This window comes from Xyrauchen texanus, chromosome 23 (assembly GCF_025860055.1).
Source record: "Xyrauchen texanus isolate HMW12.3.18 chromosome 23, RBS_HiC_50CHRs, whole genome shotgun sequence".
Taxonomy (NCBI): Eukaryota; Metazoa; Chordata; class Actinopteri; order Cypriniformes; family Catostomidae; genus Xyrauchen; species Xyrauchen texanus.
Window position 1 is genome coordinate 24,846,302 of NC_068298.1, and position 144,179 is coordinate 24,990,480.

A 144,179-nucleotide genomic window follows, 5' to 3' on the forward strand; every position below is an offset into this window, starting at 1 on the left:
AGGCAGCTCCACACCAACCCGGCCCCAGACCCGGAAGGCACCCATGCGCTCCTGAGATGGGAAACCCAGGGAGAGAGACATCTGCCACGGAGCTGGTGTCCAGACCACTCCATCACCCGGTGGAGGACCAGGTGAAGAATATTATATTTCCTTTTCTTGGTTTGCCGCAAAGGCTGCTGTACCCATATTGTAACAAATAAAGCAGTTTCCTCACTCCCTGGGTCACTTAGCCGGAGCCCACAACCGCCGTTCTCACGGCGATTAGACACCCATGAACACTCGCACCTCAGGCCTGCAGGTGGTGATGAGTCTAGAGGTCTTCTCTACAGAACCTCATCCTCAGTTGGAGGGTAAATCTCCTGGATAGGGCCGCGGCTGGGTTGGCACATCAACTAAGTTGCTGGCTGTATTACTTGCCATGTGCAGATTCCTGCTGCTTATCAACAGCAAGCACGTATTTATCCACTCAGACAACACAGCGACAGTAGCTTATATAAATCGTCAAGGCGGCCGAGATCGCTGCTTGCCACTCATGTCCTGGGCAACTGCAACGCCACAGCGGATGCGCTGTCACGGCAGGTAACGCTCAGCGGAGAGTGGAGACTCCACCCTCAGGTGGTCCAGCTGATTTTGGATCGATTCGGCAGAGCACAGGTAGATCTGTTTGCCTCCCAATAATCCACCCACTGCCCGTTCTGGTACTCTCTGACAGAAGCCTCCCTCAGCACAAATGCGTTGGCACACCGCTGTGCAAGTACGAATTTCCCCCATTGAGCCTACTTGCACAAGTGCTGTGCTAGGTCTGGGAGGACGAGGAACAAGTCACTCTTGTGGCCCCTTACTGGCCCACTCTGACTTGGTTCTCGGATCTCATTCTCCTCACGACAGCACCTTCCTGGTGGATTCCCCTGGGGAAGGACCTTCTTTCTGTTAATGCAGGATCTTCTGTAAAGCTGCTTTGAAATGATGTGTGTTGTGAAAAGCGCTATACGAATAAAAATGACTTGACTTGCGCACCAGCTATCGCGAAATAGGGAATCTCTCTCTCTCTCTCTCTCTCTCACACACACACACACACACACACGCGCGCACACACACATCCTTGTTTTTCCAATAACATTTTACAAACAACCCAAACTGTGATACTAGTATTTCTAAAGTGATGTTTTTGAGAGGCTTGGACACATCATTTGTTTTGAACCAGCAATGGCAGATTCTGACCCCTGCCATAAGAATGTAGTTCCCTGCACAAATTCATTTGTTATGACCGTACTCAATTTTTCCTAATTTAAAAAAATATATACTTGTTAATTGAACTGTTGTATATAAGCAATATCACACTAGCAATCGTGCTATATGGCCCTAATTCGTATGGCCATATTGCACTCTTGCTTGTGTGATATTGCTTAAATATTAATCTTTTGACACTTAGGATAAATGAGGGAGTCATACACAACTATTACACAAGGTGCATTCATTGATGCTCAAGAAGGCAACACACTACTATATGCATACTATGCTTTATGTAAATATCTGCTTATGTAGATTCTAAAGGGCAGAACTAAATAAAATAATTATATTTTATCTCTTATATTTGTATAAATTATGAAAGGGGTGTGAACATTAATGAGATAAAAAGGGGAATGCTTGATTATGTATTTTCTCAACCGTATATACTGTTTAATCTACCGATTAATGGTTTATCAGCTGTTTTCCTTTTCTTCAGCTTTCTTTCTTTTTTCTGAACACAATATAAATCGAGCAGTTATATGATTTGGTGACTTAAAAACAGCCATATGGCTCCTTAATGTTTCAGTAAAGGAGCCAATGGCTCCCAAGTAAGGGCACACAGGTCCGTTCTCACAATGATAGAGCAGAGATGTGAATATACAAAAATAATAATATTTCTTTATTTAAAGGTTTAACAATATCTACAACATTCCAACCACACACAGATCATTGACATAAGAAATTGGTCTGGTTATAAATTAAAGACAAAAAATAACACACATTACAACTATAATTCACAACTCTCACAATTTCCACTTCCCTATAAACTTCACACATGCACTATTGCACTCACTTCACCATGCACATGCATTAATGTAACAGAAAAATCGAATAATCACGACAATCAATGAACAAGGGTACCCTTTATCCCAGAGGGGTTTTTGCTCCCTCCTAGCCGGGTCTCCTGCTCCTAACAGAATTAAAGAAACCATACCTCAATTCACAAGGGAGGCTTCTAACAAAACACACAGACAAAAAAAAAAAAAAGACAATTTCACAATTACAACCAAATTATAAAAAAAAAAAACACCAATCAAATAACCCAAATCAATGAAAGAAACAAACAGAAGGAAAAGAGGGATAAAGTGATATTGACTTACATCACGTAATCTACATAAACAAAAAAAAGCTAAAAATACAAACACTTTTAAGCAAATCACCTTACACACCCACTCATTTACACACACAAAAACAAATATATACTCAGTTTTATAATTCCAGATGTGTGCACACACACACACACACACACACACACACACAATAAACATTCACCATTAATAGATCACTAGCAGAAACACACTCACACAATAATCGTTTACCGTTAACTGATCACTTGCAGACACACTCACACACAATAAATGTTCACCATTAATGGATCACTTTCACACACACATACACACTTAGACAACAATTCCTCAGCCAAACACAAAATACAAAAACAAAATAACAAAACAAGTACCTTAATGGATCAAAGCAACAAAATAGTAACATCACGAAAAAAGAACACAAACTCACAAACAGTCACAACCCCGTTGAAACAAGATGATATGATTGCACAGATGCATTGATAATCCGGTACCATCTCCTAATGCCGATCTCCCTTGGTGCTTGATCAGTCTGTCGGACGAAAGCAACAGGTAAAACGGAAGCCCCGTGGCAACAAACAAAAAAAATAAAGAAAGATGGGAAGGGGGTAGGGGAAGCTGTTCCACGGTCCAATCATCTATCCACAAGCACACACGGACATCATATAATTGGTGCCGCTACAGCTGATTGTTAGCATATTGGCCATTTCCACTTTAACTACTCCGTTGATATGCACAGCGCTGGATGCACTAAAATAAAAAACAACAACAGCGTACAGCCAACTGCTCACTTCCAACATTGTGTGATTACTCCTCCATGGTAACATACCCAGATGCAGCAACAGCCAAACACTAGCCCCAGATGGCTCAGTTCTGTACCACAGGGGAAATCCGCCAGCATCCGAATTTGCATCAAACAGCCGCCAGTCAACACGCTTCCAAAAGACGCCGGAAACATTCCCTACATACACAACCTCACCTGGTTCTAATTAGGTTATTGCTATTAAGAAGGTCCTGCAGGGCATAGCCAAATCAACTGGACACAACTATTCTATACTAATATATCATGCTGCTCCTTAAATCTCTCTGACACAACCATTCTCGAGCTCACTCGAAAGCCACCTGCGAGCATGAGTTTGGTGCTCCAACACCCACTCGTGTACCCCACCTTCTACAGGCTCTATGGGACTCTTCCCAGCAAGAAATCCACAGGTAACCTTGCTTCGTGGCCAAAAAAATAAATAAATTGTGACTCTCCTGTAGTCTGGTGAGGGGTACTGTTATACCAAGACCGCACCTGAGGAAGACACGATACCCAATCTCACTTTCTCGAACCCGGAAGGGACCGCAACAGATTGTGTAGCAGACGGTTAAAACGCTCGCATTTAATGTTACCTGCTTGATGATATAGAGTAGTGCGCAACTTTACAATCCCATAGAGAATGCATAACCGCCGAATCAACCTGGACTCAAAGTTTTGACCCTGGTCCAAATGAAGTCGGGACGGGATGCTAAACTTACAGAACCATTCTGCCACTAATACTCGTACCACCATCGCTACCTGCTGATCCTGAGTTGGGACAGCGACCGTGTAATTGCTCAAGACGTCTGTCCTTAGCTGCACATTCTCAACTCCTGAGCTAGATGGTTCTAAGATTAAGTCAATAGCTATGATCTCGTTAGGACGGGAATCCAACAAATGGCCCATCAGTCGCTGCACTGGTGGCCGCATATACATTTTCCACCTCTGCCACTAACCCAGGTGAGTAACATCATTGCTGAACGAGTTCAATGGTGATTGCTATGGTTTTGATGGAACTCTGTCAAAACTTCCACTTTTAAAATGGCTGGCAAAACCAACTGCAGTGCAGCGAGTTCAACCTAGACAGGGCATCAACATTCGTATAACTCTTACCTGACTTATACCTCATATCAAAATCGAAGGCAGCCAACTGGGCAGCCCATCACTGTTCCGTAGCCCCCAGCTTGACAATGGACAAGTGGTTGGGGAAAACCTGTACCCAACAGATATTTTCTAAACCTCTCTGTCATAGCCCACTCGATCGCTAAAAACTCCAGCTTCACGAAGCTACAATTGGGCACAGTACGCTAGTTGGTTATAAGACTATGATTGGCATACGTATCTGGTCGCACCTTACATCCTGTTCCTGCGAGAGGACTGCCCCGAGCTCTCCATGGCTTGCATCCACCTCAAGGACAACAGTCTTGGTAAAATCAACATATTCCAGTGCAGGGACAGTGGTAAGCCTACTCTTTAACCCCTCAAAACTCTCCAGACACTCTCTTCCCCAGGCACTAGAGAATGTCTCTCCCCCATCTTCCCCGACCTAAGCTTGCTTCCAGTCAATTCTCCCACCTGTCAATGCAGAGGGGCAGCAAACTTTGCAAACCCCTCTATGAAGCACCGATAGTAACTGGCAAAGTCAATTAAAGAACGCAGCTCCATGACTGTGGATGGGTGAGGCCACTCTATCACCACCTCAATTTTGCTAGGGTCAGTAGCGACACCCTCACTGGAAATAACATGGCCCAAGTATCTTACCTCAGGCTGGAAGAAGGCACACTTCTTCAGCTTCATCTTCTTCAAATTCTCTCTCTCCAAAAAAATACAAATAACTTCTAACCATTCCAGGTGCTGGCTAATCAAGGATGAGAACACTACAATGTTGTCTAAGTACAGCCAGAGAAATTGATACCATTGGTCTCCAAAGATCCATTCCATTAGTCACTGGTACGTAGAGGGTGCGTTTCATAGCCCAAACAGTATCCGATTCCACTCAAACATTTTGAACCCCCAAAGGGGGTTCAAAAAGCAGTCTATGGCTTGCCTCCCTTGTTGAAGGGAACCTGATTATACCCACTAGCCAGATATAAAGTGGAGAACCAGTAGGCCCCCGACAACATATCCAGCGACTCCTCTATTGGAGGCAAGGGAAAAGCTTCTCTCCTTGTCCCGGTATTCAACTGGTGGTAGTCTACGCATAAGCACAGACCACAATCCTTCTTTTTCACCAGAAAATAGGGGAGGAGTATGGACCGCAACTCTCCCTAATGATCTGGGACTCCAGCAACTTGTTTATATGAGCCAGAACGGTCTCTTACTCAAAGGGGGGGATACGTCAGTGTTGCTGCCTCACAGGGTTATCGTCTACTAATACTAATGGGAAATTCGTACACCCCAAATCACTCTCACTTTTGGCAAAAATGTTCGATACCTCTCAAGCAAAACCCTAATCTTGCTCTGTTCCACTTCAGGTAATGAAAACACATCAATCGCATCTATCTGCACTCGCACTGCGGGGCGAGCAGCCAGAGCAACCAGAATGTCTGCTGTAATGGTGTTAGACCACATGCTAACACGTTTGTGCCACTCAAAGTGACCAAAACCCGACGTGGAAAAAGGTGTCTAGCGTACCCATGTTAACTACTGGTACAAAAACTGTGCCCCCTAATGGCACGAACCATTGCAGGCGAGACTAACAAATTCTCTGGTAGCCCAGGTACTTGAGGAGTACCAATCCATGTGCGAACTGTTCAGAACAGGTTTCCGCAACCAACATAATAGTACTGCCTGCCACTCCGTGCGCCCGAGGACTACACACCCTGGTAGGAAAAACTCCTGGTAGCACTGACCCAGATCATTCATCCCTACAAAACCGGGGGCTTGGACAACCGTACCTCCAGGGGAATCCTTAACCACCAATATCCCACAATTCGGGACCACGTGCCCACATGATTCAACATCTAATTCCAAATAACCGATATATAGAATAGAAAGCCCATTTGTGGCCTGCAATAACAACCACTGGCATGAATTCAAGTGGTCTAGCCCCAAATTTTTAAATGCCTATGAAAACAGGTTAACGTAATCCTAGACAAAATCAAACCAGTGTCTATTAAACAAGACACAACCACCCCAACATTACCGAGGTCTAAGTGTGGATACAAAGAATCTAATTGTGATAAAGAACTTAAACTATAACCTACATCTGAGCTGCATTTCTCCAAAAGCAGGATTGTGACTCAACAAACTGGCGGGGACTAGTTTTCCAACTGTCGACGCAACCAAGGTGGTCTACCCTCAGCTGACAAATTATCAACATGAGGGGGCATGTCCCTAGAATAAAGGGTCACTCGCTCCCCAACACATATAACCGGGCCACTACAAGCAGGTGGAGCACAAGACATAGGGTCTCACAATCATGTGATGCTTTGGGTGAGCTTTTCCAGCTGTTCCTGCTGTGCTGAAACGCACTTTTAACTCACTCAACTCAGAGCGTGGAAATAAACTGCCAACTCCAGTGTGCACGCCTCCCTCTACACCATATTGTAATCCCTGAACTGACGGGACAGAATAGCTATGTCTCCTAGCAAAATAGGAAGCCAACAGAATACCAAACATTCATTACACAGGCAAGACAAAAATCCTGCCGACTACGCCAGAGAGAAGAGAGGGATAATATTATTAAATAATTAAGAAGAGGGTTAAAGCTACAAAGATGGAGATGGCCAAAATCTCCATCTCATCAAAAGCTGGTCCAACACAAATTTCCCAGAAATGAATGGACACCTGAAACCCATAATACGCCACCTTGGGAATTACACCCAACGAAATAACAGCCCAATAAGGGCACACAGGTCCGTTCCCACAATGATAGAGCAGAGACGTGAATATACAAAAATAATAATACTTCTTTATTTAAAGGGTTAACAATATCTAAAACATTCCAACCACACAGATCATCGACATAAGAAACGGATCTGGTTACCATTAAAAAAACAAACACACGCATTACAAATATAATTCAAATAGGAACACAAAGTCAGTGGTAGCAAGAAATATGTTTGGAATTAGTAGGTTTTGATTTTTTGACCACTACGTTATTTTGTTTATATTTTCATTTCGTTTGAAGTGTCATTTTAATTTAGAAATATTTTAGTTTTATTATTACCATGTTTCAATAAATCACTTTAATTTATCAAAATTGACCAGTAAAAGTGAAGTGTGTGCTGATGCAATCACTGTTAATACTAGACATGATTTGTGTGTCAGTAGATGAAAATGATTTATAATATTTATATTCTCTGTAATTTAATGGAGCCTACATCCCAAGTCCGATGAGAATCACATTTTCCATGTGCATGAAATGGAGCATGTCACTGTCATAGAAATAGGCCCAACAGTCAGCAATTAATGTGTAATGTAATTTACTCTTGTAATTCATTGCATACAGTCTATTTATTCTGCCAACTTCAAAAAATTGCTGTCTTTTTTTTTTTATCACTGGTGCTAGGGAATGAACTATAGGCTATAATATGATGCAGACAGTGGAATAATGACCGGATAAAACCTCAGAATATTACTGTACTTAATCTAGCCCGTTTGCATGTTGAGCATGTGATTTTGCCAAACCTACAAACTAAAACTTCCAAAATTCAGGCCAAGCCCACTGATTTATGGCATACTGATGTGCTTAAAATAGGGCCCCTAAGCTGTTAACATAACCACACAATTATAAAATGCAAACAACACTAACCTCATTATTGATTAATGCTGCAGTGCATGCTGGGAGCTGACACATCTTTGTTTGTTCAGAAAACCTTTTTTAGGTGAGTTGAGATGACAAATAAAGATGTTAATTCATTTTAAGTTGACAGAATCACAACTTAACATGTTGGCTGGAATATTTAGCTGTGTCAATTCAAAAATGCACCTTGATACATCTAAACAAAAATAATTTGTTTCTCTTTTATATATTAATATTAAATATTAATGTCCAATATAAGTATGATTGTGTACCATTGTACCTTTAGACAATAAAGATGCATATGGGGTGTCTAAAATACTTTTATATATACATTTCTCAGGCTTTAGAAGTCTGTTATAGAACCAAACCAAAGAGTCATGTCCTGACATGTAACAGGTTGTTGAACACACAGTTCAACAACCTGTTACATGTCAGGACATGACTCTTTGGTTTGTTGCTTTTTGTAGTTCAAAATCCCCTGTATATTAGGCATCACTTTATAATAATATTTCATCAATATAAACAAATATAATAACATTATATAATGCTTAAAGGATAATTTGAGTCATAGCACTGCCCATAGCCATTTCTAAAATATGCTAGTTGTTGCTTGTTGTGTTACAACAATTTCATACATATTAATTTAATTTATAGCTCAAGGATACCCACCAACTATAGGAACCTGCAACCTTTTTAAAACATCCCTGCATCAGATGAACTTCCCAAGTCAGACTCAAGAGACACAAAATCCAATTTAGTCCTCCTGCTGTACTGAAGGTTTGTACACCTGTCCTCTGAGCGCTTGGCTCGTTTTCAGCTTTTTGTTGCATCTTTAATTAACATCGCTGAAAACAAAGGTAACATGCACCACTAAATGGTGTAATGTCACACAGTTCAGCTGAGAGTTCCACTGGCCACAGTATTACTCTCAAATGGAATTAATCCTATCCTGGCACACTCGATTAAAAAGAACACCGATGTTCTGTGTTATGGGTTACCATGGAAATATATCCCTATTTTAATTGTCAGTGATTTGTGTTCACAGCTGCTTCAAATCCATTGTGATTTAAACAGCATATATAAATATTCTGTACCAACAAAAGGCATAACATATTTACATTATTAATGTAATTTTAAACTATGCACACAAACAAATGTATAAACTTCTTTACTTGAATTATCCTCCTGTTGCCCTTGCTGATATTACTCCAACAACTAAACAATCTTTAAAAATTTAAAGAAAGAAGAAGGACAACAGGAAGAAACTGAGTTGGTTACAAAACGTCTAAAAAAATGCAATGAGAGTCAATAAATAGGTGCATGTTACTGTCTTTTGCACTCTGGCATGATTCTTGCTTTTTAATTGCATACTTGGTTTTCTCACTTGAGGAACGTGCATTTCTAATGTCTGAATGGGAGTTGATTAGTGATTGGGTTCTCCATTACCCCATGAATGGTGTATAGATGCCACAGAGGGTGGAAAGTTGCAATTTGTGATGAAAGGCATCTGATTCGCTGATTATTTCATTAAAGTGTTCTGTGCAAATCAGCGCTCTGACATTGTAAAGGAGGGGGGAAAACATGTAGTTTGAGATAAAATGCTAAATGTATTTTCTTTCTAGTTTTTATTTTCAATCGTTTTGTTTAGTAACATGAATAAATTTGGCTAGATGCTTTTTAGGTAGAGATTAAACGTCATACTGCTTTTTCCCGAATAGTTAAATGTTTCTTGTCTTTACAAATTAGCCAAAAGTTTTCTAGTGTTAGCTTAACTTAGCCCTTGCTATGTCAGTTCACTTTTTTGGCAATGCATTTTTTTTTTTTTGGTTTGTTTTTTAGTTCATCCAAAACTAACATGCCAACCAACTACAGCTGAGCATCAGAGCAAAGCATTTCCTATTGATACTGAACATTTTCTTTGGATGTTAAACAAAGCTAAAACCCAAGTTAAAAGCAGAAATTCCACTATTGAAGATGGAATAAGGAAATTAATTAAAAACAAACTGGACAGAACATAAGAAGCTAAGTGGCCATGCCAGTGTTTCATCTGTTTTCTGTTTAAATGAGAGAAGCTGTTTGTCTGGCAATGTTGAAATATGCTGCAGGCCTGTAGCTTGCTTCAGCTCTCCTGCAGATGGATTTCTTTCTTTGAGCTTCCCGTTTTATCGGCAACATTATAACATCACAATGGAAACTTTGGCTGCACAGAACAAAAAGCTTTTTCCATTGGTGAGAAGACTCACTCCAGCAAAATTTTGATGAGGAACACAGAGTTTACTCTTTACCAGGGCAACATGGTCACCGCAGGGAGAAATTACCTTCATGTGGAAGTTTATTACAAAATATTGAAAAATTTTGCTTGGTACGATTCGTGTTTCTCTTTGGATTCAACAAAATGATTGTACTGAGAGGAAATCATTATTTCATTTCATCTTGCATAACCATTGCAATCTTCAACAAAATGACCAGATGTTTCAGTCAGAAGCCAATGTACTGTTTACATCACTTTCACAGCATTGTCTATTTTAGTAAATGAAAAATTAATCTCTATTCCAAAGCCTATTAAGCTGCATTGACAGCATTCAAATCTATCACAGGCACGTTCTGAGCAACATCATGCTGTTGCAACATCTTGTTTTAGTAAAATTCTAAGACATCTATCCTTTGCAAATTTGGCCATTCCAGAATGGATCGTGACAAGCTGAAAATGAAAGAAATCCTTGCAGGATTGCAGACTGGTTTAGACAAATGTTGATTATAAATATATTTCATCCAATACTATTCGATGTTGATATTGATTAAGTTGAAATAGTTCAATCTTATTGAAAAAATAATATTTTATCCAATATTTGTTCATGCTGTGCATTTGATTATGATGATTATTAGAATTTCATTGCATGATCTTAGCAACTATCTTGGAAACAATTGTTAGTTGAGTTTCCTGCAAAGTTGATGTCTATGTTGACAATTTCAAATCAGTCAGTTGTGAGGTTCCAGAAGGCAGCTGCCGATATAGAAAGCAGACAGCAAGGAAGAACACTAGGTTTTAAAGAGAACTTATCACATCAATATTTTTCTTAATCTTAAAGGGAACAATACTCTAAGGTTTTATATGATATCAAAATCAAAGGGAAAAAATTACTTAAGTTTTGTTAGTATGACTAGCTTGTGTGTTATGCATATTGTTATAGAGCACAATAGTCTGGTTTCAGAAATATTTTATGATAACTTCTAAACCTTTAAAGACAGACCTACCATTGAGATCCAAGGCTGTTAATCAGTGGTACAGTGTGCTTCTTATGAATCCATCATTTTGCATTATTTAATCTTTTTAATTTACAACCCAAATTCCAAAAATGTTGGGACATAATGAAAATGCTAATGAAAACAAAAAGGAGAGACTTGTAAATTCTATTCACGCTGTGCTTATATATAAAGCAAAGTTTTTTAGCTTTTCTGTTCACATATACATTTACATTTATGCATCTGGCAGATGCTTTTATCCAAAGCAACTTACAGTGCACTTATTACAGGGACAATCCCCTGGGAGCAAACTGGAGTTAACCTTGCTCAACGATACAATGGTGGTGGCCAGGGGGAACGAACCAGCGACCTTCTGATTAACAGTTATGTGCTTTAGCCCACTATGCCACCACCACTCCCAAAGGCCATGTTCACTCAAAGGCCATCTTTGGGCACCTATTTTATGTAATCAAGTGCGGTCACATTGCGGTCGCGGCTCGCTTTCGTAAGCGAGAAGTATGAGGTGTATTTCGTCTACCTACGGGTATGAGACCAGCACGGCTAGCACTGGGGGCGATTTGGGGACCCCAATGGGACCACCTCCGGCAGGTAAATCCCCACTGACCTCCCATTCCCCTGTATGCTCGTTTGCCCCAGTTAGCCATCCGGATGAGTGCACCGGATCGTCTCAAGACGAATTCAAACTCTTGTTCGGGGCCCGCGAAAGTGTTGAGCTTTCCACAGCATCGGAGATTGGGCTCCTTTTAGTCAGACGCGGAAGCCTCAACTGGGCTGCCCCCCTTGTGTATGGTCGCCCAGTCTCAGAATGACGCTGAAAATATGGACTTGCTCTCCCGGGCGGCCGCAAGCATCGGGCTAGATTCTCCCCTGAACCCTCGTGGCTCGATGATTGGTTCCTGGACCCGCGGCGCCTCTTACAGCCATACCCCGCCCCAGTTCCTTTCTTCCCGGAGGTGCACGAGGAGCTGACAAGGTCGTGGGAGGCACCATTTACTGCCCGGTCCCGAACTTTAAGCTCCCCCGCCCTCACTACCCTCGGCGATGCCCCCAGGGGATAAGGCGCTCTGCTTAATTAACGCCCTGATTAATTCCTCCCTGATGGCCAAGACTTACAGTGCCGCTGGACAAGCCACCTCCGCCCTGCATGCCATGGCTCTCCTGCAAGTCCACCAAGCCAAGGCGCTCAAAGAACTGCATGAGGGTAGTTCCGCCTTGGGATTTATGCAGGACATGAGCGACGAAGGTCACGGCGTGGTCTCGATATCCACTCTGTTGGTCCAGGAGTACCACCTTTGGCTCAACCTGGTTGAGATGAAAGAGGCCGACAAGGCACGATTCCTTAACACACCAATTTCCCAGACTGGCCTATTCGGCAACACTGTCGAGGACTTTGCCTAGCAGCGAAGCAGCAGACGGAGGCCATTCAACACATCCGGTGCGGCTCATGACCGCACCCCGTCTGCTCGTCGCCAAGGGTGTCCTCCTGCAACAGCTGCATCCACCATTTAATTCTGGTAGGTTTGGTGTTCCAACAGCAGTCCCCCCACCCCTGCGTGCCCAGCTGTGACACAAACCCACACCTGGACGGTTTCAACGGACCACGGGGACAATGTATCTCCTTCCCCCCCTCCCTGACTGATCCACTGGTGGGTATCAGGAGCTAGGTAAATGCTTCGATGTCCCCCGGCCCAAGCCCCATCTATGTGGCACCTCTAGCTCCACCCCGCTGCGAGGCCCCACTCTTGATTTTCCTCTTGGTCCCCCTCACCCGGAGCTTGGACACATGGCTTACTCTTTCCAACCTGTTGCGGTGGCTAGCCCTGACTGTCCTACTCAGCTACACAATTCAATTTGTATTGTATTTGGCATCGGGCCAAATGGGAAAAGATCAAGCTCCTCCCGGTTCAGAGCATCTCTTTTCTCGGTCTGGAGTTGGACTTAGTCTCTATGACAGCGGCTCACGACGACCGTGCCCTGTCGGTGCTGACCTGTTTGAAGGCTTTCAGACTGAAGACAGCAGTTCCACTGATACTATTTCAGCAGCTCCTGGGGCATATGGCATCCTCGGCGGTGGCCACACTGCTCGGGTTGATGCATTTGAGACCGCCTCAGCACTGGCTCCAGACTCGAGTCCTGAGATGGGCATGGGCATGGCCCCCTGCAGGGTTACCAGCCCATTCTACCAGGAGTGTGGCAGCCTACTGGGCCCTGACCAGTGGTGTCTCTAACAAACATTTGCAATGCAGCGGGCTGGGCAACAACCAGCACCTTTGTAAAGTTCTACAATCTCCGGGTTGAGCCGGTTTCTTCCTGTGTCTTAGCAGGAACGAACAGGTAAGTTGGCCGGGTGTATCGCTTGTGCATATCGCCTTTCACCTCCACTGAGCTGAAGACATGTTCACAAAACTTCACAGTGACTTCCTCCTAGACCTGTGGCAGACGAGTTTGAGGAGAAACTCACTGCCAGCCCAGTACACCTGCTAACTAAGCCCTGAACTGGGGTAGGTTCTCTGCATGTACTGGTCCCTGTAGGTAACCCCTTGCAAATTATATCTTCCGTTAAATCATTTCCGTGTTGTTAAACTGTGTCTTCCATGGGCAGAGGGCCCTCTGTCCCATTCACCATGTTTTTAGAAACTCTTCCCCCGTTGGGTAGGACCTACCATGGGACTTCTCCACATGACTCACTCCTGAGGAAAGAGTCGGCAAGACCGTGTGACATATTTCCACTCAAAATACCCACCCCTGACGCGGACACTGGTGGTCTCAGTCTGTTGGAAAATGTTCACTCTTTTCAGGGAGAAAAACGAGACAAGAGGGAAAAGGCATGACTTGGCTAGCCTGCCCCATTCTTTCTTTGGGCAGTCGACTTGTTCTGAAGGGATGTTCGACGCTCATAACAGCGTTGGGGGAGGTTACGTGTCAGCCTGGTGTGCTGGCTACGAAGCACACAGTAGTCTGCCCATCTGTCTGAGTGACAGATAGGGAACGTCCTGGTTACTTCCATAACCTCCGTTCCCTGATGGATTCGCCAATTCCCATTGGCCTTTTATCAAAGATCAGAGGTGTCTCGGACTCCCAAGTGTGACCCCTAGTGTCACATCATCGACACAACTTCTCGTTCCCTCCATCAGGGAGCGGAGGTTATGGAAGTAACCAGGTCGTTCTGGAACCATGACAGCTGTAAATGTGGGTAGGCACTGTTATAGTCTATTTTAAACATAGAGAATATGTAATGTTGCAATGCAAAATATATGTAGTTTGGGATCTTGTACATGTATGATGATGATGACCATTTGATCTAGTCTCAGAATGAGTGAATATTTATCACTTTCTTACATAAGCTATCCTTGGTGTTCAGCCATTAACATATGCTCCAACATCCTGCCAAAAACCCTGTTCATCTTTGTATTATATCACACCCTGAGCTCGTCCTAACCTTGAGCCAACTCAAGACACCAATCCTCTGGTTATGTTTCTCATTAATTATGGTCTCATTACAAAACAGTGCAAATTATGTTGGCTTTGTTACCAGTATTATAGTACACAGATTTGTATTAAACCTTACGTAAAATTAGACCTTTTGCTCGAACACAGAGAAAAGAGTTATTATACAAGTAATCACGGCTGTAGTGACTCATTTGCACAAAAGAGGAAATAATGGATATCTGGGCACATTTACACAGGAATAGAAGCTGACAATGAACTCACTATTATTCAGTGTGCACTTATTACATTACTTTGTGCTGGATTTTAGAGTGATCTTTACAATGTCATCATATTTTTGGCTATTCATTTCAAATCATGTCTATGGCTGTCACGATTATAAAATTTTGGGCTTTCATTATGACAGTGTAATTGTCGAACATAATTTAACAAAGTTTGTCAGTGAAGCTTAGCCTTTTAATACGTACCTTGGGTCTTTAGTGACCCAGGACCTCATTAATCCCCTGTACCTCATCCATTCTTTGGAGTTATGCTCACACCTCTTTAGTATTTCTCAAACTTTCTCCTCTGAATATTTTAACAAAAAATACAGCTAATTTGATTGAAAATGTGTATTTCATATGCATGTAAACATACAGCTGAAGTCAGATGTTTACGTACACCGTAGCCAAATATTTGTAAACTCATTGTTCTTTAACAATTCCTGACATTTATTTGTAGAAAACTGTCCCTGTCTTAGGTCAGTTAGGACCACTACTTTATTTTAAGAATGCGAAATGTCAGAATAATTATAGAGAGAATGATTTATTTCAGCTTTTATGTCTTTCATCACATTCCCAGTGGGTCAGAAGTTTACATACACATTGTTAGTGTTTCATAACATTGCCTTTAAATTGTTTAACTTTGGTCAATTGTTTTGGGTAGCCTTCCACAGGCTTCTCACAATACGTTGCTGGAAATTTGGCCCATTCCTACAGACAGAACTGGTATAACTGAAGGTGCGTACACACTGCCAACGACTTTGTCGCTGCAGGTGCCAGTGGCTGGCGGTGAAGTCGCTAGTGGGTGTTCCCACTACTGTTTGCCTAGTAACGTTTATTAATGACATTCACGGATGTCGTTCCATTGCTGTTGACAGCGAATCTCTTTTCTTTCCACTAAAAACAAACATTTTGGAGGGAAAAGACTAAATATAAATGGAATCAGTACATAAAATGCTTTATATCAAAGATGAATGAGAAACAAGGCGTGCTTGTTTGCCATAGCGGCTGTTTATCTGCGGCGAAAATGCAAATGCCGGTCTGTCAGATACACCTTTCCACGCAGTATTTTTCTTAAAAATGTCCTTGTACGTGGGAAGAGACATATCATAGTGCACTGGAAAATTTCTAACAGCCAGAATTAGCCTTTCATCCAACTTTCCGTTACTGCAGGAGCTGAGAGAGAGAGAGAGAAGGATCACGTGAGCTCTCCCGTCTTCTCTCCTATTGGCTGTCGCTTCCGTTAGTCGCTCTTCATTTGTATAAAGTTGAACTTGTCTCAACTTTGTCAGGTCGCTGGACACGCCCACATCAGCTCGTGTCGCCGGAAGTCGCTGTGCTCTCATTGAAAATGAATGGTATGGAGTCGTTGTCACGCGCGATGTCGCTGGCAGTGTGTACGCACCTTGAGTCAGGTTTGTAGGCCTCCTTGCTCTCACATGCTATTTCAGTTCTGACCACAAATCGGATTTAGGTCAGGGTTTTGCGATGGCCACTCCAATACCTTGACTTTGATGTCCTAAAGCCATTTTGCCACAACTTTGGAGGTATGCTTGGGGTCATTGTCCATTTGGAAGACCCCTTTGTGACTGTGTTATAACTTCCTGGCTGATGTATTGAGTTGCTGCTTCAATATACTTACATCATTTTCCTTCCTCATTATACCTCATGACATTTTTCCAAAAATAAGATCTTTCTCACCATGTGCACTTGCAAGCTGCAGTCTGGCTTTTTTAATGGCAGTTTGGAGCAGTGGCATCTTCGTTGATGAGCAGCCTTTCAGGTTATGTCGATAGAGGACTCGTCTTACTGTGGATATAGATACTTGTCTACCTGTTTCCTCCAGCATCTTCACAAGGTCCTTTGCTGTTGTTCTGGGATTGATTTGCACTTTTCGAACCAAACTACGTTCATATCTAGGAGACAGAATGCATCTCCTTTCTGAGTGGTATGATGGCTGTGTGGTCCCATGGTGTTTATACTTGCGTACTATTGTTTGTGCAGATGAACGTGGTACCTTCAGGTGTTTGGAAATTGCTCACAAGGATGAACCAGACTTGTGGAGGTCCACAATTTGTTTTCTGAGATTTTTGCTGATTTCTTTTGATTTTCCCATGATGTCAAGCAAAGAGGCACTGAGTTTGAAGGAAGGCTTTAAAATACACCTCCAGTTGACTCCAATTAGCCTATCAGAAGCTAATTGTCTAAAAGCTTGACATCATTTTCTGGAAATTCCCAAGCTGCTTAAAGCTGCTTGCATGTAAACAATTGTTAGAAAAATGACTCATGTCATGCACAAAGTAGATGTCCTAAATGACTTGCCAAAATTATAGTTCACTAATATTAAATCTGTGGAGTGGCTAAAAATAGATTTAATGACTGACTGATGATGCTTTCAGTGCTGTTGATGTTTCAATGATTGAACTGATTTAAATTTGACATTGCTATTTGATGAAGAAGCAACGTGGAAGTAAACTATAGCAAGTGTAACACATGAACAGTATGATTTGGCTATTGCCATTTGGGTGAACATCTGAATTTATGTAAGCTGTGCATCTATTTAGACTCAAAAAGTGCTTGAGAAAAAATGTGTGGCTTTTTGTGGTGTATGTGTTATTTGTAGTTCAATATGTGCTTGACAACATCTCATGAAATTTCACTGTGGAAGTTATGAATCCTGTTCTATATATATATATATATATATATATATATATATATATATATATATATATATACATGTATAGACATGTATATATGTTTAAGGGCCCGTCAATTTACACCTACGTTAGACGTCTCGGGTGTGTTGCATCATAAACATAAAATGTTTAGGTCACTGTGTCAAGTTAAATATAGTTTAATACTCAATCTTTAAACACATCTTGAGATCCCTTAGATCACATTTGCACTCCTGCGAGTGTTTTGAACGCAAGAACATGTTGTTCTGTCTACTGAAGTGTTTTCATCACTATATAAACTGTGTGTTGCTCATACAGCTGAAATTTCACTTACTGCCCTCTGGAGTAAACAGGTGGTTCTCCAAGCTTCCATTTATCAGGAATATTCCTTATTATAGTCCGTGGGCATGCGATTAATTGCGATCATTTTTTTAATGCGTTATTTTTTATAAAATTAATCGCAACTGAATTAACGCGTTAAATCGACAGCCCTAATATATATATATATATTTCATTATCTCTTTGATATATGATGTTTTTTACAGAGTCTACCTGAACATTATAGTAGAATAATAGAATATTGATGATTGATGAATGTGATCAAGTGATAATGTAACTGGGCAGGCTTACTTCATTCTTCTGACTAAATTAAATCAAGAGAGGGGTACAATATGGAACATATGGGATGTTTTAGAAAGATGTATACTGAGAGAGAATGTAAAGTAAAAGTATGAGATATTTTCAGAGATTCTAGTCTCTCTGTAAGCATACAGCAGTCCTATACATAGTGACATGTTAGCTGACAATCCTCTTTGATTTTAGCTAGCCCTTGCACTTTTCTGATCTTGCATGAGAGTGCAATCCATCTTGTTGAATTACTGTAATGTTGGAAGAATAGACCCAATAATTTTTCAGCCCTCTCTATTGTCACTTTTGGGTTTGTATAAAAGGCTGTTGGCTGGAAAAGAAATGAACATAATAGCTTTGATTCAAATGGGAAAGACAGAAAGAGATCTCACAGAATCATTCAATCTCTGTCAATACAAAAGCCTCAGGTGCTCTTGTTCTTTTAGTGTGTGATTCTTCTTCCAATCTAGAAGGTAGTCTGTCATATCTGCCAACTCTTTTGCTGTGGGTAGGATGGCGTCACCTCTTGTTCTTTCTTCCCTCTTTCTTTCAGATTATACAGTACGTGTTCATGGAGTAATGCACTGACATGGGAAGATGATGCATAACATGTCATTTTTTTAATATATATATATATATATATATATATATATATATATATATATATATATATATATAAACCAATATTTTGGAGTGTATATATTGACTGAAACTTTTCACCATTTTAAGTTTTTAAACATTTTTAATCTACTTTTGGCCTTCACTAATTAACTTTAAAGGAATGGTTCATCCCAAAATGAAAATTATGTCATTATTTACTCAATCCCGTATTACTTCATTTATTGTTTTGGAACACAAAAGACAAATTTTTAAAAAGTCTTCACAGGGTTTATTTGCAGTAATGTACATGAATATTGAGTAGTCACTGTCAAGCTGTCACCCCATAAAACCATAGTAAAAGTATAATATTTCCAGAATACAAGTAGTCCTGCGACTTCTAGTCTGAAGCTACTTATTTACACAATTAATACGTAATTGATGTCGGCCGGTCAAACACACAGCACACCAAAACATGCTTACACACAAATATATGAAAATATCAGTCAAAGAGACAATTGTAGCATTTTAAAGTAGCACATACAGAGTATGTTGCCTTTACAATGTACTTTATGCATATACAGTGGGTACGGAAAGTATTCAGACCCCCTTAAATTTTTCACTCTTTTTATATTGCAGCCATTTGCTAAAATCATTTAAGTTCATTTTTTTCCCTCATTATTGTACACACAGCACCCCATATTGACAGAAAAACACAGAATTGTTGACATTTTTGCACATTTATTAAAAAAGAAAAACTGAAATATCACATGGTCCTAAGTATTCAGACCCTTTGCTGTGACACTCATATATTTAACTCAGGTGCTGTCCATTTCTTCTGATCATCCTTGAGATGGTTCTACACCTTCAATTGAGTCCAGCTGTGTTTGATTATACTGATTGGACTTAATTAGGAAAGCCACACACCTGTCTATATAAGGCCTTACAGCTCACAGTGCATGTCAGAGCAAATGAGAATCATGAGGTCAAAGGAACTGCCTGAAGAGCTCAGAGACAGAATTGTGGCAAGGCACAGATCTGGCCAAGGTTACAAAAAAAATTCTGCTGCCCTTAAGGTTCATAAGAGCACAGTGGCCTCCATAATCCTTAAATGGAAGACGTTTGGGATGACCAGAACCCTTCCTAGAGCTGGCCGTCCGGCCAAACTGAGCTATCGTGGGAGAAGAGCCTTGGTGAGAGAGGTAAAGAAGAACCCAAAGATCACTGTGGCTGAGCTCCAGAGATGCAGTCGGGAGATGGGAGAAAGTTGTAGTAAGTCAACCATCACTGCAGCCATCCACCAGTCAGGGCTTTATGGCAGAGTGGCCCGACGGAAGCCTCTCCTCAGTGCAAGACACATGAAAGCCCGTATGGAGTTTGCTAAAAAACACCTGAAGGACTCCAAGATGGTGATAAATAAGATTCTCTGGTCTGATGAGACCAAGACAGAACTTTTTGGCCTTAAAACTAAGCGGTAAGTGTGGAGAAAACCAGGCACTGCTCATCACCTGTCCAATACAGTCTCAACAGTGAAGCATGGTGGTGGCAGCATCATGCTGTGGGGGCAACTCTTCACATCCCCACAAAATTACATTTAATTCCATTTGTAATAATAGCATTCTGTTACAATTCACTGTTGTCTGCCATGTGTTTTGCCTCTGTAATCTGTTCCTCCCAGACTACATTTCCCATAATCCCCTGTTGTTCTCACCTGTGTTCCATTCCCTCATTAGTCAGTGTGAATTTAACGCCCTGTTGTTTGCTTTGTCCTTGTCAGTTGTTATGTGTTTTAACCTAATGTGTAATCCAGTTCCCATTGTGTATGTTTACTTTGTTCCTCTGTTTACCCAGTTATTCTGTACTTTGTTTATTTTATTATATACTGTTTTGACACACCTTTATCCTGCCTTTGTTACCTCCATCATCGCAACAGAACAACTGACCACACAATATGGGTCTAGCTGCTCCCTTCATTCAGTTGAGCCTAGCAAACTTACCCATCAAAAAATATTCACATCTGTTTCGTATACTGGCCAGATACACAGACTTTTCTGATACCATCCTAAAATCCATATATCAGATTTAATTTATTTTACACCAGTGGAGGGAGTTGCCGGCGACCGGAGATTACACGTGGGAGGAATACGTGGAGCTGATATTAGAAACCTTTGTTTAAGAGGATCCTCCCAACTCAATCCTGAGTACACTCCATGCCTTGTCACAGCCACGTTTGAGTCTGTTCCATGCCATGGCACAGCCATGCTTGGCTACCCCGTTATTCTGTACTTTGTTTATTTTATTAAATACTGTTTCGCTGCACCTAGATCCTGCCCTCGTTACCTCCTTCACAACACATTCAGTCAGTGAACCAGATAATTAGTGCATAGCAAATATGATAGCAAATATCAGAAATATCCACAGATAGGCTGACTAACGTTAATGAATGAAAAGAATACAACAGGCATATTGTTTAACTCCCAGACTAAAAGCTGTTTATTTGTATACAGTATAGACATATGTTAAAATCAGACTTTGCTTATTGTCCAGTTTATTTTTTTTATGAAATACTATATAAACTAAGAATATTAAAAACTGTTACACACGATTACTTAAAGCAAATACTCCCAATTGAAACAAGGCCAAATATTGTGTGATTGGATGCGAAGATACTGCGTTAAACTTCACAGAGCGTATTTTGACATATGATTTATCCTTGTTGAAGAGCAGTTCTATCAGAAAGACTCACAGACTTGAGTGAAATTTAAGATGACATGTACCGTAATTTCCGGACTATAAGCCGCAACTTTTTTCCCACGCTTTGAACCTCGCGGCTTAAACAACGATGCAGCTAATATATGGATTTCTCCCGCTTTCAAATTTTATTAAAAAAAAAAAAAAACATTCTGTGACGTGCTCAGTTTTTTGGCGGCATGAAGCTTTCATTAGACCAATGAAATTGCCGAACAGGTTAAGGTCAAACTACTTTTTTGTTTACTGTTTAGATTAATTCGAGCGCGCTCAAACTTCCCATCATTCTGATTATGGTAGTCATTTTGTCACCCTCAAGACACGGAGAAATGCATATGATGCAGCTTTCAAGTTGAAGGCGATTGATCTGGCTGTTGGAAAAGGAAATAGAGCTGCTGCACGGGAGACATTGGAAACAGCAGCGTGAGGAATTGACTCAGTGCAAAAAGACAACTAAAGCTGAGGCTATTCAACTCCGACACCGAAGGAAATGACTTCAGTGGTTTCAGTGCACAAGAGGATGAAGATAGTGACCAATGACTTTCTTGCTAGGCTACTGTTTACTGCTAATTTTTTATTTTTTGTTACAAGCCGTGTGTGGCAGCGGGGGCGTGGTCAAGCGCCCGTCCGGGAGAGAAAAGCGGTAAGGGCGCTTACACCTGAGCTAATGTCTAACACGTGTCTAATTTCAGTAAGCGTGGGGAGAGTGGCATAAAAAGGCAGCAGAGAGAGAGAGAGAGTGAGTGAGTGAGTGACAGAGAGACACACACACACGTCAGTCTAGTGTTGGCGCATAGAAGTCCAAGAATTGAGAAACTTTATAAAATTGATTGTAAACATTGCTGTGGCCATTAAAAGCCTTACCTGGAACGTCAAGTGCCCTGCTTCACGTGTCCTTCTTGGGAAAACTGTCACACTGGCACCAGTGTGACAGTTTTCAGCACTTGATGTAAGCGCCCTTACCGCTTTTCTCTCCCGGACGGGCACTTGACCACGCCCCCGCTGCCACACCGTGTTTCGTTAAAGCCTATTTATTTTTGTTACAAGCCGTGTTTCGTTAAAGCCTATTTAATTTTGTTACAAGCCGTGTTTCGTTAAAGCCTGTGTAAAGTTCATTTGTATCAATGTACCGGTAGGCACCTGCGGCTTATAGAAAGGTTCGGCTTTTTTTATGTTCAAAATAATATATTTTTTTAAATTTAGTGGGTGCGGCTTATATTCAGGTGCGCTCAATAGTCCGGAAATTATGGTATATTATGAATACGAAACTGAAATGTAATGTCTCTCTTTGGCGTAAGCCCCATCTGGCGGTCCGAAGAATTTGTACTCAGAATTTGTACGTCATATCCTGCCGGAGATAGGAGGCAGGGGCAAGGAGCCTACCCCCGTTCAGGACGGGACTCAACTGGTGGTGGAGGTTGCTGTGTTAGCACACTGAAACAGCAATGTGATAGATTTTGAGCATACATATAAAGCAATTTCTTACATGTGATTGGCTAGGAGTTACCAAGCTAATGGGTGCGATGATTACAGCTGCTAGTCTTCCAGCTAGAACTACGCTGCTCTTACATTTCCAAAACACAATTCAAGTAAAATCTTTGTCCGCAAGCTGCTTGCAATTTAAGGTTTCAACCACAAATGCCGATTGAGAGCACAAAGTTCCATAGAGCATCCTTTATGGAGTAGTTCACTCAAAAATGACAAAATGTAATGCCATGATGTGCAGTAAACAAAGTTATATTTTCTTCTTTAGTTCTGAGAAATATAATTAGATCACTTCAGAAGACATGGATCAAACTAGCTACTGCCTCACAGCAAGAAGGTCCCCAGTTCCAGTCCCGGTATTCTGTGTGGAGTTTGCATGTTCTTCCTTTGTTTGTGTGGGTTTCCTCAGGGGTTCTCTGGTTTCCCCCACAGTCCAAAAACATGCAGGTAAAGTGAATTGTAAATTATAAATTGTTCGCAGGTGAGAGTGTGAATGTGTATGTCTGTGTGAGTTAGCCCAGTGAAGGACTGGCCACCAGTGTTTCCCTGCCCTTATCCCAAGACAGCTGGGATAGGCTCCAGCACTACCTGCAACCCTACATAGGACAAGCAGCAATCAAATATGGATAGATGGATTAATGGATTAAACTACTGGAGCTGTATGGGTTCTTTTATGCTGCCTTTATGTGTAATTTTGAACTTTGAAGTTTTTGTCACCCCTCACCAGCATTGTATGGAACTACAGAGCTGAAATATTCTTCTAAAATTCTTTATCTGAGTTCTGCTGAAGAAAGATATAAACACATCTGTATGACATACACATCTGTGATGGTGAGTAAATAATAATAGAATATTATTTTTCTTTAAGTCTTTCTCTAATCGAATTATATTAATAAAGGTAAATACAATTTGGTGGCTTCATTGATAATGTTAAATCTTGGTTCTCATCACATCTTTTGACCAAACGTGATGATACCATGTCGCACAATAGCGTGACAGACCCAAGTCACAATTTTTTATGTAAAGAAAGGATGTGATACAGGTTTGGAGCAACTTCAAGGTGAGTTAATAATAAAATAATTTTGGGTGAACTATTGCTTTAAATGGTCCTGCAGTTTGACAAAAGTCAAATATTGTCTAATTTAATAGCTAAATAGTATAGAAAAATACTAAAAGACTAAGCAAAGTGCTACTTAAAATAGTTAAGGTGGATGATAGCCTGCCGCAGCATTGCACACTTTAGGAACTTTCCAAAAGCATTTCATGTCAACTACCCACTTGCAGAAAGTTTAAGTCCAATAAACACCTCAATAATGCATGTCCACTGGGCTTGTGGGAGAGATCCATCGCCCTGATTGACATGTTGGATGATGGGGGCTGTAAAAGTCTGGTATATGTCATTGGCAGCTGTTTTCTAGGAGCTCTGGCCCGTGTCCTGTATGCCCCAGACTGAGACGGGTATCTTGGGTTAGATTGTGAGTACACTCGAGAATGGCCATCTCAAAACTGGCCTCTCTAAAGGGCACCTTCCTCAGACAGATAGGCCTAGAAGAGTCTGACTTATCAGGGAATCAGGAATGCTTATGATATCATCTGTCTGCCTTCAGCCCAATTACTGTGTGGTGACTTCTTCCCGGTGCCACAATGAATCTGGGCAGCCAGCAGTAAACACAAAACAGTGTGTCATTTCTCATTTGCAGGGCTGATTAGGGTTATATTGTGGGGACTCCATACAGATGAGGCAGTGTTTGTCAGATTTGTAATGGTAGGTGAGAAATGGAGGGGCTAATCAACCTTGTGACTGACGGTAATGATCGACCTCAGGTCCCACTCGTGTACAAACAAAGTGGAAATTTCCCAGTGACGCTTCTCTTAATGATGTGCCAAGGTGTTTAGCCTTGCTAGAATAACTTATCATTACTTTACATTGCTACAAATAAGTAAAAATCTTACCTGATTTTCCTGTTACACCAAAGAATGTCTTTATCATGATAGCTGAATAAAGCTAGCAATCAATACTTTGCTTGACATTTCAAAAGGGAATGTTCTACAGAAAAACAATTTTTTCATACCTTCAATACAAGCTAAGCTTAATCAACAGCATTTGTGGAATAATGTTGATTACCACAAAAATAATTTGACTAGTCCCTCCTTTTTTTTTATGAAAAAGCAAAAAATTATGTTACAGTGAGCCACTTACAATGGAATGAATGTGGCCAATTTTTGTATTGAATCCAGAATATTTATTTAATATTTTGTATGGGATGGTGGATGATTATTTATACTACCTTTGTTTAAAGATTTATGAGCTACAGTTGAGGAAAGGATTATTAGTGAACAACAACCTAAATTACCATCTGTACCTCACACAAAGCCATTTCATGTCTTTAGAATACTTGGAATATAGCACAAAAGTCAAATAAAATACAGTACTTCTATGAGTTTTATTGGTGTCCTTTGTGGATGTAGTATAAATCATCATCATTGCATGGTAAAGAGCAGCTCAAACATTCTTCCTAACATATTTTTTTTGTGTTTCTCGGAAGAAAGAAAAATTAAAACTGCTTTGAAAGGACATGAGAGTAAATTACAAGTAAAATACTTTGGATGACTGTTCCTTTTAAAATATTGCAAACAATTTAAAATTGTCTTTTGGTTTGTTGCCATGTAATGTTGCTGTGGTAAGATAAGTTATAATAAATGCAGTGTCTAAATAAAGTGGCTAGATCTCTTTTGGCATACAATTACAAACCTGGCTAAATTTTAGAAATTGATTTAATTAGTTTTGGCCACATTATAAGGGTGAATTACCTGGCAGATAATCTTTTCCTTCCTTCCATAACCTTTAGACTCATTGTTTTGCAACTTGTTAATCCATAACCCTATTATCTATTGTAATGAACCCTGACTTCCTGCAATTCACACTCCTGGATCATTCCCACAAAGAATGTCAGCCTCAGAGTTATAGGATGAGTGTTGAGCAGAGAATAGGAGGCACTTAACATCAACAATCTTTAGAGCCAAGAAATCTGATCCATATTGCTGCCAAGTATACATTCTTTCTTTGCACTTGTTCTTTCTGTGTCAAGACACTCTGCAAGGCCAGACCAATATGTACCTCAGTGAGTCAGACAGGATATCACACAAAGGATCACCTCTTCTTTAGGCCTTTGATTTGTATTCTCATTCACATCACACATAGGCCTCTCAGTTTGTTTTTTTTATATCACAATTCCTAGTGTTATTCACTTTCAAATGAGTCTGACCTTCCAATGGCAATGCACTCCTCCTCTGGCCTACTGTGCACCCCAGGCACCCCTGCACCTCATGCAGATCAGCTCTATGGCTGCATGCAAGCTGACTATGTGCTGGCTTTAGGTCTATCCGATTACTCTCCTGTGGAGAGGATAATGGCCTTGCCTGAAGGTGTGGATCTTTAGGAGAGTCCATTATCTGCCTGACAAGTCCTCCTTGGTCTTCTGCACAAAGCCAAAGTGTATAGGCCAAAAAGATGGCTGATCACAGTAGTGCATCAATATATCACATGCACTTAAACTGACAATATTGCCACTGCTGAAGATAAATAAGACTACATAGTTTTTTTTTATGGTGGATAGAATGTTGCAGAGAAACAGACTAATTTGCAAAATGTAATATTGTTCTGTCCTCTGGCCAACTTCAAAGGTGAAGTGAGTAATGTCTGTGCGACTAGTGGCACAAAATGGAAGAGCAAAAATAAAGATTTTCAAACAGGTTGTTCTGCTTCAAACTCACGTAATAGAGTGCAACAGTCTGATTCCAGAAGTAATAATCCATTTAATTTTTCAATAGGGGAATCCATTTTTAATGATAACTTATAAACATTTAAAGACAGACCGAGGTCAGAGATTGTTAATCGATGATATACAGAATGCTCCTGTTGAAGCCATCAGACCACATTATTATAATTTTTTAAACAAATGTGTTTATTAGCAGAATTTCTGGTGAAGACCTTCACTGTCATTGATCCAGCAGAGAAAGATCCACCAATCAGAGAATTACAGTGAACACCCACTTAAATAATGCAATGGAAATGATGTAACTGACACTCAAACAGATTGAACTGTATATTTGTATATATCAGAATATTTTCCAATAAACTTAATAATAAAAGAATAATGTTTTATTATTATTTAATATGCAAGATATAATGTCTGTAATATTTTGCTTATTATATAATACGCCAAAAATATATTGTTAATATACTTATAATCGATTACATCATTTGTTGTGCTTCATGGGTTTGTGGTTCATTTCCCTACTAAAGATATTAAGTACACAGTCTTGCCATTGTCTTTTTGTCCATTTTCATAAACATTTGATTCACCTTGGAGCTGGTTGGTTTGGATCATGGCTTAGAGCGCTTGTATAAAGGATTGTATTAATTCCCTCTGAAAAATTTTTTTTATGGGGAAAACAAATCCAGAACCAAGACAGCTAAAAAGTGGCCAGGCACTGTTGCCTCTGTTGGTTAGGTCAGTGTTGCTATTTCTGATAACTCAAACAGAACAATGCTGAAAATGACAGCGTTTACACTTTGAGGAAATCGAACAATGATTAGTTTAGCTTAAAGTTGTCTCTGCACAATACAAGTGGGAAAGGGGTAGTATTTTATATACTTGAAAACATAACCATTAACATATCTAGAAATCTTTCTGTGCTTCTACGACCGAGGCCCCAGGGCTTGTCAGTCTGGGAAATCAGAGAAAGAATGAGAGCAACAACCACTGTGATCCAAATCCTTATTTGCAACTCTATGCCTTGATGTGTTCCACAATTACCATACACATTAAGACTATAATGAAAGAACATTGGCCCTGAGATCTATTGCCCTGTCCCATAATGGACCATTACAAAGGCTATAGCAGGGTGATGGTGTTGTAGAAAAATTCTGACAGTCCAAGTAAGTGCCTTTTGGTCCCAATTATAGGGCTACTTTATCTTTATTATCAGACATGTTCTACCATGTAGTAATAATCCTTGACCAACTAAAATATTACTTCTTCTGTCTTGTGGGAGTGGTGGTGGCGTAGTGGGCTAAAGCACATAACTGTTAATCAGAACGTCGCTGGTTCGATCCCCACAGCCACCACCATTGTGTCTTTGAGCAAGGCACTTAACTCAAGGTTGCACCGGTGGGATTGTCCCTGTAATAAGTGCACCATAAGTCGCTTTGGATAAAAGTGTCTGCTAAATGTAAATGTTGTTTGGAAATTTCAAAAGCTTAACTATTAGGCCTACTAGTGGAAGCCATTCTCCAACCATTTCTGTTTGCCATCCAGCTATTGGTTGGTGGGTACAGGATACAAAACTGGTCCCAGAGGTTTGCCTGAATGAACAGTGGGTCACAATGAGCCCTTTCCTGCTGCTGGAGCAGCTGCAGACTTTTTGATAGAATGAGGTCAATTCAGGAATAGAGATGGCTGGAACTGACTGAGAGCCCCACTCAAAGGAATAAGTTACAAACTGGTTTGTATTGGTAGAAAAGAGAAGCACCCTTCCCCACTCTTTCCCCTTCCCGTCCCCCTCCTCCTTTCTTTCCTTGTCTTTGTCAGGAATAAATCATTTAAAATGTTCCCTGATTCCCCTTCTACCATTCTGCAAATTGATAATTGAAACATTAATAGGACGTTAATAGGAGGTAACCTTTGAGATAAATCTCTGTATAACGAATTCACTGTGACCAACAGGAATCCAGAGTAATTAAACATGAGGTGACAAGGCTTATTCAGGCATATCTTATATTTCATTTGTAGTTTAAAGCAATGTGGACTGCCATTGGGTGCAAACGATGCATTTATTGATAATTATGACAACAATTTTATTTGCAGTACTAATAATTGGGGCTACAAGCCTCTTTTAATTGATGTTTTGACCTTAATAACATAAAGCCTGATGATAACTGTAGTGTGCTAATGGTAACATTGGGCCTGAACATCATTAAAACAACATAATTCACTTTATACAGTACATTGCAGCCATTCAGTAGTAACTTACTAAATCTTGAATGATTGTGTTTTTCTGGTGCAGTTCTGTGGAAGGACGAGTTATCTGTAACAACTAGCTCCTATAATTCTCCATTCATCAGTCCTGTCTGAAAGTTGGAATGGTGAACACCTCTCTCATCAGCTCAACAAAAACCTTTGACAAATATTGTTTTGAAAGATAAGCAACATCACATTACACTGTGTAAGAATCCAAGTAATAATGTACTTGGCCACTAATATGTGTATCATCAACTTCAGCAAATTAGAACAACCAGCCATCTGAAATTGACACTCCTCTGTTGTATAGCTCCCAAATGGCTGTTTTATGTGGCACTTTTCCTGAAGGCTTTTTTTTAATTTTTTTTTTTACTATTTGTCCATCAGGGGATCTAATGATGATATCACAGAGCTCTGATAACAAGAGAGGACTTCTGCAGCAAAAACACATTTTAATTTGATCCTCATCGCTGCCATCGGCATTATTTGACCACATTACTTTCAAGGAAAATATTCCATAGATATTCAATCCACATTATAGATTTGTATTCTTGTATATGTGATCACACTTGGCAATAAAGCTCATTCTGATTATGAACAATGGCAAGACAAAATATTACACAAGAAAAGATATGGTATGCTGAACTCAGATTGTGCTCATTGCTTTTCTGCAATGCATTTCCTCACCCTTCCTCTCCAGTCCAGGCAAATCTATTCCATTACGGGCCATTTGATGGCAAATTAAAAAGAGTGTGTTGGAAATATGCAGAACTGATGAATTTAGACAAGGAGACAAAGTGGAGAACATTTAATAGTTTAATAATAAGCTGCAGTATACATTCAGTGATAATTCCGTTTTTTCATGTTGCCAGAAGCTGTTTGGTGAGCCCAGCAAAAACATTCAGCAACTTGATCTATATCTTTTTTCACACATTGCCGTTGTTTGTATTTTCCACGTTATAAAATGAGTATTGCAAAGCAACCGATAAATCCCCTATGGGGGTGCTGATTTTGCAATATCTCCCAAGAATTTCCATCTTGCACTATGGCAATTCCACCAAATCTGTTTTGTCGTGTTTGCTGAAAAACAAATCTGTTTGTTGGGCTTAGTGCAGCATTCTAGTTTGAAAAATGGATGTAAAGATGGCTGTACTTGATGATAGATAGCAGAGCACCTGTATCTTTAACAGGAGGGTTTGCTTTACATGTAACTTATATCCACCGAGCAGATGCTAGTGTGAGTGCTTCTCAAACACATTACTTCAGAAATTAGTGGAATTGCCTCAAATGACTGGAAATGATAGTATTACTCCTTACCCTTACTTGAGTATTAAGATTAAACAACAACCTGTTATCTTGAAAATGTAATGTTTGGCGCAGGTTTTAATTATTTATTTTTTGGTTTGTTTTGCTATCTCACTCTAAGCTCATTGTACTGACACACTATTGTTGGTGTAGATTATTATAATTTTTTTATTTTTATTTTTTTATAATTTTTTTTTATTATTATTATTTTTCGTTTTTTTGCCCACATAGAAACTTGATGGCACACAAACTGACCAATAAGAAACTCTTTTACAACAAGGTAGACTGCAATCAACAGTTGCCAGGGGTAACACGGTGAACAAAACTTAAAGATCAATTTGAAATGAAAAAGTAATAACATTGTCAATAAAAAGGGGAAAAATAAAGAAAAAAAAAGCCAGTTAATTTCAAGTATTACTTACCGATAAAATAACTACACAGCATTAAATATTCTCATTATACATTTTAAATTATTTATAAAATATATTTTGGCATATATGTTTTTTTAAATTTTTTCCTTTTTGTGTTTGTGTACAAACGCTACTGTAGCTTTAGTTAAACACCAATGTTTATTTTTTCAGTTTTTACTTTCGCAACAAAAACATTAAAGGGATTGTCACATAACAACAGATTATTAAAAATGATAATAGTAAACCCTAAACTGAGTTTCACATAGCAAGACGTAAGTGAAGACCCCTTCTATGCTAGCCCCATAGTCAAAATCCAAAAAAGTACAAGACCAGAGCACGAAGTTCTAGTAAACTGCACTCCACTGGCTACAATCAGGAAAGGGCACAGGAGATTTCAAAAGCAACAAGTCTTATTTTTCACCTCTTATATTCATATATATATATATATATATATATATATATATCTGGGTTGAAGTCTAGGGGATCGGTCTCTCCCTATTCCAGTTTTTCAGTGAGCTCGAGCTGATAGCACAACTTAATTTAGCTCCATCTGTGATAAAAAATATGCACTGTAACAACCTCACTGTTTTCTGACATCAGAATGTCTTGAGAGAAACAGAGAAGGCTTGTCTTATCAGAACAGTGAGAAGCCACTGAAATTAAATGAGATTTGCGGAAGCATTCCTGTGGGCTCTCCCGCAATCAGATAATGTTGGAGCGCAGTTGGACAGTGTATCATACTGAAAAAGTCCTGCTAATGTAAGTCAACATCTGTAGCAGTGGACAGACCCACGTCCTCTTCAGGAACAGTGAGCGGTTTGGCAGCTGAAGCAAAAACTGCATACCAAAGAAGGCATTATAAGAAAGAAGTCTCTTTCGAGTCTACAAGGCATGACTGTACTCAGGTGTCACCAGCGGTGCACTGGAAGGTCTTTCACCATTAAGGGTAAGACGCGAGGGCGGGGTTGAGCTTGTCACGCAGCACACAGTAACCAGCCTGTCCGCTGCGGACAGACAGTTGTGACAAACATACATACTTCTCTTACTACCAAGATACAATGACAGTCTGAGCTCGCAGACACATTTTCATCCTAGTTTGTTCAGTCACTGGATTACTGCGTCCTCTTGAGAATGCGTTGCTTGAGTGCTGCAGATGTGTTTTCCTTCCATGGCTCATTCAGCTTGACACTTTCAAAAGCAAATAAATAGACACATACACACTGTAACACACACTAAGAGTATTGTATGTTTTTTGTGTATACGTGAGAGCCAGTTAAAGCACAATGTCCTTCAAGCGTTTACTGCCGGGGGACTCTTTCTCACGGCCATCCTGCAGAAGCGTATTAATCTCCCGCATTGCTGGCTCACTGTCCTTTCCCTCCGGCTGCCGTAGCAGGCTGTGGTTGGCTATGCGCTCTGCGTCTCGGCACTTCAGCGTGTTGTAGGTGGAGGGCGGCTTGGACTGGGGGCTTTTCAGGTGCACAGGAGAGGTGATGGGGCTGACAGCCTCTCGACCGTTTCCAGCCTCACGGACGGCACCATTGGTCTTGGGGCTGCAGACGGCCGGCTCTGCCGTTTGCCGCCTGGCCCTCTGTTCGCCCCGCTCCTCGTCAGGCCCATCTTTGCCAAAGGTAGCAAAAGTCCTTTTGGTGGTGCCACAGTCCTCATAGTGAGGTACATCTACGGTAGTGGCCTCAATGGACAAAGCAATAACATTGCGGCAGTGTTCGGGAGACTTCGCTCTGGCTGGTATCGGCACTCGAGGCATCCAGCAGCGGTCTGAGTGGCCCAGGATACGACACTCATCTTGGCAGTGAAACCCCTCAGACTGATCTGCAGAGACAAAGAGAGAAAGAGTTAGTTTTGTTTTCAAAACTGTGCAGTTCCCACAGCTTCTGCTTATTTGTGCTCTCTTTCATGGATTTCAGCACAGTTTGCTTTAGAGCTTTCATCTTTCTAGCACATGTAAGAGCTGGAAAAGGCATAGCCAAACTGCTCCACTCCATTTTAGTGCAAGCTTTTGCCAGGCTCTACTTCTTCAATAAGTTTCAAGGCTAGAAAATGGTTGGGTCTTCTTGTAAACCAATTAAAGGGTGCATTGTTAAATCAAAAGTAGATACCCATCTTTTGAGTAATTGTTTCACTTTGTTGTCAGGCTTGATGAAAAGAGGGTTTAGACAGTCCAATCAGAGTTTTCAGCATGAGGGACACTGTGAAGAAGCCCTATTGTTACAGCATATGCTGAAAATGTTGCTCTGTCTCTGTCATCTAGCTGGCAGTTATAAATATATAATGATGTTTTAAAGATGTTGTGGTGTTTAAAACAAAAAGAGTTTGTCTTAGCCAGTATTACTAGAGATCCATCCTTTGTTGTTTTGGAGGAAAGGGCTTTTAAGCTGCTTTTTGTATCATTATAACAACAAAAAAGCTGGGCTCTCTCTCTCACTCAAGTTGAAGAGCTGTCTGCCTCTTTTCTTTTCTTTTTTATTTAAAAGAGATGCATCTGTAATAATCAAGGTAGCTCTCTTTTTATTAGCAGTCAGCCAAAAACAGCTTTTCATGCAGAGTCCTTTGACTCCATGCATATTTCATTATTGGCCATCTGGATAGACAGCATGACAAGGGCACTCTACCTGCTTAAATGTTTACTAATATCCACAAATGGCATTTGCATAATAAAATCACTTCCCAATTTACAATGCGTCTTCTGATTGCTGTATCCAGACACTCTTACCACATTTAATAAATAAGATCATAATGTTTCAAATACACTGTTATAGTGGTAGTTATAATGTGGATCATACCATATTTGTGACACAAGGGGACAACTGTTACTCTTGAGAGACATAAATCATTTTCCGAATTAAAGGTTCCCACCCCTGACAATAAAATTAGAAAAAGTAGCTGCCACACAGATGTTTGTTGACACATTTTTTCAACTTCCCTATTGGGAAATCAGCCCAAGGGTTGAGACCCTGCTACACACTTGTAGCCCACATTGACAGTACGGGATTGTGGAAAGGATTTGTACATGTAAATCTGGCACTCCAAACTTGACAGATCATCCAATTAAAATCACAAATTATTTGCTCTTCCAGGATTCTAAACAACAATACAGCTTTGGGCCCTAAATCAATATTTAAAGATTGGAGCGTTGCATTCCAAGGCCTCAGCTGCCAAAACTGTCAACCATAAAAATGTGATCTGATGAGATTGACAGATTACAGACTGAAGTCAGGGGACACTTCTGACCTCCTGCAGCACATGAGAGCTCATGATGAAGTCCATAAAAAATGTGTTTGCAAATGTGTTTTGATACAGTATGGGAGCGATTTGATCCAAATATAGATGCCAGCATGCACACCCAGATGGGCACACACACGCTTGCTCATACAAAATCTCACAGTCGAGCAGCAGGAAGAATGGAGAAATTAAATTGAAAAAGTAAAAAATACATTGGAAAGTAAAGCTCTGGATCTACTATGGTATCTCAAGTGGCTCAAATTTAGCCCATAATTACCAGCCCCTGTGAACACACACACACACACACACACACACACACACACACACATCTTGAAAGGGCTTTTCATCACCAAAAGTCAATGTTATCACCATAGCAACAAGGATGAGCCTCACCATTATCCACATATATAGCGAGAGACTGCCGAGGACACCACACCTGCCTCAGTGCAATCTGCCAACCCAGAATTCCTCCTTTCATAAGAATATGCTTTTCTACAGAAGCATGGATTTACCAGCTTCCTGAGGATCAATTTGGGGAACTTTAACAAGATTCAAATCATTCTCACCTCTTGAATGCTTAACTCATAAAAAAGCATATTTTCCAATTTCCCTCACTTATGACAGAAGGGACGAGCACATACGTTGAATGTTGCCTCAGTCCTTTAGGGGATCTCCCGGGGAGCTATTCTCTTGTAAATGACATCTTTCTGAAAGCAGAACACCATTAACAGCTCTCTCACATCCTGTCACTAGTTAATACACAAAACTCACAGATGTTTCTCTCAAAGGTCTGTACTAACTACATAACAACTGCAAGAAGACATGACATCCTGTCGACCCCTGACGAAACAAGAATCTTTTTTAGAGAAATATATTGCCAACAAATGAAGCAGTTAAAGCTTCAATGCAGCTGATCTTTTAGTCGAGCACAAGAGCAGTGAAAGGCAGACAGTCCTCCTAGGGAGAATGTCTATTGAAAGTAATCAGGAAAATATGCTTGCCAATCAGTTCCGGGAGCAGACTTAAAATACAGTTCAGTGGGAACATTTCCTGTTTTGGATTTAAAGCCTACTAATTATGGTTTTGGCTCTGACAGAAGGGGGAAGCTTACTATGCTTGTCGAAATAGTAATAATAGTAAAGCACAAGAGTTAAAAAAAAAGTCATGGGGATGAATCATTGCTATCAAATGGGAAACATTGTAGTTTAATTTCGTACTGAGGGAATAAAAGAATACCAAATGTATTTGGGAACACTTTAAATATGGATACCCCGAGCGTCATTAGGTAGGGCTATAGAATAATAAATAGTGCCTCTTGTAATGAAAGGCTGAAGTATCCTTTTAAAAATCCCCCACTGCTCTCAGCTTGTTGTAGAATCACATCGGCTTACTTCAACAGGAGCAAAGAATGCATCCAATTAGATCTGTCCCCTCATGGCTATGGCCTTCATCAGACTGAAGTGTATAAAACTGAGGTCACTGCGGCTGCTGTGGCTGACAGGGCAGCTAAAAAATGACACTAATATCTCTACTTTACAACAAGGTGCTTTAATTCATTATAATGATGTCTGTTGTCATAAACAAGGCTAAATGAGCTTAGTTTGCGGGTAAACTATATACCAAAAACAAAATGAATGGCTTTTAATTGACCAAAAATCGGAACATCTTTTGTGTCATTGCCAGACTTTCATCTAGTTTGGCAGCTATTATGCTGCTCCTTGGAAAACACACTTTCTTTTCTCTCCAAACATGCGGGCATAAACACTGGGGTTCTGCAGTGTTGATGTAATCTAGCAAGAGGGCCGAGGAAATGTCGCTAATGTACCTGTTTAGACAGGCTTGGGTTGGGAATAGAAGTATGAGAGAGAGTGGGCTTACTCACACCCACTCTGAAACACACTGCTACTGGTGATGTAATTGCAACCACGGGGTCTTGCAGACTTAAGAGTGACACTATTCAGTCACTTTGGATTTATGGGCTGAGGAAAACATGTAATTTCTTTTGAGGAACAAGGTAAAATGAGCGTCACATTGCTAATAAATCAAAAAGTCTAAGCTACATGATGATATATTGGTTTAAAGATTAACAATATTAAACAACAGTGTGATTTAATACAGTTTTGGACATAAATATAATATAAATCAAATCCACAAATATTCTGCCACAAACGGCTTTAATAATTTGTCTTCCATTTGTCTTGCTCGCTTGTTGTTCTGTGTACCCAATACAGCTACAGCCAGATCCTATGAGAAATCATCTCTTGGAGTGAGAGGACAGACATCAGTTCTGGCATTTGCTTAATTTCTTTTGTCTCACTGCAAGTGAGGCGGCCACAGACATGTATGAGAGAAAATAGATGCCACATTAAACCTTGTGACCTCTTCAAAAATAACCCTCTGGAGGTCACTCTTTAGATTTGGGCCTTTTCAGTGCAGAGTCTTGAATTTTGCTGCATTCTAGCAGCTCTGGAGCACAGCCATGCGTTTGTGACTGTCCAGCTTTTGTTTGTTAATTGTTCTCCATGTTCATTTGGCTATATGAGAGACTGATCGAATAAATTTGCATGTCTAAATAAATGTCTGCATCTGAATAAATTTCATTCAGACATTGTTCATTTTATTCACATTGCTCGTTGCAGGCGCATGAAGTGCTCGGGAGGTCCTAGGTGGATTTGCAGTGCTTTCATCCAGGCTCGGGGTCATGTTGGGAACCTTGTCTCCACTCTAACACTATCGCTAGCTACCATGCACAGGCTAGGACAAGCCAGGCAGACGCTAGGGGCTTCCCACGAGGGAGAGTCCAAGTGCTGCTGTCATCCCAGCCAGGAAATTCAGTCTGTGCACCATAAATCAGCCGCGAGCCCTCAGCCCTGTGGGACCACAAGATGGAGTGTGATGGTCTTGTTTTTACAAACAGTGGAGGAGGATGCGTCACTGAGCCATGAAGATGGCACTCAGTGCAGAGGCCTTGCCATCTAGAGCGGCTCTCCAACATTCTTATTCCATCTGCTCCCCTCTTTTATTTCCTCCCTCTAGCCCTCCCTGTTCCACACCATCCCAAAATGTCATCTGTTTCCTTCTTACCCCTGTACATCTGCTTCGCTCTCTTCACCCCTCAATTTGGTGGCTTCTTCAGGAAAGTGACCTTGACGTCTTCCCTCTTCCTTCACTCTGTGCTCAGATATTAATTATTGAGGATATTATACTCCCTGCTTGGCATTGTTAAGGACTGTCAAACGGATGGCAAATCAGGAGTTCCCGGTGCCTGCTTCCATGTCTTAACATTAGTACCAGTCAATTTATCAGGAAGTAAATCAGGGTCTGGTCTGTTCTGCTCTGGTAAGTGTGTCTGACAGCCAGTCTCCTCTGTGAATCCATTCTGCACTACTTTAGCCTCAAAAACACACTGACAGCTTAACTTGTATATGTGGTTTACCACTGCACCATTCCTTCAACTGCTGTCATTTGTGTAAATTAGTACCACAGCTCCAAAGTATGTATCATCTCTCTTCCCACCCCATCAGACCTTCCATATCTGGTCCTAGTTAAAGGATGAATTTCTAAACTGATGCTGACAAACAATACATTAGACTTATATTGGTACAAACAGTATCTGCACAGGGAAAAAATATATATTTTTATGTAAAATAATGAATCACTTTGAGCCGCTTAATGTAAGAGAAGAAGAGGGTGGGAGCTAGCAAATGGACTGCTTTATTTATTAATAAGCTAAACTTTTTTCATGGCTCGTACAGGTAGAATCTAGATCATTTTACTTTATGGTGGGGGACCGTTTTATGACATCTCCACCATCAGACAAAAGCTGCTCCAATAGAGATCAAGTTTACAGTATATACGACTATATTTTATTATATTAGTATCATGATCCATTGCCATTTTACAGTACACTCAATTCAGACATCTGTTTACTATGAAATAGTTGAATGAATCTTATAGCTGAAATTACTGTTAGCATGTGGCAACTGGGAACCATTTTGTGTATAAGGCCTTTAAGAATAGCTCAATAATCATTGTTTACATCTGAAATTGATTTAGTTTAACCTTAAACATAAAAAGGTTGATCATAAATGATGATATAGGCTTTCCACAGTGATCAGTGTAAAATTACATTGTGCAAAGGTCGATGGCAACTGGCTTTCTGCTCAAGGTTACAAACTAATAGCAACTATATGGAGTTAAATTGTACCAAATAGTTAGAGTCCCATGAGTAGTGCCACAGACTGACATCCCCTCTTTGTTGCTCTGTTGCCGCACCCATTTTAGCTTTTCTCTGGTCAGTGTCATGGACTGAGAAAAGGTAGTGTGCTAACACAAGTTCAAGTGACTTCTCAGAGGCCGCTGGTAAAAAAAAACATGAAGGAAATCTGACATAAAACAGCATTTTATGTCTCTGCACCATTCATGGGTAAGGAAATTACAGATTCCCTCACTAGTTTTGGACAACCACAGAGAAAGCCAATGTAGTGGTACTCGACCTTCAAATTTCCCTGATCATGGCAGACTCTAAATTAACCTGACTCAAAGATCTGGCAACCATCAAGGCCCACATGCTAAAGCAGCCACCCATTCAAGATCTGAGAAGGGCTAGCTCTTCTTTTCTAAAAGTATTGGTGTGTGGAGGAAATCTTTAAATATTCTGTAACAAATGCTGCAATCTGTGTTTAAACTTGACCGTGCAATGTAGCTAATTTACTCAGAAACCCTTGAGTCTGAGAAGAGCAAGAGGGACAATGTAGACAGTAAATTACATGTGTGAGGGGATGAGCTGGGCTTTGGGGGTTGAGGATGGGGGTTGGGGGTGGGGTGCAATAGAGGACACAAACTCGCTGGCTGCATAGAATTAAATGATCTGTGTGAAGCACATTGCCGAAGTAAGTGAACCCCTCTCAAATCTGCAGGCTGGGCTTCTTTACTTGAAGCAAGCCTGTGAGATATTCTTCTTTTAGGGCTTTATTTGCTATTCATAAAGCATCCAGCCTAGAGAATGTAACACGCTTCAGGGCAGTGGTAGCAAAAATAAATTTGTGTGGGGATGTACAGTTTTTGTTCTGTTAACTCTGTTTTCTGAGTTTCTTGACCTCCCATATTTTACTCTCATGTTTCAATCATTGATATGATTCGAGCGGAGTAAAATATATAGAGTAATTCCTAACATTTTAAATCAGAGAATGCATATTTTGAACTCATTCAACATTTTTCTGTAAATTTTTAAGTCATCATCAAAATCGAAATGATTAATGAATTAGCCATAGCAACAGTGACAAGTTAAAGTCCAAAAGAAGGCTCAACTTAAGTCACTTAACATCCTTTCCCATGGCAGATATGGCTCCATCTTCCTGTTGTTGTGCTGTTGCAATTTTTTTAATTTGTTTTTAATTGTCTTGTTTTATTCAGTGCGAATAAATATGATGCCCCGTTCCTGTCAGGCTTAGACTGTAACAAATGCACCTGGACACAATGCAACCTGAGCGCCTAAAATCAACGTGTCTTCCCTTCAACAGCTGGTCCCAAATGCGTCAGTTGAATACTAATATCTCCAGACTGCCATTCCCTGTGAGATGTGTGCGATCGGCCTGCTTGCATAGACTCTGTTACATAATTAATGCAATGTTCCTTCTCATTCAGGCATGTTCACTGTGTCAGCCTTAGCTATGAGTTTTATATTCTGTTTTATCTTGTTTTTCAATCTAACTCATTCTCTGTCTCTCTCACTTTTGTCGTTCTTTCACTCTCTCTCTCCTTTTCTTTGTGCTCATTTCTGCCTTGTTCTCCCCTACTTTTTTTTAACCAACTCCCTCATAATTTCCAATGCGCCCCTTCTCCCCACTGTTGTATGTATATAGACACTGACTTCATTAAGGCTGGTTGGCAAAGTGCAACCTGCTATGGAGGATCTGCCAGTCCTCAAATCATCATCATTGTCCAGCCCCCCTGTCCCTGTCCCTGGCCTAAGTCTAAGCTCACAAATGGAGTGGGTGGCTGGCTCACCTGATGCATTTTGTACTTCATCACCGTTGCGCTCCTGTTCTGAGACACAGGTCCAGGTGCAATGTAGCCGTGCCGGCTTTGAGGTGATAACCTTCTGGCCCAAAAGGCATCATGCCTCTTTTTGTTTCCACATGCCTATGGAAACTTATATTGTACCTTTTTATTTGTATTATATATAACCCTCTCCAAGGTTTTAAAAAAATATACTCATAAAAAGGTGGCAGGCTTCAGCAGCCACACAGCAGCACTGTCCCTTCATTGCACAGTGTAATACTGAGTAGAAAAGACAGAGGGAGAGGCACTGGAGCTGAAATAGCAGAATTCCTTGCTTTGACTCACAGCTAAACAATGGGGAGGGCAGATTTGTGACTGTATATGTCAATATGCTGCAAAAGCTTGTCTTAAAGCATGAGTCACATGCTAAGCAGAGATGGCATTGGGGCATATTCCTCAGCATGGCATGCTATGAAAACACAAATCACAATCACAAATATTTTTTTTTTCGCACAGTCCGCTGAGTAATGGACTGGAGGAAAACAGCCAGTGAAAGACACTGCAGACTCCAGTTGAGTCAAATTAAGTCAGTGGGTCATTAGCGATGGGAGGCACTCAGTTGTGCCAGAGGGGTGGGTGAGATTGTGAAAGGCACAATGTGGGCAATGTTGCTGTGGATGAAGTTGATTGGATTTCCCCAGTGCCCACTTTTGACCACATGTGGGGTCATGACATTAAATGCCCTTAACTATGAGAGGAGTGTAAGACAGAGTACTGCGAAAGGGACTGGTCTTAAGGAGCCCTACTGACCATTCCCAGTCACTTCTGTTGCTTTGTCACAATCACACTTCAATTGTGGCAGTGCTTGACTGCAGGGGTGGGTAGTTTAAACTTGGCATACTATTTATCACAACAAAAATTGCGGTCTTGCTTCAGGGTCAGGAGCAAAGTCCATCGGAGAAGCTTGACATGCTTTTAAGGAGACTGGTTAATGATCTCATAAAGGTCGGAGATGAAAAAAGACTATTGTTAATGATAAATCATATACATGACAGCTCAGATTTGGATGGAGATTTATTACAATGTTTTAGATATTTTAATGTTAATTTCAGAGAAATCATGAGAGAGAGAAAGAGTTTGTTTTTATTGCTGGCATGTATATTATTTCTTAGCATGGAAAGACAAAAGGGTCTAAGCTCCCACTGCGCTGTTTGGCCCAGTTGATTGTGTTGATCTCCAATCTTGCAGTGCAGAAGCCCATTCCAGCCTAGTCTTTAATGGATAGTGCACAAGAGCAGGGGAGCATCATTAAAAAACCCATTGAGGCCTCCCTGTCTGCCATTAAACTTAACAGCCAGCCTCCCCATTAGTTTTTATCCTCCTTTTTAAGGGGTTTTGGGCAAGGGCCCTAAAAACATGAAGGTTAATTGGCTACCCTGAGAATGGAGTGATTGTTTTCAAGGCTTTTGGAAGCCTTGAAAACAGACTTTACTGTTTGTTGCACTGGCATGATCAGAATGCATGCCACACAGTATTTTTCCTCAGCGGAAAAAGATTGCTTAAACTCTGGGGAGAGTGGACTGCTTTGGGGGAAAGAAAGGAGAGTATTTGCACATAAAGGTTTGCTGGGAGGGGGTCTGGATTGTGAGGCTGAATTCATACAATGTACACGCCTTTTGGCAAGGTGGGGGCAGACTCCCAAGGTTTGTGGCCGTAACTGATCTCTCTCTCTCTGGTTCCTGTCTTTAATCTTTCATCAATGGCAATGGATAATCTGGCCTGGCTGCAGTCATTTCGTCCAGAAGGGAGGAGAGTTTTGCAGAAGAACTGAATTTTAACCCACTGAGATCATCTTAAGGAGAGTGAGAGAGGATACAGTGAGGACAGAAGTATGAAGGTGTGAGGAGATGAAGGCATGCCTGTGAACTCAGTCAGCCATTCCCTACAGTGCAGTCACTGACCGTTTGATGGTACGTCTGAGCATATGCGTTGCTGTCATCAAAGGTCCTAATCCCGATCATTTTACGTTTAAATCAGGACAAATTGCTATACATCAGATTGGCAGAATATGTAAAGGCCAGCTGCCCAGGGTTTTAACCTTTTCTTAATGAATGTAATTACCTAAAATGAGCGAACAGGATCATTTTATAGTTTCACTGTGTAAAATGATTCATGTTGTGCCATAATGTGGGACAGATAAATGTAATGGCATACAGTAGATAAGGAATGGGTTGTGTGAAGAAAAAATAGCAGGAAAGGGAATTGTGGAGAGATTTTTCATATAAAAAAATTCTAAAAGGAGAGCTCCTATACACTCAGATGCACACCGTGTTAATATAAAAGGGGTTAAAAAAATTATTGAAGCTGCCGCAGCGACAGAGCAGCCAGCTCTTCCTCTTATTTGCTTTTTCTCCTTCTCTTATTTTTCTCTTTCTATCTCTCTCATTCACTCACACCTCTCGTTCACTCACACTTTCCTCTTTCTTTCTTCTACCCAGCTGCAGTGATGTCTTTTTTATTCTGGACAGAAAACTACTGGGTATAATGTACTTGTCAGAAGACAGCTACATTTTTCCCTTTACTATTGCAGAGTATATGTAATCTTCCCTTGAGTGAGCAAATCCTGACAGTCAAAGAAAAAAATGCAATACACAATTGTCATTTGCCTAAGAAAATGTGCAACAGATTATCATGTGCATTTATCTAAGCGTGGGTGTGTTTGTAAGTACTTCCCTCAAATGTGTACACACTCTTAATAAGTGTGTATTTCAATAGACACACATGTGGTTTTGTCTGTTAGCGGGGACAAAAATCAGTAATGCTGAGTTTTAGGAAGCGGAGCTGAGCTAGTGTAATGGGAGTTAATGGAGTTGAGTGGGGCTTGCTGTGGGCTGCATTCCAGCAGGGATCTCATCCTGGCTTCTATTAAACTGCCTGCTCATTGATAGAAGCTCACTTTTTAGCAGCACTAGTCTCATAGTCCAATCCCTGTCAAAAGGAGGGGTTGTGAGGGTGAGGGTCTGGTTTAGCTCAGCATTGGGGCTGAAAACATTTTTCTGATTGGATTTCCTAATACTTGAAATGTAATCTGTACTTTATGCGACACCAACACTGTAAAAATGAAAAGATAAACTAGGAAATATTTGGATGCCCCACTGGTGGAATCTCTGGAGAACCTCTAGACACATTTTCAATTCTCTGAGAAACTTACTCAGGACTTCACATAGTTCCTTCAGTAATCCAATCATAAGGGCAATACTTTGAGGCCCTTGAAAAATACAGCATATTAAAGTTCCTTGAGTACATTAAAATTATATTTAGGACTCCTTTTTAGGGTATCTTGAAGATCTCTAGAGTGTTCTGCCTGTGTGGCAGATGAGGAACCCGAAATGGTGAATAGAGAATCTTTACATTTTTACAGTAATATCTTGCCAGTTGGAAGAATTTGGGGTGGTATGCAGGATATGATTACTTTGTGTCCTGGGCTTATCTGCAGCAGTTGGCCCATTACACATAGAGAAGGTCCAAGAGTCCTCCACTGGGACACTGTATATGGCGTGGTGCCACATTTCAGCTGACCTCATCCAGCCAAAAGCCTCCCTCAAACCTTTTTCTTTTTCACAATCTCTCTCATTAACCCTTAAACACATACTTTCTCATCTCTTCTCGCTCTCAGTCTCTCCCACCTCCTCACAAATTGACTTTAGATTGAAGAGCAGCAATTCTTTCACAGTGACTATCAAACAGCACATTACCTTGCCTTAATCTTCTCCTCTGTGTTCAGCACAAGGCCAATCTCCCTGCATTCCTATTTGTGCTGAATTGCACCCAGTTACACACGTGTTCAACAAACAATTGGGATTCAGCCGGTTTTCTGAAGAGATTATTAACAAACAGCCACAAGCACTGTCCTGAATAAGAAATGGAATCCTAAGCCCTCTTTTCCTCTCCATCCTGCTCTCTTTCTCACTTTCTGTGAATCAAAGACAGGATTGTCTGGAAAATGAGCTGTCAGCTGAGCGTTCACAGTGAGATGCATCAGCTTCATTGCAGAACCAAGAAATAATGAACCGCTCCTTTTTTCTTTCTGATATTTTCAATAAGCTACCCATAACAAGTGCAGGAAAGATAAGAAGCCCCCTCTTGAGCTGATTAATCCCTATTCCGAGTATTCAGGTGAAGGCTTTTGGAAATAGGGGTTCAAGGGAGAGCAATGCTATTCAGAGTTATGTGATTGTCTAAGATGTTTTCGTGTTTTTGAGAGGAAGGCTCACATTCAAAGAGAAAAAAAAAATCTCAAGGCCTACATGTCACAGTACGGTGTGAAAATGCTGAAGTAAACACGATTAATTTACAAATTTTTACACAATGTTGTGAAGGCAACAGCTGTGGCGGTAAGCTTCGGCACCTTTGATACTTTTTTTAGAGAGCAACATGTTTGAATGCCGGAAAATGTATAGCACATTCTAAAATGCAAAATGCAAATAAAAAATATATCTGTTTGATAGAATGTGTTTACCACAATATTTTCACTGTTTTCTGCACCTAGTAGCCAGCAAATCTAAATTGTGTATGCAATATTTTTAAAGATACACCTCTCTCATATCAGGCAAAGAAAATGCCCCTTGGGGATACTGTTTAGAGCCCAGAGAAAACCACGCCATACTGTCAAAGACATAAATTTTCCTTCTCTCCGCACCTCTCTTATGTCACTTTCAGACCTCTCTGTGTTGCTCTCTTTTCCTGTCTCGAGTTTGAAATCTGTAGGCATTTGCTTTAGGCAATCAGAGGCTGCCACACAAAACATTTTCAAGTAAACTTAAGTTTGGGCCACGTATATCTCAGGTTTTATTTCTATTAATATGAGGATGGGAGTATGCTTATGTGGCAGGACAGTTTGGAAATATTGATGATTATTTGTGCTATTAGACATAAACATAGGGTGTCGAGTCTAGATTGTTGCCAATACTAATTTAATACAGTATTTTTAGTGTCGTGCCAGTAGCTCAACTGTTTACAAAATACTGTTGCTTTTCAGTAACAAGCTACTTTTGCCAACAAGTAGCTGTGTGGGATGACTACTTCTACTTCTCTGAATTTTGTGTTTCATTGTATTGCAGCTTTATATGGTCTCATAAAACATCCTCTCTCTCCCATATGTAGAGTTGGAAAGCCTCATTCATTTCAGATGATTTACAGAATAATTTGCATCATGTTAAAAGAAAATATGAAGTTACATACTGCTTTTGCTTGCGTTTGTCTTGGTACATTTATTATTGTTCTTTTAGATGATAAAAACATGTTCAGTACAAAATATTTCCATATAAACTTCAGCTTCTCTAACATAAAAAATAACGACATATATTAATTCTGAAACTTGGGAAATAAAGCTCAAAGTGTCTTCTTTCAAAATATACTACAACTGTGTCCATATTCCAAAAGGTAATACAACCATTTAAGTTCAGGTATGTCATTTTCATCTTTTGTGCCAAAAAGGGGGAGCGTACAGGTTACGCAGGGGTACAGGTTAAATCATGAAAAACCTTTAGCCTGGCAAGCTACAGTTTCAAAGTAGCTTCTCCAAAACTGGTGTAGCAGGTTGGGGAGAGGATGTCAGCTAGACTAGGGGTGGGATTTGTGAGGGGTGGGGGCGATGAAGACAAAATGGGAAACTCTTTTATCAATTTCATCAAAATCAATTAGAAGCTGGAGTGTACTGATGGGGCACTGGGAGGTGGAGGGAGTGTGAAATCATAGGGCATAGGAGGAGATACATGCCTATGGGGACAGAGGAATTGATGAATAAAAGGGTCGGGGACTCTCTGGGTGGAACACGTTGGAACTCAGCAGCTGCAAATTGAGCTGCCAAAGCTCCGCAGTCTCCTTAGGGTATGTGGAAAAGTTAGAGAAGATGAAAAAGAGCTTAATGGTGATTGTAATTTTGTCTTGTGGTACTGAGACTGTACAAATGGCCTTTAACCAGTCCTCTGGCCTACAACAGACAAAATCAACAGTCAATTCCTATGTAAAATTCAGAGATTTATGTTGGAAATTAATTTATTAGGAATAACCCCTTGAGATGTACCATCTCGTTTTTAAGTAGGTCCTTGAATTTATCCAAGCCTGTACATGCTAAAATTGGTTTTAAAAGGATGTGGAAAGTAAATGTATGCATTTTATAGCCCAATACTATCAGCTGCCCTTGTCTTCAAGAGTCGCTCAATGAATATATAATTCAATATAGGGTGAATAAGGATTCTGTCAGCGCTATTTAAACTGCCACCTAATCATCACCTTTTTTCAACACCTAGGTAAGAGCAATGTTAGGTAATTATGCCCTAAATCATTAATTGGCTCATGACCACTACGACAGTAGCATTAGTGGTGTCTCCCATGCTTGCCATACCATCAACATATGATCTCCTGGAAAGATGTTTCTGATGTGCGAAGAAGCATATATAAATTGCTGTATTTATTGAAAGGAATCCAAAATGCAGGAAGTCGACATAGATCCTGTTGATAGAAAAATAAGCTATGAAGGAAGCATCGCTTAGAAAATGTATTGTGTATTAAGAAACTATGGTCCTTGGAGAGCTTTTTCCCCTCACTGAAGCCCGTTCTCACACTCTGTCTCACAATGGAAAGAGCAAGGAAGAGAAGTTAGGGAGGAGCCATTTTAAATCGGCGGTAATACTGTGTCCCTGGTGCGAATATTACCTTTTCAAAGAGCTGCGTGTATCATAAACATTTACACTGCGCGGGAGCCTGGGGAACAAGACAGAAGGGAGCTTACTATCCCCCCACTTCCTGCCTCTGTTTGTTTCCAGAAAGAATGAGTGAGGGGAAAAAACATAAAAACAAAAGAAAAGAAAAAAAGGAAACAAAGGAATGTTTTTTTTTTATTTTTTTATCCAGAGTCTCTGTTTGTGTCCTTTGGCAATTGCAGTTTATTCATGTTCCATTGTACTAGAACAGTTAAAGGGTATATCAGAGGTATTCCCACCACAATAGCTATATGCCTCTGTGTCTTAAATATGCATGTTTATATCTTAGCTGGGAGTTGGCTTAGCTTATGTTGGTTTCCTGTCAATCTGTTGAGGGAGATTGTTTAAATTTATTATAAAGACACTAAACTATTGCATAGTGCATTGCTTCTTACGCTACAAAGTGAGTTAATAGAGCCATTGAACACTTGAGACTATGTCAGAACTTTCAAGCAAACTGTCCTCCAGAGGTTTCTGAAACATTTTCATCCTGGGTTTGAGAGATTTAATTGTGCTTAAAAATCTCAAAAATTCAGACAGTGAGTCAGCAAGCCCATCACACACTTTGGAGACATAATAAGACAACAGAGATTGTAATTGAGGGAGAATTCCATTTGTGGTGTCATAAAATTTCTGCATATATAGAGCCATCGGTCAATTCAATTCATAATTATCAACATACATGCAGCTACAGATGCTGTTAAAAGACAAAGAGACAATGGAATCAAATGAGACCAGTCTTTCCCCTGCACTGATTTTTCATTGGGGTGGAAAAAGCCCTCGCCATCGTCGAGGCTGCAGAATAATATGATAGAAGACATGCCTCCAAATCCCATTAGTATCTGATACTTGTCACCGTCTAATGGCTTTTCTTAAAACTGACAACAGTGGCGTTGAAGTTCTTGCTCATTTTGGTTATCTGTTATCCTTTATTTTCCAGTGTTTGTTTACATGAGAACAGATAAGAGCTTTGCTAATGATAAAAGGGCTGACCTGGAAAAGCATTATTCACTTGTAAATTGCTCTGTGTACATTTTTCTAATTGTGTCCAATTACGCAAGTGCCAGGCTGGAGGATCTGTCAGAGTGCATTTTTATGAGACCCATGTATGCATTTTTCTTACCAAGAGATGTCTACAATCGCTAAGCTGTAGTCTTGAGACTCACAAATCATTGTTCATTATTCGTGGACAGCAACTTGGCAGTGGAAGAAATGCACATAGATCTCCATCTTAGAAACCCTGAGGCTTGTAATTCCTCTCCACGGTTTCCATAGCAGAAAGCACACTTTGACACCCGCCACATCAAGCCTAACGACACTCAAACAAATTTGCTGAAGTATCCGACACATTACCATTTAAAATGTAAATGGAGGCAGTTTCCCTCACTCTGGTTGCCAGGTAGCCATACGTCTTGCGATTTATCAGGAGAACAAACTGGTTAATTAGCCAGCTGGAATTAGCCATAGAGCACCTGATTTGAACCAAATGAGATCTTAATTGGTTCACCTGCCAATTCCACATAATTCAGGATCGTGCTTCGTGAAGGAACAAAACAACGAAGAAGAACAAGCTAAATTATCTTATGTCTGTTAACTCAGTTCTTTCTCTTCCTTAACTCTCCTAATAGGCTGCATTTCCCCAAGCGAGACACTCAGGTGGAGCAAATGTATGCTGTTAGTCGCAGTGCTTTGAGTGAGAATTCCACAAGGATGTAGGCAAACTTGATTTGGTGTGAGTGTCACAATGCCGCACATTCTTCAAACTCCCATCTGAGTGAATGTTCTGCCGATTTTAATGACCTCATATAACTCAAAAAGGCTCTTTATTCCATTTTCTTTCTATTCAGCAAATGTCAGGCTCTCATTGTAATTCAGAAAATTGAATGACTAATTTCTGTCCAACAAGAATAGAGTTCTCGCTATTGACTGCTAGCATCTGCTGGAGGTGTTCCGTTGTTATAAATTATCCAGGTCAAAGGCTGATTGAGCACCACAACTAAAACAATTGGTGTAATAAAACGACTGTAAGCCCTCCTTTGGTCTTGGCTTGTCTTTGATGCTCTGCAGTGCAGCCACCTGTCGTTCTATAACTTGGTACCACTGAGTGGCAGAACTTGAGAGCGAACGTGACCTCCTACTGACTCCTACCAACAAATCGGATGTCTTTAATGTCACTCAAAAAAGAAACATCAACATTAATTCCCTGCTAAATGATCCACATGAATTATGCATGAGGAGACAGCACGATATGTAGATTTCCACCTTCAACCTTTACCAGCCTAATTGCTGTCATTTAGGTCAGGACTCAAAGTGAGTTGCAGCCGAATGCAGACATGGCTCTGCTAATAATGCTGATATCAAACACAAGCCGGGAAAGAAAGGCTGGCTCTGCCTTACCCTGGTCTGGTAACTGTGAGTTGTTGGGAGGTACGGTCATATTCAGTACATCATTGACAGCAGTGTCCACGTAGTGCCCTCTCTGAACATCATGTTCGCTGTCAGTTTGGTCGCTCTCCTCATGCCCGCTGTCCTTTAGGCTGTTTCCTTCCATGTCCTTGAATGTTGATGTGCTTTAGCCATGTGAATGTGAAAAGATGAGAGAAGTGAAAGTGTTATTTAACTGTCAACTTTGGTTTCATCATTCTATTTCTCTCTTCACCCCATGCTACCTCTATTTATGTTGTGTTTAGCTCAGTTGCCCAGACGCTGAAGCTGAAAAGAAGGTGCTTTTATCACACTCTGATGTGGCAGGGTAAAGGATCAGAGGTCACGGGTTTGCGCTATCTGCAGTTGTTTAGAGCCGTTTTGTACTGCCAGGATTTTAGCTTGAATAAAATGTAAATGCTTCTTGATGTTCTACAGGCTGTTTCAAAAGTATTCTGTCTGATCTACAGAGTAAGTCCACTTGAATAAAAAGGTTTTGATTGGAATGTTCTGGAATGGAATAATAGTATACTTCATACTGTGTACTGTTCAGTATAAACTGAAACAGGTGCAATATTTAGCATATTTAAAAATAGTATGTGAAACAACACATTAAGTAATGTTTATGGTTTTAATCAGTAGCATTTTACATTGTTGTCACGTGAATTTTGAAAGTTTAAATCATTCAATATTTGTATCATATTGTTTTGTGGCTAGAGTACACCTTTAAAACATTGAGCATCTTAACATTTACAGATTGGCTCCACTCACTTAAGTGCCTCACTACTACCTCTATATTTGTTTTTTCTTTAAGAAAAGGGGTGAGTCAAAATTTTTGTTTGTGGTAATCAACACTTTGCCACAAATGCTGTCAACTGATGTTAACTTGTATTTAACCCAGAATATGCCTTTAATTTGATAGTTAGCCCAATGGAACACATTCTGCCTCAAAATAGAGGATCAGAGACATATACTTTCTCATGCAAAAACTGTCTTACATAGACAAAAGCATCTCTGTAGCAAAAAAAAAGGAGGGGATTTCATCTCGGAGGGGATTTCTTTGTTGTGTCGCAGAGCCAAACAGCCGACACTTGAATAGTCTTTGTTTATGTAAACACTAGATTTAGTTTTTTGTCTTTCAGAAGATAAAATTGCTGTAATTGGGTTGAAAAATGCAGTACTGAGGAAGATTCAAACATTATTTTGGTCCTCATGCACACATTGATAGCAGGTAGGCCCCTGGGTGGCTAAGGACCTTTATTAGGGATGTCTGCATGCCAATATTCCAAGTCAGTCAATAGCCTCCTTTAGGTGGACCGAGGAATGCTGGCCAAGTACCGCCAGTACAAAGGATCTATTGTCCTTGCTCTTTTCTTCCACAATGAGAAATAACATTACCTTTTCCTTATCTCTGTAGCCTTACAAAGACCTCCTGATATGCTTAGAAGAAGAATCCTCTGGAATTTCGGGATTAAACATTCTTGTTGAGTTTCTATATGATTAATGTAGCATGTAGCTTAACAACCCACGCCTCCGCTCTGGGCTTCAGCTTTAATATTCTATAACATGTAATATTTTTTATACACGTTTGCAAGGATTTGATGGAATTATTCATATTAGTGGAGAAATTAGAAATACTTGATGAGGGTGTGCTTAATCACTTATGATACTAAATGTTTAATGCTTGATACTATCCATAAACATGTTGAATATTAATGTCTTGCCTACGGTATATGGCCAAGTTTATGAGCAACCAACTTTTTAAATTTTTTTAATTATATATATTAGGGCTGTCAATCGATGAAAATTTTTTATCAAAGAAATTACATGGTGCCACGATTAATTAATCGTGATTAATCGCATATACAAATATTTGCTGAGAAAGCCCATCATATAACAATAATTCAATATATAATGATTATACATATTTTTATATATATATATATATATATAATAAAAAATATTCAGATAATTACAATGCATTACAATCCTGTAGCAGAAGAGTTAATCATTGATAGGACAATACAAAAAACAGCTTTAGAATACAATGTATTGTTTACTACCATATTATTGATCATAAGTCAATCATTGGCATAAAGTTCACAGAAATCCATTTCACAAGTGAATTTGTCAATCTGTATGTGCGTTGCTCATACAGCTGAAATTTCACTTACTGCCCTCTGGAGTAAACAGGTGGCACTACAAGCTTACATTTCTCAGGAATCTTCCTTATTATGTTCCGGGGGCATGCGTTTAATTGCGTAAATTTTTTTAACGCGCTATTTTAAAAAAAAAATTAATCGCACTGAATTAACGCGTTAAATCGACAGCCCTAATATATATATATTATATATTTTTTTTTTTTATGAATATGGAAGTGTCTGGTCAGAGATGATCTTAAAGTGGTCATAAGCATCTATTTGTTCCTGATTTTTTTTAAATAAAAGAGTTCATTATAATTTTGTACAATACTATAACTTTCAGAACTCGACTCTTCCTCCCTAGTCCAGAATGACCATCTATTGAAACTAGCATTAACATATGACTGCCCACATTTGACTAAGAGTAAAATATGAGGAAGTTTGCAAAACCTTGTTCTGTTCCTGCTGATTTGTGATGTATTACCCTTTTAAGAATACATTAAAATAAGAGAGATAAAATAATCTGATTGCTTAATAAAGACATACCTTTTAATTAGGTGTGCTCTGCTGTTTACATAACTGGAGTCAATGGAATAATTCTCCGTCTGGGGAAAGAGAGAGAAGAAAGAAAGATAGAGAGGGGGGGGAGACAAAAAAATGAATTTATTCATGCAGCAACCAAAATAATGTCACCAGTAATTGCCTTTCAATTGAAATGTTATTTTACACAAAGACTCTAGTTAGCTGCCTGTGCTTTCAAAGGCAACCTCCCAAATTCTCTTTCTAAGCACACGTGGCCTGTTCTGCTGCAGTGAGTCTGCTCCTGTCGTCACTCCTCCAGCCTCCCCCCAAACCCATCCTCAGTCAGACCATGCTCTTCAAAATGTCATTAAGCCAGACAGGGGAATAGATGAGGAGTTCAGGGTTAGAAAAGAAAGTTTCCTCTCTTTGAGTTCCTCTTTTCCTCGCACAATTTTTGTGGATGCTAATAATAAAATATCAAAGAAATAAATAAACTTAGAGAGAGAAAAAATTAAGAGCATGCCAGGGGATTTTTAACTTTGCAATTGCAGATGAAATGCTCAATGATTTGCATATGATGACTTTCTGTCCTACATTGAGAAAAAGAGTTCAAAGGCTTCTGGAAGTCAACAGTGTTGGAATAAATCTAACGAATATGGAGATGATAGCACCAAAAGATTACTAGTAGAACACAATAGTGCTGGCTGATATGTCGAAGATTCACAATATACTGTATTTGTGATGATTTTGCTGGCTATATAAAATAAGCAACATCATGAATATTGCAGTGAATTAATGTGCTTTTTATTTGACCATTGCGTTTCCTAAAGAGTATCTCATTATACTAATTTCATCTATCTTTGTCTCTTGAGTATGATAGCGTTAAGACTTTTTTAATAGAGTCTATTATTTAAACTTCTGTAGCAAAAATGGCATTAGAGTCAGTACATTTGATAATTTTTTTAATGAATGGATTCAAATGATGAATTTGTGTGAACTGATATGCATTGTTAAAAGTGCAGGTATTCAAGAAATAATAGTCTTCAATAACTAACAGCTAAAACACAAGTAAATAAAATATTTCCATTTTGGTGAAATATGGCAGATGCTACCCTCTCAATTAGTATGGTGATAAAATGCAGCTCTTTTCAATGGGGATAAACCTACCTCTTGGCTTCAACTTCTCTGATTTTAAACCAAGATAGAAAAAGAAGTCAATGGCTTTCAGGGCTATGTCTATCCATCAACCAGACGATAAGGAGTTTAATGCAGACAGTGGAACACAACCAATGATTATGCTGCCAGCCAAAGTCAGCCACACTTGCTTCCCGGAGACAGATATAAGCTTTTATAATCACAAAGATGGAATAACTGCATACAGAGCTATGATCCAAAACACATGCACATATCCTTCATTGTAAATAAACAGAGAATAGAAGTTGTACATGCCTGCCAACAATTGTAACCACACCAAACTTAATTAACTAAATTAATTTCAGAATGGGTTTAATGGATCCTTGGAGCTATCAGAACATTCCCAATAGTCTAAGGAGGGGTCTCTCAACAACTTTTCCAGTTACCCTAATCAGGTCATAAAGATAGTAACGCCTCTTTCACATAGCACGCCGAAGCAGCGCGTGAGCCGAACTAAAGCAGTGCGTTGCGACAATATCGCTGCAAACACTTGTGCTTTTACACCGGCAGCGATTCTGCTGCTGAAACTGCTGCACTTTACACAGAAAATAAAGTTATATAATGGTTTTCAGGAGTGAGCTATTGTTAAGTGTTACAAACGTGATCGTCATGAAATCGTATTGACATGACGCTGGTGTAATCTAATGCTGACTAATATAATTATTTCATGTAGTTACGGTCAACACAACAAGCTCTGCAAATTTTTAAACAAAATAATTTAGTGGAAGGGGGAGGACGACGAGCCTGACTGGTGTTTTGCACAAGAGAAGACGGATGGTTTGATCACTCGGTTTGGCTCAGTCACACATAATAATATAGCCAGAAATAAGTAATTATGCACAACCATTGAATAGCTATATCTCTTTGTTCAAACAACATGCAAAGCTTTTGAGCGTTGAGTACTTTCTTCACAAAAGGATGCGCTTCCAATATGTTAACTCACCATCTTCACCAGCAGCCAGGTACAGCAGCCCACATTTTTGTCCATTTTGTTAATTAATCCTTGTGTAAAAAGTTGAGAGTAATAGAGCACTTCAATACAATACAAGACTGAGGAAAGTTTTGAATTTACCAACCACATCTGCTGTCCCGTGCATTTGTTTACCTCACACTTGCACTTGGCTGGATATGTGTATTGCTGTTAACCCTTTAGACCCGCTCTCTATTTAATAGTATATAGGGTATTTTTATTTAGTTTAAGGCAAAATGTATTTAGTTTTTTGATCTAAGCTAAATCATTAAAATAATAACTTTTTTTGTGTGTGTCATTTAATTTTAAATTTGTATTTCATTTTGTTTTCCTACGAGCTGTAATTAATCCAAAAAACTCACTAGACTACAAATACATGCTTAGTCTGTGCAATATCAGTTTTTTTTTTCATGTCAACTCATCTTCATGATGTCCATCAACAGTGCACTGGCACTTTAATTCAGTATGAGGAGCGCAGCAAAAATAGACTCGATGCTGAAACTCCTGCTGCACTGCCGCTCACGCGCCACTTCAAAATGTTTCCTATGTGAATGCTCTAACTTGTTAACATGTATGGTGAAAAAATATGCGTCACTTGTGCTCCGATTCTAAAACTTTGAAATTAAACTTTGTATCTGCTCCAGATATCCTCTTTAAAAATAATATTTGTATTATAAATTCTATTTAAAGTATGTAACATTAATATGGCAGTAATTTAAGCACAACCTCTGTAAAAATATAAAGCCAAAGGTAAATTTGTAAAAATGATGATCAGTTTATTAGGGGGGTAACTAGTAATTCCAGTGTCGACTAGCAGCATCAGAACCGTTTAGTCGACTAGTCGCACACATGCCAACTCATTGCTGTCCACCTCAGGCCAGTCAGAATGTCAAATATCATTCATCGCCAGCTGTCGTGTACTGTCTCACCTCCATGCTCACTAATTACCTCCAAGCATGATAAGATTTTAATTACAAGTGACAGCTGACGAAGCGCCTAATTGAGATTTTTGGGTGGTGATGAAATCTGGACCCGCCGAAGGTTCACATAATCTTTTATGTGTGGGGTGTGTATGTTCTTGCTTGTGTAAGTGTCTGGTGTGTCTTTAATTAAACCTTAAGTCATTGTAATCAAGGAAATAATTTGTAAAAAGCCATTTTAATCAACAGTATATTAGCAGACATCACCACGTTTGTTCTTGTCGTAGCTTGTGTGGTAGTTATTTGCTTCTTTGATCCTATCTGGCTTGACTTCATAAATATCGAAGTAATGGGCATGGACAATTATTTTAGTACTCTATCAGGGCAAGTGTGAAAATATAATGTATATCTAAGTATGCAGAGAACTGTTTTTTTATTCCACCTGTGCTCTACTTTGGTCCCTGGGAGAACTCATTATAAAGCCTTTCCATCTCCACCGCTATGGACTGAGTAACAAGGGAAAAACGTAATAAAAAAAGACAGAATACAAATTTGTAAATGATGTGCTCTGGGTGGCCGGTCCATAATTGGTTTTGAAAGGTGGGCTCTACATTAGGCTGAGCCCTTCAGGGAGAACGAGATTCCAGGCCATCCTCCTCATGTATTTGCACATACGGATCTCTGCTATTCTTCTCCAGGGCTACGAATATTCAAACAAACGAGAGCCCTGTTGAAAAGCAGTTATGCGTCGCAGATCGCTGACCCTTTTAAGAGAAGATTTGCAATCCATGATACAGACTCAGTCAGATCTTGGCAGATTTCCTTCTGTTGACATTTTGATCTCTCTGCTTATATCATAGTGGGCTAATTGATGTAATAGCTTCAGTTATGCAAATGTGGTGCCTGTTCAGAGACATCTCATGGCTGGAGATTGCGAAATGTGGTTCAGCAGCAAATCTGAGCAGATATCAATGCGTTTTTTTAAAGAATGTGATAGATAAGTGCCATCATTCAACAATAAAGGCACCTATTGATGTGTGGTGATGATTCACTGATGGATTGTGACCAAATTAGTACCAAAAAAAAAAGAGATATCAATTCCATTGTTCAATGCTCTTTTTGTGTTTTCATTAATTCAGGTTGATGGCCAGAGGGCATTTAAGAGGCGCCCTTGGCCCTTAAAGGTCTTTATGACAGAGAGCTTCCATGCATTAGCGGTAATCTTCCTGTAAAGTAATGTACTGTATGCCTACACCGCTGACCGCCATCAGAGCGTAAGGGCTATCAATATTTCTTTCCCAGAGGTTGGGTTTCATGCTCGGAGATGAGGGCTGCTTAAACTACAGTGTGGTTTCCACAAATGGCTACTTAATCAGGTTCTACAATGTGTTGTTATGATCCGAGAGGCCCCAGTTTGGCGGCCGGAGTCACCCTATCTCTGTAATTATTGTTGTGTTTCTTCCCAAGTAATGGAAAGATGGCAGTAAAAGTGAGGCCTTCTTCACCCAGCCAGATGACACCTTTGCAAACCACCCTAGTTGAGTCCTCTAACCTCATTTTTTCATTCTCTCTATCCTTTTCTCTCTAACCCTTAACCCCTAAAATGCCCCCTCCATTGCCCCTTCTACAACTTCAGCCTGTGGAGAGGAAAAACAATCTCCTCGCTTAGTTGCCGCTGAGAGATTTGATTTGCCTTCTTCCCAGCATGACAATTACGTAGTCCGGATGTGAGAGTGTTCATTGTACGGGGGTAGATGCACAGAGCAAGGGGAACAGTACTTCAGGTGCCGCAAGAAATAAAACAATCACAATTTATGTTTTATCTCTTCTGAGACTGATACATCAGCCCATACAATTTCACCTGCATTTACACATGGAGCAGTGCGTTAAATTATGCACTAATTCAAGCTGCATGCTATACTGTTAAACCAATTAATAATTAACAGACTGTACCCTGCTTTACCACCATATAGTATTTGTAATAGTCATTTTATCTAATTCCTTTCAGGAAACAAAACAGTAAAATTAAGGCATAAACACTGTTTTTTTTTTGTTTTTTGTTTTTTTGCGGAACGGTTGAGAGTTTGATAAAATTGTGTCTTGAAGATTAAGCAGTTCCTCTACTTCTTCTTTCTAGCTCCACTTAAGTTTACTGAAATGCTCATAATATGTCAGTCAGAGACAAAAACATGTTCTTACCATACTTCCACTAAATACAAATGTTAGGGGTAAACAAATACAAATAATAAAAAAGCATTAAAGGAATATTTCATGTTCAATACAAGTTTAGCTCAATCAGAATTTGTGGCATAAATTAAATTAACACAAAGAATAATTTAGATTATTTATATTATAGTTGTTTTATCTAAATAATTTCAGGATTTTTGTTTTTATTATATACTATATGTATATATTATAACATAACTCATTTTGATTCTTTTTTTTTTAGATTCTTAGATTCTATTCTGTTATAACATAACACAAAAACTAATTTAGATTCTTCCTGCTCCTTTTCTTTAAAAACAAAAAATAAATCGAGGTAATGAGGCACTTACAATAGAAGTCAATTGGGAAATTGTTTGGAGGGATTAAAGGCAGAAATGTGAAGTTTAGAATTTTATAATAGCATTTACATTAATTCTTCTGTTAAAACTTTAACGTGATTTTATTTATTTATTTTTAAATAAATGAGGGATGTCAAATATTTGTTTTGTGTTAATCAACATTGTGCCACAAATGCTGTTGATTGAGCTCTACTTGTATTGAACCCTGAATATTCAGGTATTAAATAAGTATTAAATGAAAAAAAAAAGATAGATAGATAGATAGATAGACAGACAGATAGATAGATAGATAGATAGATAGATAGATAGATAGATAGATAGATAGATAGATAGATAGATAGATAGATAGATAGATAGATAGATAGATTATCCCTTTAAATCAAAATATTATATTTACTCATTTAATAGCAGTTTGGTGCTTGCTGTTATTTGGAAGCTTATTCATCAGTCATCTTAAGGTTTATTTACACAGTCCCCAGAGTGCTGTGAGAAAATCAGTACTCATAATGAGTCCCGTTGTTTATTTACCTATTTCAACAAGGAGCTTACCAAGGAAAGGTTATCAAGGGAAAGGCAGGTAGTGCATAACTATATTTTCTTTAAAAAAAAAAAAAATGAATAATTAAATAAAATAAAATAACAATTGGAGAAGGCAGACATGCTTTTTTGAGCAGGGTTTAGGAGAAGAAATGAGCCTGTAGCAAGAGTGGCATTTTCCATGGAGGCTTAGGAGATGTTTGTATGTCTATAAATTTAAAGCTGCAGTGAGGCTGCAAAGGAACTGTCTTTTGCGTGTGTGTGTGTGTGTGTGTGTGTGTGTGTGTGTGTGTGTGTGTGTGTGTGCGCTGTATTAATGGAGCAGAGGAGTCTCACACTGAAAGCCAATCTTAACATTGAGTTGCTCTTCCTAGACTTCACTGCCAGCCTCATTTATTTCCTCACACACACTCCCTCTCTTCCTTGTCCAACATGTAGCCTTTCTTTTTCATTTTAATCTTTTTGCCTCCTACTCTCCAGAGACTGTGACAAGCCTTCTCTTTTCACCCCACTGTCTCCTTGGAGGGTCTGCAGCATCTCTAATCCATTTCAGTCCTTGTTTTGCTGAGGCAGTGCTCTGTGTGGCACTCATGACAACAGGAACAGACCACCGTGGCTTCCTCTCCACCGCGGAGTAGAGCACCTGGTAAGACTGGATTTATCTTTTATTCACCAGCTCAGAGAAACACAGTGTGGAGGGTGGAAATGCTCCTGAGCTGGTGTTAGGTGCCAACCCCTGATTATAGAATTTCCCATAGATCCTCTGCCATCTGCTAGATTATAGATTTCCCCTTCTCTTGCAGACCATATGAGCCCTAGGGGAAGCTCTACAGTATAAGGGAGGTGAAGGATCGCCTCAGGCTCGCCCTGGAATTGGGATCTTTTTCTGCCTCTTCGGCAGGAGAAATGAATATGAGGACTTGTTGATGTTTAAAAGCGTCCAGCTACCTACAAACACAAATTATAAAGAATCAATCGCAACAGAGCCCATTTGACAAATAAGCTGCCATATCCTTGCAATCATTCCACTTCATCACCTGTCAATTCACATTCAACTCAATTTCCCCCATTGCAAATCCATCTTATTATGAAAGGCCGCTGTTTCCGAGGGTAAATGCTTTGATAGCTTTTGCACCTTTAAACTGGCAGCAACACACCATGTCAGTCCAAAGTGATGCAATTTATATTTTCAAAATACAATTGGACAAAAATGAATCATTTAAAAGTCAACATCGGTGGCAATATGATATGCTCAGCTTTGCATTATTCCACTAGCTAAAGCAAGACTCAATAGGGACGAAACAGAGTGTTACAAATGAGTATACGCAATACCCTTTTCTACCTAACTCATTCTGTTTCTTTCCCTGCGGACTGCAGCTGATATATTTCCTTTACATAAAACAATCACAAAGCACTAATAAACAACTATAGTACCAGGAATGGGTATTTCCCCAATCAACAGCTGCATCATAAATGCAGAGCAAGGAGAAAGAGAGGAAAAGTCTTTGTGTTTAGTCCTGTAATAGACTCAGCTTACATCTACTAAGGACTATGGGTTCCATTCGCCTGCATTCAGTTTATTTGTGATTAAATATGCATACATTAATAGCAAGCATGTTAATAATTCACAAGGTCAGCATATGTCAAAGCTCTTTGCCTTTTAGCATGATGAAAAGATTTAAATAACCCCATAACCCATCCTAGCTTATACAGTATCTGCGTTCCAGCAAGGAGGACTGTACTGACATGTTGTTTGCTAACAAACTGTATGGCAGTATTAATACTGTGACACTCCTCTCTGATTTACTGTATATAATATGACTGTGTACACATGTGTGTCATTGTGTACTTTGATATTTCGTTACAACAAGAAGAACTGGTGTTTGCTTTTGGCCTTTGTGGTGTTTGGGAATTTATCAGATACTCTGTCTGCTATAAATAGCTGTTTCAACAGTACAATATCCATATCAAGCAGCAGAGTCTGTGCGTGTGCTTTATAGACTCACAATCTGCTTGGATATTTTACAGGAAGCAGACTGGTCAGTAATATAATAAACAAGAAATGTGAGTGTGTGTGTGTGTGTGTGTGTGGGTGGGTGGGGTGCTTGGCTACCACGTTAATTTTTGTTTCATTTTTCAAGGGAAAATTTGATCATAGAATCTAATAAAACTCAAATGGAGGTAACTTTTTTAATCGGTCCCCTGCAATTTTATTCTAAATAAGTGTCTGGACTAAAAGCAAGTCTCCCCGTTGTCTCCCTGGAGTCACCTGGGACGGAAAAAGCGACACCTGGACACAGAATAATCGTGACACATACAAATCCAAGATTCGCTATTCTGATTCGCTAACCTTCTGCTTAAGAAACATGACATGAACAGGCTGTTAGTTACTGCCCGTTTTCCAACTAAATTCTTTTGTTGAGGGCTTTTCCCTCAGTTGTGCGTCTTGAAGAAATATTACAGGTTCAATACTAATTAAGTACAATCGACAGCTTTCGTGGCATAATGTTGATTAATACTAAAAAATGTATAATTAAACTATATAATAATAATAATAATAACAACTTTGACTACTTTCTTTAAAATGCAAAAATCAGCATTACAGTGAAGCACTTGGTACAAATGGTACAAATGGTACAAATGAATGAGGCCAATCTGTAAACGTTAAAATGCTCACTGTTTCAATAGTATAGCCACAAGTTGTAAACAATAAGCGTGTTAAAATTATTTTAATGTAATAAAAAATCACTAACTAACCTTTTGTGTGTAAAGTTATATCCAATTTTACAACTTCGTTACCTAGTTAACAACATAAACCCTAAAATGACAATTAAAAAAAAAAATCAGCTCAAGTAATACACATATTTTCGTAGAAGAATGAATGTGCTTTTAAATGTATATGAGCTTCACATTTCTGCATTTAAACTTTCCAACAACCCCTTTCACATCCTCACTGTAGCCTCGATTTTTTTTTTTTTAAGGAAAGTAGGGACGAGTCAAAATGTTATTATTATTTTTTGTGGTAATCAACAATATGCCTCAAATGCTGTCAATTGCTAACTTGTATTGGACCTGGAATATTCCTTTAGGAAATAGAGAAGCTATTGTAAACAAGATTTTGAATTTCCGAAGAACATCTGAGTGGTGCGTGCCTGTGCAAAATTCTCTGCCATAATCTTGTTGTTTTGCTATTGCTAAGATGTTCTAAGTGGCTTTTAGTGTGTTGCTGGGTTGTTCTGGGTGGTTTCTAAATTACTTATTGGCCCAAGTCAGCAGAGCCCACCGCCAAGTCTCTATGATATTCTGGTCCCTAGATATGACTCGAGTCCCACCTTCAATGCAAGTGGGTTTTTCTGCAGGATTTAATCTACCTGGTGAAAATCCTAAATCCATTCACAAAAAAACAACAGCACACCTCTCCTCAACCAGCAATGTTATTTGAGGCATCATTTATGTCCATGGCACAAACGGTTATGCACTAAAGTCTAGTACTTATTGTTAGGAGTTTGTTCAGATCCCTAAATGTAAGTAAAAGCAATAATACTAATAGTGATGTTTGCCTTAGAAAGTACCCATTAATAAATTTACAAACTATTCAACAGGTTTTGTAGAATATTTCTCCTCAATCCAAATCCTTAAATGGCACAATTTGTAAAATTTTTAGCATGTTTTATTCTATACATAGATAGTCCAGAAACAGAGCACTTAGCTGCACTGCTGTGTTTGAGCACACAGAGAGCGAGTTGACGAGAGCGAGTGCTTTGCCTGTTACATTCACAACTCAGGATGAGTACCATTGAGCCATTTTACACCACAGTCATGCATCTTTCTGTTTTCTCTCGCCCACAAACGTACACACACACACTTATACACACAGAGACACATTCAGCAGGCGAGAGCAGAGGAGATGAGTGATGTGAACACCTTTACATTAATTTAATTCAGCACTGGGCACAAGCAGTGAGCGCCGACTGATCCATTCTGTATGCTGCTTTTGTTATGAGTGTAAATCATACACTCGCTTGTCACTTTGATAAAAAATAATGACACAGTATCTTGGGGTGTGCTCTTCCAAATATCTGTCAGTGCAGCGAAAATGTCTAATAGACTACACTGCCCTACCCCCCCACGGATCAAGGCCATTCCCCTTCCCCGATGAAAGGGCAACCCATTTCCTCACAATGAGGAGTATATAGATATGCAGAAGTATGATTTCTGCAAACAGGAAGCACTGATGTAGGGTACCAGTAGAACAGTAGAATAATTTTTCCTGCTCCACTTATTCAAACAAATGTTGAGCCATGATGCTCATACAAGTACTAAAGGTTCAATTCCAGCTTGCAACATTTCCAAAGTCCCTTTAAGGCATGTCAGGTTACTTGGTGGCCATGTTCGTCATGCCTCCAGGCAGCTTTTTTCAGTGGATACTAAGCTATTTTCTAAGTACAGCTCATATCTACAGTAATGGGGAAAGATGGAAATCTCCAAAATTATTGGCTAAGATTACAAGGAAATAACATATTGTCGATGTCCAATGAAAAAGTTGTATCTCCACTTTTGGCAATTTTGACTTTTTACCATAGACGGAATGGACTAAATTACCTCTTCCTACTGTTTGAATTGTGCATCCACATGACCAATAAAGAGATGTTTAATCAGGCTATCTGTTTAACAAGTATCTCCATTGGCCTTGAGAAGTGTCCATCAAAACCATGTATGTCCCTCCCTTATGTTTTGAAGAACATCAATTAATTTACCTTAGCTGTCTGGCTGAAGTGTATTGATGAGATTGCCTTCATCGCACTGGCTCTATGATTTCCCTGACATCCAAAGCCATTCATGCACGCACAATGTCAGATGGCTTTAAAAAGTAGACTATACCAGCCATATATGGTTTCCATCTTCGTGAAACCGTGAGTGAAAACTAATTCTAAAAAATAGTAATAATAAAAAATTCTAAAATAGTAAGTGAAAGCTCAGATTATATCCAAAAATCAATTCTCTAGCAATCGATGACCTACCAACTTAGTTCTGAGAACACGAACAGTTAGACTCAAGTCTGTAAATGAACATGCGCCATCGGAATCCATGATAAGAAAACCATGTATGTCCACGCTTCCTAACAAAATCCTATTCTATTCTCAAAGTCCTATTAAAATATTGAACAGTTCTCTAACAGATATGTATTGATAGAATTCTATTTATGGTGCTAATTATTTTAGATTCATTTTGTACGATTGTTTATGAGAAAAATAGTTTTTCCATGCTCTTGAAAAAAAACATTTTTGGAGATACATGCCTTTCATCAGACACAATATTTCAACTATGCAATCGGACAACAATGGTATCATATATTGTGCTTCTTTAGCATTGATCACACACAAAATCACCTTCTCGATAAAAACAGAGGCAGTGTCACTTAAAAGGTACGTCTTTTAACAGTAAGGTGGGAATTCCATTTCTACAGCCGCCGGATTCATCGTTACAATTTCTCCCATTCATAAGTATCCCAGTGACCCATTTCTTCCTATAATGTCTCTATCTACTAATCACAGTTTCTTGTTTCCACTATATAATTATGTAATAAAAGTTGGGGGAAAAAATCAACCTCACACCTCCAGTGCACATTGCCACATATCCTGTTATGCCTAAATAGACAGATTGATGGATAAAAACCACTCTGTAATCAAAACAAGTTGACTCCATCAGCACAATTCATGACGCAATTCTATAGTTAGAGTAGTTAATGCTCAGATTTAACCATGCTGGACACATCTGCTCCTAATATGCCAAATGGCCTTTTTCAGCAGCTGTCAGCATCAGGATCGAGAGGAGCGTTTTACCTCGCCCCACATCAGTGCCTCATCTGTAGACTGACGAGCAGATTGTAATCAGAGCGCTGACAGTCTGCTATCACCACTGCACGACAAAGTCCCCTTACAACGCATTACACAAGGGACTGCCAACACATACGTTCTAATTCAAGCATGCATTCTGATTTTCAATTAGCAATTTGCTTCAATACTTCTCCAAACTGTTGTATCACAGCACTTATTTAACACTTTTCCCTACACTCCTTTAACACAAAGCAAACAATAGAAACACACTTTACATGCATGCTGTCGGGCTCACACCCTTGTTTTACATTCCAACATCCTGGGCTCAACCACATGCATGCACGTGCACACTCTCATACTGGGCCAGTAAGGGTGCTGGTCTGCTCCGACTCCCAGAGAGAGCTGAGCAGCTTGGGGACTTGCTGTGACGAGAAGGGCCAGATGCTGCGGGCTTGACCCCCACACTGCTACAGCAGCTGAAACACACCAGGATAATCTGTGCTGACTTTCTTTAATTTAATTTGTATTAAACCATCCTTAGAGGTAAACAGATTTAGGGGGAGGGCAGGATGGAGTGAGGGTCGTGGAAAAACAACAACATATGGCCAGCACATCACCCCAACCACAGAGTGAGTGACCTCTGCACCTCCCACATCTGCATTCGTGCCGATAAAATTGCGTTCATATTTGGCAGCACGCCCGATCTTGCTCTGAAGAGTTTCTTTTATTGGAGAGTAATAACATGCCTCGTGTCACACTCTTTTCACCACGACTTCCTTGAAATAAAGAGCAGAAATCCTTTTGTTCTGTCACAGTCAACAACACGTCGTAATTGTCTCTTATCAAAGCTGTCTGGGTGCATTTGTGTTCAGGTGCATGTGGGTGTGTGGGATTGTCTTTCGCTAGTGCACATCAGTTATCGGACCAAACATATCTTAAGGCTGACTGTGTGTCTATTCAGTTGCAGATTGAGACAGAATTTTTTGTCTCAGCGCAGTGGCGAATAATTTTATTCATCTCCCTTCATTCGGCTCCTCCTGATTAGCAGCCAATTTCATTCCTCACAGGCTGATAAAAACTGATATCCTATAGAGCTGGACTATTTTTATTTATTCAAAGGGCTCCAACTGTGGCCTTTCCATTTAATCTACAAGATGTTTTTCAAAATCAGTGGAAATCCCTCTGCCATGGACAATTTAAACTTCAAAAAACAACATTTAACAGGGATTCAAGCAAAGCTTGAGTGGAAATGGTTCCCCATCCATATGCAGATTGTGGCAAGGCTGAATCTCTAATTTAGTGGTTTAATGCCATTCCCTGGAGAAAGATGAGGAGATGTAGCCATTTTCTCTTGAGTAGTTTGAGATCATTTTTGTGTTTGGTTTAGGTGACAGGCTTGTTGATGAAGCTACTATACACTAAAGAAGATTTATAAGACAAGCTTAGCCGCACATACAGTACAGCAGCTGAGACTGCGTAGACAGATCAAGAGTGTGAATATCTATAAAAAGATAGTACTGTAGGAGAGTGTCAAAGTGGAGAAGAGTTAATCTTCCTCTGTTTTGATAGCAAGTGGAATAATTGGGCTCACTTGCACTCATTACACGAGAATAATGCCAATTTAAGGGCTCCAATTTTATTCAGTTCAAGCTTTGGAAAAATAGCTCATCCCTTGATTAGCAAAAACACGAGATCTGACCCCTGGGGTCCCAAGCTCGGAATAAAAAAAAATAGAGATATTTTTTATATATTTATATAACTGTTAAAATTATTATTAGTATTATTATTTTTTTTAAATCATATAAAAGAGCAGAATAAAAAATAAAAGAGCATATCATGTTGCTACTGGTGCTGACTTTTTGCTCTTATTTCTGATTATTTTTGTCCTCAAATTCCTTGTCTTATCTTAAATCACCTCATGACACACACACGCTCACACACTATTTTTGTCTGAATATGCCAGGAGATTACACTAATACAAGTAGATAAGTAAAGGTGATTTTTATTTTATTTTTAATAATAGACTACTTATTAACTATATTATTTGCATTATAATTATCACAATCAACTGTTTACCTTTATAGTGCCCATACCGAGACTGTGATTCGACAAACCTGTAAAGACTAAATGCGACTTAATTACTGTCCGGGTTAACAGCCCCTCTCTAATAGAGATCATTAGTGAGACTAGTACTGAAGTCAGCCCAGACAATACAAAGAGGGTATCAGATCTGTGAAGAGAGAGAACATTTATCGCTACTTTTGTTCTAACGTCACACCAACCCCATCATGCAACCAATAGTATATGATTTTAACCATATAGATTTCTCAAGTATGGTACAATTTCTAATGAAGCAGACTGACAAGGTTGAATTCTTTGTCAATTAACACTCAAAAAATAACTTTGGTAACTTTATAGGGAAGAAGTGATGGAGCTGATTGACATCTTTCCTACCAGAGAACAGATGCTCTCAGGAGCATGCAGTTAATAGCAGGTTAAAAATGTGTCACGTTGTAAACAAGAATTTTAGCACACACACCTCTATTTTTGCATTGCTCCCTGAGTGATTGTCTCCCACTGGATAGTTGCACTCTCAACTAAAAAAGGTTGTGCTGTTGCTGTCTCAACTCTCTCCCACCTGCCCCTGCAGAGTCCTATTTCTCCCGTTCTTCACCCCCGTGAGACACATAGCAGCCTCTCGCTTTTGTGCAATTTGAAACAACACAAATCATGACATGCAGGATTAGAGCTTGTTCCTCTGGCAGTAAGCCAAATACAAAAGAGGAAAAAGTAACACTTCATTAACGACACATTAAACAAGCGGGCTGCATTTGGAGGCAGCCTTGTGTTTCTCTGCACCTTAGTACAAAAAATAAATAAAACCTTCAACTAATGACAACAGCAATCTTTGTTCACCAGCTTCTGTACAGAACTGAGAGTTAGCTACTTTACAAATGTTTGGTTTTAAGGTGTTAAATAGTTCAGAATAAGGACTCCATTTAAAGCAAAAACTTATAAATGCAGAAAAAACTAATAAAAAAAAATAAAACAGTGTATTTCCACAGAGTGTTATGAACAAATAAGGGCTGTGTCTGAGTGAAAGATAGTTACGAAAAGGATGGTGCACATTTCAAAATGCGTCTTTCATAATTTAATTTAGTTGCCTTATTCTTTAAAAATTCATATGGGTTTAATTAATTAGATTCAGTTAAGATAATACATGAATATCTATTAGATTGATTATATATATATATATATATATATATATATATACACACACACACACACACATGTTGTGTTTCCATGTTTTATGGGGACTTTCCATAGACATAATGGTTTTTATACTGTACAAACTTTATATTCTATCCTCTAAACCTAACCCTACCCCTAAACCTAACCCTCACAGAAAACTTTCTGCATTTTTACATTTTCAAAAAACATAATTTAGTATGATTTATAAGCTGTTTTCCTCATGGGGACCGACATAATGTCCCCACAAGGTCAAAAATTTTGGGTTTTACTATCCTTATGGGGACATTTGGTCCCCACAAAGTGATAAATACACGCTCACACACACACACACACACACACACACACACACACACACACACACACACACACACACACTGGGAGCCCAAACTTTGGAATAATGTACAGATTTTGTTCTTATGGAAATAAATGGGTGAGACGGGAGACGTAGGATCTATTTGCAGGCTTTAATAAAAATGATGACAGTGAAACATAACAAACAGGAACTCAAACAACAACAAACAAGAACTGACAAAGGAATACAAAAAACTAAGGGGTATTTATACAAACAAGCTTCTCACAATAAATTTTTGTAATTTTGGCCCATTCTTACAGACAGAACTGGTGTAACTGAGTCAGGTCTGTAGGCCTCCTTGCTCACACATGCTTTTTCAGTTCTGCCCACAAATATTCTATCTGATTGAGGTCAGGGCTTTGTGATGGCCACTCCAATACCTTGACTTTGTTGTCCTTATTTTGCCACAAATTTGGAGGTATGCTTGGGGTCACTGTCCATTTGGAAGACCCATTTGCGACCGTACTTTATCTTCCCGGCTGATGTCTTAAGAAGTTGCTTCAAAATATCCACATCATTTTCCTCATGATGTCATCTATTTTGTAAAGTGCACCAGTTTCTCCTACAGAAAAGCACCCCCAAAACATTATGCTGCCACCCCCATGCTTCATGGTTGGGATGGTGTTCTCCGGTTTGCAAGCCTTTTTCCTCCAAACATAATGATGATCATTATGGCCAAACAGTTAGTTTTGTTTCATCAGACCTGAAAACATTTTTCCAAAAAGTAAGATCATTGTCCCCATGTGCACTTGCAAACTGTATATTCTGGCTTTTTTATGTTGGTTTTGGAGCAGTTCCTTGCTAAGCAGCCTTTCAGGTTATGTCAATATAGGACTCTTTGTACTCTGAATATAGATACTTGTCTACCTGTTTCCACCAGCATCTTCACAAGGTCCTTTGCAATTGTTCTGGGATTGATTTGCACTTTTCGCTCCAAACTACATTCATTTTTAGGAGGCCGAATGCATCTCCTCCTTGAGCTGTATGATGGCTGTGTGATCCTATGGTGTTTATACATGTGTATTAACCCTAGATCCACAGTTTTTTTCTGAGGTCTTAGATGATTTCTTTTGATTTTCCCATGATGTCAAGCAAAGAGGCACTGAGTTTGAAGTACACCTCCAATTGACTCCAATTAGCCAATTATCCTATAAAAGCTAATTGCCTCTCTCTCTCTCTCTCTCTCTCTCTCTCTCTCTCTCTCTCTCTATATATATATTTTTTTTCTCGAACCAGAAAAAAAAAAATTATATATGAATATTATTTTTAATAATGTATTTTATATGCTCTTTGTACTGTATATGTGCTATAAATAATATTTATCATTATTTATTTATTTTTTATTTAAAACTAGGTTTGAAGGGCCATCCTTATTGTTGATCCCTGAATCTGAATGTCTAAATAGTGACACAAACATTAAACATGTCTTACTGATTTTATAGGAGCTAGATTACATGTAACCAATGGAGAACAGATTTGTATATAGAGAAAATAAGAACATTATAAGCCTGCAAACAGCTTTAAGCTTCCTAGCATATGGTCTCACATTGAAAAATAGCTTTTTCTTCTATTTGTTTTGGTCACATGACATCTAGGTCACAGTTATTCACTAATAAATGGCCACATTATCTCAACCTAACCAGTTTCATATACACATTTTTTTGGAAGTCACTAGGAAGTGTCGAGGGAAGCACTGATAAGCAGCTCTTATCCTTTTAAGACTGCCCCTTAATCCGACAGAGGGGAAGCTGCAGCTTTAAGAGATTTAGTCTGGATTATTGCTAGTCTTCCAAATTAAACTAAAAGTCAGCTTTCTGCAATTGCTCATGCAAGCTGGAGCCCACCATAGCACTGTGACCGGAATGTTATAATTAGAAACACTCTCTTTCTCACTGTCTCCATTTATCTCTCAGTCTATTCAGCCCAATAAGCAGGATACAAGGCACCCAGGTAGCAGTGGAGCCAAGGCCCTTCCCTCTCTCCAACCTCTCCTTCCAGGACTCATTTGATTGTCTGCCTATGGTCTCACGTTCTACCCCTTGGGAGCCCATCCCTTCCAGCAGCTAAATCCCTGAAACATCTGTGAGCCAGGGTGAATGTTATTGCCTGCCTGTTGTCTCAAGTACAACAAGGCCAAATCAGGTTTTAAGCCTACCAAGTAATTACTAAAACACGAGCAGATGAAACGTCAGTCCAAGTCACTCTGATGCCCCCTAATCAGTCAGCCTTACTTGTCATTGGTGCACTAGTGCCTCTATAAAAACACAAAAGGACCGCAAGGCAATCTATGGCAGAAAGAGCTTGGTAGTACTTGTGTTCTATCTAATGGCGAGCAATGTTTTGAAGTAACTATATCAGCAGGAGCAATAAAATATGAAAATACCATAAAACAAACACTGTCTGTGAGAGCCTGGAGCTACATCGTCAACCTAGTTGCACCTTCATATTTCAGGACACAACATAAAAATAGACCACAATAACAATTAATCATGCTCTGTGGAGAGAAGCTAAGAACCCCTAAGAGAAAACTGTCTCTCTTCATTTGTTATACGAAACACCCAAGACATAATAAACAAGAGGCCAACAGAGAATAACACCCTTCATCAACATCCACCTACAGCTTTATTTGCGACAAATCAACTTGCAGCTTTATGGGCGTGTGTTTAGAAGAGGTTTTGCATGGGTTTTATGGTTATAACGGTCTCTGTCGAAAAAACTTTGGGATGACAATGTACACGTCTTTGGAGTAACCTGCACTCACACGCCCCAAGGCCAAATTAAATCCTTATCATTACAGCTGAGAACCGAGACTCTGTGATTCCAGCCTCTCTTTCTTGCACATTCTTCATCTCTGTCTCTCTTTCAGAGCAGCTGTCTTGTCAGAATGTGGTTAGGGAGGCCACAGCCCCTGCTGAGAGCGCAGCACCCAGAAACAGAGCAGCAAATCAGAACACACCGATCTCATTCATTAGATTTGGCTCTCTGGCTGCAGGACATCAAATGATGGACGTGATGAGAGAGTCAAAGCAAACCACCATTGTGGCTCCAAAAATAAATTAAAAAAGGCAGTTTAAAATATTTTTTATATTTTCGTCGCTTCATAGACATTCTAGCTTTCAGGGGCTTTGCACGAGCATTTGTGGTCTTTTGGGTTTTCAAGCTGTTTTGACATGTTTATGTCTCTGGCTATCAGGTACTAGAGAACATAAAAAACTCATGAAACAACAAATAGGCGAAGTAGGCAAACTTGAATCCCATTTATTCTGGAGACTTGAGCAATTAAAATGCAAAACAGCATCAAAACTCCACAACCCACCCAAAAGAAAATTCTCCCATCAAGCAAATAACATCAACATTGTTTTTCTCAACTTAATGTTTGCCTGTATTCAAGCTTTAAAATAGAGGTTCTCAAAATCTGGGGTTCATGCCCCTCAAATCTCATTCACTTTTACACATTCAAATTTGCTGCAGTGACAAATACAGACAAGAACCAATTAATTTTGTGCAGAATTTCTTCTTATCTCCCCTTTTTCCTTGCTTTATGCGTGCCACATTTGAATGGGTAAATGGGGAAGATTTTCAGTGAACTAACACTTTATTGAACTAACACATTATTGTATCTCAAAAGACTTAAAATATAGCGATGTGGACCACTTTTATAGTGTTTTATGCAACTAAACGGTTAATAAATGATGACTGAATGATGACTAAATTATGATTTTATTTTTGGGTGAGCTATTAAGTATATAATTAAAATGACTTATTTTCTATATATTCATAACAAAGAAAGTATACAGAAAATCACAGAAACAATGTAAGCCTAGTGACAAAAAATGTATTAAGATTTTTATTTATTTATTATTATTTATGAAGAATGCAACTTTCCATTATTCACCAAAAATAAAAGAATGGTTAAGGTTTCATTGTATATATTGTATTTTTCTATAGATTTCATTGTATTTATTTAAACACTTGTGATAAAACACTCTATTTTTATTAGTATTAGTATTATTGTATTTTGCAAAAAATAATATATATATATATATATATATATATATATATATATATATATATATATATATATATATATATATATATTACCACTGCTTTAAGAGTAGGGAGGGAGAGGGGATATTGGGTTCTTGGAATGAAAGACAAGGGGGAATGAACACCTGCGATAATTGGCCGATGGAAGGATGAACCTGGTCATAGCCCATTAGGAAATAGGTGAGTGGGTGCTACAGCTCATTACATGCTCTGCCTCCTGTTCTATGGCTGAACAATGCACAATAATGTTGGCCTGCTATTTTCTCAGTACTACTGCCATACAGCCAGCCTGCCTTCCAACAATCTCGCTGTTCATTAAGCTAGCTCACCACACACTCAGCACACCCTTCCTACCTAGACAAATAACCCAGTAGCCAATTTACCCACAAAGGGGCTGATTATTCTTACTTGGGAAAACCCAGTAAAAGCAGAAATTAATCTCAGCATTCTCTCAAGAAATACTTTCATAAATATTAAAAGAGACGTCAGTAATTTCTTGATACATAATTGACTTGAAGTATCAAATGATTGTATTAAATGTGGAAAAGTGAGGCAAGCGCCGATCAACATAAACAATTATATGCTCAGATGTTAATCTGTGAAAATACAGTCACAAAAAAAACAACCAACCAAGCAAAAAACAAAACAAAAAACAACCAACACACATTCTAACAAACCACACAAGACCTTTGAATTTTACAGCACTGGAGCAAGAGTACACCTCTGCTTTCTGTCTTTGGTACATCCACTCTATGATAATGAATGCAGTTCCTGCCACTGAGGGGAAAAAAGAAAAGAAAACAAAAAAGGTAATTAATTTCACAGTGTCTACTTTAAAAGGTCAGAGTGATTTTAGTCTGAGAAACAATATTTACAATGGCTATTCTTTTCTCTTGTTGATATAATGCCACAGGAACTTCCTATATCCCTGAATGCTTTTGTATCCTTTAAAACTATGGTCAGGGAACATCCTGTTAACATCCAGAGTGACTGACCACCAGTTGCTGAAAAATGAATAGGCAACATGTTCCATTTTAAATACACTATTCACCTTTGCATTTTGACTAATTTATAGTCTGAAACACAAAATTAATTAGACAACATGTTTTGTGATGTTTTGCTATACTTTGTGAAATTTTATGAACATGAAAAAATCCAACATTGATAGATATTCAATTTCCCTAAAAGGACTATCTGAGTGCAGATCCCCTGGTAGTTTAATTGGCAAGGAGCTATAAATATTTGGAAGGACCTCTGCTTTCACAAATCTGATATGTTGTACACATACAACCCACCAGTTTGAATTTCACCCACAAGGAATTTCTTATATTTGCTGTATCTGTACTTGTTCAATTAAGAGCATAACACATGAAACTGTGAATACTGTCATAGTTTGGTAGTTATAATTTGCAAACAATGGTGTAGCTTGCCCATTATCCTGAATATATAATTAAACTAATCCACTAGAATTTTTATCAACCATGTAGAAAGTTGTATGTTCGTCATTCTCTGTGGCATTGCCTTTTATGAATGTAGAGAATATATATATATATATATATATATACTCATATATTATGAGTTAGAGAATGTAGGCCGACCTTTCCCATTCTATTAATTTAACCACAGGCATTTTCAGTGCTGGCAGCTAAATCTGTGCTAATGAGAGATGAGAAAATCATTTATAGTTATTTTTCTCTCTTGTGGGTCACAACTGCATTTGTATCTTGCTGGTTACTTCTCCATCAAAAGTGCTCTTTCACAGGTTTCATCTCGCCACCTTGATCTAAACGATATCACACATTAAGTGTTAATTTGCAAAAGTGTGAAAATAAAATTCTGTTCTTCTCCAACTGTGTTGTTTTTTTTTGTTTTTTTACAAAAATGAAGTGAATTTCCAAAATGTTCGATGTGTGTTACTTTTGTTATATATTTAATGTTTATTAGATTATTTTTTATAAAGTTTATAAGACTAAATTGTGACTGAATAGTATGTAACAGGCATGATGTCCATGTATAAATATATATATATTTTATATATATATATATATATATATATATATATATATATATATATATATATATATATATATATATATATATAAAACTAAACATATAATACAATTGTGGTGAGAAGAATATCATCTCAGAATTGTTGTGCTTGAAAATCCAAGGAGATCAGCGGTTACAGAAATACTAAAATCAGCCCATCTGGCACTCACAATCATTCATTCAATTATCTAATCAGCCAATCATGTGGCAGCAGTACAGTGTATAAAATCAAGCAGATACTGGTCAGGAGCTTCAGTTAATGTTCACATCAACCATCAGAATGGGGAAAATGTGATCTCAGTGATTTGGACCGTGGCATGATTGTTGGTGCCAGGCGGGCTGGTTTGAGTATTTCTGTAACTGCTGATCTCCTGGGATTTTCATGCACAACAGTCTCTAAAATGCCTTGGAAATGAGAGAGGTCAACATACTGTAGAATGGCCAGACTGGTTCAAACAGACTAAGTCTATAGTAACTCGCTATTCACTCTGTATAATTGTGATGAGAAGAATATCGTCTTTGAATGCTATTCTTAGATGCAGGTTGTCACCGTTTTGGTGGCAAGAGGGGGACCTCCACAGTATTAGGCTGGTGGTTTTAATGTTGTCTGTGAATATATATATATATATATATATATATATATATATATATATACAAATACAGTCATTTTAAATCAGTCATTTGTGGAATTTTGTAAAAAACAAAACACAAAAAAAAAAACAATGGAAACACTACAATAAGGTTGTATTTGTTAAAATTAGTTATCAAAAACTTACAATTATTATTTTTTTAATAATCTTGGTTAATATTAGTTTATAAAAATACAGTTGTTCCTTGGTAGTTAATGTATTACCTAATGTTAACATTAATGTAAAATTAATGAATGTATTAATAAATGCTGAAACTAACATTAAGCAATGTTAATAAGTGATGTAAAGGTATTGTTAAATGTTAGTTCATATTAAGTAATGTAGTTAACTAATGTTAACAAATTCAACAATATAGAAAAGTTTTACCAAAGCAACTGTTGAGAGTAAGCATGCATCATCAGGGTCCCAATGAACCTAGGTGAAGAAATACTTTAAAATGTTCAGGAACTGTACATTGAAAAACTTCATAGAGATGTCCCAAACTGAACTAAAACTGTTTAACAGGAAAGGGAGCATACACAACCGTAATGAGCAAGGATACGTTAGCGTTTTTCAATGGAAAATGCATTTTGTCTTGCTTTTCTCCGTTTTCATCGCATGTCACTATGACATCAAGAAATGCTGTTGTATTACATGCATCTCTCTGTTTTTCCCCATCCTTTTTATTTTTCTTTTCTGACTGAGGATGTTATTTTGTCAGCTTTTTGTCCTCAATTTTTGAGAGTAGACATCAAACAAGAGCTGCGCTTTCCGACATGCTTATGTCAGCTCATGACTAGAGTCACAAAGACAGTAATATAGCTTTTTCTAATCACAGAGGCCATGAATGCCTCATCTCCAAACTCCAAGAGAAAATGAGCCTGCCTGATTACTGTATATTGCACTAATACTGTACCGCACTCACTTGAACGTCAGAGTTCAGCCAATTGTGAATGTTCCTATAATGGGACTGTGGTCCTTTAGTTCCTGAAATGTTCCTGTTAGTAGGCAACTCTTGGAAGGCAGAGTGCCAGAAAGTCTGTGGCTTACAAATATAACCTTCTTTGAAAATTCCCATCTTCATCTGCCAGAATCTAATCAGAACGCATCGCAAGGTACTTGAGATAAGATGTCTCAACCTCTCTGGATCAGCGCTTTTCTTCCTGCTCTATCCCTCCTACTGTCTGTTTTTCTCTTTGGCACATAACATGAAAGAAAGAACAGGAGAGCTATTGATGAAAGAAAAGTCATTCTTTCTTGTGTTCTTTCTTTCTTACTTACTTTTTATTAATTTCCCTCTAATAGAAACTGTCCGAATCAGAATTCTTCATCAGAGCAGCTCAGTTCAATGAAGAATTTTCTGAAAGCCCTCCAGGGAGGCACCATGCTGTGGCCTTTACCTTATCGTGTATGGGATTTAGAATGATTAATTGGCTTAGTCTGATGAACGTCAGATAAAATCAAAACCCCAACGGTTCAGTTAAGTCAAAACATCTATTTTCAAAACTCCTCAAACCCTTTTCTGAAAGATGAAACAAATTATTTTTAAAGCCATTTCTCAATACAAAACAACCAAATAATTGCCAAGAAATTAAAAAATTTAAGTTTAGAACTTCAGGGCCATTATAAAGAATGGTTTGACAAAAAGTTTCCAAGTTTGATTGTCTGTCCATTGATGAGGGTTAATATATTTCAAATGTCCCCCTTTTAGACAAAAGGGGATGAGTCATAGAAAGCATGAGTTGTAGGCCTATCACCCTGTCCATACTGGGTGCATCCATTGACGTGACGTGACATGCTGCAACGGCTTGAGGCTGTCTACACTGGACATGTTGAAGCGAACATTCTAAACTGTTTATTTGTCTTGTTGGCAGAAGTAGAATAAAATGGAATGGGACACCTGTTTACTGTCGATGTGATGCACTGCAATGGACACTTCCAGTGTACCCAACTTCATTGATAATAATGGGATCTATTTGCTTTTAGCGCGGTGCTCCACTCACGTCCAGAGACATTTGATCGGCAGCAAATGAAGCAAATGTGTAGTGTGTTTATTTGGAATTTGTTCTGTGTACTTACTAACAACACTTGCAGAGTGAATGTATCACTTGCAGATGGGCCTGATGTTACCAGGATCGTGAATCCATGACCACACTCTGTATATGCCTGAGAATAGGGTGAAAGCCAAGAATACTTTGGAAAGACACGTGACGCAATTCTCGTCATCAGCAGAGTGCTCACTATGATTGCGTCTTTGAAAGCGCAGAATGTTCATAGGCCTGCAATTATTTGCACTAATTAGTGGTTCCAAATTTTTTTGGCAAAACTCACATTTGGGACATTGTTGTCATGAAGTTGCGCTAGAAGAAGACCGGTAAACAACAGGAGACAAAAGTAAAAACAACAACAGTGGATATGCACGTCAAAGCATGTGTGCGCCAACTGCCTGTGTATGCGTGCACAGTCAAGTGGAGTATAATTTGACAGGCTCACGTTCAACTGTACGCAGACGCAGATCCTGAGTGTTCACGTTAAAATCGAAGTATACTTTGGGCTTAACACATCAACACAAATTTTAAGCATAACTTTGCACTTTTTCTATAAAAGTGTTTAGAAATTATTTAATAAGAGATATGTGACTATGATAAATATGAGTACACACTGTACAGGTCCTGATTGAGTGACTAAGTATTAAATTGTACCATATGCTAAAAGTGGGATATGAGCTTATTTCTTCAGTAACAGAATGCTAGCATCTGGACAAGCAGTCCTTAAATTATAGTTTGGCAAATCATGCAAAATTGAAAACAGATTTTCAATGCAATGTAAAACAATGCAAAAATTTTATAAAATAAAACAAATTGCTCTTCTTAAAATGCTAGTCTATTGGGATGTACAATTATACATTGTAGAATAGAAGGATGTTAAGTAGATACATTTTGGTTACATTTTGGATCATAATCATTGTAACAGGTCACACATTACCAGTTCAAATCAAAGTGTCGAGAGTGCTTCCTCTGTAAGAATCGCCACTTATCTTTAGTGATTGGCTAGAGAGCCATGAGAGACAACCGCAGACAATCTTCAGAGACTGGCAGCTCAGAATCATCTCCAGAGTGTCAGTATCACAAACACAGAACTCACCTGGAGCCTTTGAGTTACATGTTACTGTTGTCTTGGACAATAATTTTAAACATGTTATGTGTCTTTCTATGTCCTGTTCAATGGTGGCTTTTTGCTCACAAGTACATCTGCCACAGTTGTTGTAATGCCATCTGTGTGTTTAGGAAAGGCCATCCCAAGTGCTCGCCAAAATCCTACAACTATCAATGGGACGATATACTGTACACGTACTATGTAAATTAGCATTGTATTATTATTATACATCCAGCAATGTGTAATTTTAAGTTATGCAATATTTCTTCCTTTGCAGAAATATTTCCATGGCACTCATCCTAACATACATTTTCAGACTATAATCTCCTACTAGGACTGTAAAGTAAACAAACAAACCACATCTCTAAATGGTGTTTATATCATGAAAAGCTGCAAAACAGCCCTTGGCATTGATATTTGTGGGGATGGAGATGCACTGTTAATCATGACTTTTTTCCAGCCAGTGTGTCTTCACCAAACCTCTGGGAAACCCTGACTTGTAGAGTCAAATGCTCGCAAAGCATGACAGAGCTATTATTGGTCATTTCACAGCTGCAATATTTGATTGTGTAACTATACTGACAGCATTTTTTCATAAACAACAATATGTTGCAAAGGAGCAACTGTGTTTTGTAAATGTCACGATGTTTGTCAATGTCAGGTGAAGCACTGCGCTTTATGAAACCAGCATACAAATTAATCCACGCCTTTATCAGGGCAATCACCGGCCAGGTGAAATCTAGAAAATGCACTGGGCCCAGACACTCTTTCTCTCTCTCCTCTAATGCTGCAGTCAAACAACAGAGCTTTGCGTTACAGTTCATTGTACTATAACACTCATTCTACAGGCTTCTGCAACACCCCTCCCTATTCATTCTTTGTCTTTTCATCAGTCGAGACAAATAGATGTTCTTTAATCCTGCTGCTTAGGTAGTTTTATTAAAGGATTAAGCTACCGTGCCGAGCTGCTACAATTGCTGTAACACTCTGTAATTTGTTTGTCCAGTCAGCGTAAAACTTTAAGTCCTGTGTTCACCTAAGACTGTTGTCTGACCTATTGGATGATTGTAAGTAGGGCTCTGTTTGTATATTCCTTCCAAATGTTGGATCTTAAATATCGGAAATATGACATGAGCATCTGGTGACAGCAATACATTTTCAATAGGCCATATTCACAGTAACAGCATATTTGAGTTTTGAGTTGAGTTTTTTTTCTTCTGACACTTTTTCTAAAGATGACGATTTTGTCAATGTTATCAGTCAGATGAATTATCTAAAATACAGTACTTTGAACAACAATTAAACCCACTGAAGAGACTGTAAGTCTATCCCTCAAACACTTGTCATTACCGTCAAAAATTAAAGATGTCACTACTGTGAATAAGGTCCATATAGTATAAGCAATATATTTACTGTGTCCCATTTATTTTTGCAATCTATATAAACAGCTAAAAATGCTTGAATGGCCAATCAATAGATCGGCGCAAATGTAACATATTGAAAGAAGTGTTAAACAACACTTTGGCAACTGTCCAATGGCTGCTTGCCTCACCTTCTTAATATAACAGGGCATTACCAATGCTTAATACAATACTTAAGACCATAATGTCAACAAATAATCATACATATGAAAGCACCACCAAAGGCATGGTTAGATGTAACCATTTTTCAAAGAAAAAAGTGCTACAAAACCAAGTGTCTTGCTTAAATTAATTGCAAACTTAAAAACAAGAAGGCACCCAAATTCCTGCTCATTGTGTCTACAATTCAAGCAAGTTAGCAGTAACCAGATTTAGCCATTTTCACTAGGTTGGGTTAGCGGCCCATGCGGCAGCATTCCCTCGACCCCACCCTCCCTTGTCGCTGGTAGCCATGGCAGGCTGAAGGATGGACCAGACCGGAGCAAATCTCACCTCAGGCAGTGGCATGCCGTTGATGATGAGGTCAGGCTGCTGAGGGCCCTGCCCAGTGAAGGTATGGTGGTAGCCATGGTTGGGTGCAGCATTCCTGGAGTTCTGGTTCTCCACGTTGAGGAAGGTGCTCTCGGAGCGCCTGCAGCCCAGCGGCAGAGTCTGCTGGTGGTAGTCGAAGTAGTTGAGCGAAGAGGTGAGAGACGAGCAACTCACCACATTCATCTTGTCCGTCTCCTCCACGTCCTGCGGCACCAGCCGGATGTCATTCTTGCTCAGCTTCTTCTTCTTGCTGGACTTCTTCTGGTTGCCGTAGGAGTACTCCGCCACCCTGCGCAGGTACAAGAAACTGAACAGACTCAATAAAGCAGTGCTCTGCCTTTCTCACCGCACACAAAGCATGGGCCAGGTCCTGCCTGGCCTGAGCTTTGGTGCCAGAAGCATATTCACTGGCAAGCACAAGATACCATACACATTCAAGTGACCTCCGGCCGCCAAAGGAGCCGTCATCCCTCATTTGTTTGCATTTCCATGCTCGGCGGGTCAACTTGTCACAAACACATACAAAATGCAAACATGCCAAACCACAAAAGCACACACAGTGATAAATGATACTAAACACATCACAAGAGTAAGCAATAATATTCAAAGTTAAACCCACAGTTGTCTGCTTTTTAATGCCTTTCATTAAACACAAGCCCACTGTTTGTTGGGGTGTAAATTTCAATTCTCAGAGCTACGCTCTGTGGCTACTACTAACTTGATTTGAGTGTTTTGATTCTAATCAGAGTAAATGAGAAACTTTAAAATTCTGCCCCGAAGGAGGCTTAGGTTGCAATACATCCACTGTAAATATGAACTGGAGAGCTCATAAGGAGAGTTGGCAAAGTAAACAGTCTTTTTCTGAGCTATTCCCTGCTGACCCCTCTCTTCTTCCTATGAGGATCATTACATCTTATGGCCTGAAACAATCTTACACTTATTTATTTTTATGTCCTCCGAAGGGCACAAATTCATTTTAACGTACACCTTTCATTTAATGGTACACTCTCTTTGCCTGCACAACACTACCTTGCCTCCTCTTCTGTGCTTTTCATTGGGATTCAGCCTGTGTCTCAATCCTTCTTCCTATTTTCTGGCTCAGAAAAAAATTATAATGGTGCAGGACCTTATCTTTTTGGAGGGCATCTAAAAGCCTTTTTCCTCTCTCAAGTTAAAGCAGAGAAAAAGTTAGTAAGGCTAGTAATATTTCTTAATAGCTGGTTGAAAAAGTGCACTATACTGTCGCTGGAACAGTGAGTTTGTTTCTTTCTATAAATACAAAGAGTGACACAAATTTGATTGCAAATGAGTGTGCAAAGATGTGGAGTGGTGACTTAAAGTTATTGGGCATAGCAGAAAACCATTTCTTTGAACTATTTGGAACTGGTACAGACAGGTTTTTCTTTAACTAACATTTAAATAATATTTGAAAACTTATTGTTATATAATTTGTTTCCTTAAAATAATTTGTACTGTATATGTGACCTATAATATCAGGGTCTCTGTACTATCTGTAATAAACTTGTATGTAACATGTTTGGCTCTCTTCATAGAGAAGACAACACAAAGAATCTCAGATAAGCCTGAAAGGACAGTCAGTGAGCACAGCAGAAGAAAAGTGTATCAAGCACTCTCACTAACCCCCTGTTTGGGAGAGCTGAAAGCCTCCATCAGGTTTCTATCTGGAGAGGAAAATAAATGTTAACAATGGCAATCTAAACACAGGCCCTGTCTAACCATCCTGTGACCATGGCGAGGCAGATATCGAATGCGTCTAACCATCGAAGCCACGATCTAGCATTCTTAAAGATGTTCACTATTTCAAAACATCTCTGTTAAGATATTTTGTTATGCTGTTGCATTGCATGATGGAAACGTCAACGATGATTTGAGGTAAAAATATGGTAATGCTTTCAGGTTAAATTTGCAAAAGCAATTTATATGGAAATGTTGAGTGGTAATGTAGCAGTGGGAAATCAACACAGAGGCCGATGTTGCTTGATAAGTATTCATATAACAGTAGATTAACAAAATAATATTCTCCTCCACACACCAGTTACCATGCTGTACATTTGCATGATTTACCTTTTAAGTACGTAATTACTATTATAAAAGTAGGTAGTCGTTGCCATGGCAACACTTGAACGCTTTGGCCTTGCTATTGTATTATGATGTACTGACCTCCATGATCACAATCAAAATACATTGTCAAGGCCATAAACACAACCTAATGTGTGTGGGTTCATATTTTGAAAACATTTGAGAGAGGTCAGAAAATGCCGGTCTGCAAATGCCAGTCTCAATGCAGATGGTGTGTGGAGAAGGACAGGCCTACTTTTACCCTTCCTTGCTTGCAATGTATCAGTCATCAAAACAATATTATAATGAAGGTTCTAATTTATAAAGAAAAACCTTTAGTGACTGTATTTCTGTAACTAAAATATTAGTTTTGCAATATATATATGTATTTAGTTATTATTAGTAATATTAGCAATTATATTTTTTTTTAAATCCAAGCAAAGAAACAGTCATGTGGCTTTTTTCCATTAATTCTTGTCACGATAATGACAATGTAATTATTGTGATAATAAAATAAGTCTTGTGAGGCACTAAAAAACATCCTGTTATGCATATTTCTGATATTATTTACAAATAAATGCCAGCAGCAAAGTAAGGCCCAAGCACATGCACAGGTTTCGACGACAGCCAACATTGACATAAGATAGATATACACATCAAACATGCTCTCTCCTCATGCCATCAATGTCTGCAGTCAGAGAATCGTTTATTTCCAGGACAACTATAATTATATGTATGATATTGACCAAAGCTGTGTGTAACCAACAGAGATGAATCATAAATTGTTTGGGTACCTGCAATTGTATGTTCGGATTTCCTTGTTATCCCTTTTGCACTTGACTGCCACAAAGATCATTGTGACAAACAGGATCACAGCAATAGAGCCCAAGGCGATGATGAAAATGAGCGACAGGTTGACGGGTCCTATTTGCTCCTGGGCATTCAGATCAGGGGAGAGATAAATGACAATATAGGCAGAGGCGGATAAGGAAGTTTGGCCGTGGTCGTGCGCCACTACTGTTATTTGGTACGACGGTTTCGCGTTCTCCCCAAATGTCTTTGTGGTTCGCACCTCTCCGTTTATCTGGTCTATTTCAAAGTATGCCATGTCTCCCTCTGATATGGAATATGTTAACCTTCCATTTTCCCCCTCATCGTAATCATCGGCTTTTATTTGAGTAACCAAATAACCAACTCCAGCATTTTTGGGTATGGACACCTCGGCTGTGCCGTTGACCAGAGGCGGGGTTGTCATCACAGGTGTGTTGTCATTTACATCCAGTACGACAATGCGCACGGTGGCGTTGCTGGTCAACGGGGGATCTCCCCCATCCTTTGCCGAGACTTTAAACTCAAAGGTCCTCGTATCTTCGTGATTAAAAGCCCTGACACCGTATATTTCACCGTTGGAGTTGACGGTCACGTAAGATTCCACAGACATCCCCCGCACCTCCGATTTGATGATTTCGTACGACACTGTGCCGTTCATGCCCAGGTCAGGGTCCCTAGCGGACACCGCCAGCAGAAACGCACCAGGGACATTATTTTCGAGGACCATTGCTTGATAATGTGGTTTCGTGAAGTACGGGGGGTTGTCGTTTTCATCCGTTACTTTCACGGCAAACGATTTTGAGCTTCTAAGCGGGGGATTTCCGTTGTCCTCGGCGAGAATTGTCAAATTATACATATCTCTCTGCTCCCTATCCAGGCGGCCATCAACAAGTAAGGTGGAGAAGCTCTCGAACTCATTGAGTCTGAAAGGCACATTTCCCTGCAGTCTGCACTGCACTTTTCCATTCGCTCCCGAATCGTTGTCTGAGACTCTCACCAGTGCTATTACATATCCTAGAGGTGCATTCTCACTGACCTCTACCATCTCACTGTTTTCTGACAATAGTTTGATTTCTGGTGCGTTGTCATTGACGTCTATGACATTGACAATCACTTTGCAGTGGGCAGGGATCGAGTTTGGACCCAGATCTTTGGCTTGAACATCTATTTCGTGGACGTGCAATTCTTCGTGGTCCAAAACGCCGTTCACAGTTATAACACCTGTTTTGGGGTCAATTTTAAACATCTGTTTGGTCAGGTTGGAGACAATGTTTATGAATGAGTAAACCACCTCGCCATTGGTTCCTTCGTCTGGGTCCGTAGCATTCAAATCAATGACTAATGTGTTAATGGGCGAATTCTCCAGCACGTTTACAGTGTATGCTGGCTCGTCGAAAACGGGGTTGTTGTCATTTGAGTCTATGACTTTGATGTTAAGTTGCACGGTCCCAGACTTTGGGGGATCACCACCATCCTCAGCTGTGAGCTCAAACGTGTAACGCGACTGCGTTTCTCTGTCTAAAGTTTTTTCCACCACAAGCTCTGCAATCTTGGAGCCGTCTCCCCTCGACTTAATCTCGAGACCAAAAATATCATTGGGGGTAATGGTGTAAATTTGGATGCCGTTGCTACCCGAGTCCAGATCGCTTGCCCCCTCTAGGGGAAATCTGGTACCGGGAGCGGCGTTTTCCGAGATTTCTATGTTAATGTGGTTGGTGGGGAAGCGGGGCGCGTTGTCGTTGACGTCGATAATCTCAATTTTAATCACGCAGATCTCCATCGAGTTCGACATCACCTCCAACGAGATAAAACACTTCGGTGTCTGTCGGCAAACAGCGTCCCGATCAATTTTTTGCTTTGTGATGAGCAGTCCGGCGGGGCTCAGATTAACCCATCGCGGCTCAGAATTGGAGATGACCCGCAAATAAGGCTGTCGGTTTCCCAGTACAAAACCCGCAACTTTTGCGTCTGCCGACACGTTGGCTATCTTTGTCCCTGCACGCAGCTCTTCTTCCACTGTATACTTCAAATTGAAAACAGCATCGACTCCAGTCCAACACAAGAAAAAGCACAAAAACATGTGTACCAAATCCATGTCCTTTGAATGCATATACCTGTTGATGTCTGCGTTCACGCGCTTATTCGCATGGCCATTTATTAACATTTAAGCAGCCTACGTTCATTCAGCACGACGTAAAAAAATTAATAAAATCTCCAATAAGTCGAGTGGAAAAAAATTAAAATAACAGTCTTTTAAATATCCTTTAAAATAAACGAAAATGTGATATCTGCGATGCAATTAATCCGACTTACTTATTTTGCAGTTAATAACTTCCTTTTACTTTAATTAAATCTTATCAGGTCAGCCATGTCTGGCGTGGGTTTAATGAAGAAACATTTGCATAAAAGGTAAACAAATATTTAAATAACGAACGTGAAAACATTGCAAACGAAAAACATGGCATCAACATGAATATTTGCGTTGTTCAGAGTAAAAGATAGGTAAACCGCCCATTTTGAGTCGGTGAGAGAAAAAGATTCGGTACAAATATAAATGTCCGCCGGAAGGTCCTCAACTTGTGAACGAAAGAAAGAAATTATAAGAAAGGATCCAAGTAAAAATAAATGGTCTCGGTATCACGATTCGTTCACATGGAATAGGCTACATGTGAGTTTATAACAACATTGCTCGTACCCAAATCAATCCAAATATTTAGCTCAAGTTAGGATGCCTCATTGATCTGCATTTATGTCCATACACATATCCAACTGAACCCACACAGATTCCAGTTTCAGTGAAATTCATAAAATGCCAGTCCAGTCCGCATTTCAGTGATATTCCCAGTCGTGCAAAAGGTGGGTGCCTTGTCCACTGAAGATCCTGGAGATTTCTCTCAACGGCGTGAATGTCTTAGGCTATATGAAGGTATTTCAGCTGGTCTTAGTCCAGAACGAATGAACAAATCTAGGCTATATAAAAGCACTGAGAAAAGATCGATCAATCATATTCTAGCATATGTAAGTGCAACTGGACTCGTTTCGTCGTAATAAAAGCCCCCGGTCAACAATATGTCCAGCCTGTGGGTGAAGCGAAATATACTTCTTGATCTATTTCTTAAATGTGGCTCACTGAGGTAAACGCACAGCACGCATCTTCAGCGCATACTGTCGAATGCACAGCCCAGTGTCTCGCGCTCAGTCTCAGGACCCGCAACCCCCACAGCCAATCAGACGTTACACCGGAGAGTTGGATTTGCTGGTGGGCGGTGCAGAACTACAGCTACGAAACTCGGCCAACGAGCTTTATTCATACAACACTTAATTGTGTAACATGCTATCTGCGCTAGTTATGTCTGGATATAGCTATAGATTGTAATGTATAGATCTAAGTTTGTCATATTAAATTGCTGGACGATTTTCGGCCAAGTTCATCCAAATTTAAAATTGCCGATTATATATCCTGGCAGTAACGTGGCACGCGCGAGTAATTGAATGGTTCTTGCTACAGTAGGTGCAAACTAAAGGATTGTATTCAATATAGCCTATTCAAAAAGCATTTATTTCCTCGTATTGACCTGAAGGTGTTGGGAGCCATTTCATCCGTTTGCAGAAAAGGATCTTTCTCATACAAAACAGCAGGTGTTTGATATTTATTTTCGGCTGATAGTGCAATCCAGTCAGATCTGTTAATTATTCTGTTTACTTTAGGCAAATTAGTTTTTATTTACTCGTCAGTTTTAATATTAAATCACGAAAAGGTGGTCTACGTGTTGCGCTGCGAGCCCTCTGATGAAATGTTCGCTTAGCACTGGCAGTCGTGATAAGAAATATTAATGGCATGCATGCATATGAATGGGAACATAATATCAAACTGCTGTTCCTAGTCTTGCTTGAAATGACAGCTTTTAGATCTGCGCTAATTGCGAATCTTAAAGGGAGCTGCCCCTCGATCCCATCACTGATGACGACCACTACAGTATATCAATGCATAACTGTCTATAACATATTGTAGCGCTCTCGGATGTAATATGATATGAAATAGTCGAGGGCTTACGTCTGAGGGAGAAAAATAGGCTATTTATTTACGATTATCTATCATTACAATTCTATATGAAGCTGATGATGATAAAAATAAAGTTTCGGTTTGTAAATGACCCGATAGCCTATATAACTAGGCTACTCCATAACCTGCATTTATTTTTTTTGTTTGTTTGTTTTTAAATCCTATTTTACCCTTTAGTATGTAATATGTGCAAATCAAAGTTAAATTCACTGAGAGTGCTCAGATGGTAGCATATAGATAGTATATGCAGACTACCTCGTGTGGTAAAAAACACACGTCAGCCAACACACATTAATAGCCTACATGTTTGTAATAACTAGTAAAACATAGCTTTTTATTAGTTTAAATTTCATATTCGTCGTCGATATATGATCAATTTAACCTCTTTTAATGTAATATAGTGCCCTGTCGATTTCCATTCCACCCAAGCCTTTTCATACGCGTGTGTGTATGTATGTATGTGTATATATATTACTTTAAATCTTCAGACTGTAACTGATGAACATTCACACAGTATCAGAAACCTGCACCCATGAAAACAACAGCGAGCATATTCAGGGTAAATAATGTTTAAAGTCACAAGGCTGACACCTAGCGGCTGATACCTTCGTGTCCTCATTAATGAAGGAAGTAGAAGGTTTTTCTTTTTTCTTTTCTTTGCTTAGACATAAATATGCCAGGAAAATAGTTACAAATACACATGCAGCTTTACTGTTGAACAGCATATGAGATTACACCTTTAAGGAACGTCTCCTATTTTTTTTCTTCTTCTGTTTTTTTTTAAATTCATTTTACTGCCATTTAATACAAATAATCAGTTATAATTCTGGAGGAAAAATGGGTCCCATAAGATTTTACATTAACATTGCTTGTTTCATAGCTCACGTTTCACTTTTGAAATACCCATATTACTACCCAATATTAAATACCTTGAATATTTCTTGTGTAGAGACCATGAGCTTTTGGAAAGGCATGATATAAATACAAGTATATTATATATATTTTTATTGATGTTTAAATATATAATGGCATGATTTCTACCAATAAAATAAATACATTACATTGATTTTGTTAGATTTTGTATGCATTGCTTTTTTTATGCATTTCTATTTTAACTAACTAGACATTCTGATATTGCTCAAATTAAAGATTTGTTTATTATTATTGTGCAACATGTCTCTGATACCCAACAATATATATATATTTTTTATTTCGTTTTAGCTTCCTCAGTGATATGGCACCATTTTTTCTCCAGTGGAGGAGGTCGGTGTTGATTCTCCAATAGTACGTGATGCATATGGTTGGAGGTTTTAATCTCACTGTTCCATTCATTGTAATGGAAGAGAAATGACCATCAAAGCCAGTGTGAATTCACCCCAGCAGTGAGAAACAGTGAAAATGGGTGCTGCATCAGTACACAAAAAAGCAGTGATGGCTCACAAATAAATAATAACACACACATAATAGCAAGCAAATGCTTTGAAGTTGGAATGAAGTTGGAATGAAGTAAAGCATTAGGGTAAAAATAAACCAAAAAGAAGAGGGGATAAACAACCTTTTGTTAATCATAGTTGATATCTATCTATCTATCTATCTATCTATCTGTCTGTCTGTCTGTCTGTCTGTCTGTCTGTCTGTCTGTCTACACCTCTTTTTTTTAAAGGTGTGGTTGGGAGAATGAAAGGTTTGGGTACAAAGGTGTTTTTTAAGTCTACTGACATGCACTATTGCACAAAAGTTTTCACCCTAAACAAATATTTAAAGGGATTATTAAATCTCAATTGATCAGATTTAATATAATTTATTCCCAACCAGAAGACGTTGAAGAGGCAACATTGGTATTTTGTAAAGCCCTCAGACAGAGGTTATAGAAAGAGATTTCTGAGGTGTATTACAACTGAGGTTTGTAGAGAGTTTAATGTAGATAGAATTGATACAAATGTCTCAGAGGATATGAATAAGGGAACATCTTTGATTCTATTGATTAGTTTATTTTCACCAATGGCTGGGAAATTTAATTCTGTTGTAAAAGACCCATTTTCAGCAGTCACTGGACAGACATAAAGTTTTGAGACCATTTAAGTTGATGGCAGCATTTAAAATAAATAAAAATATAAAATGTATTTTTGTCCATGCTCAATTTATACAACATTCTGCTTATAACCCTAAGTTTCCATCTCGACATCTTCATTTTAAATCCAGTAATTTTGTTTTTAACAAAAATTCCTACTCCCATTTTACAAACTTTTACATTGCAAAGTTTTAATGTAATTTATGTTATTGAGTGTACAAACTGTGGGAAATTATATATAGGTGAAACAAAACATTCCCTTGCTGTTTGTTTAAAACAACATTTATATCAGGTGGGTTGCCAGGAACCGGACAACATATTATATTCTCATTTTAGAGCACATTCAGTTGCAAACCTTAAGATGTCAGGCTTAGAAAGTAGTTGACTGTGGTTAACCCAACAGCGAATGAAGAAAGAGGAGCACTGAATAAAAATAAAAATAAAAGAAGAGCAATACAACCAAATGTTTAAACCAAAGATATTAATAGAACATTCTAGAATGGTTTTGGTAAGGCTTTAGGCTAATTTTACCTTAACTTTTTTCTAATATTATACATTTTTAGTCCGGCCTTCTCTATACCAACCCTATACATCATTAATAGTCCCTTGTCATAAGAATAATGTTTATGGACTTTCTTTTGAAAAGGATACTTTTTTTCATTCCTCCCAGGAATGCGTTAAGCATGTTCTTCACAAGAACGGGTGCCAGAGCATGTCTGTAAATTCAGACCATTTAAACGTTTTGCATTCCCAAACCTATCTAATCTATCTGACTGTCCGTCCGTCCATCCGTCTGTCTCTCTGTCTGTCTGTCTGTCTGTCTGAAAAATGTTGTATAGTGAGCATGCAATATTTATTAATTAACCTCATACAATATATACATATATATATACATATATATATATATATATACATATATATATATATATATATATATATATATATATATATATATATATATATATATATGCAGTTGCACACAGCTTTTCAAGGTTGTTGGCAAGTAGGATGATCCACACATATTGGAGAACTTGCCACAGTTCTATGTAATTAGGCTGTCTCAATTGCTTCAGTCTCTTCATGTAATCTCAAACTGACTCAATGATGTTGAGATCCGGGCTCTGTGGGGACCACACCATCTGCTGCAGGACTCCTTGTTCTACTTCTATTATGCTTGGAAATCCAAAATTGATATTTCCTATTGACTCGCTATTACAGTAAGTACTGTATACTTAATATATTTATAATATATAAAGTATACACAGTACTTTAGTGTGTCAATAGCAAATATAAATTTTAGACTGATATTTTAGAACAATTTTACTGTATAAATAGATACATTTCAATATGTCCTATGAAAACACTTAAGTATGAACAATAATGTCTTGTACTGTTGATGCAGTGTTCTTAGCCCTGTGCCCCTCTAACTGCCAGCACTCTTTGTGTGAATTTCTAAGTAAAGCAGCTCAAAGGTGCATACAGACTGCAGCCCAAGCTACTTTGTGCTGCGGGAGCCACAATCATGCAGTGGTTGTGAACTTCTGTAAGACACTTTTTTTGCTTGAAGGCTTGAGCCAACACTTTCCACAGTACACAGAGAATAACTGATTTGATGTTATATTTTGCTGCTAAAGCATGGCACACTTCTGTAGCCAGTCCCCTCTACTCACTTCGAATGGAATATCTGAGCTTGACTGATGTGTTGCTGCTTTCTAACCTGTGCTGCAGTCTTGCTTGCATGGGCGCTCACTAAGAGAAGGACCTACAGGTGTCAGTTGGAAGAGATAGAGAGAGGGATGAGGAAGGACAGAGCTTGATTTATTTGAATTTGATCAAGATAGCTGCTCTTTCTGTGGTTGGATGTGGCTACAAAGAGGACAATTCCATTATGGTCTTCATCAGTAGAGTATTTCAGGATTTTGATTTCCTCTAATGACTGTGGCTGGGAACAGACAGCAGGATGACTGACAGCCAAATCCACAGGCCCCATCCTCTCTCCATCTGAGCCCCCCTGCTATGCTGGGAGGGCACTGTTGCATTAATGATGGAGCACTCAGTATTGAAAAGCTTGTTGTTTGTCTCTCAGTATAATTTAGTGACATAGGTCAGTCTTTTTATTTACTCTGAGAAAATATATGAATTACAAACTATTCATTTTCAACATAATTTTAAGTATGTATCTACATATTTAACTTTTTTTTATATGCTGACATTTCTATAATAAATCACATAGAGAATGTGCATGCTCTGCGTCTTGTGGCAAGTACAAACTTTTAAAGGGATAATTCACCCAAAAATTAAAATCCTCTTATCATTTACTCACCCTTACGCCATCTCAAATAAATATATATGACATTCGTTCATCTGCTGAACTCAAATGACAATTTTTAGAAGAATATCTCAGCTCTTTAGGTTCATAAAATGCAAGTGAATGGGTGGCAAAAACTTAGCAGAAATGTAACCCATAAGAATCCAGTGATTAATTAAATGTCTTCAGAAGTGATATGATAGGTGTGGGTGAGAAACAAATCAATATTTAAATAATTTTTTCCTATACATTTTCCTCCCTGCTCAGTCAATCTCCAATTTAACTTTACACTCTGGGCAGGGAGAAGAATTTACAGCATAAAAGGACTTAAATATATATTTTTTGCTCACCCACACATATCACATCACTCCTGAAGATGTGGATTAAAACACTGGAATCATACATGATGCCTTAATGTGCTTTTTGGAGCATCAGCATTTTGGCACCCATTCCCTTGCATTGTGAGGACCTGCAGAACTGAGATATTGTTCTAAAAATCATAATTTGTGTTCTGCAGAAGAAAGTCATACACATCTGGAATGGCATGAGGGTAAATGATGAGAGAATTTTAATTTTTGGGTGAACTATCCCTTTAAGCTGAGGTCATGGTAAAATATTTGGTCTACTGAGGCAAACTACCTTGCTTTACTGATGAGTTTTATTGGCAAGTTTCATTAAATGTTTTGTTGGCAGTAAAGCACAGGAAAAAAAATCGCAAACTAGAGTTCCATTCTTACAGTAGCTTTGCTTTTTCACTTTATTGTAGCTAGGCTGTACAATCTGAATGGTTTTACAATTGATACACAATATTAATGTGTGATGGCAAATTGCCTTAAATACAACAACTGTTTACATTGGAACCTCTGAAAGCTATTATGAGGTGCTGAAAGGTTTTAACGATGGCTGTATTCAAGATTGCATTGGGGGAGCTGTTTATTATGTGAATTGAAACTGCTGTTAACTGTCGTTGACAACTGTTGACACAGCCAGAGTAAGTATTGGCACAAAAACAAAATAACATTCGCTTTAGCCATCATTTATCAATGGTGTATGTTGTGTCATATGTTTACAGATGTTTTTATTTTTAATATGCCTCTTTTGATTGTGAACTAAATGTATTCAATGCAACATTGAATAGCAAAACCAAAATTGTAAAAGTGTAGCATGGATTTAGATAAGCAACATCTGCAATATCATTAGACTGATACCACATTTTAAGCAATTAGTCATTAGTAATTTCAATTAAAATAACATGGTCGCCTTGGCCTGATAATGTCAGAGATTTGCTAGCAGCAAGAACTAGAAAGGAAATACTCAAGGGATGAAATGTACACAGTGGTGCCAGACACATGGTAGGATTCATCACTGTAACTGGCACTTGGCACAGCTGCAACCAATTAGATTTCACTCCACTCTAGGCCCAAACAAGATTGAGCTGTATTCACACTTCATTGTGAAACTTATGATGGCTGCAATTGAGACTAATAATTAGTAACCCAACATCCCAATTGCATTCTGAATGACATGTTTAAGTGCACTGTGCTCTATTTATGCATGATTAATTTGAATATTTCAGCATTTAGATAGCAATTAATACATGCAGTTCCACCATCTTTATGGCAAATTTAATCCCTGTAAGCGTTATATCTCTCTAATTGCTATAATGGCTATTAATACATCCCTCTTGATGAGTAGTTTTGAAAGCTGAAATAATTGAACAACAATGAAGACTATATTTTAACTCTGCACACAAACACCCTCAAGGGCACTTTAAAGATAGTAAAACAGTCAAGTCTGGACGTAAAATTCCCATTCATTTATTTCCATAGGGCAACTGAATTAGGCATTGACCGATTATCGGATCTGATATTCATAATTTAATCGTTATTTTGTCTGATCTGATTGCTGATTAAATAAATACATTTTAAAATGCTTTGGCTCTGATGCCACTGCCACTCTCTGAAAGATTACTGCTTGTAGTCTGTCTAAATGCCCCACCCACAGTATTATCGGATTGGTTGTATGTCACGAGTAAATGGCGGATCAACACTGTACTTCCTATTCATGGTGGAGAGGTGTAAAAGAAGAAAGCAGCGAGAGAAAAATGAATCACTGAGAGGACAAGCTTTTTTCAAAAGGTAAGTATCCAGAAACTGAAGTTGCCATAAACATGACGATACGCTACGTCATCGGTCACCAATTAGTAGACCGCAGTCCTGGTCTGGATCCCGGATTTGTTCCATCTGGACCGCGAGACATCATGACAATGGTTGCCCCCTCACCATTTTTACACTGTAGATTAGCAGCGTGACATCACAATGGAGCTGTGTACACCACATGCGTTCCGGGGCGTAGATAACACTGTAGGTAGCACTGATATTTCAGCGCTCTCTCCTTGAATATTTTTCTCTAGCATTGAACACGCTTCATGAATGCCCTATGTGGTCTGCACATGTTGCCTCTCTCCCCGGTCCATGACATGAAACACCGCATAGTAGAGCTGCAGATGCAGTTATTTTTAAATTACAGTAGACTATAGCAGAGAAATAAAGTGAGCAACAATATATAACGATACCGGTATCTTTCACTAAAATACACTGCAGAAAGCGTGAATGAAGCAAAGTGAAACATTATTATTCTATCTGACATGACGGTTCAGATAGAAATGGTTCAGCTAAGAAAGGTGAGTGACAGGACAATTTATCGTGGTTCTAGCGCACCTTTAGTCTGTAAATTATTTTTTTCCTTCTAAAATTAGATTAATCAACATGTTTTGAGCCTATTTATAATAAACAAAGACAATTTTTGTTTTAATTTTGTTGAAATCAATCAGAGATTCATCTTTTTGCTTACTAATAATCGTTATCAGCCCTGAAAAAAAAAATACCATATCGGTCAGTCCCTAAATTGAATATAAACAATAACTTGTAAAACCTTTAAAGACAGACCTACCGTGAGCTCTGAGTTTGTTAATCGATGGTATGCTTCTGTTATTTCAACTTAAAAAAAAAAGTGGTTGATAGCGGAATTCCTGGTGAAGAACTATACTTCTATCAGGAAGACTTGCAGACTTGAAGTTTAAGATGACATTTATTTGATGAATATAAAACATAAAAGTAATGTCTCTCTTTGGCGTAGGCCCCGTCTGCCAGTCTGAAGAAGTTGTACTCTGAACCGTCATATCGAGGCAGGGGCGAGGAGCCTACCCCTGTGCAGGAGGGGACTCAACTTGTGGTGGTGGGTTGGTGGAGGTTGCCGTGTTAGCACACTGAAGCAGCAATGTGATAGATTGTGAGCAGACTTATAAAGCAATGGCTTACATGTAATTGGCTGAGAATTAACCAGCTAATGGTGCGATGATGTACAGCTGCTAGTCTTCCCGCTAGAACTCCGCTGCGCTTACATTTCAGATTAATCATTAAGAGAAAGATGCACTATGAATGATGTAAATTAGGCGGTCTCCTTACAATCTCAAATTACTTATATATTTGTATTTGTCTCAGTAATTTGCAATAAAATTCAAGATATTGTTTCTATACTTATAAGCAACAACTTAAAACAATTAACTACATGTTTTTTTTATCATTTTGCTTTGTGAATAACAATATTCACAATGCTTTATGGCAATGTAGTTTATTGCCTCATTAAATATTTGAAGTCTTGTACCTTTATCTTTTTGTTCAGTTTTCAAACACCTTTTATTGCTTCAAATCAGTGTTCACTACGGCGCTGGTTAGTTTGGTTCATGGCTTGGAACTCTTCAATAAAGTACCTGAATATGAATATGAGTATCAAATCCCTATGGGGGAAAAAAATGAAAGGGGAAAAACACTTTCGGAACTAAGATGGCAGGCACTATTGCGCTTTATATTGAGAAAGCACAAACATAGGCTCTTTCTCTAGAATGAACACACCTGTTTTTGTAAATGTTTACTGTCTTTCAGCATCAAATGATAAGAACTCTAAAAGGTCCAGTTCTGCTGCACATAGTGTTTCCATTTGAGTTGTAATGCATGTTAACATGCCTTTTTCACCTCATACCACTCAGACAATGAACACAATCATGTGTTCAATACTCCACTAGAGACTGGAATTCCAACCTGATTACCCCTATGCAGAAATCAGCTGCCTTTGTTTAATAGTCAGCAGAAGTGCAAAGACCAACTCACACAATCATAACCACTCAAAAGTAGCATGGTATGGTCTATCACCTGGTCTATGGTCAATTAGTATGATGCTATGATTATTTTTCATGGGCTTTTTTCAAGGGTCTGATGGATGTCAGAACATGTAGGCTGACACACCTGGTAATGTGCAGAACTGGGTGGGGTAGCCCTTTGTCTGATACCATCAGCAGGATGAAGAGCTTATCAGCCCTCATCCCCCTGGGTGTGTGTTTACAGCTGTTCTCTAGTCAAGACAAATTAGGAGAGTGTAAGCCATTAGGCTTTTGTGAGTTTGTAAAGGTTTGTGTGCTTGTGTGTGTATGCTAGTCTTTGTTTGTGTTTGGTTTAGCTCATTCCAGGTAAATTAATGCCAATGGGGGGTGGACTTGTAATAGAAAACAGGGCACAGACTTGAGTTGGTGTCGGGCGTAGCATGACAGCATGCAAAGAGAACATATGTGACTTGAAGTGTATTTATTTGCAAGGGCTTAACAGCAAATACCATATTGCTGTTGTTTATTTTCTTTTTCTCAATCTGGCTGTCTATTTTAATATCTAAATATATAGGTTTTTGAGTGCCATCTTTATCCCTCATATTACTGCAAATCTCTTTTAGCCTCTCCAGTCAACTATCTTAATCCACAGAAAAAGATGTATTGAGTAGAGTGTCCATCATTGCTCTGAATGAAACCAAGAATGTTTTCATACTCTTACAGGTCATGATGAATCCACTACAATCAAGAGCCAGATAAATAAAAGCACCTTGCTCAGGGATAATGTACATTTTAAAAGCAGTACAGTATGTAAAGTAATCTTAGAAATGTATTCAATACACGCCAACATGTTCTTTACACTATGATAGATTTCTTACAGTATATAAACCTTTATGGGCCATTTTACTGAATTATTTAGAACTGCGGTTCCACAATAGAAAGACCTATTAAGAATTCAGATATTGGATTTTTCATAAGAATATTTTAACCAAAGCCATTAATTGAGATAATAATAAGCTAAATATGTAAGAAATTATAGTTTATTGAGTACTTTCTATTATGTATAGCCAATAAATGTTTTTTTTTTGTTTAATAACATTTTGATTTATTTTAAAGTATATAAAAAATAGATTATATTAAGGGTTTAAGTTTTAAAGGTGCACTCAGTAAGTTTTTGTTGGTGTCATCTTGGACTTACAGTGACACATAGTGCTGTGGATGCAGTAAAAAAAGTTTTCAGATGCCAATGTAGAAATGTACTAGTCACAGTCAGCCATGATTAATTTAATCCAAGAGGGAAAATGTCTATAGTGTCTATAACAAGATGGGTACTGAGATTAAATTTGTATTATTCAGCTGGTCATGTGATTCTAAAATGGCAGCCTCCACGAGGGCACCCCTGTCCCATGTGGAATTAAAGAGCTTTTAAAAGGTAACTGATATGTGAGTCCTCATCTCACATGAGTGGTCATGATGGCTTAAAAATTACAATTAATTTCTTTATTAGTAAAACATTTTTAATGTGGAATATATTACCGAGTGCACATTTAAAGAATTAACCTTTATTTAATAATGATGTCTCACATTTTCATGTCACTACCAAAACACAAATGTTGTAGTCCATTGGCTGAGCCAATGAGGTTGCGGTTAAAAAAAAATTCTTCATCTGTCTCTGATGGACTGAGTAAAATTTCATCATTGTCTATTTTTAGCCATCAGAATTGTTTTAATTGCATAAATACTGTGGCTACATTCAGGTGCACATCATCCATTATAATGGCACATACATGAGTTTCTATATATTGGTAATAGAGATTTTTGACTCCCCAATTATGAGTCTGGTGAAACCAAGGCGTTCTAGGGTGAAAGACCTATCAATCAACCGCAGCACTAAAACAAGATTTTAAAACTTTGTTGTTTATGTGCAGCTTACAGGGAAATAACAGTCTGGTCAGAAAATTGCAGAAAAGTGCATATATTTTCATGCATAAGACTTTACTGAACTTCAATGTGCCTGATATCAACTTTAAGGGATGCAGATGAGAAATATTCAAATATTCATTTAAAGCTCAGTTAAAAAATGTGCTTCTGTAATAACTGAGAAATCTGCACTAAATGTTATGTTTGCACTAAGATTAAATGCAAGTATAATTGGAAGAAATGGTGAGCTGTTTTTTTTTTCTTCATGTTTCTTGTTCTTATACTTTTTTGCACTTCATTATCATACACACTGACGTAATGATTGTTGTGTACATTGAAATCAGAGACACAGAAGTGGTCAAAAGAGATGATCAGGCATAAATATTGATGTGTCTGTAAATGCCAATGGCGCCTGTACACTTGTGATCGGATTGCCCCAAATTAGGGCATGTTAATTTCATATTAATACCAGGCAATATACAGGGCACACTCACACTGCAGAAGTGTGTGTGTGAGAGAGAGCGAGAGAGAGAGAGAGAGAGAAATATTTAATAAAATTGTTAAATGACAGAAAACTTTCATTTTAAAATTGTCATTTAAATTTTAACATTTAATTTTAATTGCTGTGCAAATCTTCTTGAAATTAAATTGCTCTTTGTAATAATTCCTTACATTTATATAGCACTTTTCTAGGCACTCACCCACCACCAGTGTGCAGCAGCCACCTGGATGATGCAAGGGCAGCCATAGTGCACCAGTATGCTCACCACACACCAGCTATTGGTGGAGAGGAGAGTGATGTAGCCAGTTCAGGGATGGGGATAATTAGGAGGCCATGATTGATAAGGGCCAATGGGGGGAATTTGGCCAGGATACCAGGGTACACAATTTTTTTTTTAATGACCACAGAGAGTCAGAACCTCGCTTTAACATCTCATCCGAAGGACGGTGCCTTTTTACAGTATAGTGTCCCCATCACTATCCTGGGGCATTAAGACCACAGCTGAGCTCCCCCTGCTGGCCTCCCTAACACCTGTTCCAGCGGCAACCTTTATTTTCCCCAGAAGGTCTCCAATCCCGTTACCGATGAGGCTCAACTCTGCTTAGCTTTAGCAGGGTGATATGGCTGCTGGCTATAGCTGGGGGATATGGAAACAAATTCTTAGGAGATAAATACAATCCTTTTTACTATAGTGTTTTTCTGTGTTTTGGTAGTTAGACATTTTGGAAAAGGAAAAAAAAATGTCTGAAAATACAATATGCAAACTGACTATACTTTTACAAGAAATGTGTACCTAAGATATGGTACAACATACAGGTATATGATAAAAATTTTGTGAAAAAAAAAAGAAATTGTTAGTATAGTCCATATATACCTAAACCTACATTTCATCTTTTCAGCAAAAAGGGCAGTAAATATGTATTTAATGCTACAATCAGTGCATAATGCTGTCACAGCAGCATATACGGATATCTCAAAGAATGTTGTACAGGTGATTTATGTTTTAGATACTCTAACACACACACACACACACACACACACACACACACACACACACACACACACACACACACACACATGTTGTGTTTCCATGTTTTATGGGGACTTTCCATAGACATAATGGTTTTTATACTGTACAAACTTTATATTCTATCCCCTAAACCTAACCCTACCCCTAAACCTAACCCTCACAGAAAACTTTCTGCATTTTTACATTTTCAAAAAACATAATTTAGTATGATTTATAAGCTGTTTTCCTCATGGGGACCGACAAAATATCCCCACAAGGTAAAAAATTTCGGGTTTTACTATCCTTATGGGGACATTTGGTCCCCACAAAGTGATAAATACACGCACACACACACACACACACACACACACACACACACACACACACACACACACACACACACACACACACACACACACACACACACACACACACACACACATGTTGTGTTTCCATGTTTTATGGGGACTTTCCATAGACATAATGGTTTTTATACTGTACAAACTTTATATTCTATCCCCTAAACCTAACCCTACCCCTAAACCTAACCCTCACAGAAAACTTTCTGCATTTTTACATTTTCAAAAAACATAATTTAGTATGATTTATAAGCTGTTTTCCTCATGGGGACCGACAAAATGTCCCCACAAGGTCAAAAATTTCGGGTTTTACTATCCTTATGGGGACATTTGGTCCCCACAAAGTGATAAATACACGCTCACACACACACACACACACACACACACACACACACACACACACACACACACACACACACACTTATCGTTTTGCTCCAGATCTCATAATGTTCATTCTCTATAAAAATCAACAACATCCCCATGAGAGAGATCAAACATAACGTTACCAGATAGGAGCTCTGGTAGCTTTGGGCAACCTGGCCCTGTCAGACTCAGGTGATGTGACAGGGAATTGCAGTTTTTTTGTCTGGGCAGCAATATCAATAAAGGTAGCAGTCCATTGGGACTACTGTCAATCCAATTCCCCCAACCAAAAGGAGAGTTATAAATTGCTTCTGTGTTGTTTATGTGTGTGTCTCGACTGACTTTCTAGATTTCACACATGTACCCCACAATGTAATTTGCCCTCCTGCCATTGGAGAAGAAAGAATTAATATGGAAATTAGCCTGTATAATACCTCTGGCGATTAAGGTGCTTTAAGGGGCAACAAGAACGTAGCAGTTTCCAATGCAGACAGCTGATCTCCGGCAAATGGAGGGATATATAGATATTCCATTCCTTGGGAGGATCATTCTCCTCTCCACTGTAAGGATTAAGTAAATAGATTCTGAGAGGCATGGCATGGCATGCTGTTTAGCGTGCGCTAATTGCACATCCAGTATTGAAAAGTCTGTTCTGAGCAGATTGTGTTTTTTGTGTGAGTGTGTATTTTCCATTTTCTCTCTACCCTTCTTCTTCTCTCTCTTTTCCTCTCTGCAATATCTGTTCCACTACACTGTATGAGATTTCTGTTAAGCTTTGATCAGTTGTAGCTGCACACACAAACACAAGTAGCTTACTGCTTGACCTGATAATGCAAGCAGATACAGCATGTATGAATACATTTGCTCCTTAAGAGGGAAGTAATTCCCATTGTGCATGTGTACGCTGAGAATAGGTCAAAGTGTGATTGTGGGTTGGCTTTACTTGATTAATCTTTTTATTTTTATCCAGGCCACCCCACCCAGGCATACCCTCAGGGCAAAGTACATAAAAAAACAAAAAAACAAACTCTGCCTATCCCAAGGTTTTGGTTGCAGTAATAGTGTTGTAGATGGCTGCTCGCTTCAATATCTGTCTTTGCAGGTAACAGCCATCAGTGTGCACGGGAGGATGGTATGGCCTCAGGTTATGGGAATTCCTTCACTATCAGTGGCAGCCAATGTTTACTCATCTCTTAGGGACAAGGGAGGATCACAGGGTTTCAAGACCCCAGGGTCCCAATGTGTTGGCTGTGCAGACAAATGAGAATTCCCTCAGTGTCAACATTTGTTTTGTTCATATGTAATTTTCCCAAAGCTATAGTCTAATGGAACACACATAAACAATATAAAAAGGAGAGAAATTTGGGCTGTCTTTCAAGCAAGCTGCTTATTTGACAGCAACAGAATGGCTCAGAAGATACAACCCAATGAAAAATGTTATTTACAGCCCATTATGAACAGACGCAGAAAGCAGCCCCCTAAGAGAACGACATGTTTTATGTTTCTTTATGTCTTTTTGTCAACTGTTTCATCCAAAAATATAATGCTAATATGCACGATATTCCAACAATCGTATCACTGGAGGTTACAAAAAACAGTCTCCAACTGTTTTTATTCCCTTCTAGGCCGTGCACCCCAGGAATCCTTGATTTGATGTAATTATAGTGAAATGCTGCAGTACAAGGTTGATGTCTATGCCTGTATGACACTGCTACATAATTCTTTCTTGGAAGTCTATCATAAAACACACAGATAACTCCTTTAAAGCCTTTTAATATACAACTGGTAACACAGAGTTCTGCTATTGGTTGAAAATGAAAATGTTCTAAATGAGCGCTACCACCCATTGAGTGTCATCTATGAGGAGATAACTGTTTAACATCCATGAGTACTTTTTTATCATTATTTCATTGTTAGCTTTAGGCATTTACCTACTTAGTTGTTGATAGTTTATGAGTGTATGAGTCAACAGGATCAGCTCTATAAACTTATAGTTTGAGTAGAAGGGAAGCAGTGGTTGAACAGGTGACCTCTCTGCTAGTGTGAATATATGTGTGGGCGTTTGCACAAATGTGTGTTTGCAGAGATGAAGATGAATTTGGTTTCTCAGAATCTTGAATTTCAGGGCGATAAAATATTGTAACCGTTTGCACACACTATATGCATTTGCCTGTTCAAAGCTGAAATTTCAAAGTTGCACAACAGAGCTCAGGGATACATAATTTTAATATAAGTGTCAAAGTCGTTCTGCCATGGTAACTGTTTATTTTCAGTCATACTCCCTTACTGAGACCAAAGAGATTTCAGTATTTGATCAAAAAAGCCATAACAGCAGTCATTCCACACCGTGGGCGCAAAAGGCCAGCAACATTCCCTTTTGTTTACTGAAATGGTGCTGCTTGTGATAGCTGCGCCTGCAAAAGAGATACAGTAGCATTTTAAATCTGGATTTGAGGTTCAGTAAATGCTTTAACTAATCTCCTTGTGCTGCATGTGCAGATTCCAGTCTGGCTGATTTCCTCTGCCCTCAGGGTGGGCTCCCAGGACAAGAGCCAAGGACAGAATTTCCTCAGCAAAGCTTTTCCTATTGAGATAATTCACACACTTGCACGTTCAGACAGTAGACAAACAATCCCTGGGTGTTGCACACCGGCACCTCTCTGAAGGCATGGATGATTTTTGCAAGCACTTGTAAACAAAGGAGCAGGGAAGTGTAATCCGCCAGTAAATCTGAGGGATCATAAGTAAATCACCTATTTTAGGGATTAACTCCCATAAAAAAAAAAAAAAAGAGAAGAGTAACAGAGCTTTGGAGGGAGAGGCATGTGGGAGGGGCTTATTTTCAGGTACCGTATTTCTCAATGATGGGGTGGTCTATACAGTAACTTGTCAAGCCTTTTGTTTCGCTCACCTCCCTCACGTGCTTCGCTTTTAGATAGGAATGTAATATGATATACTCAAAGCTGGGTAACTAATCTGATTTCACCTCGGCGAGAGATAGGAAAGATATAAAACACATTAGGAGTGGGCACTAAGAGGATTACAGTAAGGAAACGGATGTGTGGTGGCTTTCTAATCCACTCATGTTTAACCCTTTCGAGCTAACCAATCCAATCCAATGCAAAAAAAAAATATTATTGCTGGTCTCTTCTCTGATGACGCTCTAGGTTTAGGCCCGTCCTAACTGGACCACCCTTTCCATAACAAAAGATGAGGAGAGCAAGCCCCAGCCTGGTCTTGATTAAACACCCTCTGTCTAGGGACAGCTCTGTGCTCCATTTGGTTATGTGAGCTTTAATCTGCTTGGAGACTGTCATTTGGAGTTTAGGAGGGTTTTTGTCTGGCTGCTGGAATATTTTCAGTTGAGCAAATGTGTTTGTTTTTGTATTTGTGTGGATTTGCGCATATGTGAGTTGGTTAGCAAATAGTGTTGTCACTGTTTCAGTAGTCGGTACCAATAATTTTTTTTTTTCCCCCAAACTTTTATTCAACAGCAATCTTGCTTGTGATATATTGTTTAATTATTATTATTATTAGGGCCCGAGCACCGAGGTGTGAGGACCCTATTATATCTGCTCCGTTTATTATTATTATTCTATTTTTCCAAAGTGAATCACATTTTTGAGGGCCTAAACATACTCGAAAACTCACAAAACTTTGGACAGTTGCCAGAAGTGGCGAATTTTACATCTGATATGGGTTTCAGAATGAGGTGTGGCAAAATGACTCGATAGCACCACCTACAAATTTTCAACATTGTGCGCCTCTTGCTACGTTTCACCTACACGTACAAATCTCGGTACACATATGTAACATGCCAAGACCTACAAATAAGTCTCTTGGACCAATGCCCTAAACTCAACAGAAAGTCAGCTATTTAAATTTTTCTCTCCAATTGTTGCTAAATTATTGCCATTTCCAGGCCTTATACATTAACAAACTCCTCCTAGAGATTTCATCAGATCGACATCATATTCGGTCAGTCTAATCTAAAGGCCTTGCAATGGTAAAGCTTTTTTTGCAAAGCTTTTGCGTTTTCACTGCACAGCGTGGCCGTGGCAGTCTGACAATATTTTCTGTTTCACCATGAAACAGGAAGCTGTAATAACTCCAATCTGCACCAAACGTCACAAGTTTGATAATAGTCCCGGCCTAAACACATCTACGTGCCAATATTCAGTTTTAGTCATAGCGCCACCTACTGACAACAGCTAATTCCAAGTCTTATCCTTTAACAAACTCCTGTCAGAGATTTAATCAGATCAGCATCATATTCGGTCAGTCTAATCCAATCGCCTTGGTGATGTTAAATTGCGATGCTTTTGAATTTTCATTAAAGGGCGTGTCCGTGGTGGCCTGACAAAGTTCGATATTTTTAAAATAATATTTTTGAGGACTAAACATGCTCGAAAGAACATGAAACTTTGTACACACAACAAAAGTGGTGAAGAGGTACATCTGATACAGGTTTTAGAATTAAGAGTTGCAAAATGGTTCAATAGCGCCACCTAGAAAATTTTAATTTTAATAAATCAAACTATGACGTCAAGATTTTAATTTGATTAGTTATCCATTTCAGCATAAAGGTAGCAACAGTCATACATCACACTGGTACCAGATACAGTCGGTATTACCGGTACTGCAGAAACACTGGTAACATTACACATTTTTTATTTTAGGATCGACATGTACTTTTGACAACACTAATAGTAATTGTTCCAAACACTGATTGTCACATTATATTATAAAGGTGCGGAGGGTGCTTAATAATTTTCCTCACCTCACACTTTTATTCAATGGCTGGAGTTCAAGAGCTCTTACAAAATCCACTGCAGGACTGATTAGCTGAACCCACATTTCAAAGCCTGTTTCTTGACATAACCATAATAATAGCGGTGGCTATTAAAGTAAAAAACTTGTGAAATGACAAAGTTGAGTGAGTTGATAGTCATTTTACCCCTGCAGGGCTTTGATCAGATGTTAAAGATCCAGATTTGAGACATTGACGTGATGTCAACCTTTACTAATTGCCACATATTAGAGCTCTGTGACCTTCAGGGAGGCCATAGGCATGGGTTTTAAACTCCTGAAGTTAGCCTGAAATAACAGGTGCCAGTCTTAATTAAGGAGGATATGTTTCCTTTCAAAATTCCTTATCAATCATCAATTAAGAGAAATGACACTAAGGATTCTTGTAGTATATGACATCCTAATTAATTGCTGCTCAAATGAAGAATTGACACCACCCTCTTCCTTCCAAATCCCCCATGTCACCTTGGAATGCTCTTGCTGACTGCTCCATAATTAGATGAAGTGTAACATAAGGTTCCAGTCCATTAAACAAGCCGCCATTGGACGGTGCTGTTCTTCTTATTTGTAATGAAATTCATTGAATATGCAAGTGCTGTTGAATTGTATTGTGAAGCTCTTATGAGATCTGTGTGGATTCGTATGCATGATATGTGTGAAACAACGTGTTTATTCAACTTCATTAATAGACTCCGGCAAAGAGATATAATGCGGCAGTATTGTGTAATCACAATTGGAGTTCCATTATCAGATTAGGTGTGGTGAATTAAAAGAGATGTAATTTGAATATTTAGTTGACCCCCAAACCTGATCTACTTTATGCATTGCTGAAATGCAATATTATTCTTACAGTTTTTTACTGGCTGATTATAGATTATTCACTCAGTAGTGTAATCAAGAGAATACATTGAAGGAAAAGGTTTTGCTTCCCAGTTAGGAACACTTAAAATGCAGACAAAGATACAGATATAACAGTACTTCCGCACTATAGTAACACAATGGATGACACAGTCTATTTCTCGATAGGCTCCACTGTAACTCTCCGCTCCTGTTAAGCTCATCCCTTCTTGGCTGCAGTTCATTACTGGGCCAGGTGTCTGCATTCTGAAGGGAGCTCATTGACTCTGGGTTCCCTATAAAGAGAGTTAGGCAGTACCATTAATTTCTACACTCTCTTTACTGTATATACAGAATTTATGTTGTAAAGGGAGCACCTACTACCTCTGCTCTTGGCTTTTGGATGGTGATACATCTTTTGAACAAAAGACGGGGCAGCAATATTACACTGTTTGCAAACAGTTTTGCAAAAGGATGCTATATGGTTTCTAACATGTATCTCAGCAGTTCCAAGGTGAAATGTTCATTGAGTAATTCTCTAGAGTTTTAAATCAACAAAACCTATCCCCTACTCTTAACCTTAAACCAAACTGATTGTGTCATGGAAAGCAGATGTGAGATGAAAAAAGCAATTGCTGAAGCAGCCACATCCATTTGCGCTGGTGAAATTACATTTTTGACCAGGGGTGTTGCTAGTATTGTTCAAGGTAAGGGGCTAGCTTAGGGGTCAGAGGTGCCAACCAACCTTTAGCCCTGCAAACTTGCCGCAAATTCGCCACTCATTATTTTCAATTTTGAATATCAAACTAATTTGCATGTGATGATAATGAGTGGCAAATTTGCTGCCAGAACTCTAGATTTTCTTTTTTTGAAAGGCACAATAAGCCATATAAAAATGTATTTGCAAAAATTTGATATTGTAATGTTGTTCTATGGGAGAAGGTAGCTAAATTTCACAAATTCCATATGTCTTGTCATTCCAATTATTCAGGTGTGTTTTTTATGCTTTACTTAATTTTCTTTCACAGGCTATCCAATTTCCACTCCACCGTACTTGGCTTATTTTCTAATTGTAAGCCAACCTGCTAAGTGAGTTGTGGGCACTAATGGGGCCCTTACAAAGTGCACCATTGGAAGTTTCTGACCTGTACTACCATGGGGCCAGTAATGCTGTGCTGGTCAGTGTGATGACATCCCGCTGAATCTGTGTCTTGGTGTAACATGCTAAATAATGGCACAAGCAAACACCTGCTTTGGAGACAGGTGATGCCTCTTGGGTCAGAACTCATATTAATACTGTGACATGTTGCATGCATTATTGTAGCTGAAGCTATGCACCTTTAAAATGACCGGATGGTAATTGTGTATCCTGTCAATAAAAGCAGGTGCATTTGATTACTCCATGGTTATTTAATAGCAATGCTAAAACCTCCAGAGAGTGTTTGGCACTCTAAGATGAAGAGCAGAAAGCTAATGACATTTTAGTCATTAAACTGAGATGTTTGTGAGAGCGAGCTCAATATACATGTACAATAGGTGAATATACTGTATCTTCTTGATGCCTTTTTTTTTTTCCTCTAATTTTTGGATTGTAATATTTAAATCACGCTGGTAGGTATACTATACCTAAAATGCTTCAAGAGCTTTCAAACTATTTTAGACATCCTATCTAGCTTTTTCAAAAAAGTTTGAGTAGATTTAAATGCAAATGCTTGCGGGAATATGCAGACTTGTAGAGTGGAGACATCTAACCGCATAACGCTGCCTAATAGAACGCAATTCTTAAAAAGTGAAGTGTGGATTATTGCATCACAAAATAGCTTTGACTGGCCAAATGAATAAAGAGCACAATTCAGGTTCAGTTAAAAGAGCTGTGTGTTTGATGGAGGGAGTGTTTGTCCTGATTCTAGCACAGTGTGAAATAACCAAGAAAATGAAAATGTGTTGCCTCATAAGCGAGACTTGTTCATGAGATGACATATTAATGCTGCGGATGGAAGCAGTAAGCATTTGGAGACTGTTGTCTGATTAATGATCACAGGGATGTATTTGCATTAGAAATGAAAATGTTGAACAAGATTCATGGCTGCACAGTTGAAATGTAATATTTGTGACTGCACAAGAGATTCTCGACTAATGTCGTAATCTGCTTTCATTGAAAGAACACATAAGCAGAAAGGGGAGGGAGACTGCTGAAGCCGGGAGATGTAAACACTTTGAGATTGGAGGGGATTTTATTGGGGGACTATTTTGGTGAAGCTGTATTTTTGTTAGGTCATTGTCTGGCTCTGTAGTGATTCAGATTTCCATTTTGCTGCAGCCTCACAGCTGTTGCACTAATATCCACATTAATTTAAAAGTGACAGCTATTAACAGAGCAACTATGCTCTAGGATGAAATGAGAATCTTTCTATTTGGCATAAATCTCACTTTGCTGGGGTGAAATGAAAAAAGGGTGCATACTAGTTAAGTTATTTCAAAGAGTACTTGACAACAATCCCCCCCAATCTGTAAATGTGACCAGCGAAGTAACCTTATAAGGCAGAAGATTTGGATTTCACGTTAATTGCATAGGCACACAAACATAATTGAAGTTAAAGATAGTTTTCTAAATTTGTATTGACTGGAATCTTTTCCAAAATGTTTCCCATTTAAAACAATGGACCTCATTCATGAAATACCAGCAGAACAAATGTATGTGTAAATTAGTCATATGCTATTCTTACATAAATTGTCACATTCAAATCAAAGTGACAGTTTTAATAAGTGGCTTTACAAATGCCTTACACAGATATTAATTTAACTTGTGTTTCATGAATGAGGCTCAGTGTTATTTTTATTTTTACAAAAATGAGAAGTGCATGTCAAGGACAATAGGGTTTCACCCTTATAATAAATACAATTAGGGTTGTCATGATAACACAAATTCCAGTAGTCGATATCAATGAAATTTCATCACAACAAAAATGTATATGGTCTTGAACAGTCCCTTTTTTAAAGGTAAAATTTTAATATACATATAAACAAATTACTTAATTAAAACAGTGGCATGTCCCTGTAGCATGTACCTGTTTTTGGGTGAGGTGTGTGCATTCTTTGCAGAGCATGCTGCAAATATTTATTTAAGCATTTTAAAGCAGCAACCTGTGAGACAAACTGCACAGATATTGAATTAAGTTGGTACTCGCCACTATGCTAATTCATTTGTCATGTCTTGGCATGGGTTGGTATAAAATGATCATATCACGATAATCATTGAAGCTTGTATCACAGTATACGGAATTATTGTGGTGTTGTTTTTCATTACAAAAGAGGCTGAATGATAAACAAACTTTATAGTTGTTCTTAATGAATTATAAACAACAAATATGCATTTAAAATGGAAAGATATCAAAGAATGGAACTTTGAAAAAAAAAACATTGAACATTTAAGAAACTGAATTAAAGTTATATAAATACACAAATAAAAATAAAGACAAAAATAAACATTAAATAAATAAATATGTATAAAATATTTAAATCAAATGGTCACTATTAGTGATAAACCGATATGGGTTTTTAATGGCTGATGCCGATATCCAGAGAACAGGGTGGCCGAATAGCCGATTCAATGCCAATATATCACACATTTCAATATATATAACAAAAAGATAAAATTGGTAAAAAAAACCAACCCTTTTTAGCACTATATTTACTCAATTTCACACAAAAAATGTATGAAAAAATTTTTAAAACGTAGATAGCAGGTTCTTCTGATTTCTGTTTAGTTATTAAATTTCAATAATTAATTTGTCCATGAAGAAATTGTTATCATATTAGGAATAAGGAAATAACAATAGATAGAGTAGTCCAGCAACCATGGATAGTATGTGCGCATTAACAAGCACACGTGAAGTGCATTCACTTGAAAGTTGCACTCATGCTCTCGTGCAGATCCAGTGAGAGTTGCAATCTCCTGACAGTTTAAATGGCCTGGATTGCCTGCTTGGATTGTCCCGGAGTGACCACCATGATTTGTGAATTAGAGGAACTTTTGACCCTGATCCTGAAGTTTTGATTCTGGCTGATAGAATATGCGCTTCAGAGGAAGATATTAGATGAGTGTTCGGCGGGAAGAAAACACTGGAGTTTCATGAGGTTTGTGAATTACATCTGTTTAAATGAGATATCTACTTATTTGCAGATGGTTATGTAAAATAAGTTTTATTGAGGTTTGTCTTTTATTATTAGAAAAGAAAGTTAAAAGTGTCAGGGAACTGCTGAGGAGAGGCTGATAGAATACGTGCTTTAGGGTAAATAAATGAGCGTTCCACAGGATGCTGGATCTGCTCAAGTTGTGTGAGGTTGGTTTATTACATATGTTTAAATGGCCTGGATCACCTGCTTGGATTGTCACAAAGTGTCCATCATGATTTTTGAATCAGAGGAACTTTTGATCCTGAAATTTTGATTCTGGCTGATAGAATACGTGTTTCAGAGGAATATATTATATAAACGCTTGACGGGAAGAAAACGTCTCGGGTTACGTAGTGTAACCCTTGTTTCCTGAAAAAAGCGGAACGAGATGCTGCGCTGAGAAAAGCACTTTGGGGACAATCCTACATTGTGACCAGCTATGAATATGTGTGTAACACGTCAATGAACATTGACCGGAATTTATAGCCTCGGCTGGTGAGATCATTGGATGCACCAGTGGCCAGGCTATAAATAGATGCGTCACCAGCCTGTTGTCAGATATTTTTTTCTGAAGAGCAGTCCTGGGACATCCCAGTGTGGCAAAGAAGCGTAGCATATCGTTCCACTTTTTTCAGGGAACAAGGGTTACACTACGTAACCCGAGATGTTCCCTTTACAAAAAGCTTCACTAGGATGCTGCGCTGAAAAAAGCGCTTTGGGAACGAGAATACCCACGCTGCTGCACTGAGGCTGTCCGGACCCCTATGGTTGTGAAGTGTGCTCACAAGAACGTGAGAGGTCTCAGACATGAGCTTGAGATGTCGACTTGAAGGCACAGGAGCCCGGACTGGCATGAACATCTAAACTATAGAATCTAATGAATGTGTGTGGAAAGGACCAACCTGCCGCATCACAAACTTGCTGCAGAGGGACACCTCTAGCCAAGGCTTTAGAGGAGGCGAGCCCTCTGGTAGAGTGAGCCCTGATACTTACTGGCGAAGCTTGACCGATCGCCTCATAGGCCAGGGCAATAGCGTCCCTCACCCCATGAGAAATAGTCTGCTTGGAGGTGGCCGCCCCCCGCTTGCGGCTCCCATGGCAAACAAATAGTTGCCCTGACTTATGCCACTGGCTAGTGCAATGGACATAACTCTAAAGGGCACAGACTGGACACAGTCTGTGAAGTCTTTGCTGCTCCGGCGTTGCAAACGGCGGGGAGCAGAAGGCTTAGAGAGTGACCTGATCATCTTGAATTCACGATCATCTTGATAGTTAGCATCTTGGACTTGAACATCCTGACTGGGCACTTCAAGCCTTGAAAACCTAAGGTCGGACGCAACCCCCCACGCTTCTGGGAACCAGGAAGTATTCGCTGTAATAACCTGACTCTTTCTCTGGAAGGGGAACATGTTCTATGGCCCCTTAGACTGAGAGATTTTGCAGTTCTTTCCATAGTAGAAATGCCTGGTCCGGTTTACGGTTATGGGGACAACGCCATTGAAACATGGAGGGAGGCGAGCTATCTAAATTCTGTAGCCCTTTTCTACTCTTCTTAGGACCCACACAAAAATATCTGGCAGAAGTTTCCACACTGCCAGGTACTTTGAAATGTGTATTAATTTAAGACTTCCTGTTGAGGGGGTGTTGAGTGTTCCACATCCTGGATAAATGCAGGAAGCAGCAAAACACCCAACTTTTCGTTGGAAGCCTCTGCCTCCTGAAACACCAGAGGTGGTGGGAAAGGAGAGGATTCATGAGGGTACCGGGAGGGGCGAAGTGAATAATACATGCGCCCCGTCCCGAGGGGAGCTACCCCCACAGGGCTAGGCACAAGACCGTCAGGGCTTTCTCCTTCTAGAAATGACTTCCCTGAGGTCTTGCTTTGGGAGCAGTCGAGGGCGACGAGCATCTCCCCAGTCTCTGCGAGGGGGAGCACGACTCACCACGCTCTGGGGCGGGACTGGGTGGCCGACGGTCCCGCACCCTGAGTGTGGCGAGGAAAAAACTGCCCAAATGCTTCCTCGTGGCTCTTTGCCTCCCGATGCTTGGAGATAGCTATATTCATCGCGTCTCCGAATAGGCCAGAAGGCGAAACCAGGGCATCAAGGAGGAAAGTTTATCTTTGTCCTTGATGCCCGATAGGTTGAGCCATAGGTGTCTCTCCATACTGACCAAAGCGGACATAGACCGGCCAATGGCATGGGCTGTCTGTTTGGACGCACGGAGAGAAAGGTCCGTGGCTCGAAAAGTTCAGCGAGTGCTTCTTCTTTGAGCATGGAACTTGCACTCAGGTCCTTCAGCAGATCAGCATGGTATACCTGCAACACCGCCATAGTGTGCAGAGCGGCACTAGCCTGACCTGCTGCCTGATAAGCCCTCCCCACTAGCGTGGAGGTGGTCCTGCACGGCTTCGTGGGGAGAGAGGGTTTTTTTCAGTGATGATGCCGAACCTGGTGAGAGATAACCCGCAAGTGTCTCCTCAAACAGCGGCATCATCGAATACCCCCGTGTCTCTGCACCCATGATAGTCGAGTATATCGGATACGGGAAGTATAAGGCTTCCTCCATGAATGAGAGAGCTCGTCATGGAGGTCATTAAAGAAGGGAAGGGACTCATGAGGCTTTCCCTTTCCCCGGCCACTAGACAGAAATCTATCCTCCAATTTGAAGCGTTTAGGGGTCTCTTGTTGGCGTGGCCAGTCTAACTGAAGCCTGGCCACTGCACAAGTAGGCACGTTGAGTAATTCCTTCGCTGATTTACTATCACGGCCGGAATGCTCAGAGGTGGGTAACTCTAAATCTGCCGATCGCGGGAAGGACCACCTGGGTCTGGGGAGAGAGCGAGCGAAATGGACGAACCTGTCTCTCGCTCCTCAGCCAGATCCATGCGAGAGCCCCACGAACGAAGTGTGGGCGCTGACTCCCGGAAGTAAGCGAGGCAAGCGCGAAGCATTTTGCCCGAAAGTAGATCGCAATGCTCGCACCCGCCCAGACCCAACGTGAGAGCAGCATGCTCTTCCCCCAGACAAACAAAACAAAACTGATGCGTGTCCCTCTCGGATATAGAGCGGAGGCAGGGAAACAAGCATCGTTTGTCTTGACTTTCTGTCATATTTATATATATATAGCAAGAAAGAGAAAGGAGAAAAGGTTCACTGCGCACTGCTTAACAGATTCTAACTCCTAACAGAGGAAAGAAAGTTTTAACAGGCTTGTGAGACACACACTGGTGACGCATATATTTATAGCCTGGCCACAGGTGCATCCAATGATCTCACCAGCCGAGGCTATAAATTCCAGTCAATGTTCATTGATGTGTTACACACATATTCACATCTGGTCACAATGTAGGATTGTTCCCAAAGCGCTTTTCTCAGTGCAGCATCCTAGTGAAGCTTTTTGTAAAGGGAACACTGTATTTTCGTGAGGTTCGTGAATTACATCTGTTTAAACAAGATCTGTGCATATTTGCAGAAGGTATATGATATTAGTTTTATTGATATTTGCATTTTCATCATTAGACAGGACAGTTAAGAGTTACAAGGAACTGTTTAGGAGAGAGAGGGAGAATGAAACAGATGAGCAATTTCCGTCTGCTGCGGCTCTGATATGCGGACTGTTTAAATGAAACTGTGTTGCACAGCGGTCTATTATTGTAGTAACACAATGGCACATAACAACAAAACTAACCGTGACTGGTCGTTTACATGTCTCAAGCAGCAGATTCTCATCTCCCTCAAGAAACAAATCGGCCAAATGAGAAAATTTATTGCATGATGCAATAATTAAAAAATTCATCAATTTAGCAGCCTTGGTGATATATCAGTCGACCACTAGTCACTATATATTAAATATTTCCACACGTAAGACTTTAAAGGGTCAGGAGCTTTTCTCCTCCAGCCATGATTCATGCTTCCATGTTGATGTTGTTGTTGTTGTTGTTTTATACTTAATAAATCACAATAAATATTCTAAAATAAATATTATAAATTGTAATTAATTTCCACTGAGGTAAGCTGTTAGTTGATGCATACTTTTGACAGATATTTTATATAATTAGACTGTTTGATTGTCTTTCTTTTGAATTGCTTGTGCCACTTCATGTACATCTGTGAGGGTCATAAGCAAGGAATATCAATCTTACAATTTGACTTAACTATGTTGCAGTCCATTAGGCCACTCACACACTACAAAGTTTCGGAAGTGACAACCACATTTAAATGCGGGATTGAATTCCCTAAATTTTCATTCCATGTGTGTATGGAACACAGGACTAACTCATACAGTTGGAATGATTAACAAGTGATTAATCTCTCGCCTATGAAACATGAATGCCCCCAGTTTATCCCGTTTTGTGTTCACTGTCATACACACAACGTGGAACTTTTGAATGTCCGGTTGTCACTACCTGAATTTTTCGGGATTTAATTCTGTCGTAGAATGCAGTTTTCACTCCCATATTTTACCGAACTGTGTGTGTACAAGTGATGTCCAGCTTGTAAACAAATCATTCTTTTGAACCGGTTCTGTTTAGTGAATGAGTTGAACCATTTCAACAAATCGGACTGAATCGTTTGAAACAGTTGCATCTCAAGTCAACATAAGTTATTCTATTTTAACCTGTCTCTCGGATGTGCCTGACACTTCAAAATTAGCTGATAACTGAGATTAATATGATCCTAGAACTAGTGATATCTGCTTTTGCCAAATCTTCTTTGCAATGAACCGCTCCAGCTAGTTCAGAAATCGGACTGAATGCTCAGGTCGTAACAGTTCTTGAGTCAACAGTACAATGAGTTACTCATAACAGTTCTCAAGTCAACGGTACACTGAACTGAGAATTGCATCTTTTGAAGGTGTCTGAAATACTGAGAACCGATGAGCTCCAGACACTGAGCATGTGTGTGATTAAGGGGTGAAATGTCTGTTTCTGGTGTATTTAGCTGAACAGCAGAAAGTATAACAAATAAAATGTACTGGAACTATGTTTATGACTTTATTGTATTACTGTTTTATCAAAGTATGATGATGATCACAACAGATCTTGAGTCAACAGTACACTAAACTGAGAATCACCTCTTTCGAATGTGTTCGGCATACTGAGAACTAAAGGTCTGCATGGACCTTAAAATGAAACCCGAACCTGACTCGTACCCGAGACCATGTGGCGCAACCTACCCGGCCCGAACGAGACCACCAGATTGTAAGCCCAAACCCGAACCTGAAATCACTCACTATCTTTATAATTTCTTCTCCTACCAAGTACTGTTGCAATATGCTATATTTTATGTAAGCATATATGCAACTTTCGTAACAGCACAGTTTCAACAAGCACAGCAGACCCTCTAGAGCAGAAAGGGAAAAAACATTGTTTATTACACTTACAGTTTAAGCGCTGAAACTTTGCTTGGTGCAGAACAATCTGGAATAATATGAAACAATGCAATCTTTGTGACACCCGCACTAAACAAAATATAGATACAGTGCAAAGAATGAAACAGAGCGCTGGTGTCTCGACATCAGTGGCGGCTGCCGGTCTTTCAAAGAGGGGAAGCTCATTTTCGGCCTACATTATAAACTTATTTACCCTATTTTTTGCACTAAATCAATCTTAGGTGCTGATCTGCCCTGCTGTTTAATTCTAATTTTTTCCTCGTAAGGAAGACTTTCAAATGGCTTCGCCAAATCAGGACGACAATATTAGCACCGTCTGCCATCGTGCGCAGTTTCACTCGTACGACGCTAGCCTAGCCTACTGTATGAATGAACGAACGAACAAACGAACGAACGCTCTAAAACAAAATATATTAAACTTGGTAAAACTGAAACAAGGAATGTGGTGTATAATTGTATGAAATGTATTATGCAAATTGACTAGCAATTTCGCCAAACAAATATAAAGAAATAGGTTGCAGCAGTTTGTCTTTCGACTACACTTGAGAAATCCACGATGGGACTGAGCGCGAAATAGCTTCAGTGACTTCTTATAGTACAGATTCGCTGTCAATCAAAAGGAGATGCAGTCTTTCGACAGATCCTCCAATCATCACGCTGAAGCCCGAGTCCGGCCAGCCCACTCCTCATTCACCCCCAGAGACGCTGAGCGTCCGTGGGCGGGACATAATTGCAGCATTTATCCAATGACCGTCTATTTTCGAGCACTGAAAAAACTGTTCAGAGCAGCCCCATTGAAGTCAATGGACGCTCGGCTTCAACAGGGAAATGCACTGACGCTACGGGAATGTATGAGAAGTAAATCGAGTCAGCCGTTCTGCTATATGTAATGTAGCTGATTCTGAACGAACTCGTCTTCGAGATGAACGTGTTCTAATGCATTTTTAGTCAATAAATTGTTTACACAATAGTACATATTTGACCATTATTTTTTTGACATTATAGGGGAAGCTGAGCTTCCCTTGCAGTCTTAAAGAAATCCCCACTGCTCGACATGCGTTTTAGTTTTTAAGTTCTTTTTAACTTATCGTGGTGTTTAAATAGTGCCAGTCCTGTGCAAGACACTGAAGAAACAGTGAGACACGGTGCAACCATCAAAGACATTTGTCCAGCATGTGTTTACATAGGAAAACTTTGGGAAAAAAAGAACAGACATGTGTGAGTGAGAGCTCGTGCATGAAACAAGTCCGGTTGGCCTGTTTATTTGTTTTATTAATTACAAACTGGAACCCGACCGAACCGGAAGTCCTACTTGAAAAACTGACTTGAACCCCATCGGGCCGGGTTGGGTTGCAGACCTCTATTGAGAACCGATATGCTGCTGACATTGAGCATACGTGTGATTAAGTTTCAGCTGTAACAAATAAAACATACTGGATATATGTTTATGAATTGATAGTATTACCATTTTATCAACGTATGAAGATGATCCAGTCTACAGCTCTGGAGTCAACAGTCAACAGTCAACAGTACACAGTACACTGATACCGGGACAGCAGCTCTCGATTCAGCAGTACACAGAGTAGTTTGCAGCAGTTCTCGAGTCAAAAGTACACTGAACTTTCAGACATAATACTGAGAACTGCTGATCAGTGAACAGCTGATGAACATGTGTGAACTGAGGACTTGAATGAGGGGCGAAACATTTCAAACGAGAGATGTAAACACATTTTACTAATAAGTATTGTGCATGCAGATTTTATCTTAAATTTTGATGGGCTGAATCATGGTTTCTGTAAAAAAGGTTGAGTTGATTAAGACTAGTTTAATCACTTTATATGCTTTAGACATGTGTAGAACATCCGCCTTTGTATATCAGTGTCAGTATTGGGTACTTTAGGTGCAAAACTGTAATGTAGTATGTGTTGTAAGATCACTGAATGAAACACTGATGATAGTAAACACAATTAAATGTAATTTAATTAAATAAAATGTAATACTCTGCAATATGTGCTTACATATGTCTTTGTTGAATGTGATTGTGCATGCATTCTATGACGCTTAAGAATTAGCATTATGTATAGTGACGTCATTATGCGATGCTGTAAAATAACTGGTGAATCGTTTTTTTGAACAAGTACATTGAAATAAACGGTCCGAAGAAGACTTCCCATCGCTAGTGTGTACATAACAGGATTAAGCACTTAAAGGTGAACTGACATTTGAATTTAGCTGCAGTGTTTACATGGCCTTATAAAGTAATACAGTACCTGGTAACTTAACAAGCTACTAAAAAATCACACACCTCATAAACACATTGGCAAGTGTCTGAATGTCATTATTACCCTCCTGAGACCCGAGTATGACTACTGTGTGAATTTTCCATTTCCCTTTTTTATTTGTAACTAGTAGCACCTAGTACACAAGCAATAAATAAATGTAATTCTAGAGCAAATCGTTTTCCTAAAAACTGATGTCCACTTATATGGATAGTAGGACTAAGTTGTGAAATTTTAAATAATACCAACATATAGAAATTCAGATGTTTTCATCAAATAGTTTTTTATGTTTCCAAGAGTGTTGGTTATTCATGTTTTGAGATGTTACGGATATTACAGATGATTTTATGTAAAGCTGAATAAATTATTCTTATTCAAAAGTAATGGCCAGCATCACCATATCACTGCCAACCATGTTAAGAGAAAATTTTGCATGAACAATTCTGAATCTATATACTGATTATCATTGTCCCATGTCTGCCAACATGTTGAGTGTTCCAAACATCATCTGCTTCCTGAAACTGAACTTTTGGTCCGATTTTAGGAGTGAATGCACTTAGCTGCATATAAAGCTATCGGAGCCCTCTCTGAGGTAGGCAGAGGTCCCAAAATATGATAGAATGAGCGGAGGCCGCTAGTGGGGGGCTCCCGGACTGGCCTGGAGGGCCCCTGCAGCATCTAAACGGTGGGGCCAGCCTATTGAACAAACAAGGATGAAGCAAGCATCACCCTGACCCCGACTGTGAACAATGTGGTTAGTTAATTATGGCTTCTTTTGCTTTCCTGATATGGAGACGGTTGGTGCAAATGTAATATAGCTGAGATATGCGTTGGATGAACAAGTGCCACAGTTGTGGTGCATAGACAGTGCATTGTGCTGTTTACAGTGTAGTGGGAGTGTGGCGCATGCCCGAAAGACGCTGCAGTTGTGCCGCTTGAACAGCGCATTGCGATGTTTACAAAGTAGTGGGAGGTGTAGGCGCATGGCCCCAAAGATGCTGCAGTTGCAGCACCTGGACAGCACATTTGTGCTGCTTAGGGATGTACCGAGCCAATAGAAAACATGGTAATGTGGAAAACGTAGCATCTGCAGACTTCTGAACATAATTGTTTATAACATAATATAATGTTGGGAACATACACTGGTGGCCAAAACTTTTAAATAATGTACAGATTTTGCTCTTATGGAAAGAAATTGGTACTTTTATTCATGAAGTGGCATTCAACTTATCACTATGTATAGTTAGGAGATTAATAATGTAAAAAATTACTATTACAATTTGAAAAAAACAAACTTTCAGAGCTTCTTAAACTACTTCAAAGAGTTCTAATTAAAACATCCTACATGTGTTGCAATGACAGCTTTGCAGATCATTGACATTCCAGCTGTCAGTTTGTCCAGATACTCAGGTGACATTTCACCCGACGCTTCCTGTAGCACTTGGCATAGATGTGGCTGTCTTGTCGGGCACTTCTCATACACCTTAAAGTCTAGCTGATCCCACAAAAGCTCAATGAGGTTAAAATCCATAACATTCTTTTACAATTATCTGCTGTCCAATGTCTGTGTTTATTTGCCCACTCTAACCTTTTCTTTTTTATTTTCCGTTTCCAATAAGGCCTGTATTCCTGAGTCTTTTCTTTATTGTTGTACATGAAACTGGTGTTGAGCGGGTAGAATTCAATGAAGCTGTCAGCTGAGGACATGTACTTATCCTCTTGTTTAGTTGTACATCTGGCCTTCCACATCTCTTTCTGTCATTGTTAGAGCCAGTTGTCCTTTGTCTTTGAAGACTCTAGTTAGACTGTTCAGTTTTTTTCAAGCATTGTATAGCAATTTCAAGCATTGCATAGCCTTCATTCCTCAAAACAATGATTGTCTGATGAGTTCCTAGAGAAAACTGTATAATTGACTAATATTGACCTTAAGACATGCCAGTCTATAGCATACTGTGGCAACTCAAAAACAAACACAAAGACAAGGATAAGCTTAATTTAATGAACCAAATAGCTTTCAACTGTGTTTTATGTAATGGCAAGTGATTTTCTAGTACCAAATTATCAATTTAGCATGATTAATCAAGGATAAGGTGTTAAAGTGATGGCTGCTGGAAATGGGGCCTCTCTAGATTTGATAAAAAATGACTTTTCTCAAATTATGATGGTGCTGTTTGTTTACATCACTATTGTCCTGACTATATTTTGTGATCAGCTGAATGCAACTTTGGTGAATTAAAGTACCCATTTCCTTCCAAAACAGCTTAATCTGTGCATTTTTCCAAACTTTTGGCCACCAGTGTATGTGAAGAAATGTCAGGAAACACTCTTGCGTTTGCATACGAACAACATCATTTAAAGTTGGTTTGTCATGAAAATAGAAGGCACCTGAAACTGAGTGCCCAGATGAATACCACAGTCTGATGTTTATTAACTTAAGAGTATGGTTTGGAGCTTTGGATATTGTTTTCCAATGTAATGCGAGTCATTTCATAATTTTGTATTATTGGCATGCGGTGACTTGTCTTGTTTTGATGAGGACGTATGAAATTGTTGGAGCTGAATTTAAAAGATACTATAAGAGCACCGTGTGCTCTTGTGTGGTGAATAAAACAACTTTTTTATATTGATGATTGTAACAAGGTTAAAATGGGAAAGGAGGAGGCGGGAAACGGCTGAACCATCAAAATAATATTTAATAAAACAAAAAGACACACAACACAAACACACATACTACAGCTGTGTGTGGCTCTCTCTCTCTCCTGAACTGTCGTATTCTACTGCACTTATCCCTCTCCTCGGCTGATTAGCCCAATTGGGGTCTAGGCGTGCATAGTCATAGTCCCTCCTCCTATTGACTTGTAATAAATTCTGTTTTTATTGATCACTTATAACAAATTCTACAGAGAAACTGAAATATTGTGAGTATGAAGCAAAATGCAAAGCCATATCATTCGGCGTCATTTTAAACCTGTTACTTTAAACTTGGGTGGAGCGTGAGATTATGATGGATTGTTTAAACAATCCATCCAAGTCATGGAGCAATTAGGTTCTATGGTCGATCTTTTTAAAAGTTTGTAATCCACAGATTCTGGTGAAAGTAGAGAAGACTTGTCTGTAACATTAAATTATGTATTGATTTTTGCCTGTGTCCTCGGTGGGAGGAGGGAAAGTCATGTTATAGTCTAGAGATGAAATGTTTGTAGAAATGCTTGCTTCATGGTTATCGGGGCTGTGAGGCGGGTTTCAATGCTGTGTCGAGGCAAGAGACGTTTGCTGAATGATTATGAATGAGTTGGACGTGGCATGCGTGCCACCTCTTGCGGAGTCAAATGTGGCTCATGTCTGTTCAGACTGCTGTATATAGCCATAGTGAGCTATAGAATGGTCAGAGTGGGAGCTACTGCGGCAGCGAGTATGTAATGAACCGGTCGTTTGGAAGGAATTCGCTTGTTGCATAATGCCTCGTGTTCCGAATGGAATAAATCACACTTTGAAGGGCGCTTTGAAGAGAAAACGATCGTGATAGTCATGTTGGATGTAACGGAATTGTTGAATGGAGCACGCCCTAAACGTGCTACGTGGCGAGGTAATGAGGCTGACAGGAATCACCTGTGCGGGAGAACCAGATTAAAAGCTGGGGAGGATTGGAATGATGCTTGAATTAAATAGTTAATCTTTTGTTTCCCTCACATTCAAATGAAGCTGTGATAGATCTCAAGTGGGATGAAGGCGGAGCAGCGCCCGTTCACGGAGGCAGGCTTATATATTTTTATATTCTATATTTATATATATGCATTTGGCAGACGCTTATATCCAAAGCAATTTACAGTGCCCTTATTACAGGGACAATCCCCCCAGAGCAATCAGGATTTAAGTTTCCTTGCTCAAGGACACAATATGGGGTTTGAACTGACAACCTTCTGCTTAACAGTTTAGTGCTTTAGCCCACTACACCACCACCAATCCACTACAAGCTTATGCGATGGACACTCTGGGTGGGAAGTTTAGATAGGAAAGCATATGAACAGCCATAGGGAGCTGTTTCACATCTATACGGGACCAAAGCGGTCGGTGTGTGGAAGCAGTTTCAGGCAACGGAATGCTCCGGGTGGCAAGTTTAAATCACAGAACAGATGAGCAGTCATAGAGAGATGTTTGACATCCATACAGTGCCGAAGTTGCCAGTTTGCAGAAGCAACTTTGTGCTATAATCTGCTTCGGCGAATAGAGAATAGAAAGAAAGACAGAATTGCTTTTCACAGTATACCACGGTTTGAAAATTGACGGTTATCATACCATCTACGGTATTGAATTTTTTTTTTTAACTGGACGGAGGATCTCAACTGCGCATGCGCATCTCTTTTCCTCATTGTCTGCCTGTCAGACTCATCAACTTGCGCCACACACACATGAGAAAATGTCAGAGAGAAGGCGACGGGTCTGACATAAGTGAGTGAGTGTGTGAGTTAAAGCATTGTTTCTCTACTGGTGGGTCACAGTTCTATTCGGACTGGGTCGCGGACAGCAAGGAAAGAACCATGCCATGGTTCTCCCATTGAAGATATTTCGGCTGCCGCCCAAGTGATAACCTATTTAGGACTGTCGAGACAGATTTGATGATAATCTCGCAATCAGCTAAAGGCTTCTCTTCTGTACTTCCGCACGAGTGCAAGAGAACCAGCTCACAGCTCTAATGATCTGCTCTTTTCTCTGGCATGCGCGTGCAACAACCGGGCTTCCCTCGAGTGCAGACCTCAAACCTGATGTGACCAATTTCATTTCTATATGCGGTCGTAGACACGATCAACCAAGCCAGAGCTCCCTCTACCAGGCAGCTTTACGCCCTAAAGTGGTGCTTGTTCGTAAATTGGTGTTTTTCCCGGTCTGAAGACCCGCAGAGATGCGCAGTTCGGTCAGTGCTTTCATTCTTGCAAGAGAGGTTGAAGGGGAGGCTGTCCTCCTCCACCTTGAAGGTGTATGTAGCCGCTATCACGGCCCACCACGACGCAGTGGACGGCAAGTCCTTGGGTAAGCACAACTTGATTATCAGGTTCCTTAGAGGCACCTGGAGGCTTAATCCTCCACGGCCAAGCTTGTTAGTGGTCCTCAGTGGTCCTCTCTGGCCTTCAGAGACCCCCCTTCGAGCCGCTTGACTCAGTTGAGCCCAAGGCCCTCTCCTTGAAGACAGCCCTCCTGATAGCGCTAGCTTCCATCAAGAGGGTTGGGGACCTGCAAGCGTTCTCTGTCAGAGACACTTGCCTGGAATTCAGTCTGGCAGATACTCATGTCATCCTAAGACCGCGACCGGGCTACGTGCCCAAAGTTCCTACGACCCCCTTCAGGGACCAGGTCGTGAGCCTGCAAGCAAGTTGCCCTGGGAGGATGCTGACCCAGCCTTCGTTGCTTTGTGTATCTATTTTGACCGCACGCAGAGTTTTAGATGTTCTGAGCAGGTCTTTGTCTGCTGCGGTGGATGGCGGAAAGGGAACGCTGTCTCCAAACTGAGGCTGCCTGCTGGGTCGTTGATGCCAATTCCTTGGCTTTCCAGACTCAGGCCACATGAGAAGTGTGGCATCCTCTTGGGCACTGGCCAACGGCACCTAATACCTTTGCGAGATTCTACTATCTCAGGGTTGAGTTGGTCTCATCCCGTGTTTTGTTAGGTCCGAGCCTGTAGAACTCAGTAATACGGAACAGCTGACTGGGTGTACCGCATGAACTTAAAGCCCTTCACCAATTGATTCAGTGCGCTCTCTCTCCCAGGTTAGCCACTAAGCTCTCGATTCCTGGATCTTCTTCCTCCCTAGCCTTCTGACCTGTGAAATCTGTGGAGGAATTTGCGACCAGACCCACTACGAGCCTCCGTACTGGGGTAGGGCTCCACAGGCCTAATTCCCTCTTTAGGCAACTCCCTGTGATGTATTTTCCATGGTATGGTCCCCCTGTCAGCGGACCCGCATCTCCCTTGGGCAGTCCCTCTGCTCCCGGTCGTTGTGTTTGTAGAGCTCCTCCCTCACCAGGTAGGACCAGCAACTGCACCACTTCCATGTGTGGCTTGACAACCCATGTGATGTATTGGCCACATTTTACCTCCCCCGAGTTTAGGCAGGATGTGATCTCCGCAGGTTCATTTCCCCTGAAAGAATAGGACCGGAAAAGATCGCCTTCCCCGACGAATTTCATTGCATTAAGATAGCCCCAGCCGCTTTATGCTCTATGTAGAGAAACATAGAGAGAGAAAAGGCCGCGGCTGGCCGGCTTGCTCCCATGATAGTCATGTCGCCTGTTCCCTCCTTAGGGGTGCTGGGAACCTAAGGTTTGTATATGACACCTTTCTCTGGGGGCAATTGGCAGGGTTACGTGCGCCCGCTACAGTTGCATCTAGCATGCAATAGATTGCTTGCACCTGTGTCAGCAGTTCACATAACACAGTCTAGTGCATGCCGTTTTTAAATGGGACCCCTTGTGTCACTACATTCGACACGACGTCGAGTGAGTGACAGAAGGGGAATGTCATGGTTACTGTTGTAACCTCCATTCCCTGATGGAGGGAACGAGATGTTGTGTCCCCCTTTCCACGACACTATCCCTATCACTGTAAAAGTCCGTACCTTATTCTCGGCTTGTCAGTGCAAAAACCTGACTGACAGACTTACACCCGCTTCCCTTTATACCCGTATGTCCGGGGGGCGGGAAATCCAAATTCTGTCTGCCAAATTCTCATCGGCTTTTCTCAAGTTCAGAGGTACGCAAGGCTCTCAGGAAAGACACTACATTCGACACAACATCTCGTTCCCTCCATCAGGAAACAGAGGTTACGTCTCAGGTTACTTAACTGTGACCCCTGGTCCTTGATAAAAGCGGAACGAGAGGCTGCGTTGATTTAGCGCTTTGGGAACAACTTTAGGTGTGACCAGCTGTGAATATGTGTACAACACGTCAATGAAATTGACCAGAATTTATAGCCTCTGCTGGTGACATCATTGGATGTACCTCTAGTAGGGCTATAAATAGATGCGTCTCAGGTGCATCACCAGGTATTTTGTCTGAAGAGCAGTCCTTGGGCATCCCTGTGCAGCATTGAAGCACAGCATCTCGTTCCACTTTTATCAGGGAACAGGGTTACAGTTAAATAACCCAAGACGTTAACTGTCAAAAAGCTACACTTTGATGACGCGCTGATTTTGCACTTTGGGAACGAGATTACCCATGCCGCCGCACTGTGGATGTCTGGACCCCTTACGGTTGTGTAGTTGTGCTCACATGAGCACGAGAGCTCTCAGACATGAGCTTGTGATGTTGACGCAAGGACATAAGAGCCCGGAGTGGCATGAACATCCAAACTATAAAATCTTATGAATGTGTGCAGAGAGGACGAGCCTGTCGTATCACAAACGTATCACCTCTGTTGGGAGGCAAAGAGGTCCACTTCCACTCTATAAAATCTTACTCAGATTTGTTCCACTACCTCGGGGTGGAGTTTCAACTCCCACGTCGGTATTTTCTGTCTGGACAGTAAATCTGCTCCCACATTCAGGCATCCAGGGATATAAACTGCTCTGATTGACAGGAGCTTTCCCTGGGCCCAAAGGAGAATCTGCCGTGCCAGTCTGTTGAGCTGGCGTGAATGTAGACCTCCTTGATGGTTTATGTAAAAGACTACTGCTGTGTTGTCCACCCGCGCCAGGACATGGCAGCCTCTCAATACTGGAGGAAGTATTTCAGACCCAGAAATACCGCCATCAACTGGAGGCAGATGATGTGCCAATCGAGCTGATGTCCCTCCCATTCCCCTTGAGCTGGACGACCACACCCCAGCCCGTCAGGGAGATGTCTGTCGTTAGCAATTTGCGACGGCAAGATGCACCTACAGTGGGACCCAAAGTGAGGAACCGGGGTCTGAACCACATAGAAAGGGTACGAAGCGCACAGCGCGTAACCCTTTTCTGCCTTGGATGTCCTTGGATGAAATCCCCTGGCTTTGAGCCACAACTGAAAAGGTCTCATGTGCAGGAGGCCCAAAGGGATCACCGAGGACGCAGATGGCATGAGATCTAGTATTCGTTGATACTGACGAACAGTGCAAACTTGGCCTAGTCTGACTTTGCTCAGGGTGTTCTGAATGGACATGATTAGAGCGGGAGACAATTGTGCCCGCATCATGATCGAATTCCATACAACGCCCAGATAGTTAATTTCCTGAGTGGGAAAGAGAACTCTCTTTTTGACGTTGAGTCTAAGATGATATACCTGTGCTGAACTGCCAGTTCTTGTGACTGTGCTAGTATCAGCCAGTCATCTATGTAATTCAGAATGTGGATGCCCCGGAGTCGCAAAGGAGCCAGTGCTGCAGATAGGGCTAGGCCGAATGGAAGAACCTGATTTTGGAAAGCTTTGCCCCCGAAAGCGAAGCTCAGGAACTTCCTGTGTTGTGGCAGAATTTCTATATGAAAATATACACATATCCAATAGTGATGTTGGATTTGAGACACGACCGTCTTGACAGTTAGCATCTTGAACGCCCTGATTGAGTGATTCAAGCCTTGAAGGTCTAAATTCGGACGCAACCCCCACCCTTCTTGGGAACCAGGAAGTATCTGCTGTAGTAACCTGCATCTTTCTCTGGAAGGGGAACATGTTCTATGGCCCCTTTGACCAATACATTTTGCAGTTCTTTCCACAGTAGACATGCTTGTTCCGGTTTCATGGTAGTGGAGACCACGCCATTGAAACGCGGAGGACGGCAATTCTGTAGCCTTTTTTTGCTGTTCTTAGAACCCACATAGAAACATCTGGCAGTAGCTTCCGCTCGGCGGAATTTTGACACTTCCTGTTGAGGGGATGTCGAGTATTCTGTGTCCTGGACTAAAGCAGGAAGCAACAGAAAACTCAACATTTTGCTGGAAACCTCTAACTCCCGAAACACTAGAGGTGGCGAGAATGGAGAGGTTTCGTGGGGGTATCGGGAAGGTACAGGTGAATGCTTCACGCGCCCCTACCTGAAGGGTGCTACCCCCACAAGGCTGGGCGTAAGACCGTCTGGGTTTTTTCTTCTTAGAAATTACTGCCCTGATGTCTTGCTTTGGGGTCTGCTGAGAGCGACGAGCCAGCCCCAAGTCTCTACGAGGGGGAGCACGACTCGCCACACTTTGTTTTTGAGCCTCCTTTCTAGAAGTACTGGGGAGGGACTGGGTGGCCAACGGCCCCTCCCCCTGAATACATTGTGGAAGGAATTTCCCAAAGGCTTCCTCGTGACTCTTTGCCTCCTGGAGCCTGGTGATAACTACATTCGTAGCGTCACCAAATATGCCAGAAGGTGAAACCGGGGCATCGAGAAGGAAAACTTTGTCCTTGTCTCTGATGCCCGACATCTTGAGCCATAAGTTTCTCTCCGTGCTGACTAAAGCAGATATAGACCGTCTGCTTGGTCGAGCAGAAAGACAGATCTGTGGCTCGACTAAGCTCAGAGAAAGCCTTTTCGTCGACTGTGGTGCCCACACTCAGGTCCTTCAACAGATCAGCCTGGTATGCCTGTAACACTGCCATAGTGTGCAGGGCAGCACCAGCCTGACCTGCTGCCTGATAAGCCTTCCCCACAAGCGTGGAGGTGGTCCTGCACGGCTTTGTGGAGAGAGTGGGTCTCTTTAGTGATGATGCCGAGCAAGGCGAGAGATAACCCGCAAATGTCTCTTTTACCGGCAACATCACTGAATACCCCCGTGCCTCGGCACCCATGATAGTCGAATACGTCGATGTCGACGGCATGAAGACACGGGAAGTCTTCTAGTTTGGAGCATTTGGAGGGTCTCTTGTTCATGTGGCCAGTCTAACTGTAGCCTGGCCACAGCCCGAGTAACCACCTCGAGTAATTCCTCAGCCGCTATAATATTGTGCGTGGAATGTTCAGAGGTTCAACAAAGTTCTGACGATGCACCTGTTACGCATCTATTTATAGCTCTGTGTGGCAGCGGGGGCGTGGTCAAGCGCCCGTCCGGGAGAGAGAAGCGGTAAGGGCGCTCACACCTGGGCCAAATTATGACTAACACCTGTCTCTAATTGCAGTAGAGTGAGGAGAGCGGTGAAAAAGCCAGCGGCCGCAGAGCAGAGAGAGCCGACCAGAGCAAGCCAACCCAGTGCGCTTGTGTTATTGTGTGTTGGTTTTTCTATAATTGTTTGTGAGACAGACAACCATTAAAAACCTTACCTTTTTCCCTGGAACCTTCGTTTCCTGTCCTCCTTCCCGTGAGGGTTCTACACTGGTGCCGAAACCCGGGAAAACCATAATAATGGAACAGAGTCGCCCCATAGAGTCCTCCCAGCTGGCTGAAGTCCTCCAGTCCCTCGCGACACTCCACCAGAGCCACCAACAATCCCTGCTTGAGCTCCGGCAAGACCAGGATCGCCGTTTTTTTGAAATCATGCGGGCTCAAGCAGAGGACCGGCACGCCATCCGAAGCCTCCTCAGCCAGGAGGCCGCTCCAGCCGCAGCCGCGACCCCGGACACCCGCGTCACATTGCCCCCACCCGCGTTACAGAAGATGGGGCCGGCGGACGACCCAGAGGCCTTCATCGACCTCTTCGAGAGGACGGCGGAGATTTGGGGGTGGCCCCAAGACCAGTGGGCAGCCCGGTTAGTCCCTCTCCTGTCCGGGGAAGCACAACTCGCGGCCCAACAACTGCCGGCAACAAGCCTCCTGGCTTACAACGACCTGCGAAAAGCCATCCTGCAACGGGTTGGTCGGTCCCCAGAAGAAAGTCGCCAACTCTTCCGGGCCTTAAAACTTGAGAAATCCGACCGCCCGTTTGCGTTCGCCCAACGGCTCCGTGATGCGTGTCGGAGGTGGCTGCTTGCGCGGGACCGCGGCGTCGAGGAGCTCGTCGACCAGGTGGTACTGGAGCAGTTTGTCCAGCGTTTGCCCCGGAAGACGGCCGAGTGGGTCCAGTGCCACCGCCCGGCGTCGCTGGAGGAAGCCGTCCGGCTCGCGGAGGACCACATGGCGGCGATTCCTAGGGCGGACGAGCCCTCTTTGTCTGTCTCCCCTTCCTCTGTGTCTTCCCCTGTTTTTTTCCCTCCCCTCTTCCCTCTCGCTCTGCTCTCTCCCCAGGGTCCGTTCCTGCCCCCCGCAGGCGTGGAGCGTTCGCGCGCCCAGCTCCCCGGTCTTGGGAACACCCACCAAGCCCTTCTCCATCCTTCAGCCGCTCTCCTCCTCAGGTGGGGGCGCCCGCCAGCACGGGTGCGGCCGCAGCGTCTGGGCCGGTCTGCTGGAGGTGCGGAGACCCGGACCACTTCCGGGATCAGTGTCCGCTGATGGAAATAGGGGCGGTGGTACGGGTCTCCGATGTTCCACAGACTGCCCCCGATCGAGCTGGAGCGTATCGGATTCCGGTAAGAATCCAGGGGTACATACCAAGCTTTGTTGGATACCGGCTGTAACCAGACCACCATCCACCAACGCTTGGTTCAACCCGGGGCTTTGGGCTCAGCTAAATTGGTGAGGGTAAGGTGTGTGCACGGGGATATTCACAAATATCCCGTGGTGACTTTGGCGATCAAATTCAGGGGAGAAAAGCATAGTGTAGAGGCAGCGGTTAGTCCCCGCCTCACCCATCCGCTAATTCTGGGTACAGATTGGCCAAACTTTAGGAAATTATTGGAGGGAGTTTGCGCGGATGGGTCCTGCGTGAAAGTGAAGGGGTGTGTGTTGTGCGAGGCTTTGGCGGGGGAGGCGGAGCCAGGGCCGTCCTCTGCTGCTCCGAGTGACGGGGGAAGGGGCGAGGTGGACGCTCCTCCCCTCCGGGAGTTCCCGGAGGGGACTTCCCCTTGGAGCAGTCGCGGGATGAAACCCTTAAGCACGCCTTTGACCAAGTGAGAGTAATCGATGGTCAACAACTCCGGCCGGGTGTCGCCGTCTCATATCCGTACTTTTCGCTGATCAATGATCGCTTATACAGGGTGACGCAGGACGCCCAGACAAAGGAAAAAGTAACTCAATTGTTGATTCCACGGAGCCGTCGGGAAATGGTTTTCCAGGCGGCTCACTATAATCCTATGGCCGGTCACCTAGGGGAACGAAAAACACTTCTCCGTCTAATAGCCCGCTTCTATTGGCCGGGCATTGGCGGTGACGTCCGCAGGTGGTGTGCGGCGTGCCGTGAATGTCAGCTGGTAAACCCACCGGCCACCCCAAAAGCGCCATTGCGCCCTCTACCATTAATCGAGGTCCCCTTCGAAAGAATTGGGATGGACCTCGTCGGGCCATTAGAACGGTCAGCACGCGGACATCGCTTCGTGTTAGTCCTAGTGGATTACGCGACGCGGTATCCGGAAGCAGTGCCTCTGAGCAACATCTCCGCACGCAGTGTTGCAGGGGCACTCTTCAAGATAATCTCCCGGGTGGGGATCCCGAAAGAGATCCTCACCGACCAGGGCACAACGTTTATGTCACGAGCACTTCGCGAACTTTACGAGCTCTTGGGCATCAAATCGATTCGCACTAGCGTTTACCATCCTCAGACAGATGGCCTAGTGGAACGGTTTAATAAAACGCTCAAGAACATGATTCGTAAATTCGTACACGATGACGCTAGAAATTGGGATAAGTGGCTAGACCCCCTGTTATTTGCAGTACGAGAGGTCCCGCAAGCCTCCACCGGGTTCTCCCCGTTTGAGTTGTTGTACGGACGACGCCCACGCGGGGTCCTCGATGTCATCCGTGAAAATTGGGAGGAGGGACCTTCTAATGCCAAAAATGAAATTCAATACGTTCTTGATCTTCGAGCAAAGCTCCACACACTGGGGCGATTAACACAAGAGCATTTGCTCCAGGCTCAAGAACGCCAACGCCGGCTGTATGACAGGGGTGCTCAGCTACGGGAATTTGCACCGGGAGATAAAGTGCTTGTATTACTCCCAACATCGAGCTCAAAATTACTCGCCAAGTGGCAAGGACCGTTTGAGGTCACACGACGAGTAGGGGATCTCGATTATGAAGTCAAACGTACCGATAGAGGGGGCGCGCGTCAAATATATCACCTCAACCTCCTGAAATTGTGGAGGGAGGAGGCGGCCTCTGTGACGTTGGCCACGGTAGTTCCGGAGAGGGCGGAGCTCGGACCGGAGGTAAACAAAAACTACAATCTTAACACTCCGGTCACTTGTGGGGACCAGCTCTCACCGCGGCAGCTCACAGAGGTTTCCGAGTTACAAAAAGAGTTTGCGGACGTGTTTTCCCCTCTCCCGGGCCGTACGAACCTCATACAGCACCACATCGAGACCGAGCCGGGCGCGGTGGTGCGTTGCCGCCTCTATCGCTTACCCGAACATAAAAAGAAAGTCGTTCGGGAAGAATTAGATGCAATGCTCGATATGGGCGTAATAGAGGAATCCCACAGTGATTGGTCCAGCCCGGTTGTTCTTGTTCCCAAGAGTGATGGGTCGGTTCGGTTCTGTGTGGATTACAGGAAAGTCAACGCGGTGTCTAAATTTGACGCGTACCCAATGCCCCGTGTTGATGAACTGCTCGATCGGTTAGGTACTGCTCGATTTTACTCGACCCTGGATTTAACAAAGGGCTATTGGCAGATCCCCTTGACACCAATGTCCCGCGAGAAAACAGCCTTCACCACGCCGTTTGGATTACACCAATTTGTGACGCTTCCTTTCGGTTTGTTCGGGGCCCCAGCCACGTTCCAGCGACTCATGGATCGGATCCTCAGACCGCATACCGCGTACGCCGCTGCCTATTTGGATGACATTATCATCTATAGCAATGATTGGCAGCGGCACATGCATCATCTGAGGGCCGTCCTGAGATCGCTGCGACGGGCGGGGCTCACGGCAAACCCTAAGAAGTGTGCGGTTGGGCGTGTGGAGGTACGGTATCTGGGGTTCCACTTGGGTCATGGCCAGGTGCGTCCCCAAATTGAAAAGACTGCGGCGATTGCGACTTGCCCTAGACCTAAGACCAAAAAGGGGGTGAGACAGTTCCTGGGGCTGGCTGGCTATTACAGAAGATTTGTGCCTAATTATTCGGACGTCACCAGCCCGCTGACTGATCTCACTAAAAAGGGGGCTCCAGATCCGGTCCAATGGTCGGAGCAGTGTCAACAGGCGTTTACGCAGATTAAAGCTGCACTTTGTGGGGGCCGCTCTTACATGCACCTGATTTTTCTCTCCCTTTTATTTTGCAGACGGACGCTTCAGACAGAGGGCTGGGGGCCGTACTCTCGCAGCTGGTGGAGGGGGAGGAGCGCCCGGTGCTGTACATTAGTCGGAAGCTCTCCTTAAGGGAGACTAAGTACAGCACCGTGGAAAAGGAGTGTTTGGCCATCAAGTGGGCGGTCCTCACCCTCCGTTACTACCTGCTGGGGCGGGCCTTCACCCTCTGTTCGGATCATGCCCCACTCCAGTGGCTCCACCGCATGAAGGATACTAACGCCCGGATCACCCGTTGGTATCTCGCTCTCCAGCCTTTTAAATTCAAGGTGATCCACAGACCGGGGGTGCAGATGGCTGCCGCCGACTTCCTCTCCAGAAATGGGGGGGGGGAGTGGTAGGCAGGCCGGATGACGCCCCGGCCTGAGTCGGGCGGTGGGGGTATGTGGCAGCGGGGGCGTGGTCAAGCGCCCGTCCGGGAGAGAGAAGCGGTAAGGGCGCTCACACCTGGGCCAAATTATGACTAACACCTGTCTCTAATTGCAGTAGAGTGAGGAGAGCGGTGAAAAAGCCAGCGGCCGCAGAGCAGAGAGAGCCGACCAGAGCAAGCCAACCCAGTGCGCTTGTGTTATTGTGTGTTGGTTTTTCTATAATTGTTTGTGAGACAGACAACCATTAAAAACCTTACCTTTTTCCCTGGAACCTTCGTTTCCTGTCCTCCTTCCCGTGAGGGTTCTACACTCTGCTACAGGTGCATTCAATGATGTCACAGAGGTAAGCAGCTGTTTATATACTTTTACTCTGGCAGTGAACCTTGTTAAATGAAACTCAATGTAAATATAGGAATGCATTTACTAAAGTTATTGAATAGAACTGTGTCGTACAGTGAAAACTAAATAAAAATGAATTGAAGTAAAATGAAATGACCCACAGATGTGTTCATCTTGAAAGTTATTCAAAATAACTAAATAACGTTTTTCAACTTTTGAGGCAATAACGTCCCAAAATCCACATATGTGGACATCATGTTTATCAGCACGCTGACGTGCACTAAAGGAACACAAATTTTTAAAGCAGCATATCAAACAAAACTATCTATATCTAGAGATGCTACTCTTTTCACCAAAATAGGTTTCAATTAAAAAACGTAAAGAGGTTTCTTACCGGAGGCACTTTTGTTGGCTCTTCGCCCATAGAAGCGCCTAATGCAAATGCTGTTATGTCATGTGATGTGGTGCGTCAGAAGATTAACCCTTATATCACAGCCTACAGTGTTGTGAACAGTATTCAGTCAGTTTAATTTCATTGAAATTTTGAGTTGCATATAGCGAAGCCAAATTAATTATAAATACTTATAAATTTGACTTAACTATAAAGTAAAAAAATGACTCACATTTGGTGTTTTGGGAGTGTTAATTTTGATCCCTGGTTGTAAATCTTGACTCGATCATGGATGGAAGCTACGATGCATTCAGAAGGGTGTGTGCCCAGGGTGCCATACAAGCTAGAACCACCACTGCTGTGATGATTAGTCATTAAATACTTAAACGGATAGTTCTATAAATAAAACCTCTCATCATTTACTCACATGTTGTTCTGAACCAGTATGGCTTTCTTTCTTCTTTGGAACATAAAAAGAGATGTTACTCAGAATTTTAGGGTCTATTTCTTTACAGTGAAAGTGAGTGAGGCTGTTAATCTCTAACATTCTGCCTGTGATCTCTTTTTATGTTGCATGAAAGGAAATCATATACACCGATCAACCACAACATTAAAACCACCTGCCTAATAATGTGTAGGTCCCCCTTTTGCCACCAAAACAGCACCAACCCGCAATAGCATTCTTAGATGATATTCTTCTCACCACAATGTACAAGCAGTTATCTGAGTTACTGCAGACTTTCTCAGTTCAAACCAGTCTGGGCATTCTCTTGGATGTTTTTGGTTTTTGGCACCATCCTGAGTAAATTCTAGAGACTGTTTTATGTGAAAATCCAAAGAGATCATCAGTTACAGAAATACTCAAAACCAGCCCATCTGGCACCAACAATCATGCCATGGTAGAAATCACTGAGATCATATTTGTTCCCCATTATGATAGTTGATGTAAAAATTAACTGAAGCTCCTGACCAGTATCTGAATGATTTTATGCACTGCACTACTGCCACATGATTGGCTGATTATATAACTGCATGGATGATTGTTGGTGCCAGACATGCTAGATTGAGTATTTCTTTATCTGCTGAACTCCTGGGATTTTCACACACAACAGTCTGTAGAATTTACTCAGAAAGGGGCCAAAAACAAAAAACATCCAGTGAGGGGCAGTTCTGTGGACCGAAACACCTTGTTGATGATAGAGGTCAACAGAGAATGGCCAGATTGGTTTGAACTGACAAGGTCTACAGTAACTCAGATAACCGACCTGTACAATTGTGGTGAGTAGAATATAATCTCAGAATGCTATTCTGAGATGTGGGTTGGTGCTGTTTTGGTGGCACAAGGGGAACGTACACAATATTAGGCAGGTGGTTTTAGTGTTGTGGCTGATCGGTGTATGTTTGAAATGACACGAGGGTGAGTAAATAAAACCAGTCTGACCTTATGAATATTGTGTCGATATTTTTGTAAAATATTATGTAGTTCTTCTACTCATATTGGGCCAATTTCAAAGTGAAATGTCAACTGTGTGGCACTAAAAGTCCAATTTACTCCAAACAGATGAGATTCTGAAGGTTAATCCTCCATCAAGTTTTAAATAAACAAAACCCACATTCATATCCTAAACCTTAAACATCAACCTAACCACAAGCGCTTTAAAAAAGCAAACGTGACATGAAAAAACGAGATTGCTGAAGCAGCCACATATTATTATGGTGCTTCTATGACTCTTTCGGCTTAAACATTGACTCACATTCTGTCCAGGACTCGTACAGCGATCCTTTGCATCTCATGTGCACCACTCTGTTAGTTGAGCTATACTGCACAATGATATTGTACCAGGATAATCTTTCACATGCACTACAGTTGGTTATGTACTGCACATGTTAAAATGTATTGCAAGTCATGTGCTATTGTAAAACTGTTTGAATTTCATTTAATAGCATAATGTGAAGAACAGGGCAAAATGTAAGAGTTTATGAACTGATAATCTGTCCTTTTTATCGGGATTTGTGTGGAAGACAATTTTAGAGACCGTAGTGTTCACTTCATCAGGAAACTGCTGTGCTTCTATGCACAACATGGCACATACAAATTATTTAGCAAAAATGTAGTTTTAGTAACGTAATTCTATGACCAGGTAGAATAAGATTTTTTGGGTGAACATCCACTTTAAAAATATCTGTTGGCAAGAAGCATTGATTCAGTGTCACAGTTTAGCTGAAAAGCCTGTGGATGTATGCAAGTTTGTGTGTATTTTATTCAGTGTTGTTGCACAGGACCAAAATTATAATTAAGCATCATCACCTTTTTTAAAACTTGGCAGGCTACACCTTCTCCGCAATATCCTCAGTGGCATTTCAAATAGGATATCAGGTAATGTTTGACTAAAAGCAAACTCTCAATCACGGAGTCACTTAAAGATATCCAATCATTGACTGACTCTGAAAATTCACATATTAATGCTGTATCATTGCATCCTTCCCCTGCGGAATCTTCATCCAAATAGAGAGACTCTGCACTGCCAGTCAGTACTGTGATGTCTCTGATAATGTATAATCTGCAGGTAAAGCCAGTTATTGTAAAGCCCTGCTGTCACATGTAGAATTCCCCCTCCACTGAATCATGCACAGTCATCAGTCAAACTCACAGCACAATGGTTTGTGCACAATTCTCGGTGCTTTCCAATGAGTGCGTAAGCTTGCAATACATTGAGGCAGGCATATTTTAACCTTAAAATATTTCAGGGGGAAAAAAATATTGTCGACATAGTTAATTAACGATCTCCCAAGATGTATCCCAAAGTGTACATCAAATATCCTATTTTACACTGACGACTCGACAAAGTTCACATTTGTCACCTGGTGTGCTTTCAGCATAAATCAATGCTTAAGGATTGACCAGGGCCCGTTAAAAAGGACAATAAATCAATACCTAAACAGAGCTTTAATTTAAAATGAAGGTAAAGGCAGATGTCAAGTACACGGACATCAATTTTGAACCAGATTGGATATTGCATTTGAAGTGACAACTGCAACCCTAAAGAGTGTATAAATACTCTGCTGTAACTTAACAGAATGGCAGTTGTCAATCCTTGACTTGACTAGGACCGTTTTTACACTAGAGAGGAGAGAGCGATCCAAGAGAGAGAGGGAGATGAGGAAAGTGGTGGTGTGATATGGAGGTGTTTTACATATTTTCCTAGAGAAATGGCCCACTCTGCAACAAGCCACTGTGAAAGAGGAATAGAAATTGGCTTTGATTTTAATGGAAATTAATGAAGGCTACATCTCTCTCTCTCTCTCTCTCTCTCTCTCTCAATTTCAATGTTTGATTTTAAAGTACTTATTTAGCATGATTTTGTTTACATATAATATTGCCAAAGCATTCATACACAAAACAAATAATGACAAGACAAATAATATTAATAAAACATCAACAAATAACAAATAACAATAAAAATATCATTAAAATAAGGGCCAAGTAATGAATAAAACAAAATATAAATCTATAATAACAATATACAGTACACTATACAATATAAAATGATTGGTTTCTGAGGGTGTGCAGCTCAATGATTTTTGCTGCATTCAGTAACACCTGCATTTGATCTGTTTCTGCTGAACTGGAAACTGTGGCATGAAATTTGAGAGTTTTTCTCTCTCACCTCTGTATTGTAAATTTCTCACAGTGAAGGAGAAAGTGTGTCTCTCTCTAATGATGTCTTTATATTTCTTATGCAAAGGGGATGAGCTGTGTGGGCTTGTAGCCCTGTTATTGGTATCAGGTGGTGTGTCGGTTTCCAAACATGTCTTTCCAGCTCATATCTCAGCTAATACAGATTGTATTCTTAAAACTGCATAAGTGGAATAATTTAAGCCTATCCAAATTTGATATAGGGCTTGAACAATTGAACATCACACTTGCAAATCTGATTACTATTCAAAATGAGGGCACAGACCTTTTTGGAATGCATGTCCATCCTCACTTGAGGTAATTAACAAATTCCATTGGCTGTTTTGAGAGATTTTCAAGAGACAGCACACATATCTACTTCATAACATAACTCAGCTATTTGTATAGTATGTTATGCAATGTTTTTAACATACAATTATATGCATTTGACAGAAATTGCTGGTACTTGTGGAATGCTAAATTATGTTAAATTATGCCACAGGAAGAGACACTGAACATAAATGCTGTGATAACCATGAGTGTCATTTGGAGCCTGTGTAAACAAGCATGTACATGTTTTCAGACAGCATAATAGTCCATTTTAGCTCATAAGTTTGCTGAGCACCAACATGACAATCATGGAAATGCTGTGATTTTGATGCCCTCTCAAGAGGAGACAATGTGAGAATTGTTATGAATGTCTCATGTTTAGTTAAAGACATCTGAATTTGAATAATGTTTGAATTAACATTTCTGGGTAATTCTGTTTGCACCTGTTTAATAATGAATGTGGTATCATTTTAAAATATTATGACAGAAGGTAAACACAAAAGTAGATACTGTGACAGCTGGGGTTGCCTGTTATTGGAAACTATGAAAATATTGTGCATGGTGCATATTGCAACCTATCCCAGAAATGTTAAATCTGGGTTAGGCTGCAATATTTTTGTATGGGATTAAAGGAAGGTTAAGACACAATGAAACACACAAGGGAGAGTCAGTTTGCTAAGCATTGTCTTGTGTCTAATGTCTTTCCTCTACGAGCACACAAATCCATAAATAGATTCTTTAATAGACCTGTGGTATGATAGACAATACAACACATTAACGTCTCAAAATAATTTTTAGAAGGGCATATTGATGCAGATGTATGCAGTAATTCAAGGGTTTGGTCCTCCTAATTGATGTTCACGTCTGGACATCTTGGATCACCCAGTCACCCATTTGCAATCACAATGTCTACTTAAGAGAAACAGGGAAAGAAGTGATAAGAAGGAGAAAGCAACCCACTATATAACTTTGCCAAAGATGAAAAGGTAATTTTGGTCTTCGAGGCCAAGTTTGGTTATTTAGTGGAGTGACATCTGCATTTTACAGCTGAATGCACTCCCAAAAAATTCAGGTAGTGTTAATTGTTCATACTGTATACAGAAATGAAATGAACAACTACTTGCAAATGCAGTGATGCATTTAGAAACACCTCTGTGAAAGATGTTTACGGTGCAAGTAAATCACAGGGATGGTGGAAGGTGTCTTGACTCATTTGCATTTTTTTATAACAGTCGTTATCGTTGATTCCAGCTCAAAGAGGAAGTTGTTACGGTACCCTAACATTGACCACTTTCTGCAGAAATACTGTCAAGTGCCATACCCCATCAGACATTTCTGCATCAATTCAGATTTGTTAACCTTTCCCTCTCATGCTAATGATAGCCCATTGTGCAAGCAGCCTCAGAGACACTAAGGTTCTAATCCAGTGGAAACCAGGAAGTAACCATTGAATTGATGATGAGTGCGATTAAAAGATTGCATTTTCCCTCCACGGTTACATTTTACTCCACTGATGATTAGGTTTAGTGTTTGGGTTAGGGCATATGGTTAATAAAATATGCAGTCCTCCTTACTTCACAACATAATTTACAACTAAAAACAACTTGATTTACAATTCACTTTTAGTGCCACTTGTGGACATTTCACCCAAAACTAGAGTTCACACATGCCCTTATGCTCAACAACATTTTCTGCATCAGCCAGTGGGGGCAGGGATACAAACTTCAGTAAGTACAGATCAATTTCAGCTCAAGAACTTCCAACCTACTGATGCCAAATTTACAGTCTGTGAAAAGCATAAACAAATACACCACCTCAGTTGATGACAGTTTACAAAAAATTGTCAGATACAATATGTCTCTGGTTGTGAATGTTAATTTGGTCTAAAACACTAAACGGGTTAAACTATAGGCACCCATGTTTCTTGTTTACAGCTATCAAAATGATGCTTCAGTTGTTTTTTGCACCTTTGGGGTAGTAAGAGTGACTCCTGTATTTTGTTCATATAATAAATGAAAAACATGGTCACTCTTAAAACTTTAAATTGTGTGTGGCCTTAGAAGGCTCTTTTAATGGATTTACCAAAGGTACCCTGAGGACCTAGGTATAATAACCGTGGTTAACTTATTTAGGTGTTACACCTTTGATAGAGATACAATAAAGCAAGAAACACATATGGAGTGGTGGTGGCATAGTGGGCTAAAGCACATAACTCTTAATCAGAAGGTCGCTGGTTCGATCCCCACAGCAACCACCATTGTGTCCTTGAGTAAGACACTCAACTCCAGGTTGCTCCGGGGGGGCATTGTCCCTGTAATAAGTACACTGTAAGTTGCTTTGGATAAAAGCGTCTGCCAAATGCATAAATGTAAATATGGTTCATATGTGATCTACAAGCATAGAGACTTAATTAGTGAAGTCACTTCTGCATGTAAATTCAGATATGAAGAATATTACTAAAGAATGTAACATATGTGTTGGGAGTATTTAAAATCTCTGGAGCTCAATATATCAGAGCTCATGTGCTAACCATTCGGCCGTGGCTCTGACTGCACAGCTATTTTAAACAGAAGCCACAGAATGTTCTTGATATGAACAGACACAGCATTAAACAATTAATTTAAACAATTAAAAGAGAAAAATTAAACCCAAAATCGTGTGGTTGAAAAATCTCTGTTTCTATTCAAAATATTAATTAAATGTGGAAATAAAGTTTTAGGATTTTGCAGGTGCGATTCACAGAAAAGTGCTGAAAAGTTTGCCTTGTGATGCACAAATGACTTGCACGCGCAGTGTGAGTCTTATCACACTTTAATTGTATTAAGCCTCCCATTCAGCTGACAACATTCCCTCTCTCCCGCAAACAGACACATGACCATGCCCACATCACCACAAACAATTCAGAGGCTGCATTTTTGCTCTAAAATTACATTTGTACTCTACTGATGGTTAGGTTTAGGGTTAGGGAGTGATGCTGAATTTTCAGTGACATCAGTCCGAAAGGAGCTGCGAACTATACAATCCAGATACATAATATAAAACTAATAAAGTTTGTCTATACCACAGAGTTAAAGTCAAAGAAATGCTTTTTTTTTTTGTTGCTCCATTTAATTAAACCACATACCCCACAGATTTATGAAGGAAGTATCAAAGTAACACGGGAACAGCACACTGAGTATTGCAGAAAGCCCACAGCATGCTGTTGATTTGACATGATGGTTGCAGGCTGTAGGATGCTATGGTGTCAAACATTCAAGTTGTCAAGTTCTGTGTTCATGCTGTAAGTTGTTTTTCTTTAAAGTTTAATAACACAAGATGGCTCAGATAGATACGCTATAATGTATATTTCGTGTAGAACAGCTACAACATTCAAGTTATTATAATGTCTCCTCTTCTGCTTGTGCATATATTAATCTGCTGTATGTTTGGTTAATTTTAGATAATTTCAGATCCACACATCACAGCACTTTCAATGAGAAATCATTAGATGTAGTGGTGGTCAGAAAAGGCATTTAAATGTCAGATTTGTTCTTATGGGTCAGTATATTTTACCAACTCAAATTATTCACCATCTGATTGTGTCCTAAATGAGAGCATTCAAATTTTCCATATTTGGTATTGGCACATTTTGAGACACCGCTATAATGTACTCTCAGTTCCTTTATTTTTCTGAGGGTGAGAATGAAATAAACCCAAACACCAAATAGCATTGCCCACAGATGTGAATTGAAAAGCAGGGGTGTCATTTCCTTTTAAAGCCAGCTTATTGAAATGCGCTCTAAATGAGACCTGCACCACAGCGAAACAGGGCTACACATCTATGAAGCAACACAGGGAGGCCTGTCAGAGCCAGTCACGGCTCAGATGTTGCTATTGCTTGGCTATTAAGGCTCTGCTTATTATTTCTACTGCAAATCACCACAGCCCCTGTTTTCGTCCGGCTAATCTTGACTTTATAACTGGTACATATGGCACAGGTACAGTTCATTACTGTTCAGCTCCGGCATCTTGGTTAAGTGGTAATTTAATTCCGGCGAGGCATCAGGTGAACTGAGCCTGCCTGAAGCTAGCTGCTCTCTCTGTCTCTCTGTGGATTCACACAACGAGACTTACAGGTGTGCGCTGTGGTCCTGATGAGAAGAAGCATGTGGCCCGTCTTGTTGGAATGTGAATGTGGCTCCTCTGTATCTGGTGGAAGATGGCACAGTATGTTATGTGCTGTAAATGTTAAGTGAGAAATGTCTAAACAGAAATAAGTAGCTTATCAGTACATAAACAAATTTTATAAGTGAGAATGAGAGAGATTTTAATTTGTTATACTGTTTATAGATTGATAGACAGAGGAGGAGAGGGAAGGAGAGGAATGGAAAGAGATTTTAGTTTTTATTGTCAACTACTGTCATCAGGCTAATCAAGCCTCCGAGAGGGATAAAGGCCGACTGCGGGAGACAGAGATAGTTTACGGACATGTCCGTCGTGTGTGTTTGTGTCTTTATAAGTTGATCATTAAAACTATTATTTATATTGTCAAGCTGGTTCTCGCTTCCTCCTTTCCATCAAATTATGTTACAATTAATCTGTGAAATTATCCAAGAAATGTTGCCCCACCACACACACACACACACAATGCTTCATGTTGCTTTATATGCTACATCATATTATCATATTAGTTGCACCTATACTCAAGAATATTATGATCTTATGCATGGCATGGCATGTAGCTACATCTCCAAAGCATTTTTTTAAATAATTTATTAAATCAATTTAACACACTGATGCACATGACATATTATGACATATTAGCTGTAGCTTTTAGGTCATTTTGTCTGTGTGCATGTCGTCCCTTAATGCTGTGTCGAGAGATCACTCCTTGGTAAATAATTCAGTTTTCAGCTAAAGACGTTGAGTCAAACCTCAATGTGAACTTAATGCATATTAATGATTCTCTAATATTTTTTTTCTGGGTAGAGTGAGCTGTTGCAATAATTCTAAAGCCCTATCAAAAGCATTTATTACACATTCATAGCTGTGGTACACTAAACTGGGGCTGAGTTCGGAACGGCATACTATTATTATTTCTGCTGTATATAGGAACATCACACAGGAACTCGACATGTTGCTACCGAATGTGCTTTTACATGGACATCGACCCCATTGTGCTGAGTTATTGAAGTGTCATTTCCATTAATACATGTGTAACAGACACCCAGACTTGTAGATGCCGTAGAATCCAGAGGTGGTGTTTATTGAAAACAAACAAACAAAGGCAGAGATAAACTGAGGTGAATAAAGTATAAAATACAGAATGGATATTAATAACAGAGAACTTGGGGAATCGTCAAAGAATCGATGGAGCAGGAACCAGGATGAGAGAGCAAGGGAACGTCTTCAGGGAGTTAACAGCGGTAGCAGGTATGTTAGTCTGTTTTCTAAATCGAGACCAGACGAAGAGTGAAAGAAGGATCAGGCGTTTATGTTGTGGAGCTTATTGATGCAGTGACGAGGGATAAGTGCAGATGATCAGTACTCAGGGGAGAGGGATGGTAGAATATTAGTGCTGGAAGTGTCCAGTAGATCTGTGACAACATGTTTGCAACAATTTAAATGTGTTTGTTTTTTTTCTGTGGCGCTGTTGATAACACATTGCGCAAACAGCCTCAGAGAAACGGGTTCTGATTCTGTGGAAACCAGGAAGTAATCACATTTAGCTAATCAATGATAAGTGTGATTTGGAGGTTGCATTGATCCTCTAAGATTACATTTTTACTCAACTAACTGTTAGTTTTATGGTTGGGGTTTGCATTTGGACGTTTGGATAATAAAATATGCATTTCTAAAAAGTACTTGCTTTACAACTCTCTTTTGGCACCACTCTGTGGACATTTCAACCAGAAATAGAAGTTCACACGTGTGCATTTGTTCAACAACATTTCCTGCTTCGACCAATTGGTGGCAATGATTTGAATTTCAGTAAGCACAGACCAATTTCAGCAGGAGAACTTTTGACCTACTGTTGCAGAGTTCACAGTGAGATCAGTCAATATACAGATATGGGAGAGATAATAAAAGTATTATGGTAGTATGCTATTTCAATCTTAGCCAGGGTTTTCCTCAAGTGGGTGTTTACCGGTCTACAAAGCCTATTCCTTTGTTCGACCACATTCCGATTTTTAGATTTTTTTTTGCCTTACCCAAAAAAAAGTGTGCTTATTTAAATGATTAATTCAATAGATTGCCGTCTGGTAGATTCCACCCCTACAATCTCTAGAAAATTATCAAATAATATGCTCTATCCTGTAACGTCAAAGGACTGTGATTTTTTCATTTAGTCCATCACTACGATGAGAAAAGTAACATAGCACTTGACCCATTTTTTTCTTACATGTTTGATTTACTTATGTTCTTGAAGAAAATCGCTTATGCTGAGAAAAATGTATATATATATTAAATTAGCAATACACAGAGTATAGTTAATAATATATTAATATAATATGCTTTACCCGACCACAGACGAAAGTAAGCAACAATGTATTTTTATTGCTCTTACAGACCTGTTGGCCTTTTATTGCTCTTACAGACCTACATGGCCAAATAGAGATGCCATCATTCCCCCTCCCAACACATGATCATTTTCTGCCAGGAACTTTATAATTATTTACAAAAGCAGCTGTCAGTCACCCATGTGTGAAGGAGCATGAATGGGGAATAGAGGGGGATTTACTCTTTTGGATTAAAGTATGCTTGCTGTCAACAGCATATGAGCAGCAGGACACAGCAAGAAATATCCTGCTGTGTGCACTGAAACAAATCTGAAACAAACATAGGCTTTTTTTTCTAGTAGCTGAAATATATTTTAAATGCACACATCTATTTTTTGTTTGTTGTCTATATCACATAAAAAGCTTTAATCATTTCAGCTCCTCTTGAAAAGCCATTACTGTCACCAGCCACATAGTGAGCTGTAATCTCACAAAGGGCACGATAAAATCAATGGCTTGAGAAAACTATAGAAACTTTCATTTAAAACATGCTCACATTGTTAGATCACTATTCTTTCACAAGTCATGTTTGGAAATCAATTAACAATTACTTCTTTGTAGTCACTGATTTATGTCCCCTTCACATTAATAGGTTTTGATGCAAAACTTCAACAAATAATAAAACTAAATGTAGCAGAATGATGAAGTAAACCACCAGGGGGCAGTAAATATGTAACACTTCTCTAGGGTAATCAACGATGGCAAGGACCCCTCTACATGTTACCATACAAACCGAGCAAGTACTGTAATTAGCAATCACTGCGTCGGATTCTTACCAACATAACTGCATGTTGAAAAGACAGGTCAAACCGATGGGAGAAAAAACAAATACAGTTACATAAACTAGACCTACAAATTAAAATTGTATTCACTCATTCCTACCCACATCTGGCTGTACACACTACATGTACATAACAATTACTTTTTTTCAAACCTCTGACATCAGTACTCCCTCTATTAAATAATGTTTAGATCTCTGAAAACTCTTGTCATGGGTTGTGCAAAGATTACTGACAGATGCACTGTAGGTGAGGTGCATTGAGTGCCTTCACGCTCACTGACATGGCTTCCTGCTCTGGAAAGCTGCACCATGGGACCTGAGAGACTTCATTCGGACAGCAGGTGATTAGCCGGAGAGAAGGTTCACTTTGATGACACCCATGGGTTGTCTTAAGCTTTGGTGTTGCTGTTCACATAAATTAGGCCACCCAGTCCTTGCACCCTGTGGTAGGCAATGGATGTTGATTAGTGTGTAGACACAAACACTTAGAGAAGGGGATTTGGCTTGTCAGATGTGGGCTGGCCCATGACTTTCAACACTGGGTTGGGTAGCAGGTGAGGGAGAATGCAAAAGCCGTGGCTCTGGGTGCTGTAGATGCACATAGTACAGTAAATTCTGTCAATATATCTAAATTTTAAGAAATTATGGCTATGTTCAGAATAGCACTCTACTATACTATTCTTACTATATTTAGAGTTTTTACAACAGTTCCAGTCCTCAAATCTGATTGGAAGAGCGCTGTTTCAGAAGTGCTGATTAAACAGCACTGGGACATTTCACTTTTTTAATCACTCCCCTTCTCCATGTTCATGGCTTTACAAATGCAGTGAGAATTTTATTTCATTGCTTATTTAAATTTAATTCACTTATTCCTTCAGTGAAAATTTCTGGATATTGCATATTTACTTCAGTGGTGTCAAATTAGCAAACAAGTGTGAAGTGAGTGAATCATATATAAAATGAAAAAAAAAAGTTCCCCAATGAAGTGAACAAGAATGATTCGGTCACTTAAAAGATTTGTTCAAAAACACTTATTTATTAGTTCAAAACAAGGGCT

The 144,179-nt window shown here is 40.0% G+C and overlaps 1 protein-coding gene across 4 annotated transcripts; it reads right to left on the reverse strand.

The window, feature by feature from the left end:
• Positions 1–30,027: 30,027 nt before the first annotated feature.
• LOC127663212 (protocadherin-19-like) lies at positions 30,028–85,383 on the reverse strand. 4 transcript variants are annotated; one of them, XM_052154730.1, is made up of 5 exons: positions 82,195–85,383; positions 79,496–79,610; positions 51,887–51,945; positions 49,173–49,345; positions 30,028–32,598 (listed from the first exon to the last, which is right to left on the reverse strand). In XM_052154730.1, the coding sequence occupies exons 1-5, from the start codon at positions 84,393–84,395 to the stop codon at positions 32,039–32,041; spliced, it is 3,108 nt and encodes a 1,035-aa protein (XP_052010690.1). In that variant the 5' UTR covers positions 84,396–85,383; the 3' UTR covers positions 30,028–32,038. The 4 variants fall into 4 exon arrangements, with proteins under 4 accessions (XP_052010690.1, XP_052010687.1, XP_052010689.1 ...); XM_052154727.1 differs by having other exon boundaries at positions 79,283–79,610; XM_052154729.1 differs by having other exon boundaries at positions 79,496–79,628.
• Positions 85,384–144,179: the final 58,796 nt, after the last annotated feature.

Bases quoted from the DNA above. Each gene is read 5' to 3' on its own strand.
- LOC127663212 (XM_052154726.1), bottom strand. From the start codon at position 84,395: ATGTTAATAAATGGCCATGCGAATAAGCGCGTGAACGCAGACATCAAC. The intron at 79,629-82,194 runs GTACCCAAACAA...GAGTCTGTTCAG, and splicing joins ATCCGAACATACAATTGCAG to TTTCTTGTACCTGCGCAGGG. The intron at 51,946-79,282 runs GTGAGATTTGCT...CTCTTTCCCCAG, and splicing joins ACGGCATGCCACTGCCTGAG to ACGGAGAATTATTCCATTGA.